This window comes from Emys orbicularis, chromosome 10, assembly GCF_028017835.1.
Source record: "Emys orbicularis isolate rEmyOrb1 chromosome 10, rEmyOrb1.hap1, whole genome shotgun sequence".
Lineage (NCBI taxonomy): Eukaryota > Metazoa > Chordata > Testudines > Emydidae > Emys > Emys orbicularis.
The window spans coordinates 64,130,997-64,275,175 of NC_088692.1; the positions used below are offsets into that span (position 1 = coordinate 64,130,997).

A 144,179-nucleotide genomic window follows, 5' to 3' on the forward strand; every position below is an offset into this window, starting at 1 on the left:
AACAGTTACAGAATTCAATTGTCCTGTAGTATAAAACTCTGCATATCTGACATGCACGTTCCCTAGAAGCAGCATCTAACAATTACCATTGTGAGAGTGGGCCTTTTCTATTGCACAATTGAATCACTCAGACCACTCTGCCTGTACAATGAAAACTTGGTAAACTTGCCAGGCAAAGGTGCATGGAACAAGGATTGGACAGGAGGAGAATGGAGCAACTATGGATGCTGTAGACTATTTTATCCCAGTAGTAATACTCTTACGATACAGCTACAAAGATTCAAAGATGAAAAGAAGATAGTCTATACAAATGTTTATATACAAAATGGCAAGCAAGTGTTCTGCTGGCTACTACAGCCCTAGCTCTCTTTTCTCCTCTCTCATGGGCTCTCAGTGCCTTAAGAAAAACAATAATTTTCCTATAAACCTTTCATTAAAAATTATTCTGTAATATTTTTCTTTTCCCTGGTAGCCAAACCCCCTAGAGCAAGTTGTGAAATGTGATTCTGAAATTCTGGCTGCAAAACTGGGCCTGAGTAACATGCCGAGGGCAATAGCTTAAATATGTAACTTAATCAGCACATTATGGAAATGTGAACAAACTAAATGCTTTATGAACCTTGATGATCACTAAAGAATGTTGCTCAGTCAGCAAAGGATAGGAACACGCTGCTATGTTACTTGATGAGTACAGTTAGCAAAAATTAAGTAACTGAAATGCCCAGCTCCACTAGTGACATAGGAAGTTCAAGCAGGCTAAATACATCAACATTTAATTACTGAAATATGCTGCTTGATCCTAAAATGCATACAAACTCAACTAGTGCCTAACTGGGCACACTCAGCAAAGCATGCAGCTAGCACTATACAAATGAGAGTTTTACACATCTTCTAGAATATGTTACAAAATCAACTATAAATCAGAACAAATTATTTAACTCAATCAAGAAAGGAGGAAAGCATTTGACTTGAAAAGCATGAAGATAAATCAATGAAATACACAAGTTAACCAGCAAATTATACAACCCAATAACCAAGATACAGTACCTAGAGAATTTTTTTAATGGAGACTGTATATTAAAAAGGCACATATGCTGAACTAGGAAAATATTTGCCCACTGATTCTCAACAATTTGTATTGATCTTTACAACTTGGTGCATCAGATGTGTAGAACAAGGGCAAAAGAAATCAATATGCATTACTGCAATGAAATAGTTCAGCATTTTCAAAAGGTCACTCACTTTGAGACCCCATAGCCTTACAAAAACCATGTCAGTCAGTCCTCACATCCAAGTCCCAGCAGGGGAAGCTTTCTACATCATTAACATCTTTACTCCATTCTATATTTATCTATAGTTTTTATTCCCCCCCCCCCCTTTTTTTTTTTTTTTTTTTTTACAGTGGATGGGTGAAATCCTGAGTCCATTGAAATCAGTGGGAGTTTTCCCACTAATTTCAAAGGGGCCAGGATTTCACCATACAATTCTGAAAGGTACATTTTAGTTAACAGAATTATCCCAGATAATGGGAATTAAAGCCTAGAGTCCTCCTCATGAATCAATGAAGTTAAAGAAAAATCTGTTTTATTTAAATCATGTACCTTCTCTTTTAACATTTTGTTTCATCTTTTTTTACATAACAATTCACTTATCTGACCTTTCACCTCATTCAGACACCTCTGGTCTATGTAGCTGCCCTGTGAGAATTCCTCCTGCACATGAGACAAGTTTTAATTGGAGCCTGAGCCACGAAGTTCACATCTGGTCCAGAAGTTTCTCAAATACTGGAGGTGCGGAACGGGATATAGGTCCCTCTCTAGCTTTAATTTTCTCCTTCTCCACCCATGCAGTAAAAGAAATACAACCTTTTAAATGTTTAGGTTTTACTGAATAGGGATCCCTTCTTAAATCAGGGCCTGTGTTTGTAGGCATTATAGTCTGGTAAAGAGTGTTAAAGAATATGGGGGCAATGTTTTTGACTGTTATTTTTTTTTTACATTTAGCTGAAAGAGTTGCTGTTGCACCTGCATGGCAGTTGGGCCAATTCATCCATCATCTATGCAGTCTTCCTCATACAACCAATGAAATTGTTGCATGCAAATTAGTTATGGAGTCAAGTTGGTGATTGCTTGAGCTATCACTGATATCACAGTGCTCTAGGACTCTTGGCATGGCCTAGATACGTGCCTTACTGTAGCTGTACACTACACTGGTGTAATTTGTAAAGTCAAAAAGGCTGAGAACTTAAGAATTGGATGGTACTAGAGTGCAAAGCCCAGTGATGACTGCACCTGCTGATAGACTAAACAAAGACATTTCTCAACCATGCTTGTAGCTGCTTCCATTGTGTCACACTGACTCAAGACATTCTAGGCTTCAGAGTGACACAGAGACAGTGTGACATTCCCAGAATCTTATTATATAGACACTTTGCACTTGTATAGTACTTCTCATTCAAGAATCTTAACATACTTCATAAATATCAATGAATTAAAGCGTCTCAATCCTTTTATGATATGCATGTTTTACTATTCTCATTTTACACATAAGGAAATTGAGGCACAAAGAAACTAAGTGGCATAGTCAAAGGGTCACGGCCTGTTAGAGAATGAGCCAGGACTAGAGCCCAGAGCTCCTAATTCTCAGACCCATGAATTTGCAGTAAGACGATCTGTGAGCTGCCAGAAAATTTAATATGAAAAGGTACATATTTGTTTAAAGAGAGGAGACAATAACAACTGCAACATGAGTTTAGTTAGGCAGCATGTAATTTAAATGACCATGGTTAGCAGTTTAATTCTTATGACAGGTCACATGCCATCTGTAAATGACTACAAGCTTCCAGAAGCTCAGTTGAATATCTAACCTGAAAAACACCACCTCAGTGTCCTCTAATCCCATGCAGAGGCATAAAGTACGGATACTTTAGACAGAAAGAGCAACACCCACTATATCACCAATGCCTGGACTCATCTTGGAAATGATCTGGCCCTGTTTATCCTGCAAGATATGCCAGGATCAAAGCAGAAGGTCTAAGGGCTGATGGGAAAAGTTTGAAAAATTTAGAGTATGTGTAACCACCAAATTCCCTTATGCTTGTGTGGGTCTGTAGGGATGTCTACACTTTGAGCTGGGAGGTGTGATTTCGATCTCAGGTAGCCATACCAGCTCTAGCTCTGATTAAACTAGTGCACTGAAAATAGAAGTGTAGCCACCAGGGTGCAAGGGGTCAGCCGCCCCAAGGGCGATCTCATCTGAGACCCTAGGTACATACTTGGGTGGCTAGCACCTCCTACTGTTTGTGTCACTGCAGCTACACTTCTATTTTTAGCATGCGAACTTGATCAGAGCTAGCATAGGTATGTCTCCTCAAGCTGGAAGTTGCACATCCAGCTTGAAGTGTACAGATACCTTATATCTCACAAGACAGGCCTTCTTAGCATTCCATAATTACTCACTTTTTGTTAGGCCAGCAGTGTCATGAGACTAGTTTCTCCTGAAATTCAGAAGTGCAGAGGTACATAAAATACTAGTGTGAAAAAAAGCAAGGAAACTTTCATAATCTGAAAAAGGATTTCATTTGAGTCTAGAACAAGGTTTACATGAGATGGATGGAGAAAGAATTGCTTACTAATCAATTTGGACATCCCTAATCAATCTCTTTATTATGAAAGCTGCTTTGGTTGGAATATCAGAGGTTCTCAATCTTAAAACATGGGAAGCTCCTGACTGGAGCTAAAAAATATTTTCAGTGCTAAACTGAAATAATTTAATCACTGAGGAGCTGACCTTCCAACCCTGGTAAACTGTGAATAGATTCTGGTTTTTGCTAGCCAAGGATCTATGACGTGCAAAACGTGACAGTTTAAATAGATATTCAGTTAATATCAGCAGAATAATTTCAGAATAATCAGAACTGCTCTATGAGTGATGAGGGAAAGTGCCCTTTTCTGTTGCTTCAGCACGGACATTTAAGGATTTCTATCACCTTCAGACAATATTTGCAGAAATCTAAAGGAAAACCATCTTTCTCAGGTGAGCAGAGTTGTATTAATTTAGATGAGCCCAAAGAATCAACAGTGTTAACATTAAATAACAATGTTAAACAAGGATCAGGGCTTGGTACACAGACACCTCAGGCTGCTTAGTACCAGGGCAAACACACCATTAAACATTATTTTAACCTTTTATTAAAAAGATACAGAAAAAGAAGGAAATATAGTTAAAGCATTTGAAAAGTATGGCTTTCATTTTAACATCCCTTGTTCCCTTTCCCTTTAGCTGGAGAGAGTTTTTAGAAGGAAAAACCCTTTGTCTGACAGTCTTGTAGATGGTATTACAGATGGTGATAACTGTCCTTTTGGGGGAAAAGATAAGTTAGTTGAAATGGGCTGAAGCTGCTGTTAAAGTCCAATCCCATTTCCTAGAAGACAAGGCAAACACATGCAGAAGGGGAAAGAAGAGAACAGCAAAGACAGAAAATGCAGCTTCTATCTCTAGCGTTGACTTTCACTTGCAACCTCACTGCTGGAAAAAAAAAGGCAGAGCACATGGTCTTATTAGCCACTCTGTTGTACCAGCATCAGGCTGGTTAGGGCATTGCTTTATCGGTCTTTCTCTGGTCATAGGGTTACAGCGGTGTGGCAAAATATACAGACTTGGCCAGGTAAGACAGACTCTTACTGAACAGAAGGCAAAAGAAAAGAGAACAAATAAGGTGGGGAAGGAAAAGGACACGTGCAGGGAGGGGAAGGGCCAACAAAATCCCAAGTTCCAGATGGTATTCAGGATTTAGCCAGAGCTGGTGGAGGTGGCAATGTCATCTGGGTCCCTCTCTTTGGTCCTGGTCTTGTCAGGACACGTTTTGGAATTCGGATGATGAAGGCCCAACAATGTCACAGCAGACCCTTGGGTCCCAGGAGATGGTGCGGGTGGCAGGCATGATGACAAAGGTTGCTGCAGCGGTTGTTGGCAAACAGCTTCTTCTGCTGTTTCTAATCTTTTTTTGTTTTGTTTTTAGGATCCCAAAAGGGAGTGCTGGTTGGAATTGCTCATCCCCTCATTATTTTGTTCACCAGTTAGGCCTAATTTCTGACACATCAATTTTGGTCCATTGATATCTGGTCCCACATTTCATTAGTTTACCAGATATGATCTTAACACAGTCCTTGAATAATATTAGTAGGCCTCTTTGTTTGGACTAATTCACTCTGACTCCCTTTTGCACCATTTCCCATCCATATTTATTGTTAGAGGTTATTGTGACAGTTAATGAACTTTTACTCACTTCCTTCAATTCAGATTATAATTAGGATAAAATAGTAGGCCCAATTATTACAAAACCTAACTGTATGGATAAGGGCAGTGTTAATTTCATCTATACCTTTATTAGAGTTTACAACAAATATGGCTCTTTCTTCTATATTATTTTTTATAAGCTTTTTATAAGATTTTACATCTTCTTGTAAAACAGAAATGTTCTGGATTAAATCTACCTTTCCAAATGGAAGGAAATATAGAAACTTGCTTATAACATTAATATTTCCAGGACAATTTTTTCTTAATATATTTTAAATGCATGCATTCTGCAGTATGCAGTTCAAACACCAAATCAACCACAATTCGACATAAAAAGTAGAAATGAATGAGTTTGGCTGATACAGTTTATTTTAAATGATTTTTCTTTTACAGTTTAGTGTACCTGGAGGTAGCTGCAATGTTAATTGATCTTTTTTCAATGGCTTGAAAGAATAGTAATTTATGAACATTAAGATAAGAGTGCTGAAACAGAATGTAAAATTATCAGCTGTTTACAGTTAAATCCATGCTAAAATGTAAAATAAAACAAAAAATAAATCACAACAGGTTATTATTGGATGATTGTCAATACAGCATAGAGCAGATTTTCCAGATTTTTTTTTTTTTAACATTACTGTAGTAGTACAAAGGAGATCACTGAAAAGGGATTAATTTATATAAACCAGAAAACTAATTAACTGGAAAGCATATATAAATGTCAGAGATAACATAATCTGGAGGATAGTAGTAACTTATTTCCTACAAATGTAGGGTGCTATTGAAATCATATATAAGATGATGATGATATGGGCTCTGATCCTGCAATTTACAACAAGGGAATAGACTGCTGCACCCTCACATTGTGAATGGCAGGATTGGGGCCTTAATTGTTTTGTTTCTATGTAACCACATTGGAAGAGATGTGATATTTCCTTGTCAGGATGGCTGTTTACTTACATTAAAAAACAACACCACCACCAAAAATAAACAGTTCCTTCACTTTCAGAACTGCTAAGTTTAACTTCTTCTGTAGGTAAGTCTGCAGGAGTAAAAGGAAGATTTTAACATCTCCAGGTTTTAATAATTTTAGAACTACATCAAAATAAATGGTTATCTGATCCATGTAGCAGAGAAGTGCTTACTTAAATATCATTTGAAAGAAGTTGCTAATCAGAGAGGATTTAGCTATGGCTTATCAAAATTATTTGGCAACAGATTTACAAAGATGCTAAATTTGCAAAAGAGCAAAGCAGGGAGGAGGCATGATACAAATTATACAGGTGATAATACATTTAGTAATGAACTGTAAAAAGTTTCAAATAAAACCCACAAATTTCCAATGCATGTTTTTCAAAATTTCTTTACAGGACTGATCAAGATAATCTCCAAAGTGCCATAAACTGAAACACTGCATATATTCCTGGAGACTGCAAAATGTTATGAACAGGCACTAAAGAACATGGTAGAAATATAAAATCAGATTACAGGGCATGTGTTAAATATTAACTCTTCCTCAAGCTTGGGCTCCATTCCTGCTAGGTACAGAGCACTCTGGGACCAGTTAATCAAAGCACTTAAGAATATGCTTAACTTGAAGCCCACGAGTAATCTTACCAAAATCAATGGGAGTGCTCACGGGCTTCAAGTAAACCAGGTGCTTAAAGTGTTTTGCTGATAAGGCCCAGAGTGCTCTTTGGGAAAAAACATTGCAAGTAATAACTAAACTTGTTTTCAGTGTTCCCTACTAATGGCAGATGGCTTTGTAGACAAAAGATTCCTATAATCCTAGGACCACCTTTTGCTAACCATACCCATGTAATGGTCCCTTTGAAGTCAATAAACAGGATTTGGATTTTAGGGTTTAATCACAAAGCCAGTATCTGACTTCTAATTTGTAGTTGACATATAGTAAAATTTATACTGAATTTAAAATTCAACTGTGTTTCTTGCCTTGAAAACAATGAATTTGCTCCCTTAATACATGTATTCGTAAAATGTATTTGTTTCTTTTTTTAGTTAAAATGCATAATGTTCAAAACAGATTTAAGTACTTTTCATATGAAACTGATCTATAAAATTTTTGAAGCTTTACAAAATGGCACTAGAGTAGTTAATAAAAAGTCTAGTTTAAAATATTTACATTCTATACATCAGTTTCCCCTACTTACAATTATTAAATAATCTTCTGCACTCTGGTTTCCTAAATTCTAGGAAAAAACTCTTTAGCAACAACCTCAAATAAAGTAATGTTCAATGACTTTCAGATGGCTCTCATTTCGGTTTACTTAATTTAAACAGCATTTTAGTAAAATCACATTTCTGATGTGAAACATCATCCCAGTTATAAACGTTTTCTCAAAGGTAACAGGTCCATGCCGTATTTCTAGATGTTTTACAATGCAATCTTGCTTTCTGTTTGCTGTGTTACACAAAAGATCTAAATATGAAAATGGCACAATACAGATGTAAAGATCTTCAGCTCTCGAATCTGTCTAGTCTTTTGGCTCTTGGAATCTGCATATCCTTGATAATAGATCAGCCTACATCAGTTTAACAGAATCACAGGTTTGAGTCAGTTTTAGCTTTTTGTATCATTGTCTTTTGAGGATTTATATCCTGAAGGTGCTTCATAGAGACTCTCTCCATCCGTACTGAAATCATCATCGTCGTCATCATCATCAAGATCAGTCAACACTTTACTTGGTGACGTCTTCCGTCTGCTACAACAAAAATATATACATGTCTATACAGCAATACCAAATGGATGTATGTGTAACATGTACTCTGGAAAAGTAACACAGTAGCACTGATTATATTTATTTTGGTTGGGATTAGTGCCTATGTTACTTTTAAGTAAGCCACAGGGACTTATTCTCCTCAATTACTTAGGGTAGGATTTTCAAAAGCATGTAAGTACCCCAAACCGCTATCTATATAACTATATCTTCCATACACTTGTGGAATGAAGCCCATGTAATAAATTCATTTACCACATAGCTCCACAATTTATTATGCATCTTTGAGCACCTCACCTCTCTACTAATTTACCACAGCTGGCACTTATTCAGACATTTCCAAACCTCTCAAAAGCTTCAAATATCCATCATTTTGAAATGTTTCCACTAGCATATGTAGTTTACACAGAATACAGGATGGGGAGGGTTGAACACCATTCCTGAGAATTTCACCCATCCCCAACTCATGTTGATAAAAACTTTATTAAGATGATGTTAAAAAAAAAATAGTGAACAGAGTTTGAGCATAGAAGTTTCTGGTTATCAGGGAATAACATACAGATTATCGAGGGTGCAAAGTTTGGTTTAAGATAAGGTGGCATGAGGAATACATAATCTGCAATATCCCTGATTGGGGGTAAAAGGTTGATGGGTCAAAGTATAGACATTGAGATATGAGGGTATGAAGTTCATGAAGTGGCTATGTTCGGGTGTGGATTATGATGAGTGGATATGATGATGAGGATGGATTGACCCTCATTTGGTGAGATTTAATGTTCAGGGAGTTTATGGTTCCAGTTCATATGATCCAACGGAGAAGGTCACTTGGTCCCTTTCTCGTAGTGGGAGAACGATGTCACTCTGGCTCACGCCTCCTGGTACTGTCGGTGGCCGGTGATGTGCTCGATGTAGATGTCCCTGGACCATCGTATGGCATCTGAGACCATGAGGCGCCGCATGAGACGTGCGTAGCGTCGACCGATCCCGCAGGTCCGCAGCACACGCTCGTTGCAGGGGTCCCAGGCGCCCAGGGCTCCGACAATCAGGGCGTCCATCTGCTCCTCGTAGCCCTTCGCTCTCAGGGTGTCAGCCAGGGGGGCGTACTTTTCCAGCTTCCGAGCTCGGGCTTCGCGAAATGCCGGGGTCCTGTTCTCAAAGGAGACCGTAAAGTCAACGAGGATGATCTTTTTCTGGGCCTTGTCGGTGACGACCACGTCAGGTCGTAGCTGGCTGTCAGTACCGGCGATGGTGCAGTTCACGGAGATCTCCCCCAGGCGTGGCGTGGCTTTCACCAGGCAGTTCTGGATGGCGTTGTGGCGCAGCTGCCAGGCTCTGGAGTGGGGTTTGCAGCTGCACAGGACGTGGGGCAGGGTCTCGTTGGGGTAGCCACACTTCCTGCAATGCTTGTCTCGGTTCCCGTGGCGGACGGCTCCGTTGAGCAGGACGCAGTTGAGCCGGGCACGGTGGATGAACCGCCAGTCGGCGAAACGGGTGAAGCCGCCCCCATCGAGGAAGTGGTTGCTGGCGTCCCACTTGCTGGTCAACTCAAAGGCTTTACCCTGGTCCGGTTTACGCTTCAGGGTTTCCACGTACAGCGAGCGGATGGCGGCCTTCAGAGTCCTCTCCAGCAAGCCCCTGGCCGTCGGGGTAACGACGGTGTTGTCGTCGGACCTGATCTGCGGCACCTGGATTCCCAGCTCCTGGCGCTCCTCGCACCACTCCCAGCGGCAGCCGATGCGCTTCCCCAGGCGACGCGTGGCGTTGCGAGTGCGGGACCACAGTGAAGTGATGTCGCGCCCGTCCCGTCCGAATTCCCCATCCAGGGAGCCGCTCAGGAAGGTGGTGATGTCTTGGTTCGAGGGGGCTCTGCCGATCCGCTTCTCTGTCGCATCACGCAGGGCGTTCGCCACAATGTTCCTCACTGTGGCGTCGGGACATGTCAGCAGGCGGAAGGCGTGGGTGATCACCGCGACGTCGCACAGGTCACCCAGGCGGGGGGACGTTGGCGCCGCCGTGCCTGTGGGCGATGTAGACCAGCTCGTTGCTGGCTCTCTGGGGAAGGAACAGCCACTTCCTCACCAGCTTCCGGATGATCTTGTCTGCCTTGTTGAGGGGCACCTTCGCCACGGCGGATCCCCTTAGGGTGAACGAGATGCGTGGGATCAGGAAGGTGTTCAGGGCGTTTATCTTCTGCCACGGTGCCAGCAGGGAGGCATCAATCTTGGCAGCATCCTGCAAGATCTCCTGGATGGTGTCCTCGGGTGTCTGCCGGACACGGAACCCTGTTGGCGTGCCTAGGTGCTGGTATGCCTGCCCCTCTGCCAGGGGGATGACGGGCTCACCCTGGATCTGGAACCCCGTTGTCTGCACCGAGTCCCTTTTGCTGCCGTCAATGTGCAGAGTTGCACACTTCTTCGCATTGAAGCGGAGCCCCATCCAGTCAGTAACTCGGCTGGTGGCATCTAGCATACCTTGGAGGCTCTCTGGGTTGTCCGCGGTCAGGACCAGATCGTCCGCGTAGGCCAGAATGCTGAGTTTCTTGCCGTGCAGGTCGAAGCTGGTCGGGCCGCTGGAGATGGCTCGGATGAGCGGTTCCATGGCCAGGTTGAAGATGATGGGGCTAAGGGGGCATCCTTGTTTCACACCGCGGCGGATGGGGATGGCGTCCGTCTCTCCGTCCGTGGCGCGGATGGTGGTGGTGCAGTCCTTGTAGAGGTCCCGGAGGATCTGGATGAAGGTTTCTGGCATCCCGAACTCTCCCAGGGTGGCAAAGATGTGATGGTGGGGTATGGACCCAAAGGCGTTGGTCAGGTCAAGCCATGCTACTGCGCACTGCCTCTTGGACCTCCTGGCCTCCTGGATGGCTGTCTGAAGGAGGAAGTTGTGCTCGTAGCATCCCTCGCAGGACATGAAACCCTTCTGCACTGAGCTGACGGCGCCCCCGCACACTGACCAGTCTGTGATCCTTGCTGCGAGGCAGCTGGCATAGAGCTTGTAGATGGTGGAGCAGAGGGAGATGGGCCTCCAGTTGCCGGGGTCGTCTCGTTTGCCTTTTTTGTGGATGAGCACGGTCATGGACTTTTTCCAGGAGCGGGGAACGCGATGTAACTGCTTGCATTTGTTGAAGATGGCAGCAAGCACCAAGCAGCCGGGGTCTCGCTTCTTCAGCAGGGGGTAGCGGATGCCATCTTTTCCAGGGGCGGTGTTTTTGGTCCTCGACAGCCTCGCCTGCACCTCCTGCGGGGAAAAATCTCGCTCCAAGTCCTCCGGGAGGTCGATCTGGGGTAGCAGGGAAAGGCACTCTGGACGTCGCAAGTTGGTCTGGGCCTCGTGATCAAACACATCCTTGAAGTAGGAGTAGAGCCTCTCGGGCTGGATGGCACAGTAGGAGGAGGCCCCGTCGAGGATCTCCCTCATGGCTTTCGTCCGGTTCATCCTGTATAGTTTCTGAATATGGGATGCAGCCGCCGGATCGTAGCGGCGGCCGACGTCCCCTCTCCTGCCTTCTCTGGCGGTGTTGTTACGGCTCGGCGCAGGGAATCTGCGAGTGGCCCGTGCGGCTTCCTGGGGTTCCCTCCTTCTGGCCGTAATTTCCGCAGACAGTTCTGCAGTCAGTCTGTCCCATCAGGGTGTCGAAGTTCTCAAAGTCCTCAGCCTTTGCCAGCTCCTCCATCCAGGCGGATTGCCACGGCGTGGCGACCCTCGCTCGTGGCCGTCGCTCCTCCTGCTGCGTTGTCTCTGCAGGTTCAGGTGCTGCGGGGACGGTTTGTGGCCTTGTTGATAAAAACTTTATAATACACCATAACACATCCCATACACATACATATGCCCACATGCTATGTATGTGTGTAGAAACACACACACACTCACTCACTCCCCTATATAGTAAATATCTTTTTACTAACTTTAGCAGAGGAAACATCTAAAATTGATCTTTTTCTAAATCTCCCGAGATTAGAATGTTTTTTCAGGGCCTTTTAGTTAACGTACCACAGCCATGAGAAACTCCAAACTTTGCACCCAGGCACCCTCCAGCAATGGCTCTGATAAAAAACCACTTTTACAATTAAACACGGAAGAACTATTCCCCTCAATTATCATAAGTAAGTTTACCTCTGCAATGAAATACAGTTATTCTGTTCTCTGACAATGGGCGCTTGTTCCCTGCCTCACCAGCTCTGCTCAGCTCAGAGACCCTGGTAAACTGGACTGACAACTGGAGCACCTACCGGGGGGGCAGGAGGGGAAGATTTGCAGAGGAAGGTATTGCAGGAGCATTGCTTCCAGCTCTGCATCTGAGGCACCAAACATCCTAAGCTGCCAGAGGGCAGTCCCAGTCTGATGGGCCGGAGCAATAAGAGATTAGCATTTTCCATTTGTTTTATGAGTACATTATTGGTTTTGAGTAACAGATACATAAACAAAGATCTGGAACTACAGAGTCCCTGGTTTTACGCTCCTACAATGTAATTTAAAATGAAATTTGACAAAGAAAAGCATTGTTCACAGGTTAAGACTATGTGAGCCAAGTGAAACATGCAAGAAAGTCAGGGAAATGATGGCTTACAAGGGAAATGTACACAGGCCTTTAATTTTTGCACTAATTTTCAATGCTACTATAAGACATTCATAAGTATTCTGTGAGAATTGCACTGCAGTGTACATTTGGTGGTGTGTGGGCCTGTTCTAGGGATCTGCTTTTATAAGAAATCCCACCTTAATTCCTTCTTCACACCATTAAGTTGTCCTTGCAATTGATCATTCATGTCCATTTGCTCTTCTAACTCCCTCTGAAGTTTCTTTTTGGCACTTTCCAATCTGTCTATTTCTTCTTCGGCTTCTTCAACCTGACGTTTCATTGCTTTCAAACGCAAACTCAACTGAAATATTTAAACAGCAGCTGATTAGAAGAATATTTTGATAAAGGAATTCTGTTCTCCCTGCCATCTATGAGTTGGGGAATGAAGTCTCAGCTTTGCCAATGTCATGATATTGCACAACTGTACCTGGGCAGTAGCTGAAAGTCAGCATTAGTCTTTGAGACCAATCAAGTAATGGTAAATGTAGTTTTTGAAATTGAAAAGAACAAAACAGATACCTCCTAGCTACTGTGAAGATGTATAATTGTATAGACCAATGCAGTGGTAGCATCCAGTGTTCAAAAAGGAAAAAAAAACGGTGCCTGGAGTTACTGGAGTGTCATAATTAAAGCTAAATAAGGTGGGTGAGGTAATATCTTTTATTGGACCAACTTCTGTTGGTGAGAGACACAAACTTTCAAACTTGGTCCAATAAAAGATATTACCTCACCCACCTTGTCTTTCTAATATCCTAGGAGTGACATGGGTACAACTACATACATAGTTTAAGCTACACTAACAGACTTTATATTTTTTAAATATATATTTAGATACATAAAAATTACTTTAAAAGTAAAGACTGAATGACTGTTGCCACAGCAAACATTTTGGAAAGTGTAATCTGCTTGTTCACTAGGCGGAATAAAGACTATTTGACCCAGTTTACTAAAACAAACGATGCTGTAAGCAAGGAATCAGGAAAAGTCACATGAAATGGTAATGCACATTGCTACTACAAATTGCAGAATATGCTTATATTAAAAAAATCTAAAAAGCTTCTTTCTTTAGAAAGGATTTTTTTTGTAAGGGACAATATATATTGCTTTCTAATGTATGCATTTGCATCTGGTTGATGACACTTTCTGGTGTTCAATGAAGTTTTAAAAATAAACAAAAACTACTGTACTGCTAGTAATCTGTACATGAAATGCCTTCATTTTATTAAAGTCTTAGGAGAAGCCTAAAATGTCACATTTCCCCACTTATTGCTACTAGGCTGAGGAACACAATGGCATTGGGAATAAAAGAATCTTGTAAAATCAGTTCACAAAAAATAATCATCAAGCATTCTAAACCTTAAGTATCCTTGTCTATACAATGCACGGTCATTTATATTTACAGAAATAACAGACTGTTTATGTATAAATCTTTCCGTCTACCTGGTCCTTTTGGTCAGTCAGTGAGAGATGTTCATCATCTACTTGCAACATTAATTCCTTCACTTTCCGTTCAAGTCTGCGATTGCTTAGCTGGAGATTAGCCCGATCCCTAAAAAATACAGACATGTAGAAATGGCAGCTGGAATCATTCCAAATTCTTCTGAGCCTACGCCCTTGTGATATTGTAAGTGCAAAATAAATACTAATGGCATCTGCTTTGATGTACTGATTCTGTGCAACATATTGAAATTTTATTCAAAGCATGAAACACTTAAGGAAAAATATACTTATTTTCTCAGTGCTGTACTGAGAAAGTTCAGAAGGTAAGAAGCACTTCTCACCAAAAATCATGACGCTGAAATGCATCTGCAAAAAGAAATGTTTAATTATAGCTGGCATTTCTGTGACTATAACCGATGGCAGCTATTGATAAAATAAGAGATCTGTCTAATGCTACTAGTTAGTATGGCAACCCAGTGTTAGGGGTTATATAACAATTCCCATATTGATTTTGTATCAATGTAGCAATCAAAAAGAACACATTAAATGCTTGCTTTTAAACAAAATGTCATGCAAATTCAGTGCTTGTGAAAATGTTTTGCAATGATAGGCCTAGAGACCACACAAGCTTCCAAATTACACTAAATTAACACAGTGCCACCTGCCTATGTGTACACACACTTTCCAGGCTCTGAACTTAGCTTGTTTTACCTCTCTTCATTTTCTAGCCGTCCCTCTAGCTCAGTGATCCTTGCTTCCATTTGAGCAACAAGTCCTTCTTTACTGGACCTATAAGAACCTTCAAGGTGAAGGATTCGGCTCTTCAAATCTTTGTTCTAGAATTAGAACATAAATATATATATAATAGTAATAATGTATTTAAAAAAATCAGCATCGGCATATTAACAAACATAAGCACTGCCTTAATACAAAACAAGTCCATGCAGAGAAACACAGGGGCTAAGGTGCTTTTACATTCAGTGAGTAAGCAAAAAGAGCATTACATTTTTTTTTTTTTTTTTTTTTTTTGGACAAGAGTCAGCCAGTGAAATCTTTGTGGGGAGGCTTGTAACCCCTAGCAAACCCATCTTTGTGCTTCAAAGTTACGCTTTGGAGAATTTAATCAAGATTAAGAATTAGAAACAGGCCTGAATTGGATTCCTTGGCTTGAAGTCCCCTGAACCTTCAGAAAGTTTGCCAGTGGCTCTGTGTTTTCTACCTTTTGGCCCCCTCCATTCACTGTTCTGTACATAGGTTAATATTTCCTACATCACATTGGAATTATTTTAATCTCCATGATAAATTGTTTTGTCTAAAATTCTGAACACCTCTATGGCCGGCTGCTGCATATATAATAAAAGGTGTCACATACGTGTGAACAGCTGTGTCCAGCACCACTGTTGTGGGCAAGGATCAGACAATGTTTCCATTCTTACTTTAAAAAGGTCTGTGATTTGGCCATGCAATTCCTTTGCAGGTGTAAATCACTCAGGCACTGCAGCTTTTTCCTTGTGAGATTGGGTCAGGCAGGTAACCCACATGGAGTTTAAGTTATGGGTACACAAAACAAAGAAGGTTCCTGGCTTGGGTGATTTTTTTCCTAAAACTGAAAACTACTTTTTAAATTAAATATTCCAGGCAGAACCTAATGTAAACTAATCACATTTGAACAGAAAAGAAAAACAAGCAAGATAACTTGTCAGAAATCAAGAAGATGAAATTCAATAAAAGACAAGTGCAAAGTAGTTCACTTGGGAAGGAAAAATCAAATGTACAACTACAAAATGGGGAACAACTGGCCAGGTGGTAGTACAGTTGAAAGGGATCTGGAGGCTAATATCATTCTTGGGTGCAATGTTGTTGTAGCTGTATTGGTTCCAGGATGTTTGAGTGGGTGAGATAATACCCTTTATTGGATCAACTTCTGCTGGTGAAAGAGATAAGCTTTCACATTTACACAGAGCTTGAAAGCTTGTCTCCTTCACCAGCAGGAGTTGGTCCAATAAAAGATATTACCTCACCCACCTTGTCTCTTAGGTGTACTAACAGGAGCGTGGTAACTGTCCCACTATACCCGGCACTGGTGAGACCTCAGCTGGAGTACTGTGTCCAATTCCGGGAGCCATACTTTAGGAAAGATGTGGACAAATTGGAGAGAGTCCAGAGGAAAGCAACAAAAACGATAAAAGGTTTAGAAAACCTGATCTATGAGGAAAGGTTAAAAAACTAGGCTTGTTTTTCCTGAGAAAACAAGACTGAGGGGGGACCTGATAACAGTCTTCAAATATATTAATGGCTGTTATAAAGAGGACATTGATGAATTGTTCTCCATGTCCACTAAAGCTAGGACAAGACGTAATGGGCTTAAATCTGCAGCAAGGGAGATTTTTGTTAGATATTCGGAAAAAACTTTCTAACTATAAGGGTTGTTAAGCTCTGGAATAGGCTTCCAAGGGAGGTTGTGGAATCCCCGTCACTGGAGGTTTTTAACAACAGGATGGACAAACCTGTCAGGGAGTGTCTGGGTTTACTTAGTCCTGCTTCAGCACAGGGAGCTAGACTTGATAACTTCTTGAGGTCCCTTCCAGCCCTACATTTCTATGATGCTGTGATTTATCATATTTGTGGTACAATCTACAGTCTGTTGTTATTTTTTCATCTCAACTATAATATGCATGATAAAAAATACTGCACAGTAAACTAAAAGACAAGTCACTGTATTATAGTCATATGCCAGATCATTATATTCCAAACAATCCATAGGCGGACTCAGATACATATTAACTAACTTCAAGGAAAACAGAAGACTTTTTAACCAAAAGAAGTCCATCTAGGTTTTCAATAAGGTTTCCTTTTCCCTCCTAGGACCCGCACATTTAAAAAAGTAGATAATCAGTAGTGAGAGATAAGTCACTCAAGTTTCATTCTAAGTTTTCATGCGGTCACTAGAAACTCTCCATGGATTTATGTATGTTCTCTTACTTTAACAATCCATTACTCGCCACGTGATGCCATATGGAAATCTCTGATCTCTTAAAACACAGACTCTCTACCATCAGCAGTACAAAATAAACTTACAATTAGAAGCTATCAGAGAAACACGGTGGGTGAGGTAATCTCTTTTAAGCTTTTGAAAGCTTGTCTCTCTCACCAACAGAAGTTGGTCCAACGAAGGATATTACCTCACCCATCTTGTGTCTCTAATATCCTGGGACTGACACAACTACAGCAACACTGCATACAACAGTTAGAAGCTATGACACTCAGTATAGTTTTATGAGTTTCAAAATACACCAATCAGCAAGAGACTGAAGTTATAATCTAGTATATTGTTTGCATGAAAATGTACAGACAGTGTTCATTTACGACATATGCGTAATGTTTTCAAAGTTTCAATTTAGTAAATTTATGTCAGAGTTCTCTTAAAGAACCCCTCAATCATTACAAAAGAAAGTTAAAAATCAAGCAGCAGTGAGATGCTTATATGAAGAGAAGGGCAATATTGAAAACAAAAAAGTTTTGAGTTATGCTACCTCAAGCTGTGAAGTCCTCAAATCTCATAAATTATAATTTACTGGACTATAGTGGGATTAATCAGTGCTGTAACTGGAGGATCTATGGGGAAAACCCAACTGCTGGTGTATCAGTAGGTGGCTCTCTTTCCTTTAAACTCATTACTGAGGTGATGTCTACTATAGCATTACGTTGGCATGGCTGACTCAGAGGAGTCAGCAGTGCAGGATCAGGCTCTAAAATGGGGTGAAACAGTTCCATCGCACTTTTTGTAAGACTATGGGCATGAATTTTGGAATCCTGCCCCAATCCAATTCTGGTAGTTACATTCTACCTATCTAAATACCTCTTTTATTGCAAGTGGATAAAGTATTGTTCATCTCCTTTTATCCTAAACTATCACGTGGTCCTGTTAAATAATACTTGACATGTTCGAACTCAGTGGGGGCTGTGCGTCAGCAGTTCCTAGCATATGTCTGTTTGTAAATTGCTTTGTAATCCACCAGGATGAAAGGCACAATAAAAATGGAAGAAGATTAGCTGTCTGCAAGGGTGAGCATGAGAACTGTTTCACAGACATTATCAAATAGTTTTAAAACACTTCCCATTGTATAAGATACAAATTTAGGCAACAGAAAGTAACAGTTCTCTTTCTATTAATTCTGTACTTTTTATTTCACAAGAATGCTATTTTTCTGGGTATTATTATTATTTCTGCAGAAGCAAAATATCAGACCAAACTGTGACTGCTTAAAATTATTATTTTGGTAATGGTATGTAGGACTCTAAAATTGAATTTAGAGTTTGGAAGATCTCTCCCTCCAAATCTGATGAAGGTTTTAGATCTAGGTAGCTGACAGTATTTTTGACATTTTACTGCGTTTTCCCTACATTAGTCTTAAAACCAGTCAATATAATTGTTAGCTCATTTTTCTCAAACTAATAACTGTACAAAAACAATTTATAATGTCTTTCATCCCAAAACATATAGACAGACTGTATAGGGATTCCTTCCCTATCACTGAAATACTGCCATCTCTGAGATGAAAATAGGAGCTGATAAAACTACACAGCACTGTACAATACAATGGGTTAGGAAATAAAAGTGACGAATGTTGTATTTAATTGAAACTGCAGGGGAAATCAGTGATGAAGAACGTAATTACAGAGATGAAATTCAGCCAGGACAATGGGAACAATATCTTTACTCTTATGAAACATGCCTTGGGATCTTTATTGACAACAAGTGGTCAGAAACTCACTTTCGTCTGTCTCTTCTAAAGATGGTAGGTACCTCAAGCTCACTAAGCTGATGTTTCGTAAACTAGTGAATCACCAGCACTACTTCCCACAGCCCTTAGATGCCACTTGAATGCATCCAATCAAGGCACTAATCTAGCATGGCCTTGCTCAGCTTGTGAGATTTGTAGGGATCACACATTGAGGTGGTATGCCTGCAACTCTTACTTGTCTTTCCAATGAAATCTTGTCACACTCCAAATCTTGTCTTGTAGCTCTTTCTTGAAGTAGTTCATTCCTCATTTGTTCAATCTATTAAAAGAAAAGCCAGAAACTTCAGTTCAGTGATTCAGCATCTATATTTATTCAGAAGTATAAAATTCCCCTTTCCATAAATGGCATATTGAATAGATATTACAACTATAACCCTGGACAAAAAAAGACTGACTCCATCCAAAAAGATACCTTCTATACTTCAGCTGATAAAACACCCCTATCAATAAAGAATTAATATAGGGCTATACCATTCCTCTGTTTTATCTGAGAACTTGTTTTCACTGGAAAATCCTTGTGAAGACCAAAGAAATATAACAGCTGCTGGGACTCACACAACTTCACCCTTAGAAGAAAACCAATATGGGAGCTGTTACTGAGCTACAACCATATCAGTGCAACAAGTCAGCAATGCCCAAATTCCCTCCTGCCCCCTGCTCCTTCTGGGGTTGCCATCAAAATCATTACAAATGCCTTTGCAAGTAGTTAGTGTATGTACAGTATTTACGCTATTCCCTAGATAGTATTTAGTGTAAGGAATATCATCTAGGGGATACAATGAATACCATGGTAACACCAATTACTGTACTTGTGAAGACTTTTGTGAAGCTTTCAGTAGTGACTACTCTATTTTCTACCAGTCAACCCGTGCCTGCCAGTAGTGGAGGGCGGGGGGGGGGGGGGGGGGAGGGAAGGGCAGAGTGAGGGCAGCCGGCTTCAGCAGTGTTACTGAGCATGCTCAGTTCAAGCCAAGCAGCAAATCTAGGGGGCACGTGACCCCGCATACTCCTCCCCACATCGACTCTGTTTTCTACACTACTATAGTTATGTATTAACTCAGGCTGAGTAAACATACTAACTAACTTTCACTTCAAATAAATCTGTAACACAGAGTTCTCTTACAAAAACCTTTACGTAGCCATCAGGGAATCTTACATACAAATGAAATAAATGATGTTGAGAATGTGAAGATTAAACAAGCAGCGCACATCGAACAGTTTATCCTGGGTCACTTTCACCAAATTATCACCTTAAAAATCATATCTTTAACTAATCACATGTTGAAAAGCGGTCATTTAAGTTGTTCCTATAAGTTTTATATAAATACAAACAGTGATGTAATTGCATGCAGTTGTACGTGTTTTATCCATGTAGCATTTCACAACAGCAGAAGACATTCCTGAAAACTAAGGTCATATTAGTTACTGGACTACAAATGTTAGCATATGGCTCCATTCTGGCAACAGCTGAATAGAGTTCTTATGGAACTAATTGTTGCCTATAGGCCTGGAGGTGCAATAATATCTCGGAGGTGGTTGTTCCCCTTCTTTAAATACAGTAAACAAACATTTGCTCAGTTAAGATCTAGTGAAAGGTTGTTTTAGTACTTTTTACCCTTTTATGCTTTATGAAGATATTTTTAGGGAGGCAGTTATAAGCCAAAAACAAATTCAAGATGACACAAGAGTATCTAGGTGAACTAGGGATTTCAAAAACATCCTCAGCCTAACAGTAGGAGTAATTTTAATGCCCTCACAAAAAGGATGACTAAATAGAGTAAGCAGGGCTGTCCCTAGGAGGGTGCGGGGCCCGGGATGGAAGTGACGAACCCGTCACTTTGGAGACCGACTGTGCCAGCCAATCGCACCGGCCAGAAGGGTCCCCCAAAGCGGTCGCTCCAATTCACTGTACCCAAGGGACGGCTCTGAGAGTGATTTGCAAAGCTTTCTTAAAGTTTGTTTTGATGCACAACTGTGTATGAGCATCATGTATATCAGCATTCCTGATCTTTAAATCCAGGGGTGCTGGAACAACTTGTATAGTGGGGGTGCTGAGAGCAATTGAACCAAACTGTAAATCCGGTATAGGATGGAAACCACTTCAAGCCAGGGGTGCAGCCACACCCCCAGCAACCCTAGTTTCAGCACCTAAGTTTACATCTATCCACGTGTTAGTATAACAGAAAAAGCTCTGTTGTCAGGGACATGAAGAAATTATTCATTCTGCTATAATTGCTTCAGTGATGCAAATAGGCACAGAAAAATAAAGCAAGATCTGAAGTAAAATAAGTGACTAATTAAAAACGCAACTGTTAACTAGAGAAAGGGTTTTTGTTCGACATTAGAACTTGTTTAATGGGCCACAATGTAGCTCCACACACTAAAGCACTATTGTGCTCTTACTGTGCTCAAGAGGCCGTGACAAATGTGCACAACCATCACCAGGTCTTAAATTAGGGAAGTATTTAAAGGATGATTATTATATCGCCAAGATAATTTCTGATGCTGCTGGATGTTTCATAGTAAAAGTAGTGTCACAAAAAAGAAAGGGAGAGGAGAAGAATACAGTCTGATTATAGTGGACCCCAGGCAGGAATTACACACACATTACCATAAAAAGAGGAACAACAGGATGCAAATCCTGTTGGAGGCCAGCTCCCAGCTATCTCCCTGTACTTATCATTAACAAATACACAACACTAAATGCAAAGGAAAAACAGTGCCCTGAAAAATGTGCTCTGAAAGACTACACTGCAGTTAAAATTTACTGTAGGTCTGTAGCATGCAGTACTTTGTGCTCAGATTCTACCTTTTTAACATATATAATATATTCTAATTACATTAAAAGAATAAACTAACTGTGCAGCTAAAGGCAACAGTTATCACAGCTGGATTTAGAGAACGCTAAAAACAAAGCATTGTAGGAAGTAATAGTATCAGATTCTACAAAGCTGTATTAGACATAACAGCAATTAGTGCCAGCTTTAGGATTAGAAGCAGCTGCGGAGTTTGAGGTTAGTGAAAAGTAATTTGATTTCTAATAACCTTTTAGATGCTATCACCATTGTTTACCATCTCCCACTGGGTACAGAGCCTACATTTCTTGAGCAAGGAAAAGTGGAAAAAATGTATATCAACCTACTGTACACGTCCAATTCTCAAGCAGCTGACTCAACAACAAAGACACCTAACTAAGAAAGCTAATAAAAATTGTCATCCTTCATCACTGAAAAAAACCCTTCATTTCCACATTTTCATTTACTAGCTTTGCACACCTGGTGCCAACTAGGGCGCAGGTGTACAGTAATCCATTGGGACTATTCTACCAAAAGGAAGTGAAGAACACAGCCAATGCAACTTTATCCTCCCAGATTTACTTTGCCATTGCCATGGAAACTGGTCTCACTCTCACGGTTACTGGAAACAACTCTGATATCAATAGATTCATGTTTGTATTTTTTTTTGTGTGCACAAAGATTGGCGAAGCCATGTCAAATGTGTTTCCATTATGTTACAAAAACAAAGTAGCCCAGATAATTTCCTTTCTTTGCAGACAAAAATGCTGTATACTAAAATCTTTGGGCCCAATCCTCCTCCCCCTTGACTTCAAAAGGCAGCAGGACTGCTCCCTCCTCCCTCTTGTGTTTGTTAAAGTCTTACTTTTAACATAATTAGTAGCACTTTATCACAGAGCAAAATGCAAGATGGGCCAGATCCATAAAATTTGTATCCTGATCCTATGTTTCCCAATACTCAAAGCTGTTCAGATATCAGGTTTTAGTTAGGCCCAGCCATGAAAGTAATGTCTGAATGCAAAGTTCCCCAAGGTTTGGAGCTCTTTGGAAGTGGAGTTTGGATTCAGGCCTATCATTTGCTTTTCAAATTAATGAACAAACATTTTAGCTTTTGATCCTTTGAGAAACTGATACTGGTAGTGCTAGTCTATGCAGAGGACTAACCAAGATAAGATTTCTATTTTGCAGTGATCCAGTACTTTGAGCTCCAGTATTCCTTGGAGTTATTTCTGGTAACTGCATGTATTTTGCACAGGAAATGGATCTTCTCTGAAGGTACAATTTGTTATATACAGGATTCATAGTATAAATTGATGGTGTGTGGTCGATCCACTTCAGGAAAAATAAACCCCTTCAACAATCTGAAGTTACTCCAAATCAATTTTTTCTGGAGGGCTGGTATTAAGTCCATATAACTAAAGAAACGATTTTCACACACACTTATTCTGACGTTGCACCCCATAAGGCTTTATGAAAATATGCTTATAAATGTATATATGACATAACTGGAATATGTTTTATGCTACATATGCCATGTAACATATCTCTACAAAGGTTATGATCTACTGAATCTATTCATCCTATTTGTATGCATGTATCATTTTTGTGTTCAAAGTTATGAATATTGGCTGTGTACTATCTTGATTTCTAAGTAGCCTTAGTAAAGCATTTGGTCAGCTTCTTGAGAAAGGAATGTGCAAGTTAAGTGCCCAAACAAGAAGCACTTAATGGACAATGGATCTTGGAAGGCTCCAATCCACATAAGAAGTCTACTTGAGGTTGTTTAAGGTAGCATGTAAACCATGGCTGCTACCTGTAAGGAACTGAGTCATGCTTGGACATGTGACTTGCCCATGTGACTTCCATCTTGTAGCTGGGATTCTACGCAGGGGGAGGGAGGGGTGTCCACCCACAAGAGAAAGTCTATTTAAACCCCGGGGAGACCCCTCCATTTGGTCTTCAGCTGGCTCAAGCGATAGCCTCTCCACCCCAAAGGATACCTGAAAGAAACTGGGACAAAGGACAATAACTACAGGGGGTGTGAGTGATTGCTGGACCCAGACTAGAAGGAGACTAGTCTGCAAAAGGAAGCTTACTGGAACACCTCTGAGGGTGAGGTTTTATCAGTATTCAGTTTTCTTACTGTATTAGGCATAGACTTGCATGTTTTATTTTATTTTGTTTGGTAATTTACTTTGTTCTGTCTGTTACTACTTGGAACCACTTAAATCCTACTTTTACCCTGTAAGCTTTATACAGGGTAAAATGGATTTATTTGGGGTTTGGACCCCATTGGGACTTGGGCATCTGAGTGTTAAAGACAGGAACACTTCTTAAGCTGCTTTCAGTTAAGCTTGCAGTTTGTGGGACGTGGTTCAGACCTGGGTCTGTGTTTGTGGCCGGCAAGCATGTCTGGCACAGCCAGGCAGGGCTCTGGAGTCCCAAGCTGGCAGGGAAAGCAGGGGCAGAAGTAGTCTTGGCACATCAGTTGGCAGCCCCAAAGGGGTTTCTGTGATCCAACCCATCACACTTATTAGTTGTATTGTGGTGCTCCCAAAGACTCTCAACTAGAGGCAGGCACCACTGCACCAGGTGCTATAGAAACACATACTAAAAGACAGTCCCTACTTAGAAGAATTTACAACCTAGAAGATAAAAGGTAGATGAAGGAAGGGGGAACAGGATACAACATATTGACTGTCACAAACAAAACACTGTAAGCCTGTCAGCAGGGTAATTGTGGACAGAGGCAGGTGCGGAGGTAGGCAATATGGGGGGATGGACAAAGCGGGACACATGGGGCTGCTGGAGGAGTCACATAGACTGGGGATCAGAAGGGCGGAGAGGGGGAAGAGACTGGGGCAGGGGCACAGGAGCTAGTGGGGTGACAGCACTGAGCCAGGGACTGAATGGGAGTGAGGATGCAGGGCCACAAGGGGACAGAGGGGAGAGGGAGGCTGAGTGGGGGGTGCAGGGACACATGGGGACAGAAGGTGGGAGGTGCAAGGATACACAGGGACAGGGGCAGATGTGCCTGCCTAAATAGGAGAGGCTAGGGGTATGCCAGGGTGTGCATAGGGGAGGCTCCCCAACTCCCTAACAACCCACTCCCCCCAAAAAGAAACTGTTCCATACTTCTCATATCCACACCCAACAACCCTCTAAGTTCACTTCCAGGCTCCTTCCCAACAATTACTTCCCTCCCTTCAGGTCCTCCATTACCCTGACTCCCCCAAGCCTTTGCACTGCTTCTGAGAGGTGTGGGAAATATGTTTCTGTATTGTAGTTTAAATAAATTATTACTCAAAGTTCTGTATCAATATGCCTAGTAAGGAATCTATTTGTCAAAACACATTTCCTGAAATTTTTGTTGTTGTCTGTATTGTTACAGACATACTTGCTGACAGGTATTTTAAAATAAATTACCAAAATAATTGAAACCAGCCTGATTATATTGTGTTTATTTTGACAAATAAAATATGCAGAACTTTAAAATATTGTGCACAGAATTTTTAGGCATGGAATTACCCCAGGAGTAAGATGTGCAAGCATTCCCCACTGACCTGCTGAGATCCCTCATTTCTGAACCAGAGGGGGGTCACCTTGAGGGGCTACAGGGTAGTTCAGTGCTCATGCTCATTCAAATCTTTGACCTCTTTCATGAAACCAACGAGAATTGTGCCAAGTTAGTGCCACACATGGCGGAGGTTTTAGTGACCGAGATATTTGCCCACTGGGAAGTGGATAGAGATCACTTAAAAAGCACATTCCCATCTTGTGCACATGCAGGCAGATTGTGACTAAAAAACAAAATTCCTGTGTATTTCAGTGCTCACACAGCAGAGTAGAAGACAGTGTGACATGCTTGCATCACATGTACCTCTGAAGTGGCAGCTAGATATTTGTTATGAGTAGGTGACCTAGCTAAGAAACTGAGATTTCACTCTCTTGCAATCTTGAGTTGAGATAGGGGAGGGGGAAAAGAGAATAATCAGTGTCTTCTGCAGCCCTATCTCAGATTCAGGGCAGTATTGAAATAAAAAGGGTGGTGGGATAAATTTTAATTGCAAGTGAAATTTTTGACCTGTCTAACTTGACAATGTTTATTTAAATGTTTAACTTGAGATAAAAGTTAACCAGTCATTTTAATGCGTTTTTACTATACACTCGAATATTAGTCTTCATTATTAGTATATTAAGATAACACATTCATAATAAAAAGGACATTTACAGACCACAGATATTACCAGAACGAATCCATTATCATTTCTCACATCATTATAGATGCTTAGCAGACCCTGAAATACTCTTCAGTATCGACAACTTAGCCACTATGGCAAACTCAAAACAAAACAACCTTTGTAACTCATGCGTGAAATGAGAACTCTGGATCTCAACACAAACCCTTTTGCCTGTTATGTGACATTCTAGTTACCCATCTGTATTTTATGTTTCTATTTAGCTACTAAATTAAATTACTGAAGTGCCCACTAGTGCAGATTTGGCTAAGGTTGTTTCAGCACAGACTTGCAGCACATGCATGGACTCCAGCATTCAAAGCTTCCTAATTAAACAATGACACAACTACAAATTAATAATGGGTCCTTTACATTCTGAATCACTGCAGATAATGAGAGCATCTCATACACACCGATTCCGAGCCTGTATGATATCAGTGAAATAATGGTAAAAAGACACTACCGAAATCCAATAAGAGTCTGAGAAACCTTAGGCCCACAAATTACTAACAGGATCAGTGGAGTTTCAAGGACACACAAAAGCAATTTGAGGCTTAACTCATTTTAAGGCACTTCAGCTATCTCAATAGGAGATACTATTTCACTGAAAAGAGATGGAAAGCAGGATTTTATTGCCTGTGTCTCCCACCGAAATTGAAGCTACTCCTATCTCAACAAGTCTTTTCGTTAGAAATCAAAAGAAATTAAAATAATATTATATGTATTCCACTGAGTAGTATCTGACTCTGCAAGTAGTCTCCATGATTTCAAGGAAACTCCTCACTGAGTGAGGTACTTAAAGTAATAATCAGAGCTCTCCCTAGGGTACGACAAATCGGGGTGACTGCCCCAGGCCCTGCACTTTGGGAGGCCCCGCACTTCGTGAGGAGGCGGGTGGGGAGGTGAGGTGGGGGCCGGGCGAGCAGGGAGGAGCACCCCTCCCAACCTTCTCCTCCTCCTCCGCATCTCCTGCCCACCAGCAGGCCCCGCAAATCAGCGCCTCCCGCCGATTAACTGTTTCACCGCATCTGGAGGTGCTGGGGGTGAAGGGAGAGGAGCAAGGGCGCAGCACGCTCAGGGGAGGGGGCGGAACTGGGCAGGGAAGAGGCGGGGCAGGGGTGGGGCCTTGGGGGAAGGGGTGGAGTGGGGACAGGGCCTAGGCGGAGCTGGGGGAAGCACCCCCCGGCAGATAGACACTCCGCGCCAATGTCCTGGGCTCTGCACCCCCCCTAAGTATGGCCCTGGTAGTAGTAGTAGTAATAGTAATAATAATGCCCAGTTCTTATACAGCAATTTTCATCAGTAGATTTCAGGTGCTTTACAAGTGAGGGCAGTATCATTATCCCCATTTTACAGATCGAGAAACTGAGGCACAGAGTGTTGAAGTGATTTGCCCAAGGTTAGCCAGCAGGCCAGAGGCAGAGAATAAGAATAAGACCCAGGCTTCCTGAGTCTCAGTTCTGTGCTAGGCCACGCTGCCTTCCTCAAATGTAGCCCTCTGTCAAGATAATGGTAAATCAATAAAAGCAACGCAATTTATTCTTACTACACCTGCTGCCATTGGCATGACATATGTAAAGGCTAGAATAGTGATTTAACTTTTTCTTGCTTTTTAGATTTTACAGCCTTAGTGTTATTTCTAAACTTTGGGGGAAATTTTCAGAATGGCTTTAACCCAGCTTTAAAAAAATTATTGTTTTGCAAAATTACATTTTTTATAACCAAGCATTTGCATGACTAAAACTCAGACTTGTGTGCAAGCTGTATGATGTCTGTCTACCTAGTTTGTGTGCATACATGCAGTTTGTGCACACAGGTAAATTTCTTGCATGCACAAAAACCCAGACCAGGAAATACTATGCCTGCAAAAAAAATGACAGACAAACTGCATCTGGAATTTTAGAGGATTTCTTTGAAAATCTGTCCGTGTGTGTAATAAGTTGTCTCATTCATAATTCATTGCACAACTAATTCCAATAGAATAAAGCACAGTATTGATAGGTAATCTGTTTAGGGTAAACCATAAATAAAGAGCTCTATCCCACTTTAACTACTTACCATTTTGAAACTAGCATCTAAAAATGTAATGAACACAACACCACACTATGATATGCGTGTTGTTTGAAAAGCAGATCAGAATTTCACATATGATCTATATCTTTATAACTGGATTGACCAAAATCCAAATCTGAACAATCCAGAAGTTTGTGAAAAGTTTGAAAACTATGTAAGAATTTTGTGGTGTAAGTCAATTTCTGTTTGCTGTGTATGACAGTTTAACACAATATACTATCTGCCCCGCAGGACAGGTGTAACAAAGTGTGTGTACTGCTGAAGAAAGATGATTTGGGGGTTAGAACACATGAACAGAAGTCAGAAGATCAAGGTTCTATCCATGGTTCTGACACAGACTTCATAGGTGAACTAGGAAACTCAAACTCTCGTTTCAGTTTTCCCATGTGTAAAATGCAAAATACTACTACTTATCTCAAGGGTGTTGTGAAACTAAATTCATTAATATTCATAAGAGACTAAGATATTCTTGCACTGAAAGCTCTATTGTTGTTGAACATAATTACTATCTGGCTTGCATGCAATACAATGAGCATCTAACTTGAAGACTGATATTTAATGTATTAATGTTATTTGTGACCCTCTTCTTCCTCATCACTACACTACGGTTGGGCAAAGTAAACTTTGTTCACTGGTCAAGTACCTGTTCTCTGCACCTACTAATCCTTTCAGACAGCAAATCTGAATTGTTTCTTTCTTCATCAAGCTCCAGTTCCAACTGGGACAGCTTGTCCTAAATGAAAAAACAAAAGTAGTTCAATGGATTAGTCCTTCATCCGCTTTACAATGCTACTGAGCATTTCTCTCTAGGACTGCAAGGGCTCGATTTGTCTGAAAACACACACATACACACGTAACATGGCAGAAAGGTGTTTGAAAAGTGCAGCCCCTGTGACAATTTGCAGAGAACTCAGGAAAAAGTATCTCTATTGGACTAGAAAAGCCTACAAGAGTTTAATAGCCTGTTTGCTATTAACTTCTTTATTAAAAAAAAAAAACTTCAGTGTAACTTCAGAACATAGCTTTCTTCAGTGCAGTTCAACAGCTAGCTTCCAGTTTGAACATGATTTCCCTTTTCACTGCAGTAACAAATTGAATAAACTGAAAAAAGTGTCTGAGAAATTCCATTGGGAAGGAACTTTGCAAGCCTATTACAAGGTGACTTATAATTTCCAATTACCTATTATTAAATATTCATTGGTCAGGGACACTTACAGTAATTCCATGAGCATAAAAAATTGCAGATATATAATATAAAATAAACAATTTAACAACAATATTTCTAGAAATACTCTAGTGGTGCTACAACAGAGGGTTTTCTTTAGAAATTAATTTTAATTTGTTCACAGCTATAAAAAGAGGCCATTTATAAAAGCAAGACAAGGGCCTAATTCAGTGCCCATTGAAAATACTGCAAAGACTCCCACTGATTCCATTGGGAGTGGTTCAGGTTTTAAGTGTCTAGGAGTTAAAACTTTCTGATTTTTGTGCCTGATGAGTTGAAGGAGAACGACAGGGGTAACTGGTCAGAACTTCAATTTGTCACATGAGAAAAAGAAAGGAAAGTATTGAAAGAGCTCTCAAAATAACTACCATTCAGAACATAATATGCCCTACTAGATGTGCTGAATGCTCACCTTTGGGAGATGCTAAAATAGTTCTTGCATTACCACTGCCCTAACGTCGATTTTTCCATCAGATGAGAAGAAATTATGTTGTTGCTTCCAAGGCACAACCACAGTAAAAAAATTAAGTGTTTCCAATCATCTCTAGCAAAAAATGTACTATACATAAGCACCGAGCATCCAAAGGACCCCCCCATCCAAAAGCTCCTTTTACCTCCATTAGTTTCATTTGTCTTGCCCGATCACTTTTCAAGTGATTTTTGGCTTCCAGTTCATATTCCAAGCCTTTCACAGTCTGTTCCAGCAGCTGAGTTTTTGTAATTGCCTCATCCTGGGCTCTCTGGTGGTCCCGTAAATCCTCTTCCATAAGACGCATCTGAAACAAGAAGGCAGGTGGCACAATTTATAATACATTTCTTTGTAACAGTAATGTCAGTAAATGGGCTACACTTCTGCTAAGACTTTAAAAACAAGTTATTAAAAACCAGGCTGAGAGGAAGTAGGTAGTATTATGTGCGTATTAGAGTCATTTTTATTTCATCCACAAGATGGCACCAAGTAAATAACTTTGGATCAGAGTTCTCAGATATGAAAATAACCTTCAGCGTACAGGTTTCACTGTAGTAATAATAGAAACTGGATTTTTTACTTAATTATCTTTTTCTTAGCCAACTGTCCTACAGCTTTGTGGATGATTACAGCTTTGGTAATTATTTCCATCAGGTTTATTTGCTTTTCATACCATCACTACAGTTTATTGATGCTTTCTTATGCCCCTTGCTCTGGCACTAAGGCACTTTGATGACAATATTACATTTATGGTATAATTGCTATTGTATATATTAAACTATAGCCCCATACATATATAGTAGGAGGTACATCTCTTGAGGAGGGTTTTCTCTCCTAACCGTGTTCTGTGTTTCATTACATTTTCTCACTCAAGCTTACACAGTCCCATTAAAAGGTATAGTTAGCATGAAGCTCTTAGTTTTTGTGCTGCGATGAGGCGCTCTGATTAATTTGTTAGGTGTTATATACCTTTGAGTGCACAAACTCCTATCACATGATCTGAGTTTCACTTTCAAGTCTCCCTCACATTACTTATATAAGAAGTACCCAGCTCAGTGATGGAGCATTACCAGGTTATAGATTATTTACAGAGCTATTTTCAAGTGAGAGAAGGCTGGATAATTACAGGCCATACATTATACTGCGCTACTAAGATAGTTATCTGCATACCAATAGGAAGCATTCAATATACAGTGTGCTATATGCCAGTGTGTGACACTAAGCACCCCTGTATTCACATCCAACACACGATTGTAATAATTTTTGTACAAAATATGCCTTGTGAGGTATCCTTTGAAAACTCATGACTTGCTGGTCAATAATATCATGGTGAAATATATGTAGCAACATTATAAGTAAAGTTATGAAATCTCCCTGTGTGATGTTATTAGCACATGTTCAAAACCAGATGGCCCTGCCTAGGCAAAAGTTGTCAAACAGGCCTATCCTAAACAAAGGAATGTGTGTTCACCTCAATTTACATATATGTAGTAAACAGGGCTGGCAAGAGAGCAGTGGGAGGAGATGGCAGGAAACAGAACAATTTAGATTTCAGTACACACACCTGGGGGAAGAAAGAGCATGGAGCCTCCTTCACCTGTGACCTTCTTTACTACTTGAATAAACTACTTTGAAGGGTAACCTGCAGAAGAATCCACTTCAAAGGTTCACTGGACTATAAAAGAAAGGGGCAAGAACCCCAAGTTCTCTCTCTTTCACCTAAGACAACAAAGGCACCAGCCTATTTGAGCCTCTGAGAGAGATCCTGACTGAGGAAAGGGTCAGTCATCATGATCCTGGGAGACTGTGGTGAGAAAAGCCATCTTGAACAAAGCCTTGAACCAAAACTTGCTAGATTAAGTTTTGGACTTTTAGATGCACGTTTTCACTTTTATTTGCTTGTAACCATTTGTAACTACTCCTTATGTTTGAAGTCATTTAAAATCCTATCTTCTTGTGTTAATAAATGGTGTTTTATTTTTTAAATCAATCCAGTGTTGTGTTTAAACTGAACTTTTTGGTAACTCCAGTTAAAGTAACAAACCGTTGAATATTGACTCCATACAGGAGAAATGAACATTAATATCTGAACTGTCCAGGAGCGGGCTGGCTATTGCAGAATTTTGGAAAATTCGAGACAGGGAGTGTGTTGGTTGGTGTGTTGCTGACGGGATGCTGGAATCAGACCTGCTGGACCAGGGCTGCAACTATACATAGACCTACATGCTGGAAGACCGTTTGTGAGCAGCCCAGGTTAGGAGCTTCAACAGCAAAACATTGTGAGGCACCCAAGATTATGAAGCAGGCAGTGACAACCTCTCACTGGTCTGGATTGCACCCTGGAATGTGACAGTGTTTCAAATTATACTGGACTGACATCCCTAGAATCCAATGTCTTATGTCTCCAACTACAGCATGGGCAACAGTAATGAATAATTCTCATACTGCCCTACCCGCATACCTCAAAACTGATTTGGAGGACCACTAATACGAGCAAGAGGATAATTTAGTTTCCATGCTCATTCAGTCCTCAGCCTTTCTGATGAGACTCTCAAAAAGGATGCCAAGTGCTATATGAATTCTTGTCTACAAGGAACTGAATGGCCAACACACCTATTTCACTGAATGAAAATGGTTATCATGAAGGCTTATTTGTACTTCTCACTCAACATGAGAGAGAGAGAGAGAGAGAGAGAGAAACACATTTGATTGTTCTGAAGTTTGTTTTATTTTAATATAAAACCTATTATATGGATGCTTCTTCTGAGAGGAGCTTCTCCTGTAATTTCAGGATTATGCTGTATCTTGTGCAGCTAGCTATACAATAAAACATTTCATGCCCTAACAATTTACACACTCACTTATAGAAATATAATGCAGCACTCTACAGTCAAAGTCTATAGCAACACAGTTTAAAACAAAATTACCACAGTCTTTTTGTAGAATAATATTGGGTTGGGTTTTTTGTTTGGGGGCCTGGAGTTTTTTTAACATAAGAATGTGTGGACTGCTTGCAGTTATAAAAAGAGTTTCAGTAATAGTTATAACCAACATGCGAGTAACAAATAAACACAGTATCTTTCAGTACAGATACTGATTGCTTTGAAGAGTTTATTCCAAGTTACATTGATGATCTCACTATCCTACTCTCTATCTTCCGAATTTCATAGTGACTCTTCAGTTCTTTACATAAACCACGCTTCGCTGAGTGGAAATAATATGGAAGGAAAGGAGAGAAGAATGTACAGCAATCCTTCAAACTAACCTTTTTGTGTTATATTTTTTCTATTAACTTACACTCTAGTTCAGAGGTGGGCAAATTATGACCCGCGGGACTCTCCTGCCCGGCCCCTGAGCTCCTGCCCTGGGAGGCTCGCCCCTGGCCCCTCCCCTGCTGTTCCCCTTCCCCCGCAGCCTCAGCTTGCTCCGCCGCCGGCGCAATGCTCTGGGCGGCAGAGCTGCAAGCTCCTGGGGCAGCGCAGCTGCAGAGCCTGGCCTGACCTGGTGCTCTGTGCTGCGCGGTGGCGTGGCTGGCTCCAGCTGGGCGGTGCGGCTGCCTGTCCTGGTGCTCTGGGCAGCACAGCTGCAGAGCCGCAGCCTGACCCGGTGCTCTGTGCTGCGCGGTGGCGTGGCTGGCTCCAGCTGGGCAGTGCGGCTGCCTGTCCTGGTGCTCTGGGCGGCGCAGCTGTAGCGCCACCAGCCACCGGTGCTCCAGGCAGTGTGGTAAGGGGCCAGGGAGCAGGGGGGGTTGGATAGAGGGCAGGGGAGTTCGGGGTGGTGGTCAGGGGGCGTGGGTGTGGATGGGGTCGGGGCAGTCAGAGGGTGGAGAACAGGGGGGTTGAATGGGGGCAGGAGTCCCCAGGGGGCAGTCAGGAAGGAGCGGGGGTTGGATGGGGTGGTGGGGGGCAGTCAGTCAGAGACAGGGGTCCCGGGGGCTGACAGGGAACAGGGGGGGTTGGATGGGGCAGGAGTCCCGGGGGGGCCGTCAGGGGGTGAGAAGCAGGAAGGGTCAGATAGGGGGCAGGGCCGGGCCACACCTGGCTGTTTGGGGAGGCACAGCCTCCGCTAACAGGCCCTTCATACAGTTTTAGAAACCCAATGCAGCCCTCAGGCCAAAAGGTTTGCCCTGCTCTAGTTCAACAAAGAGAAAGAGAAACAAAGGAGAAGTTCTGGCCTGGAAGCTCAAATTATTAAAATATATTTTATATACTGAGGACATCCATAGACCGTTTATTCTCAAAGGTTTTCCAAATAACGAAGAACTGTATTTAGAACTTTAAAGAGGCCGGACTGATTTTATGGTAAAATTTACATACTAAAAAGACAGACTTCAAGGCTGTGGCTGATTCTGGGCTGCACAAATAGCTTTGTCATTTAAATCTGAAACATCTCAAACATCCATGACAATTACTTTAAAAAGCTAAAGCCAGGCTGTGGTGTTGTATTTTTTAAAAAATAATAGATCCCCATCTTTTTCTGATTCAAGGCTATTTCAAAATTCTCAACTCTCCCTTCAGCAATCAATATTAAAAGAGCAAAAGAACTTCAGCAGAAACTTTATCATATCATTTTGATAAATTCATCAAACACACTTTGCATTTATCTATTGTATCCTGTAAACCCCATTGCCCTTGTAGAAGTACCACCTTGATGATCGTCCTGGAGAATCAAACATAAAAGCATGGTGATTAAGTGCACAAGAGCATGATAGCAAAGATTCTTTGTCCTGAAAATTGTCTGAGGAGGATTCTAGGTCAAAGGTTAAACATGTCATTCAATTTATGAGCCAGTACCTCATCCTGCATTTTCATGGTTGTCAGGTGTGATTTTTCTAACTCAAGATTTTTGTCTTTTAATTGTCTCTGCATTTCTGCAAGTTCCTTGCGATTTTTCTCCTTGTACTCATCAAGCTGGTTCTGAAGCTCCAGAGTGGATGACCGGGACACTTCTACAATTTCAGCCATCTGGCAAAAAACAAACAAACAAACAAACAAACAAACACGTAAAATTCCCCACGAGTAAAGCAATGCTAGAAGGGAATCTGTCTTCATTAGTACTACAGAAGAATATTTTTCTTCCTAACTGCAGTCTCTCCTATGTTACATTAGGAACATAATTCACTGTGTAGAGAACATTTTCAAAATGGTGTATATGTCCAGCTGAATTTCTATGCACCAGTTTGAAAATATGCAACTCTAAAATTGTGTTTCTAAAATGTGTGGCATACATTTCCCAGACCATCCTATTTCTGCCAGCAACATTTACAGGTGGCTTGTATTTAAACCTGTACAAATTAGAATTTATTCTATGAAGCCCTCACTGAATACTTTATCATACCAAAACTAAGCTGTGTGCTCACACATAGATGGCAAAACTAATACAACAATGCTGCAGCTGGAGAAATCAGTTGCAAGTCACTGCAGTCGAGCTGATGGTTGTGCTGAGCAGGTCTTCACTACCCACCGGATCGGCGGGTAGGGATCGATCTACTGGGGATCGATTTATCGCGTCTTGTCTAGACATGGATAAATCGATCCCCGAACGCGCTCCCTGTTGATTCCGGAACTCCAGCTCGCAAGAGGTGGAAGCGGAGTCGACGGGGGAGCGGCAGCGGTCGACTCGCCGCCGTCCTCACGGCCAGGTAAGTCGACCTAAGATACTAAGATATTCGCATAGCTGAAGTCGGCGTATCTTAGGACGACCCCCCCCCCCCCATAATGTAGACCAGGGCTGAGTCTGTTGTACATAATGGAAGAGGGCTCAAATATGGCATCTTATTTTAACAAAACAGGAGTGTTTTACCATGGTATTTTCAGATTGCACAGTACCAACTACTGTTCCAGTCCAGAAAGCTTTTATTGATAGTCACCAGGTCAAATACACTAACAGCAAAGTTCACATTTCACTTTCATTTACACTGCTTTTAAGCTCTTTTCTTTGTAATTTGGCAGTTTATTTGCTTTTTTCCATTAGATATCTTATCTCCTGCAGCCTCTTTTAACTGCAACCTTACCTCCTTGTGTAACTTCTCAATAGTCTTGTCTAGTTGCCATCGCTCATTTTCCATTTCATTCTTTATCCTCTTTAATTGTTCCTTCTGGTTAGTTTCATCTTTTAACTGTTCAGTTAACTGTTGCTGTTCCTGAATAACCTGATTGAATTTTTTCTGCATTGGATGGAAAAGTTACACTATAAAACACGACAGCCATAACTCTCTGAGAAGTCAACGGAATTTAATGTAATATACTAACATGTCCCATGAAGCAACAACAATAAAAATCATAATAATACGCTGTAACACAAAATCAAAAGGAAGAAAGTTGCTGAGTCAAGCTTTGACAGTCAGACTATGACAAATAAAACATACAGCCATGTAATATTTACTTATAAATGTCTACAAGTTCCTGAAACGCTGCAGAATTCTGAGGACCTATGACTGTCTGTCTTGTTGGCTCTATTACATGCAACGTCCATAGTCAGCTGAAGTTGCACAGTGCCCAGCAAATTTTACCTTCTGCCAGAGAATTCAATATTTTATTTCAGGTTTCATATTTCCTTTGTTGTTCTTGTTTATTCGATTTCAAAGTCTCTAAATAATATACTCTTTCACCTTCATTTGCTCTGCCTTTTCTTTCCTCAGCATTCAAGAAATGTGTTTGAATTGATTTAATAAAACAAAAGTATTCTTCAAAAAAGGAGTGAAAAGAACTGCTTAGTTATTAATGTTTTAAATTATATTTCCATAGCACCCAAAAGCCCCAATCAGGAATAGACGTCATTGTCTTAAGCACTGTACAAACAGAAATAGACAGGGGTCCCTCTCCTGAACAGCTTGCCAGGTTAAATAACCCCTTCATCAAAACATTTTATGTTACTGTTGAAGCCAGGCCTCTCTTTATGCATTAAGGATCACTCAGTTTTAAATGAGATGCAGAGCTGTACTGTATAGTCACATAGTGGGCTAAGAGCTCCAAAACACCAAATATGCATAAAGACCAACGAAGATGTACAAGAAATTCACCACTTCAGTCAGAAGTGCTTGTTCAGTATCTTCAGCCGTATATTCTATGCCTAATAAAAAGCCACACTGGGCACAAAATTATCAGTGACACAAAGCTAAGAGCTTGCATCCATTTTTCACTGGCTGTCTATATAAGATGAAGGGATTGATTTTAAGTTGCTCCTGTTTGATGTTTAAAGACATTAATAGAGGTGAGGGGAGCCTAACTATATTTTGAGACCATGAGTCTCATGTGGGTGGGTTTCAACTCTTTGGGGTCCCCCCCTTTAGAATTCCACCAGAGGATCATGGCAGCTTTGGCCACGGTGGCCCCCAAGACAAGGAACCAGCAGCCTTCCTTAGAGAATCCTCCTTAGTCCTTCCATTGACACTTCAACACATCTGAAAACTTTACTTCTTCAGAGGCATTTTCAGTTTTAACCATTGTGGCTCACTGTTAATAACCTTCTCTCTTCTTTTCTTACTGTCATGCCATTTGGCTTTTCTAAAAGTTTGCTATCAGGTTTAAATAGGGCTTACTTTTATCAAAGTGAAGATTAACTGAAATGTTTCGATTACATTAAAAAAAACAAATTCAACAATAACGACACAATTTAGTGATTAATCCCCTGAAGCATGTGCAACACAAATATTGCAGCATGTGCTAGTGCATGCAGGAGAAACTGAAATCAACTAAAAACAGATGATACAGAAAAGTGAAACCAACTCGTCTCTCTTAATTGCCCAAACTGGGAGAAATGTAAATATGAAGCAAACAGCATTAATAGTGAAAAGCAATTTAGATTTTAAGAGTCACTTTTTAAAATCTATGCTCAAAAGACCTGGGTTCTATTCCCAGTTCTGCAGTTGGCCTTCTGGATGAATTTAGGTACATCATTTCACCTTTTTGTGCCTCAGTTCCCACAGCTGGGGGGAAAACGTGCTGCGCTCATGATACTGACGTCCTTTTGTAAAACTTTGAGCTCTATGGATGAAATGTGCTATAAAAGGGCCAAGAATTAAATATCTGCAAAATAAATAGGTTTTTTTCCCAATGTACAAGTTTTTACTTGACAGTGTCTTTTTAATATTATATCTGGCATATATGTGGTTTGCTTTATTATGTTTGAAAATATATTTTAAAGCATTTGTGAGCACTTCCATGGGCATTTTATAATTAAAACCCTAATTACAGCTGCAGTTTGCATATAGGACAAGAAAAGAGAGTGTCAAATGCTTTAAAAAATGATCTCTCCTTTGAGGTCCTTTACATCCCTTACAATTCCGTATGTTGGTGTTTATCACATATGAACACAGAAATCTCTAATATGTGTGTTGAAGTTCCAGGCTGATGCCTAAACAATGCACAGTGATAAAGCATTGTCATCTAAGAGCTATTAAATGCTGTTCAGCAATAGTCCAGTCTAGCTGGCACCACAGAATTTAAAGAATCCTGAAAAGGTTTATTTTAGCACTGTAGTGCTAAAAGCTGGGGAATCACTGGGTCCCTGCTTATGTGCCATCTTCCAACAGGCCATCAAAATCTCAGATACCTCCACCCTATCAGTCTTTCACAAATCATTTTTGTGATGTTGCACCCCATAACGCTTTATGGAAGTATGCTTATGAATGTAAATATGACATAACTGGAATATGTTTTATGCTACATATGCCATGTAACAGATCTCTACAAAGGTTATGATCTACTGAATATATTCATCCCATTTGTATGCATGTATCATTTTTGTATTCGAAGTTATGAATATTGGCTGTGTACTTGTTTGATTTTAAGTAGCCTTAGTAAGGCATTTGGTCAGCTTCTTTAGAAAGGAATTTGCAAGTTAAGTGCCCAATCAAAAAACACTTAACGGACAATGGATCTTGGAAGACTCCAATCCACATAAGAAGTCTACCTGAGGACGTTCAAGGTAGCATGTGAACAATGGCTGCCACTTGTAAGGAAATGAGTCATGCATGGACATGTGACTTGCCCATGTGACTCCAAAAACTGAATCTTGTAGCTGGGATTCTATACAAGGGGCGGGAGGGGTCTCCACCCACAAGAGAAAGTCTATATAAAGTCCTAGGAGACCCCTCCATTTGGCCTTCAGCTGGCTCAAGAGATAGCCTCTCCACCCCCAAAGGATACCTGAAAGAAACTGGAACAAAGGACAGTAACCACAGGGGTGTGAGTGATTGCTGGACCCAGACTAGAAGGAGGCTACTCTGTAAAAGAAGTTTACTGGAACATCTCTGAGGGTGAGATTTCATCTGTAATCACTTTCTTACTGTATTAGGTTTAGACTTGCGTGTTTTATTTTATTTTGCTTGGTAATTAACTTTGTTCTGTCTGTTATTACTTGGAACAACTTAAATCCTACTTTTTGTATTTAATAAAATCACTTTTTACATATTAATTAACCCAGAGTATGTATTAATACCTGGGGCAGGGGGCACAAACAGCTGTGTATATCTCTCTATCAGTGTTATAGAGGGCGAACAATTTATGAGTTTACCCTGTATAAGCTTTATATAGGGTAAAACAGATTTATTTGGGGTTTGAACCCCATTGGGAGCTGGGCATCTGAGTGTTGGAGAAAGGAACACTTCTTAAACTGTTTTCAGTTAAGCCTGCAGCTTTTTGGGGACGTTGTTCAGACCTGAGTCCAGGTTTGTAGCGGGCTAGCGTGTCTGGCTCAAACAGGCAAGGTTCTGGAGTCCCAAGCTGGCAGGGAAAATGGGCTCAGGGGTAGTCTCAGCACACCAGGTGGCAGTTCCCAAGGGGTTTTCTGTGACCCAACCCATCACAATTTTATGTTACAGTCTGTTTACACATGCTTGAGAAACAAACCCCACAGACACAGATCAATGAACTATACAGTGGCAGAATGGTGGTGCCAATGGAAGCTGTTCTATGCCTGCAGTGTGCTGAAAGAGGGGGGGGGGAACATAGTAGGAAATCTGGTCAGTTTCTCAACTTCAGAATTATCAGCAGAAATCAGAATTCTTTTTACCAACACAAGTTATTTTAGATGTGAATATATTCTATTGTTTATGGGAGCTTAGGGGCACATGTCACATTATTGGACTGCAACACATTTGGTCAACTATTGTGTCATACAAATTTTTGCCTGGTGTTCAGATACGTGGCAGTCTAGAAGAATGGTAATGGCAAATACAGCCTTTTTTCTACTTATTGTATTGGGCCATACGCTAACATCCTGAAATGAAAAAGAGTATAATTCCATATACCTGTCTCTCTTCTCTTTTTCACTCGTTTCCTTTTGCTGTTCATGACCGAGGATATGTCCATACAAGCAGCGCTACAGGGCACAGTGCTGCAGCTATGCCACTGTAGTACTGCAGCACAGTTGCTTCAGCGACAGAACGGGTTTTTCCTCACTGTAGTAAGTCCATCCCTTCGAGAGGCAGTAGCTAGGGTGATGGAAAAATTATTCCATCAACCTAACTGAGCCTACAATGGGAATTAGGATGTGAAATTTTTCAAGGGAAAACTTTGATTTTGCTGAAATTTTCCTTTGGGAAAAGAGACAAAATATTTCATTTTGAGTCAGTTCAACATTAAATTGTATTTCCATGTGGTGCCACAATGCCTCATGGGAGTAGTAGTTTGGGTACTTCATGTCCCTATTCTCCCCTATGGACTGGGCTCTTTTGCCAGATTACATCTTCCATGATACACCCCCGTCTTCTCTCTGACTCAGCCACATGGTGTGTCACAGGAATCACATGACTACAAGTGCACCATGGGAGATAATAGTCCTACCAGGGACCCCAACCCATAGGAGAGAATGGGGGCCAAAGGGACCCAAACTACAACTCTCATGAGGTACTGTGGCACCTTAGTACACACAGATTAATAATTAAACATTCAGTTCAACAAATTAATTCAGTTCAACAAACTAAAAAAAAAACATTTTGATTTGGGAATGTCAAAATGTTTCGTTCCAATCAAAAATTTTAAAACAAAGTGTTTCTAAATTTCCATTTTTTTTTAAAAGAACTTTTAATTCTGTGAAAAGTTTTGTTATTTCAATGTTGTATCCCAATTCAGGATGAAAACAAATGGCAAAATATTGGAATTTCCCAAAGGGCGAAAATTCCAATTTTCACTCAACTAACAACAAACTGGAATAGTTACTTCTGGAATGCCTCTGCAGACTATTCAGTCCACACTTCATTAAACAGGAAGAACTAATGACCTGTCAGGATTGCTTTTACGTCATATACACCAAATCCCTAGTCTTTAAAGGGCACACTAACTGCCCTATGTTGGAGTCTTGCTAGGACTTGGTTTTCTTGGTCTGTAGCTACCAAAACATAGAAAAACTACACTAACAGTCTCTCCACTTAACTTAGGGCCAGACATAGTCTAGGGGGTTGAAAAGGAAGGAGAAAAGACCACAGCAACTCTCCTCTTCCATCTACCTGTCTGTTGCATGGATGGGGAGAAAGGTTGAAGAGAACTAACTGTACCTAATAAAAGGTTCTAGCTGTGAGTATACAGCCTCTGCTCTAATGGTGCTCTCTCTTCAGCAATATGGCTCTACACTTGGCCCCCTGCAGGGCTGTCACTAAATGGTACAAACTAGCTCTTAGGGAGAAAACCTGCCTTATAAAGTTTGATACAAAATATAGTCACTTTAAAAAGGGGAACTATCTTTCCTATAATGTGTCCCCAAATTTAACAGAGCTGGTAGCAATATTTCAGCAGATGTTTTCTCATTGGTTGTCATAAAAACTATTTGTGAGTGGGAGAGTATAAACACAGTTTGTACTATGCAGTATTCACTAAGTATGTCCACCACACATGATTTTACAGCACTGCTTCCAAAGATTAACACATTTATAATACTCTGAGACCTTTTAGCCATAAAAGGTCAAACTTCAAAACAAGAACGCACAATTTCAGATACACAAATATATTTTAAATGTAACAGAAGTACTACTATTACTAGCGCTGAGGATGTGAATATTTTGAACTTTGGTTTCATTCTGAATTACTACTGAACATCCAAATGAATAAATAGCTCAGGGTATGTCTACACTGCCCACGTTACAGTGCAGTTGCGGCAGTGCTGTGACATGGGCAGTGTAGACACACTTTATCCCCGGGGGAGAGCTCACCCGGCGATAAAAAAACCAACCCACCCTGAACAAGGGGTGGTAGCTTTATCGCCGGGAATGCAGCTTCTGGCGATAAAACGCTGTCTATACCGGTGCTTTTCAGCGCTAAAACTTTTGTCGTTCAGGGGGATGTTTTTTCACACCCCTGAACAACTAAAGTTTTAGTGTTGAAAGTAGCAGTGTAGAGATAGGCTCAGTCTAGCACGTACACTTTATAAGACTTCACTATTTGACATTTAGGAATGCTCTGTAGTACACGTAGGGACTTGTCACCACTGCAGTTGCTCAAGTTACAGTTTGAGCTATTACCCCAAATGCGAGTCCTGTCCACACACACAAGCCCTTAATTTAAATGTGGTGGTGCTTTTATCTCAAATTGGCTGGCCCTCCAGGGGTATAGGCTACAGCTCGAGTTAATAACTCATCAGCTGCTAACACAATCACTCTGTGTAGCTCAATTAATATTTCACAGTGTAGCTGCTCTCACTCAAGCTAGGCTAACACTAGAAAAGTAACCTGAGTTATCTACACACTGCAGTGTTAACTCGAGGTGACAAGAACTTTACATGTTTTTCCATCCACAACCAAAGGGCCAAAGTCTGATCCCTTAGAAGTCAGTGGCACAACTTCCGTTGACTTGAGCAGGATCAGTTGTTCGCCTGAAGTATTGTATGCATGACGCTATATGTTGCAATGTTGGCAAAGGATTTAGAACAATTAGTGTCTGTTGGTTTTTTTAATAGCCTATGAGTTCTGTGATGAAGGTGGGTAATGGAAAGAATAAGCAGCTTTCTTTGAGATAGCTCTCAGGAAACTCCTAGAAGTTCCTGTTCTCAGGGACTGCATAAGACCCTGGGGAAATTTTGGCATGTGTTTTGCTTCTAAAATGCTGGAATACAGAAAAGTGGTTAAGAAACAAAAGCCATACTACAGAGGTTAGCACACAAAAAAATCACTATTTGTCTGAGCTTCAGTAGCTGAAAACTGCAATAAGCTCACATCATTCTAGCTACTGGAGTCTACATTGAATGAAGCTATTCCAACTACCCACAATAACCACTTTGAACTGTCTTGTAGCTTTAACCATTTTGAGTATGAATCTGGGAAGGAGAAGCATTGCATCTTGCTGTGTTTACTGTAATGGTTACAGCTTTATTCAGTAGATTTCTATTGGTTCTTGATGTGTTACTCCATTGTTAGTTATTTGTATTGTAAAAGCACAGAATCAGGAATTAGGACCCCATTGTTCCAGGCACTATACACACACAGAAAAAAAGAGATTGTTCCTGCCCCCAAAAGCTTACTATAAGACTCATTTCACATTATTAATATTTTCTCTTTAGCAATAGGCTACAGCTTAAGTGATGTAGAAAAGAATGTAAATTAAAGACCTGTTCACAATGGAGCACCAAACCATGCTGGCTACCACTATAATCAAAAACTATTAAGCATGGTTCTGCTGGAGTGGTGCTGCAGTACGGACAGGACACTATGCCAAGTGGTGAGATGAAATACTCAAGTCTACTTCTCTTCCTTGAAATCAGGATTAATTTACATGTTCTAAAAATGATTCTCAAACTAGAGCTAAGCAAACCATTCACAGTAAAATGTTAGTTCAACAAATTTAGCCCATCTTTGTGTTTGCTAATTATCTGCAAACAGAGTTTGCCTTGCTAGTTATTTGAAAAAGATTTGCTGAATGGCATTTTGAGCATACTTCCCACCCACGGATAGCTCGCAAACCATTTGCTACTTTAAGTATTCACTATTCATAATTTCCTGTTTGTGCTGTGTGCAGGGCCAGCACAACCCATTAGGCGACCTAGGCGGTCGCCTAGGGCGCTACAATTTGGGGGGCGGCGACCACGGCGGTATTTCAGCGGCGGGACCTTCCGCCGCCTCTGTGGGGGGTGGCATTTCGGGGCTAGACCTTCCGCTGCCTAGGGCAGCAGAAAAGCTGGCAGCGCTCCTGGCTGTGTGACTGGCCACCTAAACAGATGGCACTGTTTCTGCTCCCTGAATGGGTGACTCCCATTCCAAGCCCTTTCAAAATGGCCACAAAAACACTCCTTTAAAGATACTTGTGGAAAACACATATTTGTAGGGTTTTTTATGACTCCTCTTTCTGTGAATTGTTTTGCAAAAAACCCACATCCCCCATACACAAACATCAAACACCAATTGTTCATTTAAATGTTGGTAACAAGTAAATACCATAAATGGAATTATAATTAAAATAAAAGTATATTCCCTTAGAGGATAATTAATGTTCACAAATACTTTTCCACAGTATTCAGGGGTCTAATAATAACATGTGTTGTAACTGGGTTAAGTATAGATCCAAGTCATGTTCTTTCTGCTGGGCATTACAAATCTATGAAAATAGTTTACCACATTATAACAAGCTCTAATGTATCAGGCCTAAGGTAGCTGGCAGGCATCAGCAGACCAACACTGACAATGCACTAGCCGAACAACTTGGAACCAATCAAGTGGTGAAAAGAGAACCAGTAACTGAAAGCAGGGAGCTGATTTATTAATTTGATTTAAAAGATTGTCAGATTAAAAATCACATTTTTAAGAAGAAAAGTTCCTTACTTGCGCTGTTAATAAATTAGATTCTTAAAATGGACACAAATTTAAAAATCTAACTTAATTTTCACAAATTTTTCTTGTTTTATTATGTTTTCCATTGAATTCAGATTTAATTGAACCATGGAAACAGTTGTCAGGAAAGTTTCCCTCTGTCCTATAGCCCATCTGTAGTCAGGTTCACTTTGTAGTTTGTGGTCCAGTGGAGTAGAGTTTGAGTTGCAGACCATACAGGGGAATGTTGAAATTCAAATTAAGACCACTTTTTTTGTGTTCAAGAAACATTTATAACAACTGTGACAGACCCAGACCAGTGGGGTACAGGAGTCTGGTAGAGGGCAAATATACTGGTCACTAGATGAGTAGTTTTCTGTTCCCTGAGTGACCAGAGCAGGGGCTGCACTAGAGTAATCAGGAACCTGCTAGAACCAGTTAAGGCAGGCAGGCTATTTAGGACACCTGGAGCCAATTAAGAAGAAGCTTCTAGAATCAATTAAGGCAGGCTAATCAGGGCACCTGGGTTTTAAAAAGGAGCTCACTTCAGTTTGTGGTGGGAGTGTGAGGAGCTGGGAGCAAGAGGCGCAAGGAGCTGAGAGTGTACTGCTGGAGGACTGAGGAGCACAAGCGTTATCAGACACCAGGAGGAAAGTCCTGTGGTGAGAATAAGGAAGGTGTTTGGAGGAGGCCATGGGGAAGTAGCCCAGGGAGTTGTAGCTGTCATGCAGCAGTTACAGGAGGCACTATAGACAGCTGCAGTCCACAGGGCCCTGGGCTGGAACCCGGAGTAGAGGGCGGGCCTGGGTTCCCCCCCAAACCTCCCAATTGAGCTGGACTGTGGGTTCTTCCAGAGGGGAAGGTCTCTGGGCTGTTCCCCAACCCACATGGTGAATCTCTGAGGCAGGAAAATCCGCCAATAAGCGCAGGACCCACCAAGATAGAGGAGGAACTTTGTCACACAACACACAAAAACCTTATATTTTAGCTATGATTTACTTGACAGAATCTCTTTAATCTTAGCTTCTAGATTCGAAGGTGAATTTTACAATTTAGTATTTTGGAAACACCAGTGCTTTTGTAATGCACATAAAGGTGATATGCAAGGAGGAAAAATTGGGCTTGTACCCTTTTTAGCTGCTCTAGGATATATCCTGTTAAAAGGTGTGCCTGCCCTGTATCACCACCTGCTTGCCAAGAATGGCTCTGCTGACCCCTGCCTCTGTTTCCCCTTCATGCAGGATCCATTTAAAAATCCACACAATCCAGATATTCAAAACATTCCCTTTCTGGGGTGCAATTCATTAAGTCCTGCACAAAGTCTTTCAAAATAGAACTCAACCCTACAGTTTTCATCCCAGTTTCAGCCTCCTTCTTGAGGGTCTGCCTCTCCTTAAAAGTGATTTATCTTGCCTCAGTCCCAAGCTGGGCACAGCCCTTCCTCCCTGAGGGTCTGTCTTCCTGCTCTCCCAGCACCTCTTGCCTGGATTTGGCCTTCTCCACAGGCCTTCCCCACTGGTATTTCTCCTCCCTGCTGACGCAGAGCCCTCCAGGAGTCTTCTAACTCCCTACAGTGTTTCTCAGGCATCTGCCTACTACTACCACCACCTGCAGCTGTCTCCCCTTTGTAAAAGAGAAGGTTACTCACCTTGTGCAGTAACTGAGATTCTTCGAGATGTGTGTCCCTGTGGGTGCACCACTTCAGGTGTCGGTGTGTCCCAGCGCCGCTGATCAGGGATTTTCGGTAGCAGTGCCTGGTCGGGACGCGCGCGTGCAGTAGCTGTCTCGTGGTGCCATTGGCGATTCAACTAGTGCCCGTGCGTCCCACACCCCTCAGTTCCTTCTCAATCTACCACCATTAGGGTTTTGGTAAAGATTCATGGAACCGTCCAGTCCGAATGGCAGTACTCTGTATTGGAAGTGATCTTGTCCCACTGCTACTGAAAATCGCCGATCAGTAGCGCCGGGATGCACCGACACCTGAAGTGGAGCATGGACAGGGACAGCACTCAAAGAAGAACCTAGGTGCCTTCCCTGAAGCCTAACTGGGAAGCAGGTAATCAGTTCAAGTAAAATGGACCCCAATCCCTCTTAAAGGGGCAGTCACCCTTTGATATGTCCCTATCCCTCCAGTGGGGCACAGGCCATCTCCCCAGAGAAGCCTCCAGGTTTCTTCACATTTGTCTTCCTGCTGCAAGTAGCGCAATTTTGAGGTTTCTCCTCCATAACAATTCCTCTCTCCATCTCTTCTCTGTGTCCCCACCACTCTCCTCAGCTCAGTAACTGAGATCTGGTATGGGAGGGAGAACTGCCACTACCCACCCCATCACTCACCGGTGACCTTTAATTCTTCCAGCTAAATTTTTCTTATTTATATGACTGCCAGATTACAGCCTCTTATCCTCACACATGGAAAGTCTAGCTGAAACACAACCAAAGCTGACAGATAACTAAGGAGTAATGGTCTCAAGTTGCAGTGGGGGAGGTCTAGGTTGGATATTAGGAAAAACTTCTTCACTAGGAGGGTGGTGAAGCACTGGAATGAGTTACCTAGGGAGGTGGTGGAATCTCCTTCCTTAGAGGTTTTTAAGGTCAGGCTTGACAAAGCCCTGGCTGGGATGATTTAGTTGAGGATTGGCCCTGCTTTGAGCAGGGGGTTGGACTACATGACTTCCTGAGGTCCCTTCCAACTCTGATATTCTATGATTCTATAATTTAAAATTACAAAACAGATTTGTCAAAAACTGGACATGTTTGCTGAGGCTTTATTTCCCTCCAACTTTGTTCAATTAAAAAAAAAAAAAAGATTTTTATTTTTAAAGAAGGCAAACTTAAGTTAGATGAAGCTATGCTTAGAGGAAAGATCTGATTGGTGCTGTGAGGGCCAAACTTAATAGAATGGGAATTTAAATATGACCAGAGAAAGTCACCACTGCAGAAAACAAACAAAGACATTTAATATTCTGACTAAGTTGTTGTACGTACCTGCATATCCTCTAGCTTGCTTTCCAAAGACTTTTTCACCAACAGCAGTTCCTTTCCCTCTTCCCCAGCATGTGCCAGGACATCTTCTAATTGTTGCTTTTCTTTCTACAATACAAAAGTTTGATAGATTCAGGAATGCTGATGTTGCTTTCTCTCTAATCTGCCTTCAGAAGATCCGCAAGCATAAACATAAAACTGCAAACACTTAAAAACATTTTCACTGGCTTCCTCTTGCCTTCCACATCAAGCTCCTCTTCCACACCTCCAGGATTCCACATTGCACTGCTCCCTGCCTACAACCTCCCATTTCCTCTTAAACTCACTCAGGCACATCACCAATGTGCCCATCTCCTACTCTTCAGTGTTATTTTCATACTGTCACATCAGCTGTCACATCACATTCATACTGTCACGTTTGCAGCCTCCCTGTACCTGTAGAAGAAGCTCCAGCCTGCTCTCTCCTTCAAGCCCACTGATTTTGCACAGGTTTTACTGCACCAACAATGACTTTGCCTGCCTTCATCTCATCTTTCATCTTTTATTTTTGTGCACTGTACCCATCCAATCATGAACGGGAAGAAAACCACACTAGTTACATGTCTGGTTTTGTAACTTACCTCATATCTCTCTATTTTTTCCTTCATTGTATCTTCTTCTCCTTTCATATTATCAATCTGTTGATGGAGTTCTTTAATTTTGTCCTCTAGCTCTTTAATTGTTCTCTTCAATTGTTCATTTTGCTCAGCCAACTCCTTCACTCGATTTTCTGCACTACTTTGCATCTGTTCTGCAGTGTTTCTTTCACTGGCGAGGGCAGCAGCATTCTAGTAAAAAGGAGAACAGAAACAGTGACACACAAAACCTCCATTTTTAAAGACAGTGTAAAAATATGCAATTTGTTTCCAAAACAGGTCTCAGTCCATGTAATCCTGGATGAAAATTTTAAAGATGGAAATATTTTCTGCTTCATATAGATAAAGGAACACTGTCAACTGCAGTTTTTGGCATTTTGGAGCAAAATCCATATTAGATTTAAAAGTAAATTAGTTGTACCCTCAGAAAATACACATGCAACCTATGCTCTCGGAAAACTTGCTTTTGAGCAAGTTTTGATTCAGAGAAGCACAGTTGCCTGTTTTATGACCATAAACTCCATTTTGAGAACCTCAGCATTCTGAGCGAGCCCAAACTCCCATCCATCTGTGACCTATAACAAGCCAGTTTGCATCCAGATCCCTAGAGCTGACAGGGTAATAACTCTTCTCCCACAACTCAATTCTGAAACCAAAGATACCATCCATACAAAACTGTGGATGTGTCAACCTGGAATATTCTATGAAAGGTCAGATTTGTGTGGGCCACAAAGGTGCATTTGTATTACTCACAGATCCATGAACCACAATACCCAAAGTTATCAGCTATGTAGGTAAGAGTCCTCTTTTTGAAGGCATTATTACACTTCCAAATAATATCTACTATATTTCAGCAGCCTTTTGTCTGTCATCTCATATTCTTACTTCAATATGTCCCATTTTAAGCCCCTAGGTAAGTGTAATCTCATGCTTTTTAAAATATTTTTTAAAGTTACCATAAAAAAAACCTAATAGATCTCAAGAGCAATGTGAGCCCTTGAGGAGTAAGTTTCTGTGTATTCAGGAGGAGTTTTAATCTGTTTAGCTATAAGTGAGTTGCTGTAGGTTATATGTTTTACTGGTTAGGGCAGTGGTGTTGGGAATTTAGCTGCTGGGGTTTTGTTTTATTAACATATGTCAGGGTGCTTAAAGTTTTCAAAAGAATGCTTTTTGTATATTTGCTTAGAAACAAAAAAATCCAATGCATTAAAGACAATTATAATAAAACTACATCCAATGTTTTCTCACATGACATGGTATTATACTGTGCATTCATAGTTTTTTTTGGCAATGAGCTTGGTTGCAGCATTTGAATCTTTGCTTTGTATAGATCATAGGACTTGTATAATATTTGTCCTACTGTTTATATATGGCTATGCAATGAATTTGTTACAGTTCAGAATCTATAAACAGAGAGCTTATTTTAATACCATTTTGAAAACATGAATAACCAGAGTTTAAAAGTAAATTAAATAAAGCTAACCTTGTGCAACTGATAAAGAATTGGGGTTCATTAACATTCAAAATTAAACCCAAGTTAACAAAAGAACAGAGAGTCAGACATAAGCCTACCGGTAGAGAGAAGAAACTAGTGTATTGAGGAGTCATGGAAATGGCAATGAGAAGGAGGAGAGGGTGAGGAATGGTGTCATTGTTATCATTATATGTGGTGTGGCAGGTTGTGGAATGGAAGAATCATGTGACAGAACAATCCCGAAAAGAGTTGACTCAAGTGAGCTTAACCATGTATGCAGCAGACACATTTTTAAACACTTCAACTCATAGGGGTGACCCCCTAAATTGACCTGATCTTTGGCCCTTTGTTTATGTTTCATTCAAAACTTCCACCAGGAACGTAAGACTGCTCTGTGATAAAAGGTTTGGTTCTTGATCCTGGACATTTAGGCCCTAATCTTGCAAAGGAATCCATCAGCACAGATCCTTATTTCCAATACAAAATCCCATTGACTTTTGCATTAGTAACTTCAAAAATATTTAAGCACGACATTGTGTATGGGATTATATTTACATTCATCTCAGAAATACAAAATGGATTATCCAGTGTAGGTTAAGTGAATTCTTTTGTAGATAAAGTGAAAAGAGGGGTGGATAGCTATTTTACCATATTTTTGCTTTACCAGCAAAAAATAGAGTTAAGCAGTAATTCATCTGTAAATTGAAACAAAGCCAATTGCTTTTTAAATGGAGATTACTCTCCAGGTGTAACAGGACATATCAGCAACAAAGCTACACCGTGTTGTATGCTACTAGAAAAATCAACACAGAAGAAGAAAAAAAAAAAAAGGAGTACTGCAAACCTGATTCAAGTTATACAAGAGGCTCTTATTCTACAAAGGACCCTTCACTAATTGTTTTCTAGTAAGCAATAACAAAAATATGCAAATTACTCTGATAAAGCTGTAACTCAGAAATCGCTCAGACTGTCCATTTGGGTTAATTAACTCTTTACACAAAAACTGGCAACACAAGCAGGATGACAAGTTCTAGTCTTTTTGCAAGTACACAAAAAGGCAGTCAATTTTTCTGAACATACATATTGGTTAAAGAGCTTTGAAATGTATTTCTGCTGATGCTGTAACTTCACATATACTTTTTGGTATATCCTCTGTACTCTTATTTTTGCTTTTTGTAATGCAGCATAGTTTTACTAATTAGCAGGCACTCTACCAGTGGCTCCTTTTTTGTTTCATTTCCCCTCCTTTTACTAGCTGAGTGAAAGAAGCTTAGGCATGCTGGGGAGTTCAGTGAATGGAATGTTGATTTGTGTGTTCTTTCTCATCCAACCGCCTACACACTGCTCCAGAGTTAGAGAACACAGAACAGAAGGCCCATACTGTACCTGAAGTATCCAGCACCTCATCTTGTGTGTTTGGGCTATTCTCATGTCATATCAATACTCCCCCCCCACCCGAAAGTATTATTCATTTAGACTAGAGCACAGTACCTACATCAACAGGAAGCACTGTATGTGAGGCAAAAGGAACTTTACCTACCAGAGTTAAAAGTTAAGAAAGTTCAGCCCTGTCACAAAGGCTTAATACAGTCATATCTCAGGATCTATTCTGACCTGCCTTTTGCTTTATGTATATTATGTATCACTCAAATTAAACCAAATTGGTATTCTCCCTTCTCTTCCACTGCATGTCTTCAGAAACTGGCCAAGGTTGAGGTCAAGCATGTCTAAAAGGGGAAACTTAAAAAGGAACCAACTCCACTGAACAAGTTCCAAGTATTTTCTTCTCCAACATTAGTTAAAATCTTGGGGGGGGTGGGGGGGAAACGGGTGTGCAAGTAAAAGCTGGCTCAGGCAGCCTAAACTTGTGTGACAGCACGTAATCAGCAGCTCACTACAGGTCTCCAGTGATCCTGGCTATGTTGCAGGGGTTATACTTTCACATAAATGAACTGTTCCTGAACAAATTATCTCTAATATATTACACCTAGCAACACAAGTGGCTGCAACAAGTTTGTTATCCCATCCTACCTCCCCACCATGTTTTGGTCCCAGCCCTGGAGTGGACAGTCACATGCCCGCATAATCAAGCAGGTTTTGGTCATTGCCAGACTGCAGCCTGTGATCCATGTGCTCTACGTGCTCTGGTTCTCTTTGGCTGCTGGAAACCAGCAACAGGACATGGTCCTGAGAACAGGGCATCAGTCATGTTTCCAAATCTTGTGCCACTGCCAAATACCATGAGACCTCAAGCCCACCCCAGAAGTCCTGTGGGGGCTGGAAATCTCTTGTCCTTTTTGCCCTCTCCCTTCATGAACAGCTCAGGACCCTCTTCTGATTGAATGAAATGAAAAACAAACAAAAAACCCCAGAGTAATTTTTTCTGCTGCTCTACTGTGGAAGTTGATTGGCTTCACTAATTTCAGGGGAGCCACATGCAGGGGACAGACAGGGAAGAGCTTGGGTAGCTCACAGTGCCATCTTCTTCAGAGAAGCTATATGAGTGGAATGGGCAGTGAAATATAGGCCTGACAACCTGCACAGCTGACGGTATCCTGAGAGAAGGGAAGGGGAAGCTAGGGGAGCCCACATGTAATGAATCCACGTGCTGCAGACAGACAGTTATTGAATCCAATGGAACTGGAACTCTTGTCCTTTGAATCCAAAAAACTCAAGACTCTGAAAGAGGACAAAAGAAGCAGGACCTTCCATAGGCCGGCCACTAGAGGGCAACGTTACACACAAAGCTAGTATGTTACATGCACTGCTGCCTCTTCAGAGAGGGCATTAAGGCAACAGCCTACCTAGTCCTAAGGGTACGTCTTCAATACCCACCGTATTGGCGGGTAGCAATCGATTTATCTGGGATCTATATATCGCGTCTCATTAAGACATGATATATCGATCCCCGAACGCGCTCACCGTCGACTCCGGAACTCCACCGGAGCGAGCAGCGGTAGCGCAGTCGACGGAGGAGCCGCGGCCGTCGATCCCGCGCCGTGTGGACCCCAGGTAATTCGATCTTATATGCTTCGACTTCAGCTATGCTATTCGCGTAGCTGAAGTTGCGTATCTTAGATCGATTTCCCCCCCCCCCCCAGTGTAGACCAGCCCTAAGTGAAATCCCTGTAATAAAAAGCCAGGAGAAGACTTGAGAATTGCTGGACTAAAATCACCTCTATGCTATCTGGTGACAAACACTGACTTTTTGAATGGTAATTACTGTATTTCATATTCTACAACTTGAGGATGGCAAATATAATAAAAAGTTTAGGGCTGCCCAACAGATTGTATTCAAAACTACCATAGGTCATTCTGGTCTCAATAGGCCTGTCTCTGCGAGCAAAAAGATGCGTTTTTTTCAGTTGAACCCAGGCTACAACATGACCAGCTCAAACAATGTAAAAGGTGTTAAGGGCTGTTCACAGAGGCATTTGGGGGGAGAGAGGGTCACTCAGTTGAAAGAAGAAAAAAAAAAAACACCTTTTCCCCCCTGTGTAGACAGAACAAATTAGTGGTAAGTGTGCTGGGTATTGACTGTCTACTGATATGTGGCCCTCCTCCCTAGAAGTAGCTGCATTTCAATGATGCTATATATATATGGCCTGTGAAGCATTTTAAGGTCCTTCAGGATTAAAGGCACTAAATAACAACAACAATTAAATTAATGAAAAGGATATTTCCCATCCAGAAAACACCGAAAATTAAAGGCTCTATATATCAGTTTACTCACGAGTATAAAAAGTTAACCAGAGAGACGGGGTCACAGAAAGGGTCAGAACCAGAACTGTATGTTGAATTTGGAAAGAGAATAATCATTTATTTACCATATAACCATTTTGGGCTCCTCAGGCTGTGTCTAACCCTTTGAAGAGTAACTATGAAAGTGTCATTATATATGTAAAAACATGCATGGCATTTAACAGGTACAGCTAGTTGGGTGAGATTCCTGAAGTCAAAGACTGGAATGAATGCATCCATATGTAGTATATAGAGTGACCTTTATGGAACATTATACTAATGGTTGTGTTTTGTAATTAGCATATCTTAATTCCCAGATTGTAGTTTCTTTCTTTAAATATTCTAGCCACGTACATTCTACCCTTTGCCTGCCCCCCCTTTTCTGTGTCATTGTGTTTTAAAAGCACATGAGCACATCACAAAATGATGGGAAATAGCAAAAATCTACCAGTTTGTTCACATTGGGCCAGGTGATAAATTGTAGGGCTTTGGCGGTTGTGCTTTATACCACTGAAGCAAGGATCTATTTCCACACCTCTTACATCTCCCAGATTGGCTGGGAGAACCCCATTTTTAGCTGCTTTCTGCACTGCTCCTGACCAAGAACTACCATCTCCCGTTGGTTAGGGACACTTAACGTCGTGTGTTTAACTACTGAGTCCCACCTAGGAGGACTCTAACCACAGGGGCACAGCAAAGAGCATGGTCACCCAAGCCACTGCAGCATTGCCAACTCTTGTATTTCCATTGCTAATCTTGCAATATTTGATGTTTTACTTAAGCTCCAGCTTCTGTAGGTATGTGATTACATTAGAACCTCAGCATCTGTTTAAAACAAAAAGTTCCTACCCATTGTGGTCACTGAGAAAAAAATTGTAACTGTGACCTGAGTGCACCTGAGGGCTCAATAGTCAGACGGCAAATAAAACCCCCAAATTTATTTTAAAAACTGATAATTTTTAAGCCAATCTCATGATTTTTAGGGGGCCTAAATCAGTATTTTTAAACATTTGCTGTTAGCAATACCGCCCGTCACCACAGACTTAGAGCTATGGCTAATGCAATACTGGGCAGTACCCTAGCCATCTCATCTTGGCCACAAGAACCTGAGAAAAGTAGCCAGTGAGTGGCAGGTGGAGCCAGGGGCCTGGAAGTGGCAGGAAGGGGCTGTCAGAGCCCCCTAACTATCAAGGATGAGGCAAGGAGCAGCCAGAGCAGGGGTGGCCAACCTGAGCCTGAGAATTGAGACAGAATTTACCAATGTACATTGCCAAACAGCCACAGTAATACGTCAGCAGCCCCATCATCAGCTCCCCCCCACCCCGCCTGCTCCCAGTGCCTCCCACCCACCGGCAGCCCCGCCGATCAAGACTTCCCCCTCTCTCCCCACACCTCCCGATCAGCTGTTTTATGGTGTGCAGGAGATTCGGGGGGCGGGGAGGGGGGAAGCGAGGGCATGGCAGGCTCAGGGGAGGGGGCGGGAAGGGGTGGAGTGGGGTCAGGGCCTGTGGCAGAGCCAGGGGTTGAGCAGTGAGCACCCCCCGGCACATTGGAAAGTTGGCGCCTGTTGCTCCAGCCCCGGAGTCGGTGCCTATACAAGGAGCCGCATATTGACTTCTGAAGAGCCGCATGTGGCTCCGGAGCCACAGGTTGGTCACCCCTGAGCCAGAGTATTCCTCAGCTGATGACAGGAAGCAGCTAGAGTCCCCTCCCAGCCCAGGCAAACAGCAAGTTGTTTCATAATTGTTTCTACAGAGTGTCTTGCACCTTCTTCTGAAGCATCTGGTACTGGTCATTGTCAGAAACGGGACACTATATTGGATGGACTGACCACTGATCAGACATTAAATCTGACAATTTCTGTATTGCTAAAACTCATTCCATGCTGCAGCCGGGTCAGATTTAAGTTCTGATCATTAGGACACTTGTTATTGATATAAATGAATTAATGCATATTCAAATACGCAAATTAGAGTGTTTCCTAATTTAGATAAAATCTTCAAATTTCTGGACCTTCAGAAATTTGAAGATTTTACCTAAATTAGGAAACACTCTAATTTGCGTATTGTTAACCAGGACTGTCAAGCGATTAAAAAATAATAATCGCGTGATTAATCGCACTGTTAATAATAGAATACCATTTATTTAAATATTTTTGGATGTTTTCTACATTTTCAAACATATTGATTTCAATTACAACATAGAATACAAAGTGTACAGTGCTCACTTTATATTATTATTTATTTTTGATTACGAGTATTTGCACTGTAAAAAAAGAAATAGTATTTTTCAATTCACCTAATACAAGTACTGTAGTGCAATCTCTTTATCACAAAAGTTGAATTTACAAATGTAGAACTATGTACAAAAATAACCCTGCATTCCAAAATGAAACAATATAAAACTTCAGACCCTGCAGGTCCTCACAGTCCTATTTCTTGTTCAGCCAATCGCTCAGACAAACAAGTTTGTTTACATTTGCAGGAGATAATGCTGCCCACTTCTTGTTTACAATGTCACCTGAAAGTGAGAACAGGCATTCTCATGGCACTGTTGTTTAGCCGGTGTCACAAGATATTTAGGTGCCAGATGCGATAAAGATTCATATGTCCATGAATGCTTCAACCACCATTCCAGGGGACATGTCTCCATGCTGATGACAGGTTCTGCTCGATAACCATCCAAAGAGGTGGACGGATGCATATTCATTTTCATTACCTGAGTCAGATGCCACCAGCAGAAGGTTGATTTTCTTTTTTGGTGGTTCAGGTTCTGTAGTTTCTGCATTGGAATGTTGCTCTTTTAAGACTTCTGAAAGCCTGCTCCACACCTCATCCCTCTCAGATTTTGGAAGGCACTTCAGATTCTTAAACCTTGGGTCGAGTGCGTAGCTATCTTTAGAAATCTCATATTGGTACCTTCTTTGCGTTTTGTCAAATCTGCAGTGAAAGTGTTCTTAAAATGAACAACATGTGCTGGGTCATCATCTGAGACTGCTATAACATGACTGCTATAACATGCTATAACATAACTGTTATAACATATATGGCAGAATGCGGGTAAAACAGAACAGGAGACATACAATTCTCCCCCAAGGAGTTCAGTCACAAATTTAATTAATGCCTTTTTTTTTTTTTTTTTTTAAACGAGCATCATCAGCATGGAAGCATGTCCTCTGGAATGGTTGCTGAAGCATCAGGGGGCATACGAATGTTTAACATATATGGCACGTAAATATCTTGTAATGCCAGCTACAAAAGTGCCATGCAAATGCCTGTTCTCACTTTATAGTGACATTGTAAATAAGAAGAGGGCAGCATTATCTCCTGTAAATGTAAACAATCCTGTTTGTCTTAGCAATTGGCTGAACAAGAAGTAGGACTGAGTTTACTTGTAGGCTCTGAAGTTTTACATTGTTTTGTTTTTGAGTGCAGTTATGTAACCAAAAAAAAAATAAAAAATAAAAATCTACATTTGTAAGTTGCACTTTCATGACAAAGAGCTTGCACTACAGTACTTGTATGAGGTGAATTGAAAAATACTATTTCTTTTATCAGAGGGATAGCCGTGTTAGTCTGTATCCACAAAAACAATGAGGAGTCCGGTGGCACTTTAAAGACTAACAGATTTATTTGGGCATAAGCTTTCGTGGGTAAAAAACCCACTTCTTCGGATGCATTTGTTAGTCTTTAAGGTGCCACCGGATTTCTTACTATTTCTTTTGTTTATCTTTTTTACAGTGCAAATATTTGTAATAAAAAATAATATACACTTTTATTTCAATTACAATGCAGAATACAATATATATAAAAATGTTGAAAAACATCCAAAATATTAAATACATTTCAATTGGTATTCTATTGTTTAACAGTGCGATTAAAACTGCAATTAATCACAATTTTTTAAATCACGATTAATTTTTTTAGTTAAGCGCATGAGTTAACTGCGATTAATCGACATCCCCAAAATGACTACTTATCAACATATCAGACAAAAATACCAGCCCTTTAGTTAGTCTCTCCCTACCTCCCTGCACTAAACTTGCTTTTCAAAAATATGTACTTTAACAGACTGATACATGTGTGTAAATGAATGTAGGTGTATAGACCTGTGTCTGTCCCTTTATTCAGTGTAGCAAATCCATTCCCTGACAGTATTGCTACTTAAAATATGTTTCATACCACGAAGTGCATTACTGCTACACTCCTGTATCTTCTAATACTATATGAATCTAAATGGTACCAATGCTGGATGCAGCCCTTTCACGGTGATATCTCCGTTCAGAGAAGACTTAGATAATTTCCCCACAGAATGGTGCAGACTGATCCAGTTAAGAGGGGGAGTGGGTCGAGAGGGTCAGCTACATCTCTCATTCTTTTTGACCTTGCTGATAAATTTACAAAACAGACTTAATGCTGGCTGCAGAGTAAGCGGGTTATCTTACCGGGAGATAAAAATCCATGTCTGGAACAGCATGCACAGACACACACGGAGGCAGCAATAATTTACTGGGTCAAATTCTGCTCTCTGTTACAGCACGGTAAATCCAGAGTACCTTCAAATCAGCTAGCAAGTTCTTTAGTAAAAGCAAAGAGCTATTTACTGCTGGAATTATTTTTATTTAAATTAAAGACGCTAACATGGCGCCCTTTTTAGTTTCCTGTATTGTTATTTAGTTTGTTTGCTTGCATTTCTATTTGCTTTGTTTTCTTCCCATGACCATTTGTCTGGCTATGCCGAAAGAATGACAGCATACTTTATTATAAGATGTCTGGGACTAACCTGGCGATAAAATGTGCAGTGCAGGTGAAAACCCCCACAAGTCACTGGGGGAAGGTGGGGGAGTGCTTTTTTCAGCACCAGCACACACCCCACCCCACCCCAAACCAACAACCACCACCTTTCCATTCATGTCCCTCCAGTAGATCCACTGCCGGGAACCTTCAATTCCAGCCAATTCTGGGGGGGGGGGAGGCCTTCCACCCGCTCCCGCCCCTTTTCATCCAGATCCCTCCAGCAATTCCCTTGCCGGGACCTTACCAATTCCAGCCAATTCGGGGGGGGGGGGGGAGAGGGGTTTCCCACCAGCTCCCCCGCTTTTCATCCAGGTCCCTCCAGCAATTCCCTTGCTGGGACCTTACCAACCACCCCCGCTCGTAGGAGGGGTAAGGTGGATTGGCTCCCTGCTGTACCAATCAGAGGAGTCCACAACTGCCCCCAGCTCGCTCAATTACCAAGCACCTCTCCTCAATTCCTTTTCCAAGCCATTTATCCATTCTTTTGTGCCTTAATTTATGGAGTACCTGCACTGAAAATCCACTACAAATAAAGAGTTGTGACGTATGGCCTACCGCCTGTCATGCTATGCACAAACAGAGCCCACCTGAACCTGCTGCGAGGAAGGCGAAACCTCCCCCACTGCACCTGGCCAATATGGTGGTAAGGGAAAACTTCCTTCCCAGCCCCTCTTAACGGGGCGGCTAGCGTAACGCCCACAGCAGATATAGCTAATCACCCGACATATTTCTGACCTAAATAGGGCGGGAGGGTGCTGCCCAGCCTGTTTTGAGTGATATGGGGAAGGTCCAGGCCCAGGCTGACCTTTTTAAACCCCTCATTCCTAGGTGGTGAGTCATCCACCACGCTGACTGCTTTTCCAGCAGTTTTACGTCTCCCCTCCTCCCCCAAGCCAGAAAGCATTGCCCTCCTCTCCAGGCCAGCCAGACAACCCCTCCTCCCCCCGCTTAAAGTACAGGGCGGTGATTTGCCTGGCCTCATGCCTGCTCCCTACATATCATTCAGTTCCTCTCCCTTCCTAATTTCACCCTCAGGCCTGGTCTACACTACGAGTTTAGCAGCATTAAATCGAATTAACCCTGCACCCGTCCACACAACGAAGCCATTTTTGTCAACATAAAGGGCTCTTAAAATCGATTTCTGTACTCCTCCACGACAAGGGGAGTAGCGCTGAAATCGACATTGCCGGTTCGAATTAGGGTTAGTGTGGATGTAATTCGACGGTATTGGCCTCCGGGAGCTATCCCACAGTGCACCATTGTGACCGCTCTGGACAGCAATCTGAACTCGGATGCACTGGCCAGGTAGACAGGAAAAGCCCCGCAAACTTTTGAATTTCATTTCCTGTTTGCCCAGCGTGGAGAGCTGATCAGCACAGGTAACCATGCAGAGCTCATCAGCACAGGTGAACATGCAGTCCCAGAATCGAAAAAGAGCTCCAGCATGGACTGTATGGAAGGTACTGGATCTGATCGCTGTATGGGGAGATGAATCCGTGCTATCAGAACTCCGTTCCAAAAGACAGAATGCCAAAACATTTGAAAAAATCTCCAAGGCCATGATGGACAGACTATAGGCTGAGCAAGTGCAGAATGGTGGTTCACTCTACTTCCCTGTAAGCCAACCACCCTCCCCTCCCCGCTTTGATCTCTGCTTGCAGAGGCAATAAAGTCAGTGTTGTTTCAAATTCATGCATTCTTTATTACTTCATCACACAAATGGGGGGATAACTGCCAAGATAGCCTGGGAGGGGTGGGGGAGGAGGGAAGCAACGGGTGGGGTTGTTGTACGGGCACCCCCTAGAATGGCATGCAGCTCATCATTTCTGCGGGATGTCTGGGGCTCTGACCCGGAGCGGCCACTTGCATCTGTGGTTCTTTAGTAGGCTTGCTTGATATTCTAGGCAGCACTGAATCTCCATTAGACCAAACTTAAAGAAGAGAATGACCTGGGGAGTCATTCCCATTTTTGTCTAGGCGCCCCCTACTGACCTCACGGAGGCCGGCCAGGAGCACCCATGACAGCAGCAGATGGTACAGTATGACTGGTAACCGTCTTTGCCAATTTGCAAAGCAGCAGACGGTACAGTATGGCTGGTAACCATCTTTGCTAACTTGCAAAGGCAAGGAACTGCAGCTCCTGCTGTGTAGCACTGTAATACCGCGTCTGTCAGCAGCATCCAGTAGACATACGGTGACAGTGAAAAAAGGCTGAATGGGCTCCATGCTTGCCGTGCTATGGCGTTTGCTTGGGCAATCCAGGGAAAAGGGCGTGAAATGATTGTCTGCCGTTGCTTGCACGGAGGGGGGTTGACTGACGACATTTACTCATAACCACCTGCAACAAATTTTTGGCCCCATCAGGCACTGGGAGATCAACCCAGAATTCCAATGGGCAGCGGGGACTGCAGGAACTGTGGGATAGCTACCACAGTGCACCGCTCCGAAAGTCGACGCTTGCCACGGTTCTATGGACGCACACTGCCGAATTAATGTGCTTAGTGTGGACGCGTGCACTTGACTTTATACAATCTGTTCCCAAAAATCGACTTCTGTAAAATGGGAGTAATTTCGTAGTGTAGACATACCCTCACATCTTCCTCCATCCCTAACTGCTCCTCTTAATACCTATTTCCCTGTTACCCTTGCAAACCTTCCCTATTAACTTGCATCTTCTTCTCACTTAATACCTACTAACTAAGCATCTTTCCTGCTCTGAAAAACTATATTAGGAAGTCTCATGTTTCCAAGAGTCTACAGGCCCCATCAGCAAAATCAGGTTGTAGGTATTTGTTAAAGAATCACAACCTGCTTGGGGAGAGGGTAGGTAAAGGAAGGGAGGGCAGTGGGTGTATCTGGAAAAAAGATGCTAAGGAGAAAAGACTAAAGTAACAAAATGTAAGGGGCTTGTCTACAGTAGGGAAATTTACATGGCTGTAACTACACTGATGTTGCCATACCCATGCAAACGCCTCACATAACCAACTAACTACATCTACATTGGTGTAGTTACACTGGTGCACATATCCCCTAAGACAGTGTTTCCCAAACTTGGGACGCCGCTTGTGTAGGGAAAGCCCGACGGGACGGGCCAGTTTGTTTACCTGCCGCGTCTGCAGGTCCGGCCGATCGCGGCTCCCTAGCCGTGGTTCGCTGCTCCAGGCCAATGGGAGCTGCTGGAAGCGGCGGCCAGTACGTCCCTCGGCCCGCGCCGCTTCCAGCGGCTCCCATTGGCCTGGAGCAGCGAACCGCGGCCAGTGGGAGCTGTGATCGGCTGGACCTGCAGACATGGCAGGTAAACAAACCGTCCCGTCCCGTCAGGGGCTTTCCCTACACAAGTGGTGTCCCAAGTTTGGGAAACACTGCCCTAAGAAAAGGAATTCAGAGAAATAAAAGGTTAGATTAAGATTGTGCTGATTGCTTTCTTTCTTTTACCAAATATCATTTAATTGCCAAATATAGCTACAGAGAATGGTGGGAGAGGACCAAATGTTTGGAGGCATTCATAAATATGGTAGTAAGTACAAGTCCACTATTAAAAAGTCAGAATTAACAAAGATTGCATCAGACGCTGCCTTTACTCTGGGCTTTTTTTTTTTTTTTTTAATTATCACTGGGGAATTTGTACCTTTTTGCTGAGTTGGGGTTATCCAAATTCCCCAGTGATAGTTAATTAACAAAAAGAAAAAAAGGTAATAATTGGAGCGTCCCATTAATTTAAAAGTATTAGGTAACAAGGGATTCTAAACTATTTTTTTTTTCTTTACTGAAATCTATGGCTCTCTCAAGCTGCCCCAGTGGTTTTACTGACTTGCACTGTTCCCTATTTAAAAGTTAGCAGCTTTTCATACACCTCCTATTTTCTGTTTTGTATTTGCTGTTTGTTTAAATACAATTTACTCAGTTTCCTCCAGGCATCTTAACAGGAATTATTCAACAACAACAACAACATGGTGAGAATGTTCTATTTGCAGCATCAATCGGAGAGATCCCATATGAGGGAACTGCAATTCTGTTTGCTCTTCAGACAGAAGCAATATAGCATCAACAATTGGCGACTGCCACCATTAAATCTAACGGGTCTTCAAAATTTAGTTCAGATCATTTAAATGCTCACCCCTTTTTAGTGTGGTCATCCAAAATAGGAAAAGGAAAACTGAGCCTGAGTCACTGAAAATTGACTATGAAGTATCACACCTACAATACAACATAAACTTATTAAAAAAAAATAAAAAAATAAAAGTACACCAGAGTATTAGGGCTGGCTGAAAATTTTCAATCAAAACTTATTTTCCAAGGAAAATTGGGTTTTCAATTAAACAAAAATTTCCACAAATACCATCTGTTTCCATTGAAAATTTCAACTCTTCATAGAAAAAAACTAACCCCAGAAACATACAATTTTAGGTTTGAACATACTGCCATGGCAGTAATGGGAGTTGTAGTTTTGGGGCCTTGTGTCTCTAGTTTCTTCTATGAGTTGGATTCCTCAGCTGGACTGCATCTCCCATGATGCACCATGACCTGGGACTACGATGATGCCCGGTTCTGCAAATGGGAAAATTGTGGTGCATCATGGGCGATGTAATCCAACCAGGTAGCCTGGCTCATAGAAGAGACTGTAGACATGAGGCACCCAAACGACAACTCCCATGAGACATCAGTGACATTTTCAATTTGACATTCAGACAAAATTTTTCACTTTTCATTTTTTCACTTAAAAGTTTCCATGCACATTTTATTCTGTGAAATTCCCTGAACCCAACCAGATCTACAGAGTACATTGAGCATGAGATACTGCATTAGTGTTCCACAGATTTGGGGACAAATACATTTTTGCAGCTTTTACCACAATTATTCCAAATGTTGTGTTGAATCTGCAAACGGGTTTTGTAAACCCCACTCATATAAATATAAAAAAATTATGGTTGTGAATTGCATCCCCATTTGAATGGGGAACTAATAAGTGTACCACTATGTGAAGTGAGAGCCATTATCTGCAACCTTGTCTTCCTAGCCACCTTACTCAATATCACACATGTGGACACTCTTACAGACCTGCGTCAGGGGGATATTTCCAAGCACAATAATATTGTATAAAATGATGCTCAAATTTCACAGGGGAAACAATAGCCTCTGCTTTCATGATGTTGTCATTCTGCCATGTGGAAGGAGAATTAAAGCAAGCAGCTTCTTTCCCCAGCTATACTAGCAGCTCACAAACTCAGTAGCAATGCTGTTACACAAACTCAGCTGCACACGCACGTACGCTCTCTCTCTCTCACACACACACACACACACACACACACACACACACTGAACCCCTATTCTAAATCCTTAGAGCTAAATTCAGTCTGAGTGCAAACATCCACTAACACCAGGACTGAATCTAGCTTTCTGACTCAATAGTACTAATAGCACATAATAAGATGACTGCAGAAGCTCTAATGAGGATCACTGTACACTCAATTTAATCATTGACAAGCATGTTGTTATCAAAAGAACATGGCAATTATATTAACATATTGCGTCTCAAATAGGAAAAAAATTATAAACTAATCTATTTTAAATATGAAACACCGTGTATGTTGTTCTGAATGATTTTATATAACCTCCAAAACAAGGCAGTAGTTTAGAGTAAGTGGATTCAAGCCATCATACACAGAACAAGTGATCAGACTCGAAAAGGAAAGGTCAAGTGTGAAAAATCAGTTTAGGACAAGAAAAGGTCACATCCCAAAGAAAATAATCTGTTTGCACAGACCGAAAACACTGGAATCTTTACAACGTTCCCATGCACTTTAATTCTGGAGAAATATCAGGTCAAACTGCAAACCTTCCACAGATGGTTTAGAGGATTAGCCAATCAGCTTTGTGGGCAATTACAGATTTTAAATGGCTGGCTTGACATTAGACATAAAGAAGAATGAAAATATCCCTGCCAAAATAAAGTGAAGAGCAGATGTGAGCCTAGTTCATTGTTTTTAATATGAATTTTGAATGTGAGGCTTTAAAGGCACAATTCTTTATTGCAAATTACTGTCCATGGTAATTAGAATGGAACTGCAATAGTATGTATCTCAGCTAAAAACAACCCGGTTCTAAAATGCCATTGAATACAGCATGTGTGCAATTGTGATGAAGTTTCCCTATTGAAAAACAACAACGACACCTAAGGCTACGTTTAAGCGCCTCAGCTCCACAATAAGCAGAACTCCATGATGACAGCACTGCCCTTTAAAAGTCCTATTCTCCTGTGGGAAAATTCCTGCCTACAAGGTTCATCCAAATGAACACAAAATCCCTGTTTTAAAAAAATAAATTAAAGACTAACTTCCTGCAGAAAATGAGGGATATTTAAAGGGCAGGAACATACACCGTGGTAAGCTTCTGCTGTGCTCCCTCTGGACACACAGCACATGTTCAGGGAGAGATAAATATTCCCTCTCCCACTTCTACCCTGAAAACATATACTATAAAATACTGTGGCCTTTTCTACACATAAATTTGCACTGGTATATGTAAATTGGTTTAATTAAACCAGTACAAAAGGCTGCGTGGGTGCTTATTTCAGTTTAAGGCTTATTTTGGTTTAGTTTAAACGTGTTCCTAATCCATTTAATTTAAACTGAAATAAGCGTGTCCACCCACCCATTTCCACCTGTTTAATTAAGAGGTAAATTGGTACAACTCTGCATGTAGACAAGCCCTGAGTAAAGGTTACTGTTAAGAACATATAGTTTATTTTTCTTTTGTCCTGCATAATAAAGAGATTTAGAGTGGTCCCTGGACCTAGGCAAGTAGGCCCCACCGGATGACCCAGGTTACAAACACAGGGCTTGATAGTACTTCCCTAGAAGGTGTTGGTAATTTTACCACTGACTTCACTTGGCACAGGACTGAGACTTTACTGCAAGTAGAGCCCTGTGTGGATACAAAATTTATATCCATGGAGCTGCAGGGCACTGGGGTGGGCACCAGGCTCACTGGCAGCTGTGCTCTGAAAAATCAGGTCCTACATGTCCCAAATTGCGCACCCAAAATTAGTGGATACTCTTGACCTTAATCTCTGTGCCTCAGTTCCCCATCTACCACCCCCTCACCTCCCAGGGGTGTTGTGAAGATAATTAATTACAAATTAATTCACATTTGTAAAACACTCAGATACTATAGTGATAAGCACCATTAAAAAGCCCATGAGGAAATGAATAATTCTGTCTTCAGAGCACGGTTTGAATTGCGTGCAGTAAAAAAAGCCTAGGACCACACGATGAACAATGAGAAGAAAACAAAAATATGGAATAGCTGTTCACCGAGTACCATCCATTCTGTGCATCGAATAAAGCAGAGGTCAAGTAGAATAAAAATGTATGTGATAATGTAATTAAAGACTACCATAATGCATACGCACAACATTTTGACCTTCCCAGAATTGAAATGTTTCATTTAAGTTTGCTGACTCAAAACACTTCAATCATTAAGCTGCATTTTCCCATTGTGGCACATTGCCTTATGGAAGTTGTAGTTTGAGAGTCTGATGCCCTTATTCTCTCCTATAGGCCTGGCTCCCTGGCTGGGCCATATCTCCCATAATGCATCACACAACTCAGTCAGATTTAATTAGCAGATTACCTAATAGGAGATGTAGTCCTCCAAGGTGTCGGGCCAATAGGAGAGAATGGAGGCCAGAACTACAACTCCCATAGACAATGTGATAGGAAAATGAAGTTTAATGTTTCATGGTATTGGGTGGGTTAAAAAATATTCAATCTGGGGTGAGCCCACCTTAATGAAATTTCATTGCAATTTTCCCAGTGGAAAAAAGAATATTTTCCCATGAAAAATTTTGGATTTTACTGAAACTGCATTTTCCGACAGAAAATCGTTCTGCAAAGTTAACTGCTCTCAAGTTAGCCTACCTTCAGTGAGAGTTGCCACATGGTGAACAAACATGTGAACTGCAAAGTGATTGGATTAGCAGCAAAAAGTGAAAGTATTAGCAACTGACAAGTTGTGCTAACACAAGCTGTAGTCTGTACTCCTTGAAGGGCCAGCTAAATTGAGTTAAAAGCACAGCCACACTCAAGTTAAAGGTATAAGTGTGGATGGGACTCAAGTTAGGGGCAACACTTGAGTTATAACACTGTATATTTACGGTGAAAACAAGTCCCCCTAAAGTAGGATTAATTATTGAGGCAGTGTCATCTAGTCATTAAAGCTCATGACTGGGAATAATGTGACTTTATTTCTATTCCCAATTCTCTTGTTTTTCCACTTTGCAACTTTGTGCAAATCATTTAAACTTGCACATAACTTTATAAAGTGCTGTTAGATCTTGGGATGAAAAGCGCTAACAAGTGCAAAATTTTATTGGATAGATGACAAAAACCCAGACTTCAGTAAAGGGGAACAGAAAGATTGGGTGAAAGCAAATTGAAATACTAAGAGTACCAAACCCAAGAGAAGTAGTGACGGCAGGCAGTTATAACTACATGACAAATCTATTACAGTTCTAACTGTCATTGTTTTTATTTACGATTCCCCTCTTTTCAAAAAGAAACTTGGCTGTTTTAACATATTACTGTGCTTTTGGAGGTTACTGGTTCTTAGTCAGTCATTAACTAGAGTTTTAAAGGTATGTTTATCTCTGACCCCAGAGTGGTATGTGCTGCAACTACCCTGAATCCTCACTACATTACAGGAGGTAAGCACATATATCTAAGTACAAGATCATACAGTATTTTCCCCTCCATTAACAACTATAATCTCTTTATCAATTGTTTTCTAGTAATTGACCACCTCAAAATAGGACAACTGAAGAACAAATGTTTTAAATAAAATCAAACCACCTGTCTGGCAGCTGAATATATTTTCTAGCCAGGAACACTTTCACTGTTTTGTGTTATATACCCAATATCATTTTCAAAACTACTTGGATTTTCATCTGGGAAAAGGAACAAAAGATTCCAGCCCAACATTCAGGTGCCTGTGTTCGTAATACCTTTGTTACACAGAACATACTAAACAAACAATTTTATTTCGTAATGTAAACAGGACCTAATACTGAGCATTTAACATGGTTACAATAGCAAGATCAGAGAAAGAATTAACCTCTCAAGAAATAGTTATTTCAGTGTCATATTATCGTCTTAGCTATGTATCCTGACATGCTCAGATTGGTTTACGCCAACAGTTTTGTCAAGGTCATAAGTAGACGCAAAGAATATAGTAAAATATTAACTAATGTTCTAAGCTTGTACTGTAGCTTGTTGAATAAGTTTCCTCTCCATCCCCATCGTACCAAACTTAACTAGGATGAGCCATAACTATTTGTTGAGACAAGAGCCACCTTAAAATAAGTAAGCAGACACTGCTACCCTACTGACAAAAGATTTAAGGACCTCGCTGATGGCATTGTCAGACAGACATATAAGACACAAGCACTGGACTTACTTTCAGATAATATGCCGGCAACAAAACATACAGTAGGTTAAGAGAGCCTCAAAAAATAAATAAATTACACTCTATATTTTCACAGGGTGTTTACAGAAAGACTGATCCTATAATCTGTACCTTGTAGACTTTGTCTAATGACTTGCCAAGATCATTAAGTAGATTTTTACATGTGCAAAAACTTTGTTTCATGGTGATGCACTTTGGAGATTATGAAATTCTATTACAGAGTCATATGTTTTATGCTTTAAAGACTCAGAAAATAAATTAGTGCAGAATTTTTAGAAAAACATTCTCCAAAGGCAAAGGTAACATGGATGCATCAATTACAACTGAAGATTGCAACTCTGGAATTGCTTTTTAAACCAAGCATTACATTATTCAACTTAAATAGAGACAGTGATCTCACAAGGTAGGCAGGAACTGGCCTGCTCAGTACTTAGACTAGACTAGAGACACTTCTAAGGGACAGTAGGTTTTCAAGAAAGTGGTGATTGTGGCATTGTGAATCCACATGCAGCTGATTTTTTAACATGATTCTCAGCAGCTCATTTTCCCCCAATGAAGTGTATAATGCTACCATAATTTCACGAAATAGTTGTCACCCGCCCATTACCAAAAAGAATACTCAGTTAAAAAAGACCCAAAAAAGGACTCTGTTTTTGTATTCTTTCTGTGTAAGATTGTAAACTCTTTTGAACAGGGATTATTGTCTTCTTCTGTGATTCCTACTGCACTGAGCACACTGGTGGTGCTTAACAGTTAAAAATAACAAGGAAGGGGAACCCACTGGAGGTGCTGTCTTTGAAAAAGTGTCATAAAACTTACTTGACCTGCCAACATGTGATCATTAAAGTTTCCATGGGACTTTTCATAAAAGTTGTTGTCAGCACAATGTTGTCTTGTGCTGACCAAGTTCCAACTCAGATAATTATATGCTGCCTCCCTAAACTCCCACTGATATTGTTATCTATTGGGCAAAATTCTCCACCTTCTTCCTTAAACTGCTGTGTAGTGTTCTTCTGCACTACACTGCATTCCACAGCAGAGAGGACTGCATTTTAGTGGCTGGCAAAGGGATTCTTATTCCTTACTTCTACATCCCTGACTGTCATTAGAGAGGTGCCATTAAATTAGTATGTGTAAAACGCTATTTACCCTTGGATGGAGAAGTACTATAGAAGTGCAGAAGTAAAATGGAAAACCAGTGTCTTCTCTTTGTCTTATTGAGAGTCTGGGAGCATTTCACTGACAAGTGAAATAATGTTCTCTGTGGCAAGTGTGACTGTCAATCAGGGACACCAAAATGAAAACTAAAGCAATGATGGGACACAAAGGTCAGGGAGGATGGTTGTTACAGGAAAGACAAAGAAGATCTTAATATAGAAACCATGAAAGGAAACCTTAATTCAATGCTTAAATATCATCACACCATGATTTACCAATGATCTGTGGCAAAACCAACCATCAAATCAGTAAGCATATGTACAGAGCTGCACATGTGACAGACATCTGCCTCTGGACTCCCATCAGATTACCCTGGCTATGTTCTAACCTGGTATGAAAGACATACAAGTGGTGTGCTAGTCATGCATACTGTAAGCAGGGGCGGCTCTATGTATTTTGTCGCCCCAAGCACGGCAGTCAGGCGGCTTTCGGCGGCATGCCTGCGGGAGGTCCGCCGGTCCCACGCCTTCGGCGGCATGCCTGCGGGAGGTCCGCCAGTCCCGCGCCTTTGGCGTACCTGCCGCCGAAATTGCGGGACCTCACGGCGACCGGCAGGCCACCCCCCCGCAGCTTGCCGCCCCGGCACGCGCTGGTGCCTGGAGCCGCCCCTGATTGTAAGAGCTCAGTACTCTACCTGCCAATCCACTTGGTATCTCCAAGAGTGGACACGTTTCTATTGATCTAGGATTGCTACAAAGATCCCTTCCTGTTTGCAGGGAAAACTGTTCCTTTTAGGGCTAGGACAAATTATAAACAACATTATTTGGTACAGGGAATGTGAGGCCAGGGATGCAACACGAAAACAAACAACCCTGTATGCACACTGATGCCTACGTAGCCCCATGTACAAGATACCAGTATTCCTTCCTCCTATATGTAAACTATTCCTACAATATTTACACATCTGCTTGATTCATTACATACAATAGAATGACTCTTTTCAGCAGCCTTTAATGTAAACTTCCTGTATCCTATCCTACAATGTAAATCTTTCCATGCTCTAATAATGCAAACAACACTTAAACAGGTCAACATAATTTCTCTTATATAAACTATGCTTTTCATAGTAGACGGTTGTGTATCCACCACATAGTTGTGAGACTAATAAATTGAGTCATATATAAGATAATAGTAGTCAAGATATGGAAATGACCCATTACAGCAGAGTCTATCCCCCTCGAAAGGCAAGTTATAGTCTCCTGATAGATGATCTGTCAAATATACCACAACTGGTCTTAGTCAAATGTTCTTTGCATCTGGTTTTTGCTTGCTAATCATTTGAGGAATAAAAATGCTTGTAACCATTGTGATAAACTGTTTTAGTTAAATAACAGAAAATCACTGAAAGTAAAAAGACAGAGCAGGAGGTGCCCTTAGAGCAATGAAAATGAATTGAGTTTCACTTTTGTACATCAGATTAAACTATCAGAGTCTATGCCAGGCAAGTAAAGAATAGCTATTTATAAACTACCTCTTAGCCACAGCAACCCAGTTATAGAGCGGTTTCCCAGACTGCTTTATTGTTGTACCAAACAGACTACTCATTCATTTCCTGTCATTTGCAATTACAGCCCCATAACTGAAATACAGTAAATTACTATGGAGTACCTTTGAAAGATGGTTCATTGGGGTTCAGCTGTCACAACAATTATTGTATAATAAAAAAAATGATTTTAAGAGTTCCAGTTCTCTCTCTCTTTTTTTTTTTTTTAAAAAAGACTAATTTACTTGAAGCAGCTCACTGTGAAGCAAATATCTCAATATGAGCATGCAGATAAAGGAAAATGACAAATTTGGTCAGCCAGACAAACTCAACAAGAGGTACTGCACTCTATAAATAAACTGATGTGTGTAAACATCTAAAAATCTCAGTTTTTAAACCATTCAAATAAATTGTACTTGTATCAGAAATAACAAATATACAATGCCTTTCACGTTTTCTATAAATGTCTTTTCCCCTCACACTAGACATAAAACAGAGCCTTCTTTCAAAAGCCTAATTTTATTTTCATTTTTCAGTATATTTTGGTCCAGTAATATCAAGATACCCACAATCACCTAGTACCAACAGGTATGTGGATCAGGTGAGTAGTTCAGAGCTAACCTGAGCATTTTTGATTGGGCCTGCAAAACTATTTTGCAATCCCTCCACTCCCTAAACATAACTGATTCCTGTCTACCTGTCTACTATGATCACAATACTATGCACAGGGCGGGTGGTACCATTTTGGGAAAGGTCAATGATATGTTTCATTTCGGAACTCCCAAACTTAATGGACGCATTTGACATAAAATGAAAGAAGTGGATATCTGAGACACCACCAGCCTCCTGCCGTAAGAACAAAATTCAAATTTTATGAAAACACTTAGAAAAAGCGTACAAAATCTCCCAGTTGCTTTGTAGTCTGACAAGCTTCTGGAAGGATCCCTCTGGAGAACAGCACCAGATTCACACTTCTCAGAAAGGCTCCTGGTCCTATCCAGAAAGACCACCTTATTATCATCTTTGGTGAGCAAGATGCATTTGACAATCTAAAGGCAACCCTCAGTGTTTCAGTCATGCCATTGGGTCTACCACACCTTTCTGTCATACACTCTCTTTCACAGTCTCCAGAGAAGCAAAATTAAGAAAGTGGTAAATAATTGTTTGACTTTGGGTCAGAATTTCATCTATTGTAAATCAGCATAGCTCCACAGAAATTAGTGAAGTTACACTGATATACACCAGCTGAGGATCCAGCTCAGGGGTGGCCAACCTGAGCCTGAGAAGGAGACGGAATTTACCAATGTACATTGCCAAAGAGCCACAGTAATAGGTCAGCACCTCCCGCCCACTGGCAGCCCCGCCGATCAGCGCCTCCCCCTCCCTCCCCACACCTCCGGATCAGCTGTTTCCTGGCACGCAGGAGGCTCCAGGACGGAGGGGGAGGAGCGAGGGCATGGCAGCTTCAGGGCCTGTGGCAGAGCCAGGGGTTGAGCAGTGAGCACCCCCCGGCACACTGGAAAGTTGGCGCCTGTAGCTCCAGCCCCGGATTCGGTGCCTATACAAGGAGCCGCATATTAACTTCTGAAGAGCCACATGTGGCTCCAGAGCCACAGGTTGGCCACCCCGATCTAGCTCAAAACGTTAACTATTTATTGTGCTGAGGTCAGTGCTGGATTTGAAAGCATATAATCCAAAAAGCCTGGCATAGGTTAATTTTTTCTCACAAAGATGCATTGTCACCATTAAGCTCACCTTTCTTGCTTCTTCTAGAGCCTCTCTTAGATTCTGAAGTTCTTTGTCATGTTGTTCTTTAAGTTTATCTATCTCCAGGTCATGGTTAGATACTTCTTCTTTCAACGCTCCTTTTAGAGCAGTCAGTTCCCGTTCTCTTTTTCTCAATATTTCTTCTTGTTGTTCTTTTGTCATGAATATTTCTTGCAGATCCTGCTTCATTTGCATCAGCTCCTAAAAATATTTAGAAAACCCTCAAATTAAAACACCTCTTTTTTATCTGGTTCTAGCAAATGGATATTGGAAAGCGCATAATCAGTTTCTATACAACTACGGTGTTTCAGTTACAGGATATGATATAAAATATCTTCTCCTTGGTTCAGTTGTGTCATCTCAACTGGCTCTGCTGCTTCTCTTGCAGGCCTTCCTAATGTTCACACAGAGCACAGTAAATCTCCTAGATGTTTGTTGATGGTTGGGTACTGCTCTCCAGATCTCTTTTCTACTCCTCCTGCATGTTTTTGTTCTTACATATTTTTGTTACGGCCACCTCCAAAGTAACATTTTCATTTATTAATCTACATGCATATTTAAGCAACGATGTGACAATGTGCTTTGCTGTGGTCAGCTTTGCTTTATAGTCTTGTATTAAAAGAAATGTGCTCTAGTAGATAGAGCTTAACTCTGTTCCTGGGTCAGCCCCAGACTCACTGTAACTTTGGATGAGTCACACTTACCTTTTTATTCCATTCTGTATCCCTCATTACTCCAGTCTGTAAAACTGGGATAAGACTCATCTGCATTGTAGGGGTGATCTGAGGCTTTAACCATTTTACAAATATGAATTAAGATCCTTCAATGAAGGTGCCACACTCATTCACTACAGCAGTGGTCTCCAAAGTGGGGTGCACAAGAGGATCCTTGGGGGTGCGTGGCAGGAGGAGCGCTTTTTTTTTTCTTTGTCCGAGCACCTATTTTTTTTTGCTTTGGCAAAAATGGTAGAGCCGGCGCGGCAGAGGGTGCATGCTCAAAATTTTTTTACTGATAGGGGTGCGCGATCAAAAAAGTTTGGAGACCACTGCACTACAGGGCTGAGGTGGGAGCCCAGACTGTAGGTGTTTCTCTGTTTTCTTTTCTATCAACGTAAAACTAGCTTATAAGCTGAATGCTAAAATCCTCAGAAAATAAAAGCCATGATGAAGGACATAATTGGCCTGAAAGATTACTGTGCTGTATCTGTCACACCACAGATTGCATGTGTGTTTTTCAAATCAGTTAAACGAAGGATATCTTTAGCTCCCAGGAGTTTTACTCAAGCCATTCTCTGCTCATCAGAGTCTTTTCTATTGAGAACTCTGGCAGATTTGTTTGGACGATTTTTAAAACTGCAACAAAATACTTTACATGAAAGTTACTATGTTTTCTTAGTCTGCTGTGTCTCAGTAGTGTACTTTCATGTCCTACAAAGAGAGCACTGACCACAAGTTGAAAGATAAACACCAAAGCAGTTCATATCTCATCCCAGAGTCCTCTATATAAAGGGGAAGCCAGTATCTACTAGCTGACAATCTTTAACATTAGATACTTGTTTCCACAACTCCCATTCAATGGGACATAGATACAACTGTTCAGGATATCCTCATGCACACTATTCTTGAGCTTTTTTTATTACTAACCTCTATCAAAACCTCTTTCTCTCCATCCACAGCATGCTTTGCATTATCCAATTCATCATGCATTTCAGAGAGCTGGTCTTCAAGGTCCCTGATTTCAGTCTGGTGTTGTTCCCGCTCCATCTTCACTTGAAAAAGTCTCATCAAGGGGGGAAAGAAATGTTTAGGTTTATAGTGGTGTTAAATTGTTTTTCAAGTACCATAAAACTCTGCTCCCACTCTCCCAGCCTGGGATGGGATCGAATGAGGCAATAATAGTGGAAGCTGTGCAGGGCATATTGGTCATCCCCCACACAAAGGAGGAGAATGAGACTTTGTCTTCACTCTAATGGTAAAAATGGGATATTCTCTTATGCAGCAAATATGCACATGTGGAATACTGAACTTTATTTTAGACTTAATGTTTTTCATTGATAACACTGTTGGCTGTAGTGCTCATGCATTTCTGTGTTTTAAAAAACCTACCTGTACTGGATGACCATGCAGTATAAGTACAACCCGCATTAAAACAAATATTAAATTTTTTTTTAAAATCTTAGTTTTGCCTCAAATACCCCCAGATGGTCAGTTTTGAGGTAGTAGTTTAAACACTTCAGGTAATAATAAAAGTAGCACTACTTGCTATTGTATTGGATTAGTGTCTTCTAAGCATAAACTTGGGGGGTGGGGGCAGAGGGTGGGAGGGAGTGATAGATAAATTTAATCTGCAGTATTTAATAGAGGAACAAACTCCACAAAGGTTTTCTACAAGAAACTCACTCCTCTAAGTTTTGCCTGAGTTCCTTCTCACTTTCTCCTAGACGCTTTTTTAAGGCATCTTTTTCTTGTACACTTTTGTCAAGTTGCTGTTGTAGATCTTTCAGAGTTGCTCTTGTAGCGTCTCTCTCTTCTTTGGCATTTTGCTGATTCTAAATTGTACACATTGAAAGTATTAAGCTGAGGTAAAATGCTAACAACAAAATTAAAGGCCTTGTTTTTAAAGGTATGAAAAGATTCACTTTCAATACTTCATTCTTTTTCAATTACAATATTAAACTACTTAGACTATGAAATCTCATAACAAGACCTGTATTGGAGAAGATAAGCATGGCTTCTGGTCTCTTATTAGAAATATGAAAAGGAAAGGCGTCTTAGTATTAGCCAGTCAGTCTCCACTACACGGATCGCTATCACAGACTTAAAGCACACTATAATCTATTACAACTAAATTGCCTCCATAGCCTCTTCAGTGCTTTTTAGCACTTAATCATTTCGAGTTCCAGATTGAAAACGAATGCTATACCTGTTTTATCAGTAACTACATGAATTAATACAGTATATCTCCTATGCCAAACATGTCTCACCATAGTTACAAAGATTTTTTTAAAGCTTTACTTTTGCAGCTATTTAAGAAAGTTTCACTTATGTAATTCTCCATCATGGCATCCAAGGGCTATGTGAAGCAAACAATGGGGAGAGATTATTTTTAGAAAAGCACACTCTTTAAAAAAAGAAGAATCTTCCATATAAGCAAAAGTGTAACTATATGATGCAAAATGATCACACTTGTCTGATATATTAAGCACTTATGCAAATTCCACTCACTAATATGAGAATATTAGTATGATTTACTGTATATTTACTGATATATAAATAATGATTATTTTTAAATGTAGGAATTATGAGAAACCCACAGAATCTTCTAAGTCTTGAGCTCATAACCCCAGCAATATTCTCTTCACATAAAACTTCCAAAATTCAAAGCCCCATATTACATAAGCACACAAAGCATTCACAGTCATTAGTTTAGGGACAGAATGTTTACTGGGAAGTTTAGCATAAATCTTACATAAAAGAAAATGTTAGCTTTATCAGGTTGATTGTCACTTGTTTAGAACATCACATTTGCAATACTACTTCTATTCTTTATAATGTAAGTAACAAAATATAATACCCTAATTTCTAGATCCAGCTTTTTCTGTAGCTCTGCAACCTTGCTCTTTAGCTCTGTTTTTTGATCCAGCAATGCTTTGACTTCAGTTGAAGAATTAGAAACCTACAAATAAACAGAGATGTTTAATCCTAAAAGTCCAAGATATTATTTTTTTGATTTCCTTTTAAAACTTAAATTAAATCACTGACAGAACTAATAAAAAACATAGTGATAATTTGTTTTTTATAATTAGCCAGAACTATGAAAGTTACCATGGGACAGTTTTAATATGGTTTGAGATAGGATGTAATTCTTGTTCAACTTCTTGCAGCTTGCTCAAGGCATATTTCCAGTAGCATTGAAAACATCTCAAAAGAACCATGTGTGTGTTGTATAGCTCTAAAAAACTAAAACCCAATGAACAGCAATTGAATAAACCACTAATACTTCAGGCAAAATTCCACTCTCAGATTACTTCGTGCACCTTTGACAGACATCAATGGGAGTTGAGTATATGGCTCTGAGGGCAGATTTTGGACAGATACTTTTTATAATTCATAGATTCTAGGACTGGAAGGGACCTCGAGAGGTCATCGAGTCCAGTCCCCTGCCCGCATGGCAGGACCAAATACTGTCTAGTATTCACTTGTGTTTTATATTTTCAATCTCATTCCCTATAATCTAAAATAAAATAAATTGATAAGGTACTTCAAATTCAGTCCTCTGATCAATAACATGGTAGCAAATAGGCTTTTTTCAGGTTTCTTTTAGAATTAAAAAAACACAACTGATATCTTGGCAGGTAATAGTAACATTTATTTTTTGAATATGCAAACTGTCAAATTATGTTACGGCACTATTGCTTTTAAACAACATCCTAGACAAATTCTATATTTAAAACACACAGCAGAAACAGCAATTCATGCCATTGTAATGAGAGGACATTCAACATTCTTTTCAACAGCAATAAACAACAATCTTTCCTTTAACACAATCACCTTTCAATGCATATGAGACATCAGCAGGAATTACTTTTAAGAGTTCACACAAGTCTCCTCTCTCTCTTCCACCATATAGCCACAACCACTGGAAAATACTTTCAGTATATCACAAACACCCACCCACAGCAGGGCCGGATTAACCTTTTAAACATATTTGTGGGCCCCCATGTAGGCAATGGAGCATGGCGTGGGGACGTTAGTCCCCAGAGCGAGGGGCTGGCCAGAGGCAATGGGCATGGCATGGACACTATTTACAAACCGGCAGTTGCCAGACACACAGTGGCCCCCCTTCCCCTCGGGGGCGGGCCCATGCTGCGCCACACAGCACCCACGGCCAACACCGGTACACCCCCCCCCACGATTCCCTATGGCCAGAGCCCCCCTGGATCCACTATGCCGAATACCTCCCCCAACCTCCCCACAAATGCACAGCATCCTGCACAACACCACCCTTGCCCAGCGCCCCTCTGCCCACAGCCCTACCACCAGGGCCATCCTTAGGATTTATGGGGCCCTATGCAGTATTATTAAACTGGTGCCCCTATGCCCGACTTGGGGCACAGCCACCACCCCCGCCCGCAGACCCCCAGAAGAATCCCCACCCAATGCTAACACACACTGAGCTTCGTACGCAGCAGACACCGCGGCAGCCTGGGCTCACAGCCCGGGGGGAGGGACGAGGCACCTGCCCCACCCAGGCTCCCTCAGGACCCACTTGCCTGGAGGGGCCCCAGCCAAGCCCCACATTGTCATTCCCCACCACCTGGCTGAGACTGGCCAGGCTTCTGCACCAGTCCCAGGCGGCTCAGCTCCGGGGAGACAGGTGGGGCCCCACAGATGGTGGGAAGCAGAGACTGCCCGGAGCCGGAGGCGCACTGGTAGGGCTACCATATGTCCAGATTTCCCCGGACATGTCCGGCTTTTCGGTCTATAAATAGCCGTCCGGGGGGGATTTTTAAAAATCTAAAAATGTCCGGGATTTCCCCCGGTCGGCTATTTATAGATAGAAAAGCTGCGGCCAAGCGCCGCTGGGCACCCAAAGCCCCTTCCCGGCTCCCCCCATCCCCTGCAGCCTTACCACGCTGTCCGGCCCGCAGCTGTCTTCCCCCTCCTCCTCTCCCCTGAACGCTCCTCCCCCCTGCTCCTCCCCCTCCCCTGCTTCCCGCGAATCAGATCTTCGCGGGAAGTCTGAAGAAGCAGGGGCAGGTGGGAGGCAGCAGCAGGTAAGCTGAGGCGGGGGGGCGCGAGGAGGAGAGCTCCGGGGAGGCGTGGCCCTGGCCGAGCGGCTCCCTCCGGTCCGGGCCGAGCGGCGCCCGGCTGCCCCAGTGGCTCCGGCCCAGCTCGGGCCCCAGCACCCCCAGCCCGGACCCGGCCCGGCTCAGGCCCCAGCAGCGCCGGCCCGGCTCGGGCCCCAACAGCGCAGGCCCGGACCCGGCCCGGCTCGGGCCCCAGCAGCGCCGGCCCGGCTCGGGCCCCAGCAGCGCCGGCCGAGCACCTCCGGCCCGGCCCCAAGCCCCGCAACCCCGGCCGGAGCGCAGCCCGATTCCTGGGCTCTTTAAAGCCGGCCCTGGTCAGGGGACAGGGAGGGGGGGTTGGATGGGTCGGGAGTTTGGGGGGGGGCTGTCAGGGGTGCAAGGGTGTGGAGAGGGGTTGGGACAGTCAGGGACAGGGAGCAGGGGGGGTTAGATGGGTTTGGGGTTCTGGGGGGGCTGTCAGGGGGCAGGGGTGTGGAGAGGGGTCGAGGCAGGCAGGTAGCAGAGGGGGTTGGATGGGTCAGGAGTTCTGGGGGTCCTGTCGGGGGCGGGGAGCAGTTGGATAGGGCATGGGAGTCCCCGGAGGTCTGTCTGGGGGCGGGGGTGTGAATATGGGGTGGGGGTGTGAATATGGGGTGGGGCAGTCAGGGGACAGGTAGGGTCGTAGGGTGTTCTCAGGAGGGGGCAGTCAGGGGACAAGAAGCAGGGCAGCTTAGATAAGCGGTGGGGTCCTAGGGGGGCAGTTAGTGGCAGGGGTCCCAGGAGGGGGCAGTCAGGGGACAAGGAGCGGGGGGGGGTTGGGAGTTCTGAGGGGGGGGCAATCAGGGGGTGGGAAGTGGGAGGGAGTGGATGGGGGTGGGGCAGGGGCAGGGCTAGAGCAGGGCTCCTCCCCCCCCCCCCCCCCAGTGTCCTCTTTTTTGCTTGTGGAAATATGGTAACCCTATGCACTGGGGTCCAGACAGGGGGCAGAGAGGAACAGGGGGGTGGGGCCACGGGGTAGAGAGGAGCCCTCGGCCTGAGGAGCAAGTGATTGGCAGTGTGGAGCCAGCAGGCTGGCGGGGTCTCGGGATGCTGTGCAAGCGGAGCAGGCCAGGGCCCCTTCTGAGCATGGGCCACTGGCGCCATTGTAAACCCGGCACTGACCCACAGTGGTATTGACAACATAACCTTCAGACAGTAGTGAGGTATCCTAATGTTACTAGGGTTGCCAACCCTCCCGGTTTCACCGGGAGTCTCCCGGAATCACGCCCTATATCCCAGAGGCTACTGCACTGCAAATTCAGAGGCACCACGGAGCTAAGGCAGGCTCCCTGCATGCCCTGGCTCCGCACCGCTACCAAAAGTGGCTGGCATGTTCCTGCAGTCCCAGGGGAGGGGGGCAGGCAGCTCCACACACTGCCCCCGCCCCCAGTGCCGACTGCAGCTCCCAGTGACCGGGAACTGTGGCTAATGGGAGCTGTGGGGACAGCGCTTGTGGGCGCTGGCAGCACGTGGAGCCGCCTGACCCCCTCCCTGGGGCCGCAGTGACGTGCCAGCCGCTTCTGGGAGTGGCGTGGGGCCAGGGCAGGCAGGGAGCCTGCCTTAGCCCTGCTGCATCGCTGCCCGAGGTAAGCACCTCCCAGCCCGAGCCTGCACCCCTCATCCCCTCCCGCACCCCAACCTCCAGCCCGGAGCCCCCTCCCCACACCCAAACTTCCTCCCAGAGCCCGCACCCCTCGCCCCCTCCCACACCCCAATCCCCTGCCCCAACCCTGAGCCCCCTCCATCACCCAAACTCCCTCTCAGAGCTTGAACCCCGCACCCCCTCCTGCACCCCAACCCTCTGCCCCAGGCTCAGCCCGGAGCCCCCTCCAACACTCTGAAACCCTTGGTCCCACCCCCCAGCCCAGAGTCCACACCCCCTCCTCTACCCCAACCCCCTGCCCCAGCCTGGTGAAAGTGAGTGAGGGTCGGGAAAGCGAGTGATGGGGGAGGGGGGGAGGGAGAAGAGATGGAGTGAGTGGGGTGTGGCCTCAGAGAAGAGGTGGGGCAGGGCCTCAGGGAAGGAGCAGGGCAAGGGTGTTTGGGTTTGTGTGATTAGACAGTCGGCAACCCTAGTTACTCCTTAATTTGGGTCTCCGACACACAACTGCAAAATGTACTTAGGGATGTCCTACATGGCAGATTCCTCTACTCTTACATTTAAAAATGTATGTAAACTTTCACAGAGACCCCAGTCCAGCAAATTACTTAAGCACGTGCTTAACCTTAAGCACAAGTAGTCCCACTGAAGTCAATGAAGCTATTCACATGCTTAAAGTGCTTTGCTGGATCAGGGCCACAGTATACAAATCCAGCTTGTAGCTTTTTTTGCATCTTTTCAAACTCATCTACTGTGTGTATTACGCACACCCTAGTCTCCTTTTACAAACCATGTAAACGGTTTTAGACAATGATACGCAGTTCTGTACTTTACTATTTTATAGCTATGAAACACACAAACAAAAGTGATTTGATTATTTACTTGTGCACTTCCAGCAGCTCTTGACTTTAAAGTCTGGATCTTCTCAAAAACCAAGTTGACCTTCCTCTTTGTGGCATCATCATTATCAGTGCTTCTGAAACATGGACACAATGTAAGTAAACAATGCAATGATTTAGGACACCAACTATTTTGCTCTGGCTGGAATAAACCTCAAGCATGCAAATTATAATAAAATCAATTAGGAGCAAATTAAAAATAAATTTTAAACTACTATTCCACGAAGACTTTAAATAAATTATTAAAAAATTTTAATTGCAAATATTTTCTGGAAAATTACTTGACTCTTTTATTACAATTCTGAGCTGAAGGCCAGTATAGCAATGATGGGTGTTCTGCACATAAGTTATTGAACAAGCTGCCTGAAACTTTTAACACAATAAAGTTTAGGTCCCTCATAGTCCTGCCTGCTATGTCCCAATTGTCACAACACCCTCATTCTGTGATATCACAGCTACCAGAAACTCTGCTAAATCAATAGCCTAAGAGGCTTGAGGGGTGGAGTGCATAGAAATGTTAAGTATATTGTGTGGGTTAGAAATTCTCTGTCCCCCCGCCCTTTTTTTTTTAATTGGTTACTTTCAGAATATACAACATCAAAAAAAATGTGACAATCTTTCACCTGGAGAAGGCACTTGATGCAAAGGACAAGGGGAACTTACCTCAGACTTTTAGGTGTACAGTCCACTTTTTATACACCAATTTAGAAATAGTTTCTGTGCTGCTCAATTCATGTGTTGTGCTTTTAAATGTTTTCTGAACTTTGACACCACAGGAGATACACTTGGTGTTTTTTTTAAATTAACCAACCCACAAATTTATTTTTAATTTTTTAAAAAGTATATTTAATCTGATCCTGAACAATATACAGCATACAAGTTCTGATTAGATGGGAATTTTCAGATCCTTTGTGACAGACCCAGACCAGTGGGGTACAGGAGTCTGGTAGAGGGCAAATATACTGGTCACTGGATGAGTAGTTTTCTGTTCCCTGAGTGACCAGAGAAGGGGCTGCACTAGAGTAATCAGGAACCTGCTAGAACCAGTTAAGGCAGGCAGGCTAATTAGAACACCTGGAGCCAATTAAGAAGAAGCTGCTAGAATCAATTAAGGCAGGCTAATCAGGGCACCTGGGTTTTAAAAGGAGCTCACTTCAGTTTGTGGTGTGAGTGTGAGGAGCTGGGAGCAAGAGGCGCGAGGAGCTGGGAGTGAGAGGGTGTGTTGCTGGAGGACTGAGGAGCACAAGCGTTATCAGACACCAGGAGGAAGGTCCTGTGGTGAGAATAAGGAAGGTGTTTGGAGGAGGCCATGGGGAAGTAGCCCAGGGAGTTGTAGCTGTCATGCAGCTGTTACAGGAGGCACTATAGACAGCTGCAGTCCACAGGGCCCTGGGCTGGAACCCGGAGTAGAGGGCGGGTCTGGGTTCCCCCCAAACCTCCCAATTGACCTGGACTGTGGGTTCTTCCAGAGGGGAAGGTCTCTGGGCTGTTCCCCAACCCACATGGTGAATCTCTGAGGCAAGAAAATCCGCCAATAAGCGCAGGACCCACCAAGATAGAGGAGGAACTTTATCACACCTTCAAGGACATTGCTGAGCTTCAGAATAGTGAAGTAGTATAATTTTTAATTAATCTATCCTTTTTGGTTTACAGTTTAATTTTAACAATAGTGTACTTAATTTATAACTTCTTTAAGAAAGAAGGATACATCATCCATCCATCCAATACAAGGTAGTGTTTTACTAAGACAGTGGTCCCAGTAGCAACTAACTCTGCATAACAAATCAAAGACGTCTGCATTGGATACGTATAGAACTATATTTACAGAAATTTTAAAAGTTGTTTTTAAATAAATATCTTTTTGTTATATATTCATATTAAGGGTGAAGTCTCCACGGTAATTTTTCAGCTACCATATGCTGCTATTTAATTGTTCTCTGTGCATCACGATATTTTATGTTGAATATAAAACACATAGGAACAGACTGCTATGGGGATTAGGAATCTGAAAAACATCCAGAAGATTACAGGTACATACTTCAAACAACCAAATAACCTCTCCCAAAAAATTAAATAAAGATCGTCAAGCTGGTACAATCTCCAATTTCTACTATAAAAGTTAATGAAGTTTACTAACCCTTCCTTAAGGTAATTGTAAAGGATCTGCTTAGCTGTCTCCTCATTTGTTTGTTGCGTAAGGTCTTGCTGGCCCTTTAACAGATCAGGAGTTGCCTAAAAACACAAGGCTGGATATCAAAATACAGACTCTTTCAATGATTTGCTTCCCACTTTTGCTTCAGCTTTGAAATTCTCCATTCTATATATAGTAGAACCTCAGAGTTACAACATCTCAGGAACAGAAGTTGTTCATAACTCTGAAATGTTCGTAACTCTGAACAAAACGTTATGGTTCTTTCAAAAGTTTACAACTGAACACTGGATTTAAAACAGCTTTGAAACTTTACTATGCAGAATAAAAATGCTGCCTTTAACCATCTTCATTTAAATGAAACAAGCACAGAAACAGTTTCCATATCTTCTGAAACCTTTTAAAAAAAACAAACTACTTTCTCTTTATATTTTAGAAGTTTACGTCTAACACAGTACTGTACAGCAGTGCTTCTCAAAGCCGGTCCGCCGCTTGTTCAGGGAAAGCCCCTGGCAGTCCAGGCCGGTTTGTTTACCTGCTGTGTCCGCAGGTTTGGCCGATCGCGGCTCCCACTGGCCGCGGTTCGCCGCTCCAGACCAATGGGGGCTGCGGGAAGGGCGGCCAGCACATCCCTTGGCCTGCACCGCTTCCTGCAGCCCCCATTGACCTGGAGCAGCGAACCACGGCCAGTGGGAGCCGCGATCAGCCGAACCTGCGGACGCAGGTAAACAAACCGGCCCGGACCGCTAGGGGCTTTCCCTGAACAAGCGGCAGCCTGACTTTGAGAAGCTTTTTTTTTTTTTGGGTCACTGCTGCTGATTATATACTTCTGGTTCCAAATGATGTGTGTGGCTGACTGGTCAGTTTGTAACTCTGATATTCTACTGTAGCAATTTTACCAGAGAAGAAGTTCATTGAGGGTATGAGCCAATGCTCACTGAAGTCAATGGGAGTTTTCCCATTGACTTCAGTGGGTTTCAGATCAGTCCTTATAAGTGAAAGATACAGTGTGCTTGTTCTTACTCTGATAGTCGTAAAAAATGTCACTGATCTTACTATAAATCTTACTACTTAAAATTACCAAGTACTTCTTTGGGGCCATTGAGAGAAACAAGCGTACTACAATTCAGCAGACAGGAGAGACACCTGTTTAAAAATATGCACATTTGGACCTTTTCCTTAATGTTGTTATTTGCTGCAGTGAGTATGTTTTAGGCATCAATAACACATTTCTTTTACAATAACACTCCTAATTCCCACCCTTCTCCCTCCTCCAAACAGGAATGTGACTCTGTTCCTTAAACTTGGCTTTCTACAGCCTCACCCAGAGAATAACTATTTACATTTACTGTTATTGAAACCCATCCTGCAGCTCTTCCTGAGGTCAAACTTCCACTAAACACCATGGGAGTTTGGTCTAACGATAAACTGCAGGATTTGACCCATAAAAAATGTGCATTTTATACAGTGTACACCAGACAGCTTTGACTTACACAGTGCAGGTAACTTAAGAGACAACATGTTTCATATTGAAAAGTTACCTGTGTATTTGGGGCAGAAGAAAATGTTTTTACTAAGATCTTCTTTGTTCCTGGGTCGGGCGGGATTGTAATTCGATTTGGCACCAAGAGAGTAGAAGTTACTGTTTTAACTTCCTCTTTTTTATTCTGTACTGGAAGTGTGGATGACCTAAACATCAAACTCGCTCCATTAACTTTATTTTCTTTATGATATTGCAATGAATTGTAATGGTTGTTCTGAATGTCTTGAGCAGTCGGTTGCAGTTTGCTGACAGTTTGAGCAGCAACTTGTGTATCAGGGGAAGGCAACTTTTGTTCAAGAGATAATTGTTTCTGAAGGCAAATTTTTGATGGCCTTAGCAAGTGCTCAGTTGATTTACCCAAATTTTTACTAAACTCATCTAAGTAATCTGAATTCACCTCCAGGCCTAAAGACAGTACACTGTCAACACTTCTTGATCTTTTACGATCATCTGGGTGAATTCTGTTCCTTTTTCCTGATCTACCTCTTCTCTGTGGACCAATTTTCCTATCAAACTTTTCAATTAGTTGATCAACTGCAGGAATTGAGCCAGTGTCAATATCACGGCCTGTTCCAGGCAAAAATGGGATATACCTTCTGTTTTCATGTCGATTAACATTGTCTGCATAGATAGCATATTCTTGGTCATCAAGTAAAAACTTATACAAGGAATTTGCAGAAGTTGGAGTGGTTGATGAAGATGATGATCTTCGTGACCCATCCAATACTGATCCAGCTGAATCTTGTCTGCCGAAAGAAAGAACATCTGGTCTACTTTTCCTTGTTTCTGGTTGGCCAGTTGGGCTAACATGTGGGGATCCTCCACTAGATGAAAGGGACTCGAATACATGCACTTCATTTGGAGTGCTAGTAACACTGGGGCACTTGGACACATGCTTATTTTGGTCTTCCACTGCTATGGACCTGTTCAAATGAATTGTTTTCACATTTGATTTGGCTGACTCCACAAGCTGTGGGGTTTTCTGTAGGGTCACTACTTTAGATGAAGTCGTCCAAGGCTTTGTTTCAATCTTGCCTTCAGCTGCAAGAGATTTAGACTTATTGCACACAGAAGATTGGTAGCTATCCAAGTTCAAGTTATTTTTTTCTGGATCATAAGGCTGTAAAAGCTCAGGATGCCTTTGAAAGTTCAACAAATTGGAGGGTTTTAATGTTCCATATTTAGAATCTGAGACTCCATTCTCTCCTTCATTGATATTGGTTTGCTTTAGGCTTTTAAACATACTGGGCTGTGTGGACTGTGTTCCAGGAAACTTTATTTCTTCACTATTTTTCTCCCCCAATTTAAGAGCAGTATTGGAGTTTGGAGCTGACCTATTAATTGTCTGAGATGCAACCTGCAGCCCATTTTCAGATAAAGATGGGTTTTCTGACAAACACCCCTCTGTGTTGTTTAGCACTATGTAGGGATGACCATCAATTCCTTGGACCCTAATACTGACACCATAAGATCCAGGCTTGGAGTGTTGTGTATTTCTAGCTTTGTGTGTCTCATCATTTGCAAGCTTGAGATGAACTCCACAGTCCCGTTGCACATGCTTGAAACCAGCACAATATGGCTCCATGATTAACACAGGTTTTCAGCTATGAAAAAAGGACATACAGATAAGATTTAATTTTGATTAAGTTTGGTTATTTAATTAGAGAAAACGTATGTGACGTTGCACTCTATGATTTTATGAAAATATACTAATGAGTGTGACTATAATGTAACTGGAATATGCTTCATGCAAAAGGTCTCTTGTAAGGTATCATTACAAAGCTTATAATCTACTGAGAGTGTTCATCCTATTTGTATGAATGTATCATTCTTGTATCTGAAACTAGAAATATGGAATATAACTCCGAGGGCCTATTGTAATTATGCAAAGTGTGGGCCATTAATGGTGGTTTGGAATCTTGATGGCTCCCATTAACCAGGACAATTGTCTGTAGATGGCTCTGTTTTACTTGTAAGTCTTCCTGTATGTCTGTGTGCTGGCAAGTGGGTAATGAAGTCTTACAGTGACATGTGATCACATCACCTGAACTGGAATCCATCTTTAACCTGGTGCTTTTCCATTTAGAAGTGTGGGTGGGGGACCCAGAGAGACAAAAGATTCCCGCCTTGTGCCAAAGCTATATAAGGGGGTGGAACAGAACAAAGGAGGCTGCAATCATAAGAAATCCCCTAGCTACCCCCTGAGCTGGAACAAGGGCTATACCAGGGGAAAGATTGTGCCCAGGCTAGGAAGGCATCCAGTCTGTGAAAGAAACATATTGAAACATCTCTGAGGGTGACATTTTATCTGTATTCAGTTTTATTACTGTATTAGGTTAGACTTGCGTGTTTTGTTTTATTTTGCTTGGTAATTCACTTTGTTCTGTCTGTTACTACTTGGAACCACTTAAATCCTACTTTCTGTATTTAGTAAAATCACTTTTTACTTATTAATTAACCTAGAGTATGTATTAATACCTGAGGGGGGGGGGCAAACAGCTGTGCATGTCTATCAGTGTTATAGAGGGCAAACAATTTATGAGTTTACCCTGTATAAGCTTTATACAGGGTAAAACAGATTTAGTTGGGGTTTGGACCCAATTGGGAGTTGGGCATCTGAGTATTAAAGACAGGAACACTTCTTAAGCTGCTTTCAATTAAGCCTACAGCTGTTAGGGGATGTGGTTCAGACCTGGGTCTGGGTTTGCAGCAGGCTAGCGGGTCTGGCTCAAACCAGACAGGGCACTGAAGTCCCAAGCTGCCAGGGCAGGAAAGCAGGGGCAGAAGTAGTCTTGGCACATCAGTTGGCAGCCCCCAGGGGGTTTCTGTGATCCAACCCGTCACAACGTACATGCCGACCAAAAATCACAATACTTATTTTTACTAATAAGAAATAAGAACACCGATCATTTACATAACGTTTCCCTCTGTAGAGCTGGTGGAAGGAACAATTTAAATACAGAGAAAATGAAGCACAGAAAATAAAATGGTTTACACAAGGTCTCAAAGCAAATAAATGGCAGATAAGGACTAGAACTGATGTTCCTTTACTCCTAGCCCACTGCTTCATACTCTGGACCGGGGTAGTCAATTACTGTTTGTCAAGGTCCAAATTTCTTGGTCAAGGTATAGTTAAGGTCCAGATTCCAGAGAAACATTTTTCACACCACAATCATCATCATCATAAGCAAATAAAAAGATTTAAGGGTCCATTCAAAAGCATCTGGTGCTTTGGATTTGGCCTGTGGTCTGCCAAAGTACCTAAAAAGTAAAATGCTTTTACCTTTCAATGAGATACTTAAAGTTTGACATTCATTCCACAAATACAAATAATTTACGGTGATAGATCCACTGGAGAGACCTCACTGAAAATTCTGAAAAAACAAACTCTTAATGTATTTATTTTCTGCATATTTTTGCCCCCTTTTTATCGATCACACATTTCATGGCAGCATCTCACCAGAGATTTCCAGATCTCCAAACCATAACCTAGAAGTGTTGAGAACACTCCGATGTGCAAGGAGGAAAAGAGAGGATTTCATATTTCTTGAACTAGTGTCTTACAGGTGTGATGAACCTTACATAATTTTTAGCAAAAGATTGCCATTTTGCCAACTAACTGTGTTGACTCAGGGGATGTGATTGTATTGCAGTGGTTCCCAAACTTTAACAACCTGTGAACCCCTTTCACGAAAATATCAAATCTTGCAAACCCTCTCCTAAAAATGACTATTTCCAGGGATTTTCTCCCTTACCTGAGCATAAATGATAGAAGCAGTGATCTTGGAAATAATTTGGTTTTTTTATGACATGCTTATTACACACTATTTATTATTACATTATTATTTATCATTACATTATTAATTTTATTACATTATGAAAACAGACTAGGGACCGAATGGCTAGGCAGCAGTTCTGCAGAAAAGGACCTAGGGGTTACAGTGGAAAAGCAGCTGAATATGAGTCAACAGTGTGCCCTTGTTGCCAAGAAGGCTAACGGCATTTTGGGCTGTATAAGTAGGGGCATTGCCAGCAGATCGAGGGACGTGATCATTCACCTCTATTCGGCATTGGTGAGGCCTCATCTGGAGTACCGTGTCCAGTTTTGGGCCCCACACTACAAGAAGGATGCGGAAAAATTGGAAAGAGTCCAGCAGAGGGCATCAAAAGTATATTTTGATTTAACATCGCTCTTATTCTGGATTTCTCTAGCTTTTTTACTGGAAGTACATACCCCTCCCACACAAATGGTCAGACTGAAGCCAATAATTAGTATTGGCCCTACTAATAAGAGGATGGTAGTATGCCTCAGGAGAGGAAACATGTAACCAGCTATTACTGGCTTTTAGATAGCTGAAGCAGTGGAAGAAGCTCCAACATCCTCATGCTTCCAAGCTCTGCTTTTATCTGTTTGGCTTTCAACATTTGTTTTCAGAAAAGGAAATGTGTCACTGTTTCCTACAGCTTTGCTATCCTGTGGCCTGGATACTATCACTCCATCACATTTTAGTCTAAAATAGTGTTTGTTTCTTAGGGCTTCTGAAAGCAAATTCCGTTTACATCTATCACCTCATCTGCAGAACCCATAGTGGTACAAATATTGATTAATTATGCTATCAAAAATTAACTAAACAATCCTGCCATTGCTGTATCATTGCTTTTGGCTTGCTCCAGAAAACTCACCACCACCATATGGCATTGCAAACAGATTCTCTGGTGAGCAGTGGAAATGGAAAATATACTGTGAATATTCCCAAATTTGATATTTCAATTATACCAGCTGAAGCACCAATGCTACTAACTCCAGATTACATGCACCAAAGCTGTTTTATTTCAAGGAGACATCAAACTAGAACAAACCTGAACCATCAAAATTAAAATCTGTTTTCAAGAGCTATTTATTTTGTTTTTACTTGCATTGTCTCTTTAAATATAAGATGTCAATAAGATCACCTACAGGAGGGATGGGGACAATAATTACAAACTACAGACTAAAGCATTTGGCATTCTGTCTGCCAGAGGAAGATGGATTGTGGGTAGGTCAGCACTACTGAAGTCAAAATAAACAGTAAGACCCTGTCAGAGTTATCTGGCCCTTTAACGGGGTTAGGGCTCAGCTGCACCTGTACCAGACAGAATTTGCCTCCCTATGGTGAAGGAAATTAAGGATAGTTATGTGACAAAGTGTAACCCTAAAGCACTCGGTCCCAACTGGCAAAGAGTTCACTGTTCTGTAACAGTAACTCCTGACAGGCCTGACAAACTCAATGCACCCACACATTGCTTTGATAATATTTATCCAGGCAGGATCAAGTGAGATCTCTATTAATAGCTTATGTCATACCGATCCTCATAATTGTTGCAAGATGTATGCATGGATATTAGTTGTCTATATGTACTGGAAAATACATTTTCAAGTCTGAATCAAAAGCATGGGTGTCAAACAAGTTCTGACCAGACAAAGGATGTATATTCACCTGTCTGCCTCAGTTCACATGTAAAACAGGCACTGTATATGAAGGCAACATGGAGACAGCACACCAGGGAATAAACCAAGGAGAGGGACAGGGGGGGGGGGGGTTGTGTCAGCCTGACTCTGGGGACAAACAACGAACTTAGGGGATATAAGGAGGCGGCAAAAGGACACCTCTTTGTCCTTCACTGAGGAAAGCAAAAAAGGACTGCATTTTTTGCATTAATGAAAGAGAAAGCCCAGCCCATGTTGGTTGGAGACACTGGGAGATTGTTTTAGGCGAGAAACTACTTTAGACAAGGGTTTAGCCTGTTACCGTTAACGTTAGACTCTAGAAAGCACATTATACTATTTGTTTTATGTGAAACCATTTCTGTTTCCATTGTTATCATTACTCACTATCGCTTAAATCTTCGCTTTTGTTAAGAAACTGATGATTGTTTTCACTCTAACGGTATCTCAGCAGTGTGATGTTATATAGGAGCTGACTCTCAGTTGAACCAAACACATTTGTATGTACACTACCCTTTGGGGTGGCAAACCTGGTAACTTCTGAGAGTGTTCAGTGATTAAGAGCTGGACGCTACAGGGGAAGGCTTCTAAGGGTCTCAGAGATTGATTGGGTTGCGTGTATTGTTAACTTGCAAAGTAAAGTAAGGGCTCCACTCAGAGGAGATTGTCTGGGTGGCGGGGAGCCCACACCCAGTTAACCACAAGCAAGTCGCTCTCTCACTGAGCAGAGGGGTAACAATAGGGTTACCATATTTCCACACTGAAAAAAGAGGACACTTTACGGGGGCCCCGCCCCAACTCCGCCCCTTCCCCAGCCCAACTCCACCCCTGGCCCGGTCCCAACTCCGCCCCTTCCCCGCCTCCATTCCAACCCCTTCCCCAAAGTCCCTGCCCCAACTCCGCCCTCTCCCCTGAGCGCCCCGCATTCCCTCTCCTCCCTCCCGCCCCCCGGGCTCCGGCTGCTGCTGCGCTGGGGAAGTTGGTTTGGCCCCTGCCGCGGTGGAGAGTGGCGGGAGCCGGGAAAGTTGGAGCCCGGGGAGGAGGCGGCTGCATGCTCGGATGCTGCCCGCCGCCTCTGTACCCCGGCAGATCAGCAGATCGCGGGAGTTGTAAGTTTTGCTGCAGCCACTCGCACTCGGGGTCCCCTTACCTAGGGTTACCATACGTCCTCTTTTTCCCGGACATGTCCGGCTTTTCGGCACTCAAACCCCCGTCCGGGGGGAATTGCCAAAAAGCCGAACATGTCCGGGAAAATGGCGGCTCTGCTCCTCCGCTGACTCTTCGGCTCTGTTTAAGAGCCGGGCTGCCCGAGCGCTACTGGCTTCGGGCAGCCTCCGTGCCTCCGGACCCTGCGCCCCCAGCCAGGCACTTCCCCTCCCGGGCTCCGGCGGCGCAGGGTCCGGAGGTATGGGGGCTGCCCAAAGCCCGTAGCGCTCGGCTCTTAAACAGAGCCGAAGAGTCGGGGAGGAGCAGAGCCGCCGCGGCTGGAGGCTCTGCTCCTCCCCTGACTCTTCGGCTCTGTTTAAGAGCCGAGCTGCCCCAGCGCTACCGGCTTCGGGCAGCCCCCATGCCTCCGGACCCTGCGCCGCCGGAGCCCGGGAGGGGAAGTGCCCGGCTGGGGGCGCAGGGTCCGGAGACAAGGGGGCTGCCCGAAGCCCAAGCGCTACCGGCTTCACGGTTTGCCGGGCAGCCTCCAGACCCTGCGCCCCCAGCTGGGCGCTTCCCCTCCCGGGCTCCAGCTGCGCTGGGCAAGCGCCGGCCGGGGGCGCAGGGTCTGGGGGCTGCCCGGCAAACCGTGAAGCCGGTAGCGCTCGGGCAGCCCTTTCCCCGTGGCTGGGAGTGGGAGGGAGGAGGGGGCGGAGTTAGGGCGGGGAAGGGGCGGGGAAGGGGCGGGGCTGGGGGTGGGGAAATGGGCGGGGCCAGGGCCCGTGGAGGGTCCTCTTTTTTTATTTAATAGATATGGTAACCCTACCTTACCATGCCTCCCTATTTTTCCAGACATGTTTGGCTTTTTGGAAATTCCTCCCGCATGGGGATTTGAGGACCAAAAAGCCGGACATGTCCGGGAAAATCGGGACATATAGTAACCCTAGGTAACAAGGTGACCAAAAAAGTGTCCCACAAAGGTCACATGACTGAATCAGGCCTGCTGGGAGATGAGAGTAGCCTGTGGCTCAGACAGCAGGAAGAGCAGATCTGTGAATTAGCACTCCATTAAGAGCAGGCGGCCCAGTTAGGAGGTCAGTCTGGGAGGGCTCCAGGATAAGGAGAAGACATGGCCATTTTGGATTATGGGCATATAGCCCAGGTGTTTAGTTGTTCCAGGGATGGTCATATTGGGTGGGCATGTGTTCCCCCTATATACCATTTTGTGTTGGAGTGCAGTGTCCCCTGCCGACAAGGGAAAGAAGAGACTGGCCAGAATCCAGGAAAAGGGCTGAATACAAGGTGAAAGAGGACAGATCTTCACAGGGAAGGTTGTGCCCACTGGAAGAGTCTGTGAAAGAAGACTTGATCTTGACTGTATACTGGACTTTGAGTCAGTGGCAGATTAGCCCCTGGGCCCCGGCCAACTGGGGGACCCTGGAGCCCCGACCGCTGGAATCCCCCGACCCCACTCCGAGACAGCAACACCGAGCGGGGGAAGCCCCTGAGCCCCGACCCTGCTCCCCAGCAGCAGCGCCAGGGTGGTAGGGTGTGGGAATCCCCCCGGGCGGCCCCGGCCTGACCCCAGCAGAAGCCGTGGGGTGGCAGGGGAAGCTTCTGTGCCCGACCCTGCTCCCCCGCAGAAGCACGGGGGAGTTACGGGGGAAGCCCCTGCATCCTGATCCCTGCTGCAGCCCTGGGACTGGAGGAGCTCTCACTCCCTGCTACACCCCAGCGCCATAGCGGGGGACACTGCTTCTCCGGTCTTGGGGTCACAGTAAGTGCAGGGTGGCAGAAAGGAGCAAAAGGGGTTGTGGGACTCCAGGGTTGCCAACTCTGATTGAAGCTATTCCGGGAGATTTTTTTTTTTCTTCCCAACCTGACAATGTCATTTTCTTAAAATATCCTATTAAAATCTCCTGGATTGCTTTCAATAGTCACTGGGAGATCGATTCTGGGAGACTCCAGGTCAAACCTGGAGAGTTGGCAACCCTAAGTGGGGGGGACCCTGGGTGGAACAAGAGTGGGCCCAGGGGAAGGGGCAGAAAGGGGTAGGGCTGCGGGTAGGGCCACAGGCGGATGGGGCAGAACAGGGGCAGGGCCGCAGGCAGAAGGGATGGGGAGGAGTCCCCCACTTGCTCTGGCCCAGGAAACCTTAATCCACCTCTGCTTCGAGTTAAACCCTGGAAAGGGTGAACTTTTAGACTTAGCCAGGGGGCTAAGTCACTGCAGCAGCCTGACCGCTCTGTGAGTACTGGGAGCCGGTGAATGACAAACACTAAGGGGAAACTGAGGCAGAGCCCTCACTGGGTTCAGTGAGACCCCGTTACAGACCCTATGACTGTTAAGTCAAAGACAAAAGCAGAAGAGGAACCGCTTCAAAATTACTATCGCAAAATAATTTAAAATTTGCCATTGTTTAATAGACCAATGTCATACAGGTAAAATCATTACACTTTCCCTGCTACCAATGACATTATTTCCAGTGAAATAATGGATTTAAATATTGAAATTTTTATACTGCAAGAGTGGTGCTTCATTTTTCCTCTTTTAGGTATCTGTCTTTAGGAAGCAATGTATTAGTGGAAGATGCAAACAGACATCCATAAACAAAGTTGGCAAAACACAATGGTGTAATGGCATTGATTTCCATAGTTACATCACAGACCCTAGCCAAACTTATGTGTTGCATATTACACAGCTCTCTCGGTCCACTCTTGCTGCTACTTGTATCAGTGAAGGGCTGTTCATACCATATTAGTGGCAGTGATGCTCTCTCCAAAGAATTCTTCTAGAATAGCAAATAATTGCTGTAGATTTCAATTAATACAGAACTCTGTACAAAACTATCACAACATAAAAATTAGAAGAACAAGTGTTTGCTGCTCCCCTTTCATCTCAAACCCAGCACAGACCAAGAGCTTAGCTGCAATGAGGACTTCAGCCATTGGTGGCCCGCCACTGATATAGTTGCACATATCTAGTGTAGAAATGCAAAACCAAGATTCGCACCAGTGCTGCTTATACCAGTTTCAAGCAGGCTTACCTGAACCAGTGCCTGGCCACTGACAGCTATACCTTGGGCAAATCCTAAGTGTAGACAAGGCTTAACATATAGACAATTTTGAAAACTCTCATAAAAGCACCAAAGAGTTTGAAATCAGTAGCACTACTGAGGGGAGACAATACCACTTGGACTATAGCAAATATTCCTGAAAACAGCATTTCATCTAGCTCTAGGGTTGAGTTGACAGATATACTAGCCAAAAGATATTGAACCAAAGTGCCCCACAATGGAGACTGATTAAATGCCACATGCTACTCAAAATTGACAATCGATGGGAGTACTCAGAACAACTAGGCATTCCTCAAGATAGAGAGCTCAAATCCCATAAGTTGTCCTGTGCCAAAGGCCCACAAAACGATCCTAATAAGGCCACTTTCAATCTTTGTGGATCTCTGAGAACAGCATGCCAAGAAGCCCTGGGTAACTAAATGCTCACCAAGCCTCAGACCAATATTAAAAAGAACTATGCAGGAAACCCAACCCACAGATGCCATGGCAATAACAGAAAATAGAAACCGGGGCCACCTAAGGAAGTGAACGGAAAGAGGGATTCTTGGGTTTTCCAAGAGAAGCATCACAAGTTGTGACAGGAATTCAAATGGCCAGAAGGGACGCACAATAAAAACATCAAAACAGAAAATTTTAACAGTTTCATTCACCTCTTGTATCTCAGCAAGAACTGCCCCTTCAGATGTTACGACTGACAGGAGGGTTTCAGACAACATGCAGAATTTGATCCATTTTTTCAGACTAAAAGGACAGTCCAGCTCACCATTAACCAGCCAACTAGTCTGCTAGTCACCAGCCAGTTCAACTTCTTCCCAATGGACACCCCTCCCACCTTGGCCTAAAACCAGCCACAGCTCCCCTTCTCCCAGGGCACTGGGAACTTGTCCTACTTAGCAAGTGTTGCTCAATTCAGCCTGTCTCCCAGCTCTGATGCCAGTGGGCCAATTGATGGTCCACACGACACAAACAAAGACAGCCTCATTGACCAAATTTTTCCTGGACTGTAAAAACATTTGGTAAACTAGCTACCATTTCTGCCAGATGATGTTAGTTTCAATACAGGGAAATAAAATAAACAACATGGAATTTGAATTCCCTTTAAGACTTCCAGGAATACCAAGAGTCATTGAACAAAAGAAAGGGCAAAACAGGGAAGGCCAAGGGAAAGGAAAAAAAATGCAAGAGGATGAACAATGGAAGGAAATGACAAATTCTCCTAAGTTTCATTTTTTCAGGTCTCCAATTCCATACGTTTCCACATAATATTGAAGTTTCCTTTGTCATAGTGTATGATAATATCTCGCAACAGCTACACAGCTTCCAGGTATTATGATAACAGAGATACAATGACAAATCTAATACAATAGACATTTGCCTCATCATACTGAGGCTGATCCAAAGCACACTGAAAACAATGGAGAGACTCCCACTGTTTTCAGTGGGCTTTGGATCAGGACCTTAAAAAGCAACATTAGCTCTGAATACTTGTTGGCTAACAAAGCATGGAAGAAAAAAGATTATTTATGCAGCTCAGCAAATTCACAAAAAGCAAGTAAGTAGATAAGAACCAAACGGCACTAACTATGGTAGCAAGTTGCTGGAAGAACAGGACAGAACCCAGATGTTCAGGCTCTCAATCCTGTGCTTTAAACTCTAATCCATGCTCCCTTGCTCTGAACACATCATGGTCTTGAAATGAACAAAAACTGAAGAACTGCAAGGAGAGTAAAGAGTGTTTTAAATGGTTTAGTTAATGTTTTCAGAAAATGTAAACAAATCTAGAAAAATATTTAACTCTAAAAAAGGAAATCTAGTTTGCGGAAACCAATACATTGTAGCAATACTAGTCTCCTCAAAATCAACCATGGCATATTTGCATGTGACCATTTACACAGGAGAAACACGCTTAATATTTAATTAGCAGGATGTACATGTGGTTCAGGGACCAAAGCGTTAGTATGCATGAAACAGGCTCTTTGTTGATTTTAGCTAGACAGCAAAAGTCATCAATGGCAAAACAAAAGAAATGCAAACAAAACTACTCAATACTCGAAAGCTTTCAATAGCATACTAGCAAATGTGGTTTGATATTACAAAGACATGTGTTTAGTAGTCCTCCAAGAAGAGAAAGAAAAGTTATCACTACTGACAAATTAAGATTAACAACTAATCTCCACAAGAAAAAGATATGAAACTTTAAGGCTATGGCTACACTGAGCCATTGTAAGGTCTCCTGTGTAGCCACTCTATGCCAATGGGAGAGAGCTCCCCCATTGGCATAATTAAACCACCCCCGTACGCGGCAGTAGTTGGAGAGCATCTCCTACTGACATAGCCCTGTTCAAACCAGCGCTTCTGTTAGCGAAACTCATGTTCTTTTTCACACCCCTGACCAACAAAAGTTTTCCTGACAAAAGTACTAGTGTAGACATAACCTAAGAAATGATTATGCAAATCAAACAACAGAAACAATCAGAGCTTAAAAAATTCTCAGACCATCACCAACTAATGTGCTCTGAATATAACATTTCAAGCAGAATATAAACAAGAAATTCAGGGCAATTTTGCAGTTTTCAGTGGAAATACCTTTTATCAAAAAATGGTAATTCATAAATTACTTTGCAATTTACAATTAAACTGCAAACTAGATTACAAAATTTAATGAGCAGAAAGACTTATCCCCCAATATGCAAGTGTATAATCTTAAAATTGCACAGAAGAAAAGGAAGCTTTTAGATTACGCATCAGAGTTCAGTAAATATGACTAAGCAGGATGCAGTTTCCTCAGTTTCCCACAGAAAAATTCTATGGAACAAATGTATTCATATTTAATGAAATTTTGGGGGATTTATACAAGTAGAATGCTTCATTTTCTTGTCCCAAACTTTCTTATACAAGAATAATGCCTGTAGAAATAAAAGTTCTAAAATATAATAATCTAAAAATAATATCCATCATTATACATTGGCTTAACTTCCTTGAAGCTGAGTGCAAACATTAATACTCACAATACCCATATGAAGTAGGAAAAGTAACTAGTCAAAACTTGCTTCAGACTATTTTATTTATTGGCACCAAGTATATAGTTATCACAAAAATAGTTACATACAGGGAACACTTATGCTATGGAATCCACCTGGTGCCACAGAACCAGGCTCCAGATTCCAAGAAATCATATAAAAAAATTTTTTTTTTAAATTTCTCACTGATGTTTCTAGTTCTTATTGTTACAACAATAACCTAAGTATGGACCAAGCGTAAACTGCTGCAGCCATGTCTTCCTGAGTCTAAAGACAGCCTGAAACAATGGTTCATAAAAAAATGGCTCATAAAATAGAGAAATTTTGCATTTTTTTTTTGTTTTGTTCAGTGAAATTTCAAAGTTTTCTGATCAGCTCCTGTTCTGAATGGTGTGAACTTTTAACAAAAACATCCATCTAATGTGTTTATCCCATAGTCCCACACTGCCTCTTATATCTCCCTAAGTGCAAAAGGCCTAACTGCCCCCACTCAGCTGTTATCAACTTTCCCTCCACTATGATATGGTTATGCAGTATCAATACAAAAATCAGTAACACTTGAAAAATGTAAACACCACCAGAGTTACTGTACTGATTGTATTACTCATTTTCATATTTAATTCATTCAAGTAGGGTTACCATAGTTCAATGATCAAAAAAGAGGACCGTGGGGGGGGGGGGGGGAGGGAGAGCCCTGCCCGAGCCCCGCCCCCATCCACTCCCTCCCACTTCCTGCCCCCTGACTCCCCCCTCAGAACTCCCAACCCCCCCCCGCTCCTTGTCGCCTGACTGCCCCCTCCTGGGACTCCTGCCTCTAACTGCCCCCCAGGACTCCACCCCCTACCTAAGCCTCCCTGCTCCTTGTTCCCTGACTGCCCCCTCCAGAGACCACCCCCACCCTAACTGCCTACCCTCTACCTATCCCCTGGCTGCCCCAACCCTTATCCACATCCCCGCCCCCAGACAGACCCCCGGGACTTCCACGCCCCATCCGACCACTCCCCACCCCAACAGCCCACCCCCCCGAACTCCCGACCCATCCAACCCCCCCTGCTCCCTGTCCCCTGACTGCTCTGATCCCTCTCCACACCCCTGGCCCCCGACAGCCCCCCCCCCAGAACCCCCGACCCATCCAACCCCCCTGCTCCCTGTCCCCTGACTGCTCCAATCCCTCTCCACACCCCCGCCCTCTGACAGCCCCCCCCCCAGAACTCCAGACTCATCCAACCCTCCCCCTGCTCCCTGACTGCCCCCCGGGACTCCCCTTACCACCTTGCCACTCGAGCCGCTGGCTCCACGTAAAGCCAAACCAAACAGGCTGCTGCATTGCCGAGCGCACAGCCCCTCCCCCGCAGAGTGCTGAGGCAGGGGGAGGGGTAAGCGGGGGAGGGGCTCTGACTGCTGGAGGCCAATGGGAGCGGCTCAATCAGGCCCAGCCGCCCTATCAGCCACGCTGCACTCTGCATGGAGGGGGGGGGGGGGGGAATCCCGGACCTTTCTACCTTATTACCAATTCCTCCCGGGCGGCTATTTAAAGACGAAAAAGCCGGACATGTCCGGGGAAATACGGACGGATGGTAACCCTACATTCAAGTCATTGTAATTTACATGAAGCTGTCGCAGAGCTCAGAGGCCTAGCCATAAAATTTGTTTACCAAGGAGTATCCAGAGCCATGGTTACGTATTCTAAAAACAGCATTCAAACAATGAAGATACCTTTCCACTGTGAAGTCCACTGGCTCTTTTGGATTCACTGGACACACCCCAGAATTGATCATCCTGGGATATCACAGACACTAGAAGAACAAGAAGTTGCATGAAGACGTCTGGGGTGAAAGTCAATAGGAGTTTTGCCATTGACTCCAGTGGGGCCAAGATTTCATCTCTGGTATCTGCAGTGCCTCAGAACAATGCATCCTGGGGTGTCGCCAATGATCCCCAAAGAGCCAGGAAACTTCACACACGTGGCAATCAATTTTTCAGAAAGTTTTGTTAAAAATAAACATTAGGAATGGCATGCAGTCTGGCTATTGAAAACATCTGCATTCTGGAGAAAGGGCAGCAGCCACTCTAGTTAAACTTCCTAAGAGTTTCTATTTTAAATCCTCTGCCCCCATTCATTCATATATTATTTTGGTGGTTATCTTTCAGTTTCTACTAGATTTATAGCATGACAGGTGGCATTTACTGGCACTAATGGCTGTATCAGCAAAAAGACCAATAAGGCAATGTCTACACTTGCAGAGTTTTTGTGCTGTCAGTTTCACCGGTGATAGTGAACCAGTGAAAGAAAAGTGCTGGTTTGTGTACTCACTTCCACAGGCATCAGAGAGTGTTTACATTTGCAGCACTTCCATCGATGAGAGCAGCGCTGTAGGGCAGCTATCCCACAGTGCAGTTCTCTCCATTTTGACGATAGGTCTTGTGGAAAAGGGGGCTGGGGTGTGTGATCGCGGGGCATCCTGGGTCCCTGCACAGCATCCTCTCCCCAAACACTGATCAGCTCCAGTAGCTCAGCATTGCTCCAAGCAGGGGATCATTTGCTTCGTGGAGCAGGCATTGTCACCTGGCCAGATAAGTGAGCACTTGCCAAGAAAATAGGAAGGGGAGTTTCAAAGTTTGAGGGGCTTTACAGGGGAAGGAGTGGATATCTGTTTACCTGGCATCAGAGCAGCAGAGCTGCTGGCCAGAGTGGTCACCTAGACACTGTGGGATATCCTACAGGGGCTAAAAGCTCTGTAAACAGGAAGACCGTTTCTCCACTTGCACATCACCGCAAAAGCATCAACGGTAAGAGGTGTACGCCTCTCGTGAAGGGGGGTTTCTTTTTGCGGTGAAACTTCTGAGTTTCACCACAAAAAGTCATTGGCAAATAGACGCTCCCATGGTTTTTGCGCAAAAAAGGGACCTTTTTCCTCTTTAAATGGCTAGTGTCCTAACTCAGTGGACATGGGGAGTAATCACTAGAGGCAAAGACACCTTGTCAAGGTATGGGGAACTTTAGAGGGTAACATGGGGAAGACTGCATTGCTGCTGTTTCAGTTCTGTACATCCATCTCCAACACTATCAGTTTGGCACCTTTCTCACACACTACTGCTATTTCAAATGGAATAGTTCTGTTGTGTAACATAAAGGGACTGAGCTTTTTTGGAGTCACATAATAGGATTTGTTTCAAAGGTTTAATAAACTGTTAGTAAAAATGGAAAATGATACAATAAATTCCATGGAAAAATTTAAAACTGAAACATTGCTCCGTTTGGAAGCCAATGGACTGAAGATGCTCTCGCTTATTTTTCAACCAGCTATAATAGCAATTAAAGTGTGCTTATTGCTTCTTCAAATAAATTGTTACCTTGAAACTTTTAATGGTTTAAAAAAAAAAAAAAAAAAAAAACCCAACACCCAAATAGTCACAGAGAAAGAACTGTGCTTAAAATTAAATGTGCATGTATCTTTAAAACATTGTTGACCTCAACAGAATTTGTCTCAAACACTTCTAATTCAGAGACACTATTTATCTTCTTCTGGTTGTATTTATCACTCTTGTGAAATACCTTCCTGTAGTGCAGCAACAATAAATATTCAGATCCTGTACTTGGTATGTCCTCAGAACAAAAATGTGTGTGAAGAACGTGGATTTGATTAGATTGCTCCTTATCAGAAACAAACAAAAAAATACACCCAATATTATTAGCTTTGTTGTAGAGAATATACAAAAGAATAACCAGTGTTATTTCTGGAATGCAAACACTGATATCATAACAAGTTTTTCTTCAATAATTTGCAACAAGAAGTTTGTAACTGGCAAAAATTACAACACATTGAGAACTACAAAAAAATCTTCCTTCACACATTAGGTATTTTCAAATGCTGTTTGGGATGAATATATTTTCCTTTCAGAATGTCTCCAGAATATTATGTATATGTTAAACACCTCATAAATATAGAGTCACAAATTTTAAAAAGAGTACCTCAGAGAACAATAATATAGCTTTATACAGATTGGTAATTATGGTTTGTTATAGACCATAGGTGTTTTCGGTGAAAAATTATTGAATCAACTCCTGCATATAGGTTTGCATCACTTAAAAAATATTCAGAAGTTTTATGGACTTCTTACAATTTATTCTCAGAAAGAGCTACTATAGCATTTTTATTGAGAAAGAAAAATGCCACATCAACAGCACTGAATGGACCAATCATGGTGCATGGAGGTATAGTCATAGTCATACTGTATTTTAATAGTACTTTAATTCAAGATTATACAGATCAGAATCAAGGTGTCTAATTAATGTATGTCCAGAAATAAAAACTGTCTTTGCCAGTCTGATAACTGAAAGGCTCTGCTAGTAAATTTCATTTTGTAGATTGGCATCTGTCAACTGACAAAAACAAACCCAAACCATGAAATATACAAGCATGTTGAAATGTCATTAAAAATGTAGGGAAAACATAAATATTGGGGTTTTGTAATAAAACCTTTATGAAAATACACTCCTTCATACTTTACATGACAGAGTTTTAAACAGATGTTCCTTGCATTTAAACTTTCAGACACAAAACTAACTTCTAGTGCTGATAATGGATTATTTATATTGACATACAAGTCTGTGCATCAGGTGCAATATGACAAAACAGTCTTTATTTGCTATTTGGTTTATGAAAGAAGGTTAAAATATTTCTTTTCTTCAGTGGCTCAGTTATTGTTTTCTTACAGTTCTATGTTAAAGAAAAAAAGCTATGTTTATCAAGGATGACATAAATTCAAGGTCTGGGATTTCTCTCATACTACCTATTCTTGGTTTGAGTATCACATTCTTGCTATGTAGTTTCAAAGGAGTAAAACTTAGTGGTTCTCTGTAAGGAAAATACATGAAGTGCTTTTCAAATGCATAGGAGACATGATTTTCAGTAAAGATCAGAGCAGTGTTTTTACATAACTTTTCATGACACTGATTTTTAAGCACATTATCTTCATTACCTAATAAAAACAAATTCCTCTCTCTTGTTTGTAAAGAAAAAATTATCACAAGGGTGTGTACTGATTCAGCTGTTTATGGGAAGTAATTAATTCCAACAAATTGTTTACTTTTCAAAATGTTCTACTTGCTGCAATTAAATAGAAAATGTATAGCCCAGGATAGACAACCTCCAACATCTTTTGAAGATCAAAAATTTAGCTGCTATTTAGAACAATACAATTTTTGATATTTTCTGGCTGGCAACAGTGTTCCAGTGCTTCATGTTATGCCAGATTTGACTGAGCAACACTTTCACCTGGAAAATTTGAAAACAGTCCAAGAAAGTAATAGCTTGGCTTTTTGCAGTTGTATTGTATTGTACTAAGCAGCTGGATTTATTCACCAACAAGCTTTCTAAATCCAAATATCATCCCAGGTTAGTCCAAATTTTACAGGGGCATTAAATTAAAGATCCAGGGGACCTACTCAAACAAGACTGAAGCCAGTTCAACTCCACTGATACTACCAAGTAAAGCCATTGCAAACAGAGGTTATGTCAAAATATTTGTCACACTACACAGTTACTTGCCTTTACTTGTAATTTCAGGCAAAGGATTCTATTTAATCAAAGCACCTCAATTAACATTTTCGGGGAGGGGGGAGAGGGGGAGGAATGAAGGAGATGGATTTCAAAGTGAATTTATCCCAGATTCAGCCATCACTGGGCATGATCCTGCAAATAGGACCTTGTATATGGTCCCTTCCTCCCACCTGGAGTCCCTCTGAAATTTGGGTGGGAGGAAGTGTACAAGCATATGGTTCTGTTTGCAGCATCAAGCCCATAATTTATGGGACTGTTTATGTGATCAGGGCTGCAGGATCAGGTACCTAAGTAGTTCATAAAGTGCCATTTTCCCACTGCTTACTTTGGTTCAACTGAAACCTATATTTTATGTCAGTTTGTATTATAATTCCTATTTTCCAGGAGATTATAAACATTTCTGTGGGGTTAAACCTTGGTACTCTCAATCTTTTCTTTATTTAAAACAAAAATATTTGAATCTTTTACATAATTGTATCACATTTTTAAATGCTTACCAGATCTGGACAATATTTACCAAACACCAAAAAAATAAACCCCCCACAATATTCTCATTACTCAGAAATTGTTTAATTTTTCAAATGAAATTGATGATTTTTTTTTTTTTGGCAATAATATGAACCAGACCTTTTTCTTGTTTATAAAAAGAATTTATCCAGATAAGCTCTAATGTTTGAAAATTCAATACTGCTCTTTATAATATATGTTCTTCTACAGCAAATGGTTCCTAGGATGTGATATGATACTTCATAAAGAACCCTGGCAGAGGCACACTGAAGGTTTAACCGGTCAAAAGTCCATTTTAAAAGTGCTAGAAAACATGTTTCTTAGCAGCTGCTATTACCTTTTTTTAAAGGCAAATGACATGGACTTTACGAGATGCTGCCTTACAAGAAATAACTTTTTTGAAATCCTGTAATTCAGAGCCCCATGCTCCCCTCCATGGCTACACACAGAAGAGAGAAGCACCATCATTCAATAGCTCTCCCCCACGCAACACCACAGAAACCCATCCTCCAAGGAGGGTCTGCAGGGTTCCAACCTTAATGGAATTGAAGGGGGCAAGTAATTGTGCCAGCTGGTCTCTTGCAGATTTTCCTGCACCAAAATCTGCAACCTCAAACTATATTAGATGTGTTGCTGCTCCCTTCACACCCTGTACCACCTCACACACCCTTTCTAGGAGGGAGGGGGATAAATAGCAGGAGTTAACCACATCATGGAGAGAGACAGAAACAGCTTCTGCAGGAGCCATCTGTGAAGATGCCCCTTGCCTCCTGCAGATTCTCCAAGACTCACATTGATCTCAGAGGATTTGCTGATTGAGTCTTCTTACACGGGAGAGTCGGGGGAAGGACATAACATGCCCCTTCAATAGAAGAGCAGTAGTAAACCAACACCTGTAGAGGAGAATGGGGCCCTAAATAGGGTTGCCAGGTGTCCAGTTTTCGACCGGAACACCTGATCGAAAAGGGACCTTGGCGGCTCCACGGTTAAAAGTCCAGTTGGTACAGGCTTTCAGACTCCCTACCTGTCTCCATGCAGCTCCCGGGAAGTGGCCAGCATGTCCCTCTGGCTCCTAGGAATAGGGGCGGCCAAGGGGGCTTTGCGCAATGCCCCTGCCCCGAGCACTGGCTCTGCAGTTCCCATTGGCCGGGAACCGCAGGCAACGGGAGCTACGGTGGTGGCGCCTATGGGCGGGAGCCGGAGGGACATGCCAGCCACTTCCCAGGAGCCACCTGAGGTAAGTGCTGCCTGTAGCCTGCACCCCAAACCCCTCCCGCATCCCAACCCCTGTCCTAGCTCAGAACCCCCTCCCACACTGAAACTCCCTCCTGGAGCCTGCCCCCTGCCCCAGAGCTCCCTCCTGCACCCAAACCCCTCATCCCCAGCCCCACCCTAGAGCCCACATCCCCAGCTGGAGCCCCTGCTCCAACCTGAAGCCCCCTCATGCACCCTGAACCCCGCATCATTTCTGGCCCCACCCTGGAGCCCGCACCCTCAGCCCATACCCCTCCCACACCCCAATCCCCTGCCTGAGCCTGAAGCCCCCTCCCATACTCCGAACCCCTCAGCCCCACTTCCCCAGCCCAGAGTCCCCTCCTGCATCCCAAATCCTTTATCTCCAGCCCCACCCCAGAGCCCATACCCCCAGCTGGAACCTTCACCCCCACTTGCACCCCAAACCCCTGCCCCAGCCCAGTGAAAATGAGCAACTGAGTGAGGGTGCGGGAGAGCGAGCGATGGAGGGAGGGGGGATGGAGTGAGCGGGGGCGTGGCCCCGGAGAAGGGGCAGGGCAGGGACAAGGGTGTTCGGTTTTGTGTGATTAAAAGGTTGGCAACCCTAGCCCTAAATCTTTACATGAATACTGACAATTCTGAGCCGTTAGGGTCTAGAATGGCAAATGACATTCAGTTACATGGCAGTTATTTTCAATTAATCTTTTTAGTTTTTGTGCTATTTTATGGGAGAGAGAAAATAATTCACTGCCCATAGTATTTAACCGCTGCAGTAACACAGTATTTACTATATCAGGTTAGACTTCTGACCCATCAAGTCTAGCATCCTACCTCAAAGAGCGGCCTCTATTTGATGCTTCAAAGGAATGTGGAAAATAACCTTTGATGCACCCAGCCAAATGTGCAAGGCTGAGTTGGGGTAAAACATTCCTTCATGACCTTTGCATTCATCATCGGATGCCCTGAGGCATAAGATTTGACTAATCCTATTTTAGCATGAGGTTAAAATTATTTAAAAATTCAGCTACAGTATTCATATCTCTGGACCTGACTAAATGATGTTTGCCTGCTATTAATTCAACTGAGTGACTTCTTGTTCTTGTATTATTTTGATTTTTTACTGCACCTAACTCATACACTAAGGCTAAGAAGAAAATATGCAAAAATTGTCAAACAAATATCATACAGCAAACTGAAGATTGTAAAGCTTTAGATAATGAAAAGCTGGGGGGGAACAGACTACCACTGTATGCTGTAGTGTTTCCCCACACTGAAAAACCAAAAAAGGATTAGAAAATTTGGCCCACTAGCTTAACACAAAATAGATCTGACCCTTTAAAACTAAGCAAGGGATTCTCCATGCAGCAAACTAATAGGCTGGCATCAGTGATGCCATGCAGCAACAAACTATGTGCTAGGTCAATGTTAAAATGGTGGTGCTAAGTGAAAAACAGACAGAAAACTATTCTGGGAGAAGGAAGAGTTCCTGGCACTTAGTACAAAGCAAGGGAAACAGACAACATAATACGTGGAAGGGCCAAAAACTGCATTAAGAAGAACACTGTGAAATTTACAGATAGTCCTTGCTAACATATCCGGGTGGATATATTACTACTCAATCCCGCCTACGATGTGAGAGCTCTGCAAGGAGAACATGCATTTGGGTAGGTTGTGTATTCCCTTTGGCCTTTAGGATGGGAAGTTAGAATTTTCAGGAATTGGGTTGGCCTACGGTGGGGACTGACCTGAGGCAGGTGATTTAATTTAATCTCCTGGGAGTGGGAGTCCCAGGAGGTAGGGAGAACAGTGGGATTTGATGGTTGTGGATCGGGGATTAGGCTATTGTGATGCTGAAATATGGCTAAGTCATGATGAAACATGGCAATTTCTAGCAGGCAGCTGGAATGATCAAATCACCATCTTTCCAGTGTTTCTCTCCTCCCTGACTCAAATTAACTTTTCATTCTGCACCTAGCATACTTTTGGCTCTATAGAAATTATATAATAAATAGCATCCACCCCCCAAAATTATCAGAGAGGATAGCACACTATGGATTCAAATCAATAATATTTCAATAAGACTTCCAGAGCAGGCTTTGTGTGCCCCTGTACTAAACTCTGGCCCTGCCAGGCCAATGTCTTCAGAGCCTCTGCAAACTGCCACTCCCTGCCCCAAGGGCCAACATCCAAGTTTTCAAAAGGCTTTTAACCGAGAAGCTGCTACAGTATTTCATCTAATGGCCTTTCAAAGAGAGCACCTCTGACTGCAGACTCTTGGCAGACAACTGTGGAAAGAAGTGAACTTGAGTATTATTATATGACTGGTCAGCTTTTCTGATGGTGACATCAAACAACTACCTAATGCTTCACTTGATGAAGAACAGGAAATTAGACCAATGAGTTTTAAAATATTTGCTTCCTTTTGTGAGCAGCCAAAAAAAGCTTCATATCCCAGCTTCTCTCCCTACCCAAATGGAATGAAAAACCCTGAGATAGATTTCATACTTGCAAAATCACGGGTAGCCAGGAGCCCTGACCATACCACATGTATTATTCACAACTCAGAAAGCAGCAGAACTACTACCTCACTGAAAGATTTATGCTTGGTATCACACACTGATGGGAGACCAAATCAAGACTGAAGGCCACCTTGAAGACTGGGACGGTTTATGACGACATGCAGAATACAAGCATACTACTGTTAATTCTACAAACTGCACTAGTGTTCTATATTCTGCACAAAATGTTATAGAGATGAGATCACTTTGAAACTGAGCATTGATGCCCCTTCCATCCATCAACTCGACATATAAAACTATCCTCACAATCCTGAAACTTCTAGAAGAAGAACACCTGCAGTTCCCAGCTCCCACTGAACTTAAACCAGGGCCAGTCCTGGGTTTTACAGGAAACCTATGTAAAGTAACCCCACCTAGCAAGCAATCCCTTCATCTATGACCAGGTTTCCCATCTCTACACAATCATGTTGTCCCAGACTCCAGCTGCATTTTTGTAACCCCTCATTGTACCCTTATGAAGGGGTCTGCTACCTTATCGACCCTCATCCTTGCAAGAACCAGAAAGCCGGGAGATTGAGCCAAAGCCAATTTTCCAGACTTGGGAATTAATTCTCTGCTACGACATGCAGGCATCAGACAGGAGAGCCTGAGCTGGTGCCCTGGCTGCTAGGTTCTGTGGGTGGCTAATGTGAAATCTCTGGACAAGTTGATCCCTATCCACTCACAAATGACTGTGAGCCACCCTGCATGAGGTGGAGTCCCAGGTGTGACATTTTGTGCAGATTATTTAATAAGAATTTGCATATAACCATACATTTCAGCTGTGAAGACACAGTGCTGGTGAAAGACACTGGACTGGGTGCCCTGGTGAATTAAGCCCTCTGTTTATCCAACAGGCCTCAGCAGGGCTATCTTCTCACATACACTGCCCTGGAAGCATGCCTCAGTCCAGATCGGGGAGATGGAAGAGAATATCTTCTAGAGGAACAGGAATAATTCAGTTTCCATGGTCTACGGCATGCAGTTCTTGGCCTCTGCTGACTCTGCCAGTTAGTGTAAAACTAAAGCTGGCTAGAAAACAATCTTGCTCTCCTGAGAAAAAATTCAAATTTTTGAAAAACGTTAATCACGATTTGGGACGAAAGGTCAAAAAGTGGAATGCCAAGAAGCCAGGAACCACGGGAGCCCAGGGAGGCTCAAGAGCTGTGATGTGGGAGCCGAAACTGAGACCCTCTAAACTAATCATACTATCCCTACTGGCAACTTACAGGTGAAAGGCTTAAAAAAGCCCCGAGACATCCAAGCCCCAAGTAAATCCTAATATCACACCTTCAAAAATGAGGACAGCTATCTGGAAAAAAAATGGATTTATTAAATCAAGTTCTGACCTTTAAGATGCTTGCACAAACAGGTTGGTTCACTCTCTGCTCACACAGCCAAAATCTCCTACACCCTGCTTTCAGTCTTCCTCAAACTCTATAATTAAGTGCGCCACCCTGTTCTTGAAGAAACAGCTCTCATTAACCAAAATACAATTACTATACATATAACAATAAAGCAAATATTAACCTAATATCCAACTTCACCTCTAAATACAATATTTTCCAGTATGAAATCAACTGTAACTATTCTGAAGTCCTCGCACTTATGAATTTCCCCTACAGGGGTTTGAACATAGGAAATTGAGATCAGAGCACAGACCTCTTGCACTTCAACTATAGGAGTAACACGGTGGGGTAGGCACATTGTTATTTTCTATTAAGGCCAGCATACAGTGGGAGACACAACACATACTCTGCCGGTGGGTTACACAACTGGAATGTTGGGTGTCAGGATTTCTGGTTCTGTTTCTGGCTCCCCGAGTAGAATATAGTCACACTAGTGATTAGAGACAGCATAGCCAACTATAATGATGACCCTCTTTGAGTTATCTGCAGGGAATGAACCTGGGACCTCTGGATTTAGAAGTATGAGCCTCTACTACTTGAGCTAGAGAATCAGGTCCATTAGCAAAGAGGTAACAGAAACACACAAACCTGTATGAGTCTAGCCACTACAATTGGTTAGGGATTTTCCATTGAAAAAATGGTGGGTTTGTCAAAATCTTTCAATTTTCAGTCTCGAAAATCAAAATGAAATATTTGATTTCAAGTCAGTTCAACCCAAATTGGAATATTTTAGTTTTTTAACTTACCCAAAACATTTAGTTTAAAATCAGTTCAACAAAAACAGTAAGCTGCATTTCCATATCAGCTCAATCACATACAGGAGTTGTCGTTCAGGCCCCATATTCTCCTATGGGCCAGGCTTAGGGTTACCATATGTCCGGATTTTGGTCCTCAAATCCCCGTCCAGGAGGAAATTCCAAAAAGCCGGGCATGTCCGGGAAACTAGGGAGGGGTCGTGGGGCTTGGATCCGGGCTGGAGCCGCTGGGGCCGGAGCCGGAGCCGCTGGGGCCGCCGCCACTCGGCCGCCGGCCGCCGCCGCTCGGCCAGGGCCGGGCCGGAGCCGCTCGGCCAGGGCCGGGCCGGAGCCGCTCGGCCAGGGCCGGGCCGGAGCCGCTCGGCCGGAACCGGAGCCCAAGCCGGGCCGGAGCTGCTGGGACCGGGGCTGGGGGTGCTTGGCCGGCGCCGCTGGGCCGGGGCCGGGCCGGAGCCGCTGGGCCGGGGCCGGGGGTGCTCGGCCGGCGCCACTCGCCCGGGGCCGGGGCCGGGCCGGAGCCGCTCGGCCGGAACCGGGGCCCGAGCCGAGCCGGGCCGGAGCCGCTGGGCCCGGGGTTGGGGGGTGCTCGGCTGCCGGCCGGCGCCACTAGGCCGGGGCCAGTGCCCCGGGGCCCGAGCCGAGCTGGAGTCGCCGGGGCCGGGGCGGGCCGGAGCCGCTCGGCCGGAACCGGGGCCGGTGCCCCAGGGCCCGAGCTGGGCTGGGCCGGAGACACCGGGGCCAGAGCCGCTCGGCCGGGGGGGCCGGACTGGGCCGCGCCTCCTCGCACACCACCGCCCCAGCTTACCTGCTGCTTGCCTGTTTCAGGCTTCCCGCAAACATTTGATTCACGGGAAGCAGGGGAGGGGGAGGAGCAGGGGGCGGAGCGTTCAGGGGAGGGGCGGAGTTGGGGAGGGGACTTTGGGGAAGGGGCGGGGCCGGGCCGGGGCCGGGGCCCTGTGGAATGTCCTCTTTTTGTTTTTTTAAAATATGGTAACCCTAGCCAGGCTCCATGGGGGACTATCTCTCCCAAAATTGCAATGCAGCTTTCCCTTTGACCAAGCTATGTGTTACCATCACGGGAGTCACATGACTCCAGGTTCGTTATGGGAGATATAGTCTAGCCATGGAGCCTGGCCCATAGTGGAGAATGGGAGCATCAGGCTCCTGAATTGCATTTCTCCTAAGGCAATGTGCCACTATGGGAAAATGCAGCTCAATATTGAACTGACTCAAAACAGTTTTCTTTAAACTACTATTTCTTTAAATTACCCATTTTCTTTAAATTATTAATATTCAATCCATTAGTCAGAATTTCAGTGCACTTGTCACCAGGAACAATACAGGAGACTTATCTATTGGCCTTGCTTACTGCAGAAATTAAAGCTTTATTTTTTAATTGTAACCTCCTGACTTCTTCCTACAACACACTGAATTATGATGCATTACTGTCATGCTATTAATTTTATGTTATTAAATAAAAAAGCCATCATTTTAATCCAGAAAAAAGGACTTTCCAAATATACCAAATGTTAATCAAAAGCAAATCTGCAATTAAATTAAATGCTACCAATTTATAAACCATCATGTATCTAAAATGTAATTGTAAATACAATTTATTCATCTGTAATCTTTCTGTCTCTATTCATCCTGGTCTACATACAGATTTTGTTATCAATATAACAACATCGGCTGGGGCTGGGGTTTTTTTTAAATGGAAATAGTTATACTAGTACAATCTCCAACGTGGATGCAGTTCTACCAGTATCAGTGTGCTTATATCAATATAATTTATTTCCCTTCTAGAACAAGATAAGGTATAGAAGTATAAAACACTTTTATTCCAGTATAATGGCACCCACACTTGTGGGGGTCTACTACTTTAGCTGGACCGGATAGGTAAAGCAGTACAACTTCTCTGTATGTACAAGGCCCTACTGATATTCGAATACTAAACCAAAAACCAAAAACTCAAAACCAAACTCTAAATACTTCTCAGTATTAATTGTATATACATGCTCACATTCAATTTCTCCTTTGATTTTCTGCCAAACTTACAAAAGAACTGAAGAAAAATGTGTTCCCAACTATGCTACTAAGTAGAATTTTGCCTTGGCTATACATGCTGATTTTGTAGAATCCTGTTAAAGTACAACAAAAAAAATGGAAACAACTACAGCTGAATAATATGGGGACACTTATAGGTTCTAAAAGAAGTTTGTGCTTTCAAATACAATAGCTGGTTTGTATCCAAACATCTGATACGACCCACCCTTTCTCCACAAGAGGTTTTTCGTTGTTTTACAACATTTTCCTCCAATTGTGAATCTTGAAAGCTTTTTATTTTGTTCCAAAAGAAATTATCTTAATACAGCTCAATGATATCATTATTGTGTAAATAAAGAGAGTATCCTGTACATATTTTTAGAGGCCTAGAGGCAAAATCTAAAGTTTGTAAAAGAAAGTCTTTCAGAGAATCTTTCTTACAGAAATGTAAACAATGACTGCTCTCAGTCTGTTTAGGGATGCTTTGCCAGTGCTGTGAGGATACAAAACCTCTTTATATTCCTTAAAGGATGATAAAAAAAAAAATTCCTTCACTTTAGGGGCTATCATGAGCTCTTCCCAATAACCCTCAAAGAGAACCTAAGGCCTTGTCTACATACAATAATTGTACTGCTTTAATAATACTGGTTATAGTTAAAGCTATACAACATCCCTCATGTGAATCACAGTTATACCAGTATAGCTTATTCACATACAGAAATAAGAATAAACTACATCAGTAGAAGGCACCTTTATATCAGTACACCTGTATTCACACTAGGGGATAAACTGGTATAACTATCAGTAAATAAAGAAATAAATTTTCTACTCCTAACTGACATAGTTATACTGGGACAACAACTGTGTCTAGACCAGGCTTTAAGAAAACAGCTTTATATAGCCATTCATCTAAAATAGTATACAAGGCTGATTCCTTGGATAGAGAACAAATGTTTGTAGCCTGGAACAAGCAAATGGGGAGTACCCACACTAGACTTTTCAGACACGTTTGACACCTCGAGTTAATGGGTAATCAATTAACTTGAGGTAGAAAAGTCTAGTGAAGACAAGCCCGGGGACCTGCCCCACTAGGTAGTTTTAGTACCCAAACAGCATTAGGATCCCACATTGAGGGGGACGGATAACTCAGTGGTTTGAGCATTGGCTTGCTAAACCCAGGGTTGTGAGTTCAGTCCTTGAGGGGGGCCATTTAGGGATCTGGGGCAAAAATCTGTCTGGGGATTGGTCCTGCTTTGAGCAGGGGGTTAGACTAGATGACCTCCTGAGGTCCCTTCCAACCCTGATAGTCTATGATTCTATGCTCCAGCAAAGGGCACATAATAGATTTTTTTAAAAATCAGTAAATGCAGTATATGCTGTTTGTTTCCTCATGTTTACGCTTATTCGCCTTCCGCTCAAAACATTATTGCTACACTTTTTTCCCCCTTTATTTTATAGATAGAGTCCATTACCCCAGTTTTCACTACAAACTCAGGAAATTCAGTTAAGGTTTCAATGAAAAGCAACCCAAATATGTTTAGAAGTCTTAATTGTGCATTTCCCTGCTTTAATATGTTTGGATATCTTTTGACTGTAACTAACTCTGCATTCCCTTGGGTTTGTAATGCTTGGTTTGGGTTGGGGGTAATTACAATATCATGGTAATGATTTTTACCTTTACGTTACTGATCTTGACTCTCAACATTAATTCCATTTGAATGTAGTTTTTGTCTGGGAATTGCCTTCTTTTTAAATTTATACACAAACCTAGAAACCCCAAAATAGTTTTTACCATGTGGTATTCTAGCTGAAATGGGCTTGCAGCTGCTTTGCCCATCATCAAAGTAATACAAAGCCGCCAAAGTGTACCAGTAAATCTGGCCCTTAATTGGCATCCAGTGTACTTATTTAGAGAACTGTGTAGTGAAGCCAGCACTATATGAAGGGATGGGGAAGCCTAGTCCCTGAGTCCCAATGTCTCTGTGCTTTAGGGCTCCACACCCACACCTCCCTCTGTTTCTTCAGCAGTGCTAGCTCTGTGTACACTGAAGTTGAGGCAGCAGTGCTATGGGCTGCCTTTCAAGCACTGATGGCCAAGCTAGCATGTAACTATGGAACCCTTAAAAAACAGTGACAGTTGGGCCAAGTAAGATGCCAGTAAGAATTATTGACACACGCACATCTCCCTTATACCACTGCCTCAGCACAACCAATAGAAGTTTGGCATGCAAATTAGAAGCACAGGAAGGATGCGATTCATTCAGTTGCCTCTGCGGTCACAATAGACCCCATATCTTTTGAATGGAGTTATTCGTAGCCTATACACTTATAATGATTAGGTACAACAATCACCAATAATTCAGCTTAACTACAAGCCATTTTTTCACATGTAGCCTATGCACAAGATCGTAATGCATATTAACTATATGGAAAATTTGAAGGGCTTGTGTTATTCCATTAACTAAGATCATTTGGAACAAAAAAGACTGATAGATGCTTAAAGGCCCATTTTAAAATTAATTTTAACTCAACTCAATTAATGGATTCACTTGTTCTCAGAAAATTCATTCTATACTTGATGAGTACTTGCTATAATTTTGGGGAGGATATGCTGTATTTTTCATAAATAACAAAAGTTTAATCCTTAAATTCAAAATGGAACACAATCTTCTATGTACACACACAAACAACATATATGGCATTGTGTGCCTCTGTAATCATTACAGTTCAGTACTTATGCAAGTTATCTTGTGGATTTCTTTCACCTATTAGTCATACAGACACAAATAATAAATCCCAGTTTCCTTGAATGTTCTGATATATATTACCATTTGTTTAGACGCTCCCCAGGCATCAGGGGAAAGAGAGAAACACCCAGCAAAAAGCTTCAGCAAACTCTTTGCCCTCATTAAAACTGGGAACTTTTCCTCATAGTTTGATTCACCAAAGCAGGGCAACACTGTCTACCACGCTGGTGCCATTACAGAAGAAATCAAACTTATTTTTCATTGCCATTATCAAATCTTGATTTAAATTACTGCATTTGTTTTTCAGATCTTTCTCTTCTCTTTACGCATCTGTAACCCCTTCATTCCTTCAGCTGGGGATTGTTCTCATTTCTCTGGGGTGAAACTGTCTTAATTATCATTCTATTCTTTAAACACTTGGCTTTATATCATCTAGTTTCTTTTAAATAAATCAACCATGCAATTTTAAACACACAAACCTGGCTGGATTAAGCACGAAGCACAATAGGCCTATGCCTAGGGCCCTAAACTCAGAGATCATAAGACAATGAGAGGACATCATCACACTCAGGCGACATGTCACAACACAGACCTAGAAGGCATAGGACAGCATTTCTCAAACTGGGGGTCCCGACCCAAAAAGGGTTCACAAGGCTATTGTATAGGGTTACCATATTTAAAAAATAAAAAAAGAGGACATTCCACGGGCCCTGGCCCCGCCCCTTTCCCACCCCCGGCCCCGCCCCAACTCCGCCCTTTCCCCACCCCTTCCCCAAAGTCCCCGCCCTAACTCCCCCTCCTCCCTCCCAGCCACGCGAAAAGGGCTGCCCAAGCGCTACAGGCTTTACGGTTTTCCGGGCAGCCTCCAGACCCTGCGCCCCCGGCCGGCGCTTCCCCAGCGCAGCTGGAGCCCAGGAGGGGAAGCGCCCAGCGGGGGGCGCAGGGTCTGGAGGCTGCCCGGCAAACCATGAAGCTGGTAGCGCTCGGGCTTCGGGCAGCCCCCGTGCCTCCGGACCCTGCGCCCCCGGCCGGGCACTTCTCCTCCCCAGCTCCAGCTGCTTTGCTCCTCCCCGGACTCAGACTTTGGCTCTGTTTAAGAGCCAAGCTGCCCGAGCCAGCCCTACCGGCTTCGGGCAGCCCCCTTGCCTCTGGACCCCAGCCGCCGGCCAGGCACTTCTCCTCCCCGGCTCCAGCTGCTCTGCTCCGGCGGCTGGGGTCCGGAGGCAAGGGGGCTGCCCGAAGCCGGTAGCGCTGGCTCGGGCAGCTTGGCTCTTAAACAGAACCGAAGTCTGAGTCCGGGGAGGAGCAGAGCAGCCGCGGGAGAGGAAGTGCCTGGCCGGTATTTTTCCCGGACATGTTCGGCTTTTTGGCAGTTCCCCCCGGACGGGGGTTTGATTGCCGAAAAGCCGGACATGTCCGGGAAAAACCAGACGTATGGTAACCCTACTATTGTACGGGGGTCGTCAGAGTGGCAGCTGCTACTGGCCATGCCACCCTTACTTCTGCGCTGCTGCTTAAGGTTGACAACTTTCTACTTGCACAAAACTGAAACCCCTGCCCCGCCGGTTTTCCGAGGCCCCGCCCCGCCCCTTCCATCCACCCCTCCCTCTGTCGCTCACTCTCCCCACCCTCACTCATTGGCTCATTTTCACCGGGCTGGCTCAGGGGGCTGGGGTGCAGGAGAGGGTGAGGGCTCCGGCTGGGGGTGCAGGCTCCAGGGTGGGGCCAGAAATGAGGAGTTCAGAGTGCGGGAGGGGGCTCCAGGCTGAGGCAGTGGGTTGGGATGCGAGAGGGGGTGCGGGCTCTGGGGTGGGGCCAGGAATGAGAGGTTTGCGGTGCAGGAGGGGGCTCCGGGCTGGGGAGGTGGAGCCAAGGGGTTCGGAGTATGAGAGGGAGCTCCGGGCTGAGGCAGTGGGGTTCGGAGGGCAGGAGGGGGGGGGATCAGGGCTGGGGCGGTGGGGGGAGTGAGGGCTCTGGGGTGGGGCTGGGATGAGGGGTTTGGAGTATGGGAGGATGCTCCAGGCTGGGATCAAGGGGTTTGGAGGGCAGGAGGGGGATCAGGGCTGGGGCAGAGGGTTGGGGCCCAGGTGGGAGTCAGGGTGCAGGGTCCGGGCACCGCTTACCTCTAGCAGCTCCTGGAAGCAGCAACATGTCCCCACTCCGGCTCCTACATAGAGGCGCGGCCAGGCGGCTCTGCGCACTGCCCTGTAGCTCCTATTGGCTGCAGTTCCTGGCCAATGGGGGCGGCGCTTGGGTTGGGGGCAGTGTCTGAAGCCCCCTGGCTGCCCCTACATGTAGGAGCCGGTGGGGGGGACATGCCGGTTGCTTTCTGGGAGCAGCGCAGAGGCTAGCAGGGAGCCTGCTAGCCCAGCTGCACAATGCTGTCAATTGGGCAGTCAATGGCCTGGTCAGCAGTGCTGACCAGAGCCGCCAGGACCTCTTTTCAATCAGGTGTTCCGGTTGAAAACCGGACACCTGGCCACCCTATGCTGCTGGCGGCGGCACTGCCTTCAGAGCCAGGCAGCCAGAGAGTGAATGTGGAGGACCGATTTAAGAGTCTGCCTCAGTTCCCTGGATTTGCGATTGAAAAAACTGTGTGCTTCAAAATAGCACCACCCATCACATTAGGTGTCCAGATACTTGTTTGTATATAGTTGTGTATAAAGCCGCAGGCCTTGGATAATGCTATAGTTATTGCCACAATCACTGGAAAAGGATTCCAGCTCTCCAAACTGTACCCTGTCGTCTATTTTATTTTTTCAAAAAAATGTGTTTCTTAAAAGCCCACATATTTATTAATGAAAACTGTTGATTTACACTTTTTGAAAGGCTTCAGCGCCTTCCACTGCAGGGATAATGATTACATGCTTCATTTAGCGTTCCTATGAGTATATACAGTAATTTGCTATCACTTTTTTTGGGGGGGAGGGGGAAGGGACTTATCACAGCCTGAAGTATTTTCAAAGCAGGACCCAGCAAAAAAAGTTTGAGAACCCCTGGTCTAACCTGTTCTTAACTCCAATGATGGGGATTCCACCACCTTCCTTGGTAACTTATTCCAGTGCTTAACTATCCTTGTAGTTGAAAAGTTTTTCCTAATATCTAACCTAAATCTTCCTTGCTGCAGATTAAGTTTATTACTTCTTATTCTACCTTCAACGAACACAGAGAACAATAGACCACTGTCCTCTTCATAATAACCCTTAATATATTTGAAGATTGTTATCAGGTCCCTCCTCAGTCTTCTTTTCTCAAGACTAAACATGCCCAGTTTTTTTAATCTTTCCTCATAGCTCAGGTTTTCTAAACATTCTAACATTTTTATAGTTCTCCTCTGGACTCCTTCCAATTTGTACACATCTTTCTGAAAGTTTGGCATCCAAAACTGGACACAGCACTCAAGCTGAGACCTCACTAGAGCCGAGTGGAATGAACCTCTTAGGTACCAGGTACAACACTCCTGTCAATACACCCAGGATATTAGCCTTTATCACAACTGCCTCACATAATTGGCTTATATTAAATTTGTGATCCACTATAACCCCCGGATCCCTTTCAGCAGAACTACCACCTAGATGTAGTTGTGCATTTGATTTTTCTTTCCTAAGTGCAGTACTTTGCACTTGTCTTTACTGCATTTCATCTTGTTCATTCCAGACCAATTCTCCAATTTATCAAGGTCCTTTTAAATTCTAATCCTGCCCTCCAAAGTGCTTGCAAATCCTCCCAGCATAATGTCATCTATAAATTTTATTAGCACACTCTCCACTCTGTTATCCAAGTCATTAATTAAAATATTGAACTCTCTCTTATCTACTCCCTCCCCCCCTTTTTTTTTTAATAGATCATGGTGTATCTTTTCCTGTCTTGTTTTCAGTGCTGGTATTTGTCTCTCCCACCACATCATATATTCCTTTCTCTTTCTTTCCATATGCAGTGTGATCTAACCTCCCCATCTATATTTTCTCTCCTCTTCCCCCACTATCAAATCTATAAATTAGGAATAATAAGAAATAATAGCAGCATTCTCCAGGTTGGAGGGAGAAAGAAAATAAGGAAACAGACTCTGGGACAGGTCTAGCATAGTTTTTGGATTGGTATAACCCAGGGATCGGCAACCTTTGGCACATGGCTCGCTAGGGTAAGCACCCTAGTGGGCCGGGCCGGTTTGTTTATCTGCCCGTGCCGCTTCCCGCAGCCCCCATTGGCCTGGAGCAGTGAACCACGGCCAGTGGGAGTCGCGATCGGCCAAACCTGCGGATGCGGCAGGTAAACAAACCGACCCGGCCCAGCAGGGGGCTTACCCTGGCGAGCTGTGTTCCAAAGGTTGCCAATCCCTGATATAACCCCTAGTGTGGATGCAGTTCTACTAGTATAAAGCTGCCTTTTACCAGTATAACTTATTCCCCTTCCTGAACAAGAATAAGGTATAACCATATAACTACCTTTATACCAGTATAACTGTGTGCATCCCACAGGATTTGTATTGCTTTAACTATGCTGGTAGAAGTAAAGCAGTCCAAATTTTGGATATAGACAATTTAAAAAATGCAGGAAAAGATACACCATGATCTATAATAGGAAATAAGAGAGCAAGTGGAGTGATGCCTGAAAGAAAGGAATATTTAGCAAGACAGGTAACCAATTACAAATAATAAACAATAAAAGGGCATTCCATAGATAGTCATTAATGGTAACATTAATGGTAACATTTTCATTCAGTCTATTGTAAATGGTACACATTGTTTTATTTCTTTAAATTACGGGACAGTGGCTGCATAGGTATTTTTCATCTTGGCTAGTGGCTTAGGTCAGATTTACACTAGAAACTTTTGCCACCATAAAAATGTCAGTTAGGAGTGTCATTCTCCCCCCCCCCCCCCCGCCTCCCCAACATTCCTATACCAGCAAAAGCCCTTGTGTAGACAGTTATATTGGCATAAGAGTGCTTTTGCTGGTATAGCTTATTTCACTTACAAAACTGGTATAAACTATACCAGCAGAAATGCTTTTATGCTAGTATAATCTGTGTCTAGAGTAGGAGAGTTTGTCGGTATCGCTATGCCGGTATGGTTAAACCGGCAAACCTTTTCTATTGTAGACTAGGCTGTAAATCCTCAGATTAGTGTCAGGTAGATTAGTCAAGTCTTGCACAAAGCTTGATAGTGCTAAACTAACCCCCAGATTTGTATTCAGAAATAAAGGCTCTTGCTGCTGGAGCAACCTGGAGAGCACAGGTGTAACATTTTTCCCAAGTGAGTAACACTGCTAACTAATGCCCCAGTCCTAAAAATGACTGCATATAGCCACATTTGCTATACCCATGCTGAGCCCTTCAAAGGGGCTTAATGCAGCTAGTACAAGGTTCTCATCACTGAAAGTAGCCTCCCCTTCCCCCCCAGTAAAGCTCAAACTTTATCACTTTTGCATATGGTGCCTTTTTACTTTGAAACTAAGCAAAATCTGTTCATCCATGTTTGTATTAACATGAGGGTAATAAGTGTGTGTGTTCACATGTGCATACTTTTCTACTTTAAACAGATTTTTAAGACTTCTTGTCCTAAGATAGCTCAAAAAGTGCTAAAACTTTCCAAATGGTTGCTTCTTGCTGATAACTATTTTCTGGGAAAGGGTGTGTGTGTGTATTTTAATACTGGATTTATGAACATTGCCATTGTTAACCAACTAGTCACATTTTCATTGTTATAGTATCTGTACTTATAGTTTTTAATTCTATGTTTAGGCATCATTAGAATGGTGAATGTGTCTAATGTAAAATTGAGGATTCCTAAATTCCTGCATTCTGGACTCTGTCATGCACAGATCTTTGAGTGTCATGGGGCTATCTGAATATTAATGACTTTTAGCATTCCTGCATGGCAGAGCATGGGGGACCCTGTAGAAGTCAGTGAATGTGCTAATGACTCAGACATCTTCTGGTGTAACCAACCACATTGAGTTTTTGTCTTTTAAATGAAAGCACTTTGCAGAAAGTCTCACCATCACTTTCCCCCAGGACAGAATGGAATGCTACATTTGCCTTCTAGTACAACAAGAAATGTTACAAAATAAGTGGACATGAAAAAGGCACCCTTATTACACCACATCTGAAATTAAGGTTTACATTCTAAATGGAATAGTGTGTCTCAGCAGGACAAATAATGGAACAATGTAATTCAAATACAGTGGATTCAATGCTTAGTTAGAGGCACATGTGGAAAAACTAAATATTTAAAGTGTATTTTAAATGTTTGGCTGTGGATTTCATCATCCATTCCATTCTACTTAAAATAGAACTACATTTGGATAAACTCCTTCAATGAGACAGCCAACCCTGTTGGCAGAGATGGTACAAGGTCAGAGCAAATTCACTGTGCTCTAATCCCAAACACTGGGGACTCCATGACTACCACTTCACTTAGGGTACGTCTACACTTACTTCCTGGTTCGGCGGCAGGCAATCGATCTTCTGGGATCAATTTATCGCGTCTTGTCTAGACGCGATAAATCGATCCCGGAAGTGCTCACCGTCGACGCCGGTACTCCAGCTCGGGGGAGCCTGCCTGCCGCGTCTGGACCCGCGGTAAGTTCGGACTAAGGTACTTCAAATTCAGCTACGTTATTAACGTAGCTGAATTTGCGTACCTTAGTCCGAAGTGGGGGGTTAGTGTGGACCAGGCCTAAATCTTCTACACAGGCAGTCCTACTGTTAGTTTCTCAAGTTTAAACATTAAATTGCAATATTCAACCACAGTGAAAAATTTTGCCATTTAGATTTACCTCCACTAACACACAGCTTAGGTCACAATAGATTCTGAAGTTTGTTAATCTGCTCAGATGAACATGTCTGAAATAATTATTCCATGGGCAAGTAATATTTTCCACTTATGGCAACATAAATAGTAACCCAACAATCTCTGTTGGGGTTAGAAAAATCCCTTCACCTGAGGCGAATAGGAAACATTTTCCGGTAAATTTTCATCTACAGGATCTAAGCTTTCAAAAAAGAAAAAAACCTAAAACAGCAGTAAATCAATAAAGTGCTGTATTCCTGAGTCTGCAGCCAGCCAGCCAGCCAGCCCCAGTGTCTCTGCTGCTACTTATTGCTTTACCAACATGCCACAAAGGGGAAACCAACCACTGTTGGTTCTCACTATTGTTACTGAAAAATCTGTTGGCATCAGTGAACCTGACAGGAATCTTGTTAATTTTTCTGCAGTGTGAGGATAAGCAGCAAAGGTAGGCAAGAGAACTGTTCATTGAGGATATTGATTCAGACACAAGAGCTGGGATAAGAGTACCACAGTCCCCCTTTTCCCACTCAGCCTCCTAGGGTATGTCTACACTGCAGATGGGAGCAAGCCTCCCAGCCTGGGAAGACAGGCTCACGCTAGTGGAGCTTGAGCTAGTGCGTCAAAAATAGCAGTATGGATGTTGCAGGCTGGAGCTCAGGCTCTCAAGTCCACCCTACGTTCAGAAAGCAGGGGCCGGGAGAAATCACAGAGAAAGAATGCTCTTTCTCCAGAAAGAAAAATGCTTCCTGGCAGGACAGACTTTAAATTTATCAGACACCCACTTGCCAAAAAGATGCAAGTCATCAAAAATGATACAGGGACAGTACCTTGGCCTCCCACAGAAACACCCATGGAGGGAAACTCCATTGGAGGAAATCACCACACACATCAGCATGTGTGTGTAGCACCGAGCAAGTCTGGAGACTGCAGGAGGCCTGTGCTTCTGCCCCTGGCAGACTTCCTCCTGGGACAGGACACCTCTGAAAAGTTACTAAAGCCTTGAGGTATGTTTTTGTTCTTATTGTTTTCAAACTAATTTCCACAGATCTCAAGAGGGACAATTTTCATCCTCTTGGACTGCACATCCCTTCCCCCAGAGGAAACCTCTGCAGAGTTCAGAATGGGGGTGGGAATGGCAGCTGCCTGCATTCCCCCCTTCCTTGAGCAGATCTAGAGAGCATGATCAGCACCCTGACAAGAACCCCAGCAACTGGGATTAATTTCCCACCTGAGTGTTGCACCTGGATAACAATATTCCCTATCTTTAATACCAGTCTGCAGCTAGTACGTTTAGTCCTCCGGCTGTAAGTGTCTAACCCGATTTCCAAGCCTTATGCCTGGATGGGTGTGAGTGGGTGGAAGAAAGGCAGGGAGAAATGATGGGATAAATTAGAAAAGAAAAGCGTGACATGAAAAGTATGATTTGGGGGAGAAGAAAAGAAAAATAGGGGAGGAAGTAGAGAATGTAATTAATGTGTTGGGGAGGGGAAGACAAAGGAGTCAGAAGAAAGAGAGAAACAGGACACTGAAGACAAAGATAGGAAAAGATACACCATGATCTATGATAGGAAAGACAGAAATGATGTGGAATATAAGACCAAGAGAGATCCTTAGGGTGCGAGCTCCAAAGGGCAGGCACTGTGCCTTCTCACCTGTCTGGAAAGCCCCTAACAGACAGTGGGCAATAAATAAGGAAATAAATTAAACTGGGTTAATCAAATAGTAATCAACAAATTATTTGAGGAATTTTATCAGCATTGATGTTGAATAATAATTCAACATATGCTTTTTTCACAGTATTCATCGAGCTCTGCCGCTTGTCAAACTAGCTGGTGAAAATATTATCGGACAAATTCTGGTGCAGTGCTTTGAATGTACTAAAATATTTTACTACCTGTAGTAGTATTTACAATTTTTCAAATATATTACATAGACAAAATGACTGAAAATGTTACAATTATTTACAGTACACACTGTCACTTTAAATTGCAGGATGCATAGCTTTGGGGAAGGAAGGGCATAGTCTTTGGACATTACAGAACAGGTATTATTCACCCATGCTAGTAGGATCAGTCCTCAGGCTAGTAGTTGTCAGTTAAGGGTTTCAAACTGTTCTCCATAATCACAAACCCAAAGTTCCCATTCAGTGACAACCACCATATACCAGAGACAATACACCATAACCTTAACTCTGCCCTAATAGGGATGCCAGCTTTCCACTAATCCTTTATCTAAACTCCCTACCACCACCACCAAACAGATCATTATCCTTTCTGCACAGTTCTAGAAAATCCTGTTCACTCACATTTTAAGTCTGGCATCCCTGCTGGGACAAAGTTAAGGGTGTAGTGTGCTGTCAAAGATGCATGGCAGTGGTCCTAGTAATGAAGTGCATGTCTGTGAATGGAGGAGTAGAGGGCCATAATTTTTTATTTCTGTGTTTTTGTGCTTCACTATGTTATTTATAGACCACACATAACTGACAAATAATGTAATGTTATTGTGTATTAATTCTCCAGGTTTTTTAGACTGAGAAAATCTCTTCAATACAACAGTGGTTACGTTACATGAGAATAGGATCTTTGTGAACATGTCCAGGCAGCTCAGGAGCTCCGCTTTCATTAAGATACTTTTCTTCATGAAAAGTCAGTGCTTTGCTGAAGATCTTCATCTACAACAGTGATTCTCAAACTTTTGTACTGGTGACCCCTTTCACATAGCAAGCCTCTGAGTGTGACCCCCCCTTATAAATTAAAAAACACTTATTAATATATTTAACACCATTATAAATGCTGGAGGCAAAGCGGGGTTTTGGGTGGAGGCTGACAGCTCACGACCCCCCCATGTAATAACCTTGTGCCCTCTAAGGGGTCCCAACCCCCTGTTTGAGAACCCCTGATCTACAACATAACGCAAATGCTGTTGGCCTAGAAAATTCACTCTCATACACCATGTAAGATCCTGAAACACTCAGCACTTTTCAGACTCAGGCTCATAATGTGCCTAGTATTAAGGGCCTATTTTAAAATTTCTGTCACAATACTGGCTGGAAAGACTAGACATTACTATTATGTCATTATCACTATGGTAATGGATTTAGAAGCCAGACTGGTAAAATACCATGGTGTGTAGAGTGAAACTAAGCCAATTTCTACTTTTGGCTAACTTCTAAGAAAAAGAACACAGGGTACTTCCTTAATATTACACTTTAACTTCATGGCAAAGTTCAAAAATTCGGAACTGATTTTAAGCCAGGCTGCATCAATAAACCACAAAAACTTAACAATGCATTGAACGTGTCATTTATCAATATTAGCTGTTAGGTAACCACAGTACAAGAGGTACCAGTAAATAATGTTTTCACCCCTCAGCTCATAAAGAGCCGAGACTAAACACCGACTCTCATATATGTTTTTAGATTAGCTCTTTATTCTCTCCTTTTCAGTTTTCCAAATTCTCATGTGATGGACCCATAATATACATTATAATAAACTTCTTGTATATTTTACAGTTAGCAAACAAGTTACAGAATATACACTTCAATTTTCATTGTAAACCCCACTCATAACTTTCTGAAAAACGCTTTTGGGCTGAAGCTTCTAATGCTTGACTTCAGTCCAAAGGTTTCTGGAATTTGTGAGCAAAATATTTTCAATCACTTCCATTTACAGGATGAGGAGAAATTACTTTCTCCCTTCTAGTACTATATAAACTTACATGAACAAGTAACTCAACATGCCTTAACTTTTAGAAGTTCAAACTTCATTTATAGTTAGTCCTCAATAAGAAACATATCATCTGGAAACTTTGAAAAAATATTGTAACATTTTAAGTGCATTCACTTGTGCACAAGTGCAGTAAAATATTTCTATTAGGTTTTTGTTGTGTTATTGCCAGTTCGCAAACATTGCACAGCTCCACAGTGCAACTGCAAGGGTTCTCTACCAAACTCTTCTCCTTCTATATTTAAGAAGAAAAAAAATTGCAGTAATATACTGCAGGTAAAGACCCTGATCCTGCAAAGGCTTACATGTGCAAATAGTCTAATTCAGGGGTCGGCAACCTACGGCATGCAAGCCAATTTTGAGTGGCACGTTGCTGCCTGCTGCGGTCCCGGCCCCCAGCCCCACTCAGCCCCCCCACCCACCGCTCTCCCCTCTGGGGGCAGGAGGCAGAAGCTTGGTCCTGCAGCATCCAAGCTTCCCGCTTCTTCCCCGCCCCTCCTCCTTCCCGCCGCAGATTTGCTGATGGCCCTTGCGAGGGGGAGGGGGACGAGTGTCAGCGTGCTCGCTGTTCCATAGAGGAGGCAGAGAAGAGGTAGGGACGGGGCCTTGGGGAAGGGGGTGGAACAGGGCATATCCCTTCCAGCCAGCCCTGCAGGGGGCTGGGAGCACTCCCACGAGCCGAGCACCCCAGCCCTCTGCCCTGAACCCCCACATACACCCAGCCTTCTGCCCCGCACCTCCACACTCCCCCAGCCCTCTGCCTTGACCCCTGAACTCTCCCCCACACCCAGCCTTCTGCCCTGCACCCCCACACACACCCCCAGCCCTCTGCCCTGACCCCTGAACTCCCCCCCACACCCAGCCTTCTGCCCTGCACCCCCACACACCCCCAGCCCTGACCCCTGAACCCCCCCACACACACCCAGCCCTCTGCCCTGACCCCTGAACCCCCCCACACACACCCAGCCCTCTGCCCTGACCCCTGAACCCCCCCAGGTCTGGGGTCCCGGCCCCTTGCCAGCCGGTGTCCCGGCCGCAGGCCCCGCTCAGCCCGCTGCCGGCCTAGGTGAACAGAACCCCAGGCTGGCAGCGGACTGAGCAGTCTGGCGGCGTAAGATCAGCATTTTAATTTAATTTTAAATGAAGCTTCTTAAACATTTTGAAAACCTTGTTTACTTTACATACAACAATAGTTTAGTTATATAATATAGACTTATAGAGAGAGACCTTCTAAAAAACGTTAAAATGTATTACCGGCACGCGAAACCTTAAATTAAAGTGAATCAATGAAGACTCGGCACACCACTTCTGAAAGGTTGCCTACCCCTGGTCTAATTGTAGGACTCGTGTTTGTATATGAATTTTAAAAAGCATCCAAAAAGTCAGGAAATGCAGATGTTAAGGTTTCAATAACTATATTAGCATGGCCATATTACATATGTAGCATTTTTTAATTAGTAGGCTGTTAGTGTATATTTCAGTTATACATTTTTATGGACAAATTAACTTTGCTAACACAACCTGATCCTTTCATTTACTAACTGTGAGAGTTTGACTTCACAACATTAATGCCATGTAGGTTTTTGCATATCATATAACAGTCTTATGTGAAGCTGGAGTGCAATTCCTACTGAAAGCATTAAATTACAAAATTAGTTTAAAAAATAAGTCTAGAACGTTGACAGAACAGATCATTTGATGTTATATGAGCCTAGGGTTCCTACGTGCTAAAATAACACTGGTCTACAATTTTTGAGAAGTTGTCTGCTTCAGAGATAAAATGTGCTATTTATTATGAATTTTGATGTGCTGAATTCAAATATGACAATTAAAACAACTGATTGGCTACTGTTTCTAAGATATTTAAGTTTTTACATTTTATGTCTATGTATATTGTGTAGATAGTAGAGTTTTAATCATAAATTGTAAACCTAGGTCTTTTCATGTGTTTATGGTTGCTTTACATGATAATATTTCACCTGTCCTGTTTATGTAACACTTTAAAAATCAGCAAAAGGGTTATATAAATAAAATGTATTATGAAACAAAAGGCAAAAAACTATTATGTACATAGTTTAGTCCTATTCAGTGTCTACTCGGCGCTTCTTGGCTTGTCTCTTGTATTCATTAAATGGAGCATCTCTTGTCACTGTCCAGCAATAGTCTGCAAGCATTGATGGGCTCCATTTGCCCTGATAGCGTTTCTCCATTGTTGCAATGTCCTGGTGAAATCGCTCGCCGTGCTCGTCGCTCACTGCTCCACAGTTCGGTGGAAAAAAATCTAGATGAGAGTGCAAAAAATGTATCTTTAGTGACATGTTGCAACCAAGGTTTTTGTATGCCTTGAGGTTTTCCACCAACAACCTGTAGTTGTCTGCCTTGTTGTTTCCGAGAAAATTTATTGCCATTAACTGGAAGGCTTTCCATGCCGTCTTTTCCTTGCCACGCAGTGCATGGTCAAATGCATCATCTCGAAGAAATTCACGAATCTGAGGACCAACGAAGACACCTTCCTTTATCTTAGCTTCACTTAACCTTGGAAATTTTCCACGGAGGTACTTGAAAGCTGCTTGTGTTTTGTCAATGGCCTTGACAATGTTCTTCATCAGACCCAGCTTGATGTGTAAGGGTGGTAACAAAATCTTCTTTGATTCAACAAATGGTGGATGCTGAACACTTTTCCTCCCAGGCTCCAATGACTGTCGGAGTGGCCAATCTTTCTTGATGTAGTGGGAATCTCTTGCACGACTATCCCATTCGCAGAGAAAACAGCAGTACTTTGTGTATCCAGTCTGCAGACCAAGCAAGAGAGCAACAACCTTCAAATCGCCACAAAGCTGCCACTGATGTTGGTCATAGTTTATGCACCTCAAAAGTTGTTTCATGTTGTCATAGGTTTCCTTCCTATGGACTGCATGACCAACTGGAATTGATGGCAAAACATTGCCATTATGCAGCAAAACAGCTTTAAGACTCATCTTCGATGAATCAATGAACAGTCTCCACTCATCTGGATCGTGAACAATGTTGAGGGCTGCCACCACACCATCGATGTTGTTGCAGGCTACAAGATCACCTTCCATGAAGAAGAATGGGACAAGATCCTTTTGACGGTCACAGAACATGGAAACCCTAACATCACCTGCCAGGAGATTCCACTGCTGTAGTCTGGAGCCCAACAGTTCCAAATCCCTGACAAGGTCATTCAGTTCACCTTGTGTTATGAGGTGTGGTTCAGAGGAGGAGGATGGGAGACAATGTGGGTCCTGTGACATTGATGGTTCAGGACCAGAAGTTTCATCCTCTTCCTCGTCTGACTCAAGTGAGAATGACACTGGTGCATCAGGAACCGGCAGTCCTTCTCCGTGGGGTACTGGGCGTATAGCTGATGGAATGTTTGGATAATGCACAGTCCACTTTTTCTTCTTTGACACACCTTTCCCAACTGGAGGCACCATGCAGAAGTAACAATTGCTGGTATGATCTGTTGGCTCTCTCCAAATCATTGGCACTGCAAAAGGCATAGATTTCCTTTTCCTGTTCAACCACTGGCGAAGATTTGTTGCACAAGTGTTGCAGCATATGTGTGGGGCCCACCTCTTGTCCTGATCTCCAATTTTGCAACCAAAATAAAGGTGATAGGCTTTCTTAACCATAGTGGTTATACTGCACTTTTGTGATGCAAAAGTCACTTCACCACAAACATAGCAGAAGTTATCTGCACTGTTCACACAAGTACGAGACATCTCTGCTCACTTTGGCTAAACAGAAATGTGTCCCTTTGCAAAATCAAACACTGACAAATAAGAGAGCACGACACTGTATGATTTCTAGAGCTGATATAGGGCAATTTGTTCAGCAGAGTGATGTAAGCTTCATTATGATTGCATCATCCATGACTTCTAGGAATAACATGATGCAATTCATATCATGTATGATGCAATACCAGCTTCAGATTGCATCATTCATGGTTTTGCCTAAAAAGCAAGTACTGTCCAAACCCAGTCATAGATTTATTCATAGATCCAGTCAAAGATGTATTTTAGTCATTTCTGGTTTAAATTGAGATCCCTTCCCTTTATAACTCACTTATCCTCCGCCATTCCCAAGTCAAGGGTCGTATATACTGACCCAATAGCATATCTTGAAAACTAGAGCCAATCAACAATTTTAAGCATCATTTGCATTCTCAGTGACCCAGAATTAGTAAAGTTTGACTACATTTATTTCAGAAGCATTTTGGCTGTAGAGCAGTATAATACAAATAATAATAGTAATATTATTTAAAGAGGAACTTATTCTTTTTGTAATGAAAAGATTCTTCTTGTCATCTACTGTCACAACATTACATAGTAAAGACACTACAATTAAAGTTTTGCTAGTGTTTCAATTATGAAATCCTTGTTTTCAAATTGTTATACACCATTTTAAATTACAGGTTTCTGCAGGTTCCTAGCCTTGACATATTTGATCAGTTTACAATACAAACAGCTTGTTTCCATAGTAAGAACAGAAAACAGGAGGGGCACGGAAGCTTAACTTTGTGGCCTACGCTGACTAATTGGCTTACTACCAGTTTGTAAAAACATTTATCTCATGTTGCTCTATGACCAAAGGGTTAAGTATTCAAGTCAGAGGTCATGCCATTTCACCTTTACATTCCAGATGACATCGCAGCCTCCAGGCAAACTAACTTTAACCCTGTTCCCCAAAAGATCCACTTTTAGCTATATAGTGTGGGTAGGAATTGGAATACACATTATACTCTTATTCACCATAAAAATATGTTTCATCCTGCTATTGAGGTAAACTTCTAGGACTGCACAGAAATGAAATTGATTGCATCCATGGCCCAGTTTTGAGGAAGCCTCCTATTAGGGTATGTCTGTATTATGTTTTTAAACCTGCAACAGGAGGTCTCAAAGAGGCTTTGGGGCCTGGGGAGAAGAGTGAGCTTCAGAACCCAAGTACCAGCCTGAGTCATAATGTCTACCTGCTGGTTTTAGCGATGTAGTGCAACCCCATATCTGTACACCCAGGCTCTGAGACTCGCTGCCACAGGTTTGAAAACGTACCATAGACATACCTTAGAGCAGGGGTGGACAACCTGAGCCTGAGAAGGAGCCAGAATTTACCAATGTACATTGCCAAAGAGCCACAGTTACACATCAGCAGCCCCCACATCAGCTCCCCCGCCCCTCTCCCAGCACCTTCCGCCCACCGCCGATCAGTGCCTCCCCCTCCCTCCCCATCAGCTGTTTTGTGGCGTGCAGGAGGCTCCAGTGCCTCCCCCTCCCTCCCCATCAGCTGTTTTGTGGCGTGCAGGAGGCTCCAGGGGGGAGGGGGAGGAGCGAGGGCATGGCAGGCTCAGGGGAGAGGGCGGGAAGGGGTGGTGGAGTGGGGGCAGGGCCTGTGGCAGAGCCAGAGGTTGAGCAGTGAGCACCCCCTGGCACACTGGAAAGTTGGTGCCTGTAGCTCCAGCCCCGGAGTCAGTGCCTATACAAGGAGCCGCATATTAACTTCTGAAGAGCCGCATGTGGCTCCGGAGCCACAGGTTGGCCACCCCTGCCTTAGAGAGTTAAGTTCCATTTCTTCCACATGTCCATTGTAAAGGGAAACCCACTGTGGCACTCTACACGCCAGTGGAGCGCTCTGACGCCCCCTCCCCCCCACATTCATCATTTGTATATAACTGTGATATTGCATATAAAGCATGCCTTGTAAGGTATGATGGGAAAGGTTATGATCTGCTGACACACACAGTTCCATCCAAATTATATATATATATATCATTAATGCATACGAAATTGTGAGAATTGTGTTTTATGGCTGTCACTAAAATATGCTGTGGGTTTGGGAAGTGCCCAGATACTAGCTCCCCAAAGACAATAACCAGGGGGATAACCAATGCCTGGGCGGGTGTCAAACTATCAACAGCCATTGTCCAGCAAGAGAGCTACAATGCAATGACTCACTTGCACAAGGTCACACCAGGGGAATTGCTCAACCTTGCCTGGTGACTCAGCAATGCTCACCAGACATGCCTGGACTTGTGTTCTCCAAGCACATGGACTAAGGGTATAAAACAGAACACAGTGGCCCCATGCTTGGCCTTTTCTTCTTTCCCCCACCTATGCTGCAAACAGCAAGGACACTTAGGCTTGGTCTACACTAAACCCCCAAATCGAACTAAGGTACGCAACTTCAGCTACGTGAATAACGTAGCTGAAGTTCGAAGTACCTTAGTTCGAACTTACCTCGGTCCACACGCGGCAGGCAGGCTCCCCCGTCGACTCCGCGGTACTCCTCTCGTCTAGCTGGAGTACCGCAGTCGACGGCGAGCACTTCCTGGTTCGACTTATCGCGTCCAGACAAGACGCGATAAGTCGAACCCAGAACTTCGATTGCCAGCCGCCGAACTAGCGGCTGGGTGTAGACATACCCTGAGAGACTGAAGACTCCAACAGAGGAGACTGGCCCAGGTTTCAAGGGTAAAACCTGTGTTCTATGAACTGCACTATCTAGTGGGATGAGAAAACTGCTTAATCTAGATGTCGCCCAGTCTAATAGGGTTGAGAGTGCAGACTGCGTGATTTTATTTTATTTTGGTAACCACTCTGACTTTTTGCCTATCATTTATAATCACTTTAAATCTATCTTTTGCAGTCAATAAACTTGTTTTACTGTTTATCTTTACCAGTGAGTTTGCCTGAAGTGTTTGGTAAATCTGCTCATGTTTACAAAGGCTGGTGTATATCCACTTTCCATCGATGAAGTGGTGAACCAATTAATAAGCTTGCACTGCTCAAGATGAGCAGTGCAAGATTGTATATTCCTGAGGTACAAGGCTGGTAGCTGGGGGGATTTGGCTGGTGCCTTTCTCTGTGTGATTCATGAGTGGCTCTGGGAACATTCATGCAATCTAGCAACTGGATGTGGGGGTCTACATGCTGTTGTGCTGAGTGATAACAGCCTGGAGGGGTTTGCTGCTTGTCACTAGCAAAGGATTGTGAGAGACAGCCCAGGTTGGAGAGTTAAGGGGACACAGTGGTCCCATGGCCTCAGGTTGCACCCCGGGATCCCGTCACACCCACACAAGTGCAATGTCAGGAACAATGATAGTGCAAGTCTGATAATCTAATAACACACATAACAGATATGATATGTGCTGCTTTGCTAGGAATTAATTTGGATAGTATAAATGATTATACCATTTATTAGACTAACAAAAAATAGGTATTGTATTAAAAAAAAAAGGAGCTAATCTGTCATGGAGAATAAGAACATCTATTGTAAGCAGATAAATGCAATGCACATCCATAGATAGATCACCTCATTGGTAATCACCACAAGTTTGTGCATAATATATTTTTCCTGGCTGTGCTAGTGAGGATGACTTATTACTCTTCTATTTCCATTGTTACTTTTTACATTACTGTAATCTATTTTAGATTACTGTTTTATAGAGTTTGCATTGCACTGATGCTCAAGTAACATTTCATATTCCCTTGGATCGATCCCATGAGCATGTATCCCAGAAAGAAACTTTTTAACTAAACAAACACATAGCAACTCTTGCAGAACTTTTCTGAATCTTAGAAATATGAAAAAAATTAAGCCATGAAGAAGATACTACCATTTCCTTTATCAGAAACCACTGCAGTGTGTGCAGAACTACACAAACACCAAACGTAAGAAGTAATCTGAAAGATAAACTCTCTTCAAAAACCATTTCTAAGCCACTTTATAGAGATAAAATTCTAGATACTTCAAAATATGTTTGTTCACATTACGCATACATAGCAGCACACTAAATATTTTCAAGTTATTTGTGGGTTCTTAGATACTACATTTTGAGAATATTACATTCTATTTTTACACTAAATGTTAAACATCTTATACTTAACTACACAGGTAATTATAACCTTGCTGAATGTTCCTTCTAAGATAGGTTTCAGAGTGGCAGCCGTGTTAATCTGTATCAGCAAAAATAACAAGGAGTCCTTGTGGCACCTTAGAGACTAACAAATTTATTGGGCATAAGTTTTCATGGGCTATAACCCACTTCATTAGATGCATGGAGTACATGCATCTGATGAAGTGGGTTATAGCCCACGAAAGCTTATGCCCAAACAAATTTGTTAGTCTCTAAGGTGCCACAAGGACTCCTTCTAAGATATACATTCATTGATAGCAGACATCTTGACATTTCTCAGAACAAAAACATATTACCTTTCATTACTGAAAAACAATTACAAGTGTTTTCTTCCAAAGCAGACTTTTTAACCAAAAGCCAAGATTCCAGGAAAACAAAACAACACAAAACTGAAAACACCATGTCTGGGAAAGATTCAAGAAAAACAATTAATCCTAACTTCGGGGGAAATGTACAAACAAACACCATTGAATGCTTTGTTGTCATGGTAGAGTTTACTGTAAACAAAAAATTATAATTAGAGATCAGGAAAATTATTAAATCACCTAGTCCATTGCAGTGGCTAATGCAAGATTGCGCCTTACTCAGTATCTCTTTGTATTCAGTCAGTCTGACTTTATATCACTCCTTAAAATATACTTTTTCCACAAAGCCTTTCAGCAATAACCTACAAGTGGATAATATACATGTGAAAATAAAAAAAACTATACTTCCTGAAATTCTGCCCTTCAGCCTAAATTAGCAAGCAATAGCTAAGTTTAGTGGCAGTAATGATTGCAGCACAACACATCCTATCCACCCAAAACCCTAAAAGAAGGGAAATAAGAACCTAAGGGGAAAGATAGTGCATTCTTTTCTACTTTCACATTGCCTGAAACAATACTGATAACACACTCTAACTCTCTATAAGGCTTTCATTTCCATCTCCAACAGATACCGAAAAGCAATAAATACCCAATGTAATCAAATTTGCAGTTTATCACAAAACTTTTTAATAGTGACCTCATATGCCTGTCTATCAATTATATCAACAATTTAGCACATCTGGCTGTCACACATTCCATGCTTTAGGGAAGCTATTCTGGGTTTTGCATGAGACAATCCAGTGAAAAATTGCTAAAAGGGGTGATTTTTAAAATATTATTCTCTCTTTATTAATTCATTTTTAATCAAACCACTCTGAAAAATTCAAATTGTGCTCAAAGTTTGTATTCTATGTTTTGGCATTAGCCATTTAAATAAGATTTTTACAAAATAAAGGTTTAACACTCCTATTAAACTGAACTCTGTAATGCAACCTTAACTATGGTACAGCTATTCCATATAATTGAACTGATTTGTCAGAGTATGATTTCAACACTAATCCTGGCAACTGATCCATTCAGGTGTACCATTACATCCATATGGAGTCCTAAGGACCCACTAGATCCATTTGCAGGATTCAGGTCTTATGTTGTACAATCCTTGGGAGAGAGACCATGTCTTCTACATTTGTACAAGTCAAGCACACTGGAAGTGTTGAGGTTAAAAAAAAAAAAAAAAAAACCAAGCGTCTCCAAGTATGGACTTCCATTACTTCCCTCTGAATACTCCATTATCTGCAGCGATGATCCTTTAAAAATATTTTGTGCAAGGTAGAATATTCAGATCATACAGCAAGAAAATTACATGTTGGGGGGAGGGGGAGTATAGGCTAGAGGTAAAAGCTGTGACAAATTGTTCTTCAGCCAGCTGCTGATGCTAGTCCATATTCACCAGAGGCAGCACTGACCTCTCTATAAAGCTGTCACCGTATACAAACACATACAACATATCATTCGCATGGTTAACTGGAAGAGGAATGAATGGGCAAATTGTCTTCCAAGACTTTCCTATGCAATTGAACACACACAAAGCAGGCACAATCCCCGTCTCAAAAATAAGTTAATTCATAGAATAAAAGGGAGATGAAGAAGTCAGAGGTCCCCCCACTTCAGGAATCCCTGGAATCTGCTGAAGAATGTGTGTCTACAAGTTGGCACATCCTCATCTCCGCCAAAGGGTCACGGTTCGAGGGTGCTAAGATTATGCCCACACTAACCCTAGCCAACAGGCAGCTTAGTATGCAACTCCACACCCACACACCTCTGAGATACATGATAACCCCACCTGTGTTCCCAGCAGCACCGGATCACATGAACTCATCTGAAATCTAAGGGCAGGGCCAACACCTCCCAGTACATTATTACTATAAGTATCACCAATGAGCTGCACAGCAGGTATGAAAATACAGTTCCTGCCCAGAGGACTTTACAACAAGAAGGGGAAGTTAGTGAGACACAGGCCTGGTTTGCACTGACTTTATTTCCCCTAAAATTCTCCCTGCTTTCCTTGCTATCACAGATTCAGCTCCACCAGTGGCAGCAGAAATTAGAGCTTGATTACTCTTATTTAACATTTCTATTGTCAGAGCCCCATTGTGCTATGGACTATACAAACACACAGAGCAGGCTCTGCCCCCAAAAGCTTACATTCCTGCATAGCTGGGGCCAGGTAGCTACTAGCCTTTAACCCCTATACCATGTACAACAATGGTAGAAACACCAGCGTCAGGCTACACTAGCAATCCCACCTTTACAGTCCAGGTGGAGCTGACCCAGGGAAGCAATGCTAATGGGACACTTCAGGGCAAAAGCCTGCTGTTGATGCTCTCCTGAAGCAATACTACCAAGGGTGCAATTAACAGCGGTTCCGGGGAGCCTCCCCATTAGGGTGACCAGATGTCCCGATTTTATAGGGACAGTCCTGATTTGGGGGTTTTTTTATATATAGGCTCCTATTAGCCCCCCACCCCCTGTCCCGATTTTTCACATTTCCTGTCTGGTCACCCCAGTCCCCATTTTTGTCAGATGATTTTATAGGGAGTCTTGTGCTAAGTAGGGGGGGGTGAGGACTCTGCGCCCTTGGCCTTTGGGAAGACGCCGGGGTAAAGGAGAGAAAGCCAGTGAGCACAGCAACTCGGAGCTGGGAGCAACTTCCCGGCAACAGCCAGGAGCTGAGGCGCCCCACAGCCTATCCCCTTCCTTCGCCCGGGCAGCACGGCCGCGCCCCCCGCCCCGGGCAGCAGACAGCACCCCGTGCCCTGACCACCGAGACAGCTCCCACCCGCCCCGGGCAGCCGTGCCCAGGCCAGCAGCGCGCCCAGCCTGCGCGGGGGCTGCGGGGCGCGGGAGCCGCTGGTGCCCGGGGAAAGGGGCTGCGGCCAGGCACGGCCCTTTCCGCTGGGAGTCGGTGACAGAGGCGCCCCGCTGCCCCCCAGCCACCCTCGCGTGCCCCGGTCTGCCTCGTCCCCGGCTCCGCTCGGGCGCTGCGCGCTCTCACCTGCCCGCAGCGGCTCCCCTCCTCGCCCTGCTCGCCGCCCGAGCCAGGCACGATCGTGCTGAGGGCTGAGCACCGACTCCCCGCCTCCACTGACGGGGGCGGGGGCCAGCCCGGCCAGGAGACCTCACCCCCGCCCACTCCGAGCCAGGGACGCCGCGGGGCCAGGCAGGTGAGCCGAGCGCGGGGCTCCCCGCTCGGGCAGGGGCGCGGGCCTTGGGGGCTGCGGCGCTTTGACTCTTGGTGCCCAGGCTGTGGGCGCCTCAGGCCAGAGCCTTTGGCTGCTGTGTGCGCACCTCTCGTGTCGTGCGGCGTGTGAGGAATAACCCCTCGCTCCTGAGCCCTGCTTTGTTCACTGGCTTCACCCCCTCTCAGGCCAGGCTGCAAAAATCGGGAAGGAGCGTGGTCAGAAAGAACAACTTCCACGTGAACCAACCCCCCAGACCCCAGCACACTCAGCTTTGGGCTGGTTAAAAGTCCAGAGCTCCCTTTTCGCAGCTCTAGCCAGTCTGTTTAAAACACGGTTCCGTTCTATTAATTTCAAGGAATGTAAGACACTGATAAGCGCACCAGAGCTCACGAGGAACAGGGGAAGCACCGCAAGGATAGAGAAGGGTAAGTGCAAACCAAATGTTAAGTACAGTAGTTACGATGTAGAACATTATTAATCTAGTGGTGATGCCATGTAACCTAGAGCAAACAAGACAATGAGGTGCTCTCTCCCTTGGGAACAAAATAGTAAGTACCCTTGAGAAAACCTGGAAAGACAGATACACTTAAGCATTTGGAAGATTTTCAGAACTACTTCAGCTAGACTAGAAGTCTCACAAGGTCAAGCTTCCATAATATTTCCAGTGTTTCCTGCTTGATTAGAAAGAACTGAAATGACACATATCACACGCTATGGCATTTCTTCAGTGGCTGCTTGCTGAATGTAGGGTGACCATATTAAAGGGAAAATGGGACACCTCACAGGGCTAGCCTGAGGCCCCCAACCCCTAGGGCTAGCCTGAGGCCCCCAACCCCTAGCGCAAGCTGCCCCCCCCCCCCCCCGCAGCCCTCTCTGCCACCTACATGGGGCCAGCCCGAGGCCACCTCTCCCTCCTGAACTCCCCTGCTGCCTACCCACATGTGGGGCTGGTCAGAGCCCCCCTGCCATCCGCTCTGGGCAGGTCTGAGGCCTCCCTCTCCCCCCCAAGAGTGGGACCGGCCTGAGCCCCCCCTGCTGCCCACCCACCTGGGGATGGCCCAGCCCAAGCCGCTCTCCAGAGCACTTCCTCCTGTACAGGGCTGGCGTTCTGCTTGCCCCCCTCTTCCCGGCATGTTCCTCTGCTCCTTACTAGAGGTCGCACCCCATTTTTTTTTGGCAAAACTGTGCATTTGGTGCATGATGATCAGTTGGCAAGAGCAAAAAGGACAAATGCCCAGGTTTGTCAAAAAAGTTGGGACAGCCGAGAGAGGGCTCAAAGAAGGGACTGTCCTGGCCAAAACGGGATGTATGTTCACCCTATGAATGTAGCATGCACAGGCAGGCTAAATGAGTGCTGATCGCAATACTCCCAAAAGATTAGTATTTCAGGAGAATCAGGACCAAAGCTAACTTTCTGGAACCTCAAAAAAGATGCAAGTTGGTTATGTTATCTGAACCAGTCAGCTATTCCAAAGTAAGTAGTGGAATCATGGGATAAGAAAGAGGTCAAAACTCAACCATTTTGTTAGTGAGGGAAATGTAGTAGGCCTGGTGTAACTATTATTATTTATTTGTATTATCGTAGTACTGAAGAGCCCTAGTCATGGATAAAGACCCTGTTGTGCTAGGTGTTATACACACAAAAGACAGTCCCTGTCCCATATAGTTTACAAGCTAAGTATAAAACAAAGAACAACAGATAGGAGAATACAAGGAAACAATGAGACAATTTTCAGAGACAATATTAGACATTAGGGTTAAGATGATTTTTTTGGGGAGGAGGAATTCACCATATTTGTAACTATAAAACAGAAGACTGCCAGTTACAAAACTGAACTAAAAAAGAGGTTTAGGGGTGATAGACAGTAAGATGAACAGGAGCACATAGTGTGATACAGCTGTACAGAATTGGCCTGTTTTATTAAGATGTATAAACAGATATTTTGGCCAGAAAAAGTAATTCTTCTCTCACCACTACATTGATAATTTTATTGCTGAATCACTGCATGTAGTACTGGGGTCTGTACTTACTGGAAATAAAAATCAGTAAAGCTAGAGGGAATCAAAAATAGTTTATAAAATTAAAACTGCTGGAGATGATTTTAAGAGAACTGGATTTTTGTAGTGTATAGAAGGAGTGTTCCATATTGGTCTATAAGTAGCTGCAAAGAATCTAGCATAATTAGATATAAAAGAAAGGCAGCTACTACTAAAACACTCAGCAGTCATGACTACCAGTTATTAGCGTGAGTTTATAATTAATCTTTTCATGTTGCCCTACCTATCATGCACTTTTCATTCTATTGTAGTTTGGCATACTCAGTAATTTAGCATACCTCTCACCATTTCAAGTGTGTTAAGCGGGATTCAGCGCCATCAGATTTGGCCCATCCAGCCCTCCATACTTGGAGACTGCGGGGCAGACAGGCCAAACTTTGAGTGATGCTGTGACCTTGTGTGCCAGGTCACAATGCCACTTGGTTTGGGGGCCCTCTCAAACCGGGGCCTAGGGCAAACTGCTCTTCAACTGGAACAGGTGTTTGGGGGTTCAAAGTGGGACAGCCCCTGAAACCCAGGACTGTTGGGAGGTAAAGATTTGGGAATACTTGATTTAACAATGCTAGCAAGAGGGAGTCCTAATTCAACAAGACCCATAGTCCAGCTGTAATACCCTAAAAGACTATTGTCCAGTTGGATGAGGCAGTCTCAAAGGGGTGAATAAAAATACAGTGACAATATAGTCTTGTGCTAAAGGTAGATTTTCAGTTCAATATACAGCATATATTTCAGCTTCCCAATGTAAGCTACCATATCCTTCCCCACATTTTTCTTTCCCTTTAAACTGAGGCATTGATCCTTATTTACAAAACTGACTTGACACCAGGATTAATGTTTTACAGACTGCACAGTTCATTAGCTGGCAGTTGTAAAATACAATACAAAATGGAGTAAGCAACAAAAGCAAAACAAACAATAATGCCCTAGACCCCTGTGCTGTGGATTAATTCTAGCTGTCAGGTGCTCTAATACACCCCAAACTCTGTTCGGCATTCTCCAAATTCAGCTGTCCTATCTAATTTCTATTTATTGATCAGCATTGAGGTCACACTGATTTGAAAACTGCACTTTTATAACCAGAATTAGGCTTCATGGGATACTTGGCTCCTAGCAGATACATCGTTACCACTCACCATTTGACTAACCAATGTAGACTCTCACTTTAGTAAACTGAACTGAGGCTTTACATTTACATTTCCTTTCCTGGCTTCCGTATTTCAAGTGATATTGAACTAACAACTTTTACACTAGGAAAAAAAGTACATTTCACAATACCACACTGCTTCTGACTTGTCCCTTCGAAATGTGAGCTATAAAGGTTTGGCTGAAAATTAAAAACTTTTTAAATAAGATTACAAAAGGATAAAAGCCTATTTCTTTGTTTAAAAATTAACTAACACTATTTAAAACAATCCAAAACTGAAATTTGCTCTTTTTGATTTCCAGGAATATAAAGTCTAAACCCCTATTTTTACACACTTGATACTTCTTCAAAACATTTCATTTTAAGCAGAATTATTTCTGAGAATTTTGTCCATGGGTGAATTACTCTGAAATGTTTTAACAAACTCGAGTCATTTTTGAGTTACACAAGTGAAAAAACAAAATTAAACACAAATCCATCCATTTATAAAAGTCAAAACACTTTTGGGCTCACATAACTCCAAGAAATGGTCAATTTGTAAACTTCAAACTTGTTATAGAGTTAGTCCTCAAGGCAGATGAGTGCATTTTGTATATTTAAAAAAATATTGTTTCCTGCTTTTACCTAATGCTTCGCCAAAGGACAAACTCAGCTTCTTCTTCAGATAAAAGAATGAGGGCTTCCCTAAATGGTTATTCCCTTCTTACTTCGTTTTCTTTTCCCCCTTTCTTTTGTATCTTCTGCCTCTTAGCACTTCTCCTATCTCATTCTGCCTTATCCCAGCTGCGTGGGAACACTGCTCATACAACCCATAACACTTGAGCTCCTTCTAACTATAACATACACAGACTGAGGAGAGGAACATCATACCAGTCTGAGAAAATTGAATGATCCCAGCAGTACAGGGGCTGAGAAGCATTCTCACACAGCAGGACTTTCTGGCAATTTGGCAGGACCATAAGGGTATGTCATGCTACGGATGCTATACTGGCATAGCTACCTCACCGTAGCTGTGCAGGCATCACCCCATAGTGTAGACACAGCCGCTGACAGAAGAGGTTTTTCCGTCGCTGTAGGAACACTACCTACCTGAACAATGGTAGCTACAACAACAGAAGCATTCTTCCATCAACATAGCTGTGTCTACACTGGCGGATAGGTTGGCATAGCAATGTTGGTCAGGGGATGGGTTTTTTCACACCCCCAACCAACATAGCTATGTCGGCTTCACTTTTAGGCATAGACCAACTTTACGCCTTGGCAAGTGAAATGACTGAAAAGAGGGATGAGAATGTAGGACAGCTGAGATACAAGATCTTGGGTGCATCTTCACGAGAAAAAAAGGTGTGTTCTTACCTCATGTTAGCTAACACACGGTAACTAGCATAAGGCAAAAACCTTAGCAGTTTGTAGTTTACACACAAGTTAGAAGGTCAAGTTGAAGACTATGGGCATGTCTACACTGCAAGGTAAAGCCTGGGTTAGTGGACTTGAGTCACCTGACCTGTGTTAGGGAACCCTAGGTTTGAATGCCTACATTGTATTTAAACACTATGTTAACACACTTCTAATCTGTGCTTGAACCTAGGGCTCTGCAGTGCACAGACCCGACTCAAAGTAACCCTATCCCAGAGTCCCTAGCACCTCCCACCCCCAGAAACGTGACCATGGTGCACTGTGGGAAAACTTCATTGCCCACCCTACACATTACCAGGAAGCAGCTCGCTTTGCAAAGTCTTGATCGGTTTGCTCTCCATTGCAAACCCAGGAGGCTCTCTGATAGTGTGCTTGCAGATTGGTGATCAGAAACAGAATAGGTTAACGCTGACCTGAGGTGCTGCTGTTTGCTGGGAGGGAGAAAGAGGGCGGCTATCATTTTCAACAAAGTGGACTGCAGATTGTTGAGATAGAGAGGACTAAGGAAGTTGTCCCCTGGAATTGTGGGAAACTTGCTGATGACTCCAGAGACCTGAGTCAACTGGGGCCACAGCTACATTGCAAAGCAATGGGGATGGGTCTGAGCCCTGGGTTAGCTCAATTGCAGTGTAGACGCCGGGGGGGTTAACCTTGAGCCTGGGCTTACGGTGCAGTGTAGACATACCCTATGAGGTAGCCTAGGGTTTACTTTGACCTCTAACTTGTGTGTGAGGGCTACAAACTGCCTTCTCTTCCCTAAGATTTTACCTCATGTTAGTTAACTTGAGTTAAGAACACACCTTGTTTCCTAACAGACAGCTCCCTTAGTCATTTGACTTGCCACATAAGGCTGTATATGCATGTGGAAGTCAAGGGAAAGGTGTGGGCAAAGCTATCGTTAATTCACTTCTGTAACCTTGGGATTCTGGGCTAGCTGTGGTCCAAGAGATCCTGCATAATTTAGGCAGGCCAATAGGCTGCTGTAACTTTGAGCTGCCCAGTCTGGCTGTAGAGTTCTGCACTACATAAGACCCTGCCCTTGACAAACCCCAACCCATCCCTAGAATACCCCTTGCACTGAGGCTTGCCAAAGGCTAGAGCAGAGGGAACAATTCTGCCAAGGAGTAACTCCCTAGATGCTAATAGAGTTTTGTCAGTGTAAAACAGACAGGAGATCAGAATCACATGCTTAGTTGTCTCTATGCTTATAACAGTGCTGCAGAAAATGGATACTTCATATATACACACAGATGGACTCATGTTAAATAAATGTAAATTATAACAACAGTTTTAAAAGTATTCCTGCTCCAGTGAAGATGTAAAATAAAATTCCGGTGACGTAACCAGAAATGCTTAGCTCTTTTCCTGAGCTGTCATTAAAATTCAATGTATCCTATGCAAGTGGCCACTAGTGTCACAATGAGGATGTGGGCAGTCTGACCTAGTGGTCAAAGCAGGAGTTGGGCCAGGTTAGATATTGGGAGGTCAGAGTCTGAAACAGGCCAGGGGGTAAAACTGAGAGTCACCAGGAGATCAGAAGCAGGAGACAAAATTGAGAGCTTAACCATGGATTGATAACCAGAGTCGGGCCAGTTCAGGATACCAGAAAGTCAAGCCATGGGCGCAGGAAGCACAAGGCACATATTCCAAAGCAAGATGGAATGTGACAACATTAACTTACATAGACAACTTCCTGTTCCTGTACTGGGTTTAAGTAGGCTGTGGACCAGTCAGGGCTCTCAGTGTTCTGCTGATCAGCTCCCAGGACTGGGGTCCTCTGGCTGAGTTCAGCTCCTATTCTGTCAAAACTTTGCAGATTGGAATCTGCTAGCTCCAATGAGCCCTCTGGACCAGTGTTCAAGACCCATGGTACTGGATAACTAGACACTCTGGATGTAAGTCTGTATTACAAAAGCAATATAATGCAACAGTTTAACCCTGGGGCCCCTAAATGGGTGAAACTGCTGCAATAAAATAGTGATTGAATGTGAAAAAAGTGACTTTATTTGTTATTACACTTGCCATGCAATAGATGCAAAATTTGAAAACTAAAGCATGTATTTCCCATGTCAAAGAAAGGTTCCTATACACAGAGAGGAAGTGGGAACACAATTCTTTACTGCCATTCCTCCAAAATAAATCATTTAATAGAAAATTAATGAGATAAAACTACTGTGTGTATTTATTTAGATGACTGGGGGCCTCTACTGGTTTATGTGTGTATATAGTAAACACATTTGCAGCAGCTGTGTGTCTGATATAATATTGTTCAAGGGCTTCAGGATATAATTACAACTAATCTTCTCTCCCCTCCCCCCTGGCCCGTACCTGTAAAGAAGATAATAGATAATGTTTTCACCTCTCAGTACTACACTGAAGTACAGATGAAAAATAACAGTGTATAAATTTAACTACAAGTTACGACAGTGTCCTGCATATCTTACTTGGGCAAATCTATGAAAACAATGGGAGTTTTGCCCAAGAAAAGACTGAAGGATCTCAATCTTGATTAAGGGTATTGGTCCAGCAGGGCTGCCGGGCATGTTCATACTAAAGTATTGGCAGACTCTGCTCATCTGAAGTGATGTAATTCCCTTCTTTAGAACTTTCTTAAATTCCCTAAGGCTATGTCTGCACTACCAGTTATGTTGGTATAACTTATGTTGCTCAGGGGTCTGAAAAAAAACACCCCCTTAAGAGACATAAGTTACACCAACTCGTTGGGGGTGGTTTAATTATGTCGACGGGAGAGCTGTCTCCCATTGGCATAGAGCGGCTATACAAGAGATTTTACCGGGGCACAGCTGCATCGGTACAGCTTTGCCGCTGTAAGCTCTCTACTTTACACATAGCCTATCTCTGTTGAGCAGATTAGGCCAATGCTCAGTATGTTTGGAAATCTCACTTTTAAGTGTCCAAGACAGCACTCAGATTTGTTGTGTTTGTATTCCTTTTAGTCGTGTGGACTTAACACTAATATATGGAGTTAATTGCCTATTAACACAAGGTAGTTAACAATATTTTATTGGCTCATGTTATACCTTTCTCTGCTAGATTGAAGACACCATTATTAAATATTTGTTCACCATGTAGATATTTAGAGACTGCAATCAAGTCACCCTGAACCTTCTCTTTGTTAATCAAATATCAGACAGTCCCTTCCTGACTTCAACAGGCAAGAGAAACAAAGGGAGGCAGTAATATGAAATTTGCTTTACTACAATCTATAATTTTCCCCGGTAAGTTTGTAATGCACTCAGGTAACACTATCAGAGGCCTCCTGTGGATAATTTCACAATAAAGACAATGATCCTGCAAATACATACGCATGGGTTTAAAGTTAAATATATGTACATATTTGCAGGCTTGGGGCCTAAATCCTCAAGACTGACAAGCAAAGACTGCAGTCCAGTTGATGAAATATCTTCTTTATATTTCAGAGGTATTGAATTCAAACCTCTTTTGGTTTCTTAGATTGTATATCAGTGATCAGGGATCATGATCTGCACGTTTTAGAATATATATGCAACTTGACCTAAATCCATTATACCAATAGTAGCCCTCACATAGGTGCATAAATAATGTTGTTTTTGCAGCTTATAAGTGTACCTAATCACTACGATAATACAAATTAATAATAATATCACCTTTTTGGGGAGAAAACCAGAGAGTGCCAAAATTTGGTCCAGTATATTTCTATTCTATTTGGAGCAATATGGACACTGTCCTAGATTAACCAGAGAGACTGGGTCAGATTGTAAATGTATTTAGGTATCTAAAGATGCAGATAGGTTAATTGTAAGTTTTTTGGTAGTGTTTCCCCCTTGCAGGGCCCCAGAGCCTGGGCTCCAGCCCGAGCCCAAATGTCTATACCACAATTAAACAGCTCCTTAGCCCGAGCCCAGAGAGCCCAAGCCAGCTGACGTGGGCCAGCTGCAGGTTTTTAATTACAATGTAAACACACCCTTAGACACTAAGGCCTGGTCTACACTGGGGGGGGGGGGGGTGTCGATGTAAGATCCGCAACTTCAGCTACAGGAATACCGTAG

At 42.9% G+C, this 144,179-nt stretch overlaps 1 protein-coding gene across 1 annotated transcript; it reads right to left on the reverse strand.

The window, feature by feature from the left end:
* Window positions 1-7,876: 7,876 nt before the first annotated feature.
* CGNL1 (cingulin like 1) lies at window positions 7,877-85,552 on the reverse strand. Its single transcript, XM_065412298.1, has 18 exons — window positions 83,966-85,552; window positions 82,413-82,507; window positions 80,259-80,352; window positions 75,523-75,624; window positions 74,349-74,497; window positions 73,593-73,728; window positions 71,938-72,150; window positions 47,994-48,200; window positions 47,377-47,481; window positions 35,671-35,823; window positions 34,451-34,621; window positions 29,803-29,964; window positions 28,607-28,696; window positions 19,033-19,116; window positions 14,764-14,888; window positions 14,053-14,161; window positions 12,750-12,913; window positions 7,877-8,018 (listed from the first exon to the last, which is right to left on the reverse strand). The coding sequence occupies exons 1-18, from the start codon at window positions 85,550-85,552 to the stop codon at window positions 7,877-7,879; spliced, it is 3,888 nt and encodes a 1,295-aa protein (XP_065268370.1).
* Between the last annotated feature and the right edge of the window lie 58,627 nt (window positions 85,553-144,179).

Excerpts from the sequence above, each read along its gene's own strand:
- CGNL1 (XM_065412298.1), bottom strand. The coding sequence starts at position 85,552 with ATGGAGCCATATTGTGCTGGTTTCAAGCATGTGCAACGGGACTGTGGA. Across the intron at positions 48,201-71,937 it reads CTCTAGAAGAAGCAAGAAAG|AATGCTGCTGCCCTCGCCAG; the intron begins GTGAGCTTAATG and ends CCTTTTTACTAG. Across the intron at positions 28,697-29,802 it reads GACAAATGAAACTAATGGAG|GACAAGCTGTCCCAGTTGGA; the intron begins GTAAAAGGAGCT and ends TTTTTCATTTAG.